This window comes from Rattus norvegicus, chromosome 1 (assembly GCF_021556685.1).
Source record: "Rattus norvegicus strain SHRSP/BbbUtx chromosome 1, alternate assembly SHRSP_T2T, whole genome shotgun sequence".
Taxonomy (NCBI): Eukaryota; Metazoa; Chordata; class Mammalia; order Rodentia; family Muridae; genus Rattus; species Rattus norvegicus.
Genome location: NC_141534.1, coordinates 40,561,572 through 40,705,750, shown reverse-complemented (window position 1 = coordinate 40,705,750; position 144,179 = coordinate 40,561,572). Strand labels below are relative to the sequence as shown.

Genomic DNA, 144,179 nt, shown 5'->3' with positions numbered 1-144,179 from the left:
ACCAGAACAGGCATTGAGTCTTAGTACTGTCTGTATCTAGCATAACATTCTAGAAGATGATGGACGTCCTAAAAATTATTGCTCAATTAAAATACAAATTGAAACATTTCATATTTTACATTATGCTTTAGATATAGACCTTTGAACTAGATAATGTGAGAGGTTAAAAATGCAATAATTTACCCACCATTTGTTGTACTTCAATGTTTCTTTTGTACTTTTTGTTGTACTGATTCATCCCTAGGGTACTTTAATCTTCACATATGTATTTACCTTCCCAGGTTTGTGACACTGCCTTTTCCTCTCTTCATTGTTCTTTAATCTCCTAAGCCAAACATTTCATTATTATGACAAATGTTCCAGGAACTGAAAATTAATTTTGATTGACAGGATGGGCTATTTTTAAAATTCAATTAATCTGCTCTTTTAAATGGCTCCTGAATTAAAAAAAATACACTTTTTTTTTTTCGGAGCTGGGGACCGAGCCCAGGGCCTTGCGCTTGCTAGGCAAGAGCTCTACCACTGAGCCAAAACCCCAACCCCAAAAAGACACATTTTATTTTATTTTTTTTATTAACTTGAGTATTTCTTATATACATTTCAAGTGTTATTCCCTTTCCCGGTTTCTGGGCAAACATCCCCCTCCCCCATCCCCTTTCTTACCAGTGTTCCCCTCCCCATCCTCCCCCCATTGCCGCCCTCCCCCCAACAATCTAGTTTACTGGGGGTTCAGTCTTAGCACGACCCAGGGCTTCCCCTTCCACTGGTGCTCTTACTAGGATATTCATTGCTATTTATTTTATTTTCAATTCAACATTTAGATCAGCTCTATCATGCCTAAATCACTCTTGAAACAATCCCATCCTTATCAAAGCTTTGATAACTTCTGAAATACACTTCAGTGACAATCCTGATTAATACATATACATATATGTGTGACTGTCACTTTCTTGTGTGTGTGTGTGTGTGTGTGTGTTTGTGTTTTATACATGTGTATGCCTTCGTGTACAAAGTTCATGTATATATGTATGACAAGTTTGGAGATGACAATCAAGCACAGCGCATCTTATTTTCATTATCTATCTATCTATCTATCTATCTACCTACCTATCATCTATCTATCTATCTTTTGAAAATGGTTTTAGAGTTTCCAGACTCAGCTAGACCATAAGTCCAGCAAATTTTACGGGTATACTTGTCTCTGCTCCCTTTGCACCCATGCACACTGCTAAGGTTACAGACATGCATAATCTGGGTCTTCATAGATGCTCAGTACCAAAAGCCAAGGCATCATGTTTTGATTCTGCCCACTGAACCATGTGTCCAATCCTGCCTACTACTGTCTCAACATAAATAATTGTTGAACACAGCTCTTTACACTATAAGTCAAATCATTTACAATGAGCCAGAGTACTTCTAGAACCTTTCTTGGGCTGCTATTGTTCAGTACATGGAAGAATTGGAGGACTGATAAAATATTTAAAATTCCATTCATAATATAACTCTCTAACAATCTATAGAGAAAATGAGAGCAATCTCCCATTTCCCCTAGATACCTGTGTTCTACCCTCCCCATGTATAGAGGGGACTTTAATTTAGGAGAGGGAAAGATGAATGAAGAATATTAAAGATGATTGAAAAAACATAGAAAATAATTTATATTTTCTTTGACAGGCCACCCCACCCCACATAAACATTTTAAAATAATTATTTACTTTAGCTAGCCTGTCCAAAAGATACATAATCCCGGTATTTTATTTACAAATAGTAAGACTAGATTTGTCAGGTTTTCTCAGTATTCTAAATTGCAAACCAATCTATTTCCCTTGTTACATGCTTCTCTTGGTTACATGCTCATGTCCATTCCCTCTCATGGTGTGCTTCTCCTTCTTTCTTCTCCTTCCATGGTCTCTCGTGAGACCCCTTACTCAATTATCAAATCCCCCTTTTTCTCTCTACTGCCCAGTCATAGGATCTAACCTTTCATTAACCTTTAAATTGGAGAGCAGTGTTTACATAACAAAATTGGTGTACATAAGAATTCACTTGTCTTGGGGAAAGCAGAGATACAGAATTTAGCACTGGGAATACATAGTAACCAAAGTAACACCACACTAACACTGAACACACACACGCACACACACACAGAGAGAGAGAGAGAGAGAGAGAGAGAGAGAGAGAGAGAGAGAGAATAATTTAAAGGAATAATTATTGCAAATAATTTAAAAGAAACTATGTCTCATGGTGATAATGCTTCACCAAGTGCTATAGACTAAATTTAAAAGCCAGTACGAGGCACGGGATATTCTTCAGGCATTGGTCAGGAAGTTTGAGAGACTCTTTATAGTATAGGATATTGTCATTACCTTTTATTGCTTCCCAGTAAATAAAGATAAGAACTTATTGTTGAAGACACTATGTATTTGGAACACAAGACTTAAGGAAATGAGTGAGAATTGACCTGGAAAAGACTCCCTGAACATTACCTCTCACAATATCTGATGCAATGTAAGCCACAAATGGAGAAAAGCAAGAAATAGTCTTACCCAGCATGAATTGAACCAATGGCCAGAAGAGACAGATATCTTCAAAGGCCCAACAGTGGCATTTATATCCTAGAAAAAATTATCTTCATGGATTTTGTCCCAGTCCATGCAAAGTGCCTGATACTATATGTTTAGGCAATGATGTGTGGTTGTGGGTGGCATGGGCATTAGATGAGAACCTACTATAGCCACATTTCTAAATCAGCACAATGTCCAACTCTATTCTGTATGCAAACCCTTATAGCCACAGAAAATTGTAGATCTATTTGCGACAAAAAAAGAAAATTAAAAAGTCTAAAACATATGTAAATTAAAAGAACAGCTGACACTGGAGTACTCAACCACCATTGACATACCTGCAATAGAAACTCTATACTTCAGGCTCAGGGAACATCAAAGAAGACAGCATGGAAAAATTGTAAGGTCCAAGGACAAGGATATCTGTGATGAGAAAATCTCTTTCATGTGTGACAGGGAGGTAATAAAACATTAACAATAAGATCATTTAAACAATACCTGTATTATGACAATATCTGCTGATATAAAAACATGATGGGATAAATCTCATTAACTCTTGGTAAACTGTTGTTGTGTATCTATATATAAAAGTATGGTTGTCTTTTACCTCGCTAGCTTCAGCACTGTACTGCCCCAAGATATCTGCTAGATATTTCGGCGAAAACACATGCCAATTCTTCAGCGGTAGCTCAGTGTCTCCAGCCACTTTCCTACACTCAAACTGTCACATAAAAGAAAACACAACACAATAACCTTTGTCCCGATTGATAAGATATAATTGCCCACCTAAACATACAAAGCCCAATACACATCCATCCCTTAAGGACATTAATAACAACCTGTATATACACAGAGAGGAATCTTAACATCAGCCTCCATTGTTGTTCTTTGGCTCCTCTCCCTGTCCATCCTGTCTCTTCCTCCTTTCCGTTCCAGTCTCCTCTTCTTCCTTCATACTTCTCTCCTGCCCATCCTTCCGTCTCTTCCAATGCCAGGCCTCCTTGTATCCTGTACCCGCTCCTCACCTGTATTTTACAAATTAAATGGGGAGAAGTTTCTGGTGAAGTCACATGAGTCCTGATTATGTGACTAGGTAGCTGTCCTTGAGGCAGTGAAATTAGCATTAAAATACAGATAACTCCAAGGCAAACCACAAAAATAAATAGCTCTATTCAATTAATTGATAGCAAGAGAGGGAGAATCTGTTTTCTCTTGGTATAAGACTCAAGATACATAAGCTAATTCAAAGTGTTTAGGTCTAAACACATAATCACATAACCACACAAGCAGCACTAATGGAATTCAGCAAGTTTTATGTATTCATATGTATGAGTGTCTGTGTGTCTTTGTTCTCTCTCACTCTGTGTGTGTGTGTGTGTGTGTGTGTGTGTGTGTGTGTGTGTGTGTGTGTGTGTGTGTGTGTGTGGCCTGTGTTCCACCCTGCCATAGGGGTACTCATCAAGTCAGCTGGAGAGGCATTTAGTGGTGACCTTGACTGCTTTTATCTGCTGTCTGGTGCTGAATTCAGGGAAGTGCCACACATGGCACAGAGCATGAAAGAAAGAAGTATAAGATGCGGATAGGGTGCAAAGCTGAGGTTCCCTTACTTCTAAGCCTGTAGTTGCCACTGGATAACCACACAGAAGTGTGTGTATGTGGGAGTGGGCATTCACAGGCTATATTGAAGCCAGGATAATTGGGGGCCCTTGGGCTGAGGAGAACTTCTATCTTAGGGCTGCTGAAATGGGAGCTCCGGCTTAGATCATTGGTGATTTTAAGTAGTTTGGTGTCAGTTGTCAGTAAGCACAGGGAGGACTTCTATGGGAATCATAGACTATAGATCTTTAGGACAAGGCCTTCTCTATGCTGTCCACAGTGGTTCTTGATGAAAGAGATAGTCTATGTTTATCCATACAATTTATTGACCGTCTATCATGGAAAAATGGATGCATAGCAACTTCTCAGAGTGGCCCAAAGATTAAATACGTTTTGTGATGTGAAATGTTCAGGAAAAGTAGCTTATACAGTAAACATTCAGGGCCTCTAGGTTCCTCATTAGGATTGAGAACCTCGTTTTCAACTATGTGACCATTGTAGAGAGTATGGCACGTGTTCCAGGCCAAGAATCTGGCAGGGAGCAGAAAGGAACCTACAGTCTCACATATGTAACCAAGTTTCTGGAGTCTCAGACCCACTCTACCTTACCAAGTTGCCTACAATGGTCAACTGATCAATGTGTGTGTCAGGGTATAGGAGTGTGTACGTATGTATGTATGTATGTATGTATGTATGTATGTATGTATGTGTAACAATAATAACTGAAAAATAAGCCATGAATTTGAGAAGGGGTCACGATAGAGGTTGAAAGTTAAAAAAAAATAGTTATTTATGTAGTGGTTCTTATTTTTCAAAGGGAATCTCATGCATCACAGGATAGCCTTGTACTCAGAGGATAGCTTTAATTATTGATCACTATGGTTCTATCTAAGTGTTGGGATTATAGGTGAAAACTATACTCCTGATTTATATGATCTGGGGTACAATCTAACTCTTTGTGCAAGTGAGGTAAACTTCAAAAGAGCAATCATTCCAGCTTTATTCACTTAGTTTGACTGAAAGTATCATGTAGATCCATATGTAAGACAATTTTTTATTTCCTTGAGGGATATTTAGCTCGCTTAAATTTCTGTAAATATCATTTGAGTACAATCATTTTTATACTACAAACTGAGTGACAGACTTTACTAAATGCATTCACTCTTCCCTTGGAACTATAGATGTATATTGGGTGGGTAATACAGGAAAAAACTTCATGTACTTGTCTTCATTTTGAAACTGTCTCCTTTGCCATCTTAAAATATGGGTAGACTCCTGTTTACCTACGTGTATAGACATGTTAACCATTTAAGGAGTTGTTTTAATTGTTCTTTTCTTTTTTTCTACTTTTATTTGAATATATTTTATTTGTCCATAACTCCCCTATGCCATCCTCACTCTCCCTTCTTCTATGAAGGTGTTCCTGCACACATCCACCCACTGCTTCTTGCTTCCCTGTCCTGACAGTCCCTTACACTGGGGAGTCAAGCCTTGGCAGGACCAGGGGCTTCTCCACCCATTGATCCCCAACAATGCCATCCTTTGCTACATATGCAACTGAAGCCATGGCTCTCTCCTTGAGGATGTTTCGGATGGCAGTTTAGTCCCTGGGAGATCTGGTTGGTTGATATTGTTGTTCTTATGAGGTTACAAACCCATTCAACTCTTCCAATCCTTTCTCTAAGTCCTACAATGGGGGGTCCCTTTCTAAGTTCAATGGTTGGATGAGAGCATTTGCCTCTGTATGTGTCATGCTCTGGCAGAGACTTTTAGGAGATAGCTATATCATGCTATTGTCAACATGCACTTCTTGCCATTAGCAATATTTTCTGTGTTTGAAGACTGTATGTGAATGGGCTGTATCCTCAGACAGGGCAGTCTTTGGATGCACTTTCTTTTAGTCTCTGCTCCACCTTTTTCTCTGTATTAATATTTATGTCCCACCTTCTAATAAGGACTAAAGCACCCACAATTTGGTCATCCTTCTTCTTGAGCTTTAAGTCTTCTGTGGATTGTACTTAGCTAATCTGAGCTTTTGGGCTAATATCCACTTAGGAGTGGGTGCATACCATTTGTGTTTTTCTGTGATTGGGTTACCTCACTTAGAATGATATTTTCTAGTTCAAATCATTTGCCTATGAATTTCAAGAGGTCATGGATTTTTAAAGCTGAGTAGTACTCCATTGTGTAATTAAACCACACATCTGGATTCTTTCCACCTTATATTATAAATAAGGCAGCTATCAATGTGCTGGAACATGTTACCATGTTTTATATTGGAGCATCTTTTGGGTATATGCCCAGTAGTGGGATAGCTGGTTCCTCAGGTTGTACTATGTCCAATTTTCTGAGAAGCCTCCAGACATTTCCAGAATGATTGCGCCAACTTGCGGTCACAGCCAAAATAGAGGAATGTTCCTCTTTCTCTATACCCATGTCATAATCAGTTGTCACCTGAGTTTTTTATCTTAATCATTCTTACTGGTGTGAGGTAGAATCTCAGGGTAGTTGTGATTTGCATTTCTCTGATGACTAAGGATTTTGAACATTTATTTAGGTGCTTCTCAGACATTCTATATTCCTCAGTTCAGAAGTTTTTGTTTAGCTCTGTTTGTTGCTATTTTATCTTAATGAGAATGCCCTTTGCCTTACACAAGTTTTGCCAATTTATGAAGTCTCATTTGTCAATTCATGATCTTAGAGCATAAGCCATTGGTGTTCTGTTTAGGAAATTTTCCTCAGAACCCATGTATTCGAAGCTCTTCCCACTCTATCTTCCATTACTTTGAGTATATCTGGTTTTATGTGGAGGTCCTTGATCCATTTGGATTTAAGCTTTCTACAGGGAAATAAGGGTTGATGGATTTACATTTTTCTACATGCTGACCACCAGTTGAACCAACACCATTTGTTGAAAATCCTACCTTTTTTTCCAGTTTGATTTTAGCAACATTGTCAAAGTTCAAGTGAACATAGGTGTGTAGGTTCATATTTTGTTCTTCAATTCTATTCCATTTGTCTACCTTCCTATTTTTGTACCAGTGCCAAACAGGTTTTGTCACTATTGGTATGTAATATACCCTGTTTGCTAGGATGGTGATTTCCCCACAAGTTCTTTTATCCTTGAGTAAGGTTTTAACTATCCCCTTTTGTTTGTTTGTTTGTTCATTTTTATTCCAAATATATTTGCAAATTGCTCTTTCAAACTCTATGAAGAATTGTATTTGGTGGGGACTGCATTGAATCTGTAGATTGCTTTTGGAACGAAGGCCATTTTTACAATAGTAATCTAGCCAATTCATGTTCATGGGAGATCTTTCCACCTTCTGAGATCTTCTTCAATTTTTCTTCAGAGACTTGAAATTCTTGTCATACAGATTTTTCACTTACTTGATTAGAGTCTCACCAAGGTATTTTATATTATTTGTGACTCTTGTAAACAGTGTCCTTTCTTTCTCAGCCTGTATATCTTTTGAGTAGAGGAAGCCTACTGATTTGTTTGCGTTAATTTATACCCAGCCACTTTGCTGAAGTTATTTTTCAGGCTTAGTTGTTTTCTTCTAGAAGTATTGGAGTCACTTAAATATACTAATATATCTTCTTCAAATAGTGATATTTTGTCTTCTTCTTTTCCAATTTGTATCCCTTTGACATCCTTTTGTTGCCTAATTACTCTGGCTAGGACTTCTAGTACTATATTGAATAGACAGAGAGTGGACAGACTTGTCTACTCCGTGATCTTAGTTGGATTGCTTCAAGTTTCTCTCCATTTAATTTAATGTTGGCTACTGGTTTGCTGAATATTGCTGTTAGTATGTTTAGATATGGGTCTTGCATTCCTCATCTTTCCTAAACTTTTAACATGAAGTAGTGTTTAACTTCTCAAATGAGTGCTCAGCATCCAATGAGATGATCATGTAGTTTTTTTTTAATTGAGTTTGTTTATGAAAGGAGAATTACACGAATTCTAGGTTTGGAGATACAAAATTAAAGGAATAAACCCCAAAAGGCCACAGATACAAAATTAAAAGAATAAACCCCAAAAGGCCACAGACCCAGGGCTAAGCCCTACAGCCAGGACTAGCAGACCATAAAATAAAGGAGCACAGAAAACACTGTCCAGGCAGGACTGGCAAGCCATAAAGATAAGGAAAAGGAATGCAGGAACCAGCCTGAGTTAATGGGACGGCTGGCAGGAAGACATCTCCCCCCAGCTCACTCAGGGCCATCCTCCAGACCCTGATAAGCCCCTGACTTCTAACACGTACTCTTTCTGCTTTTTTCTCACTGCTATGTTTGAATGAGCCAATTGTATGTAACCATGCCAAAACCCCCTAGCCTTCTCTATATAACCCTCTGACTTTTGAGTTTCGTGTTCGACACCTCTGTCTCCTGCGCGGGATACGTGTCGGCCTGGAGATCTCTGTAATAGGTCTCCGTAATAAACCTCGCCTTTGCTTATTACATCCAAAATGGTCTCTCTGTGTCTGGGGCCCGCGATTTCCCGCGACTTTAGAAATGGTCTCTCTTCGGGGATCGTTCAGTTTATATATTGGATTACAATGATAGATTTCCGTATATGGAATCATCCCTTCATTCCTGGGATGAAACATACTTGATCATGATGAAGGATCTTTTTGATGTATTCTTGGATTCATTTTGCAAAAATTTTATTCAGTATTTTTGCATCGATATTCACACAGGAAAATGGTCTGGTTTTTGTTCTTTATTGAGTCTTTCTGAGGTTTAGGTATAAGTGTAACTGTGACTTCAGAAAATGAATTATGTAGTGTTCCTTCTGTTTCTATATTGGGGAATGATTTGGGCAGTATTGGTATAAGGTCTTCTATGAAGGTCTGATTGAATTCTGCACTAAATCCATCTGGCCTTGGGCACTTCTCAGTTGGGAGACTTTTAATAACTGCTTCTATACTTTTGGTGCTTTCATCTGTCTAGAAAATCATCTATTTCATTCGGATTAACCAAATTTACTGATTATAGGCATTTGTAGATCTGATTTTTTTTAATTTCCTCAGTTTTTGTTGTTATGTTACCTTTTCATTTTTGATTTTGTTATTTTGGCACTTCTTCTGTACCCGCTGGTTAATCTGGTTAGTCTGGTTAGTCTGGGTTTATATATCTTGTTGATTTTAAAAAAAGAACCAGTTCCTTATTTTGTTGATTCTTGGTATAGTTATTTTTGTTTCTATTTGGTTGATTACAGCCCTGAGTTTGATTATTTCCTGCTATCTAATACTGTTCAGTGTATTTGTTTCTATTTCTTCTAGAAATTATAGATGTGTATTGTTGTTGTTTTGTCTTGTTTTTTATTTGTTTGTTTCTTTGTTTTTTTGCTATTGAAGACCAGCCTTAGCCTGTGGTGATCTGTTAGGATGCATGCGGTTATTTTTAATCTTGTATATGTCAAGGCCTGTTTATTGACAGATTATATGGTCAATTCAGGAGAAGTTACCTTGTGATGCTGAGAAGAAGATATATATAGATATAGATAGCGATAGAGATAGAGATATTGAGATATAGATATAGATATCTTTGTTTTAGGATGAAATGTTGTATAGATATCTGTTTGGTTTATAACTTCTGTTACTATAACTTCTGTTACTGTCTCTGTGTCTCTGCTTAGTTTCTGTTTCCATGATCTGTCTACTGATGAGAGTGTATATATATAGAGAGAGAGACAGTCTATACATATATATATATATGTATATATATATATACAGAGAGAGAGAGACAGAGAGACAGAGAGAGACAGAGAGAGACAGAGAGAGAGAGACAGAGACACAAAGACATAGAGACAGAGAGACAGAGAAAGAGAGAGACAGAGAGTTTGATAATGGAAAAAAACAGTTACTTATGCTTATGTTGCTAAAGAAACATAGTAGCAGGAACAGATGGTTATAGGAGTGATGGTAGTAGTAATGTTGAAGCTGGAGGCTTAAGATACCCTGCATCCTGCATCCTGATACACTATCATGCCATGTAATAAATTCCAAAAATAAGATGAAATAGGTCACTATATCGTCATCAGTGGCTACTTCAAACTATTGGATCAAAATGACTGTGGTAACTCTACTTAGTGATATATTTATTTTTGTTCTCAAGCTGATGATTAACCACAAAGTCTCCCCTTTGTATTAGCGAAAACAATCAAACAAAAATACTGTTGAAAAAGTTTAAATCACAAAGCCTGTAGCTCTCGACCTTTCTCTGATTTTTAGACATGCCCCCACACATGTGCCATCTTCCTCCCTGGAAAGAGAATTGATAAAGCAGGCTGCAGCCCTGCAGTCTTCCTTTGCCTTTCAGCATGAAGTGCTCTAGTTCTTACAGAAGTGTAAGATCAAGATTAGGCCAAGCACCAGCTTCCTGCCTCAGGTCAAGGCTATGTCAGGTTCCATTCTCCATCCACAGTTCTTGGGAGGAGCAGGGACATTTTTGAAAATCTACAGAATGTACTGACAGACAGTCACTTGACCCTCTTTTCCCAGATAGAGCTCAAAGGTATGTCATATCAGTTTAAACTGTAAACTTGCTGATGTAACCTGTACCTCTTAAAGTCTAAAATCTGTTTGCTATAGCCACTCAGGGTCACCTTCCAGTCACTAGCCAGGAAAGGCTGATGGAAGGTGGATCCTGATCTCTTGTATTTGCATAGAACTTCATTCATATGCCTGACTTAGGGGGTGGGGTCTTCAGGTAGTTAAACTCACTTTGAGGCTTACAAGCAAGCCAGCTCAGTCAGTCAACAGGTTCTCCAGGGCAGGAGTGAGGATTGAAAAAAAAAAAAAAGACAGACAAAACTATAACAGACTCCCGCCAGTTCTGAGGCTGAAGCAGATGTTTCATTTTCCAATCTGCTTTTATACCACTCTAATTACAAGCAGAATGATAAGATCTGTCCTGATTTGAGGAAGAAGTAAGGTGATAATCAAAATCCTGTAACCGCCTTTCTGGGGGCTGGTCAGGAAGACCAAGACATAAGGACTGGCACACAAGATGCAGCTGAGCTTGCTCTGAGTTTTGCATTAACTCAAATGTAAATGTTCTTTATCAAGGCCCGTTTCCTGATCCCAAGCCCAAAGCCAGATTCCTGCCCTGGGCTTCTTTCTTTTGTCCTGATGATATCAAATTCCCACCATGTGTCTAGAACCTAGTAAATGGCCTCAAAAGGCTCTCTCCATACCTTGCACCTCTGAGAAAGGAAAAGAAAACTTTGAATTCCAACATTAATCTTATGAAGGTCTTATAACTTCTGGCATTTGGAGGAGCCTACCCTACCCCTGAAAGTCTATACAAATAAGAATTTCCCATTGTTCTATTGATCCAAAAGATCCAGTTTCCTTCATGATTCTATTGTACTGTCCATTGTACTTTAGTGTGCTAATGCTTCAGAGCCTCAGCATGTCTGCCTGAGACCTGACCCTGCAGCACCCTAATATTGATGATTCGCTAATACTGATGATTGCTGATGGTTGTCTCTTGCTGTAAACCTATAACTGTCATAGATAACACTGGGCTAGAAGGAAATTTTTTTGTCAGCTTCTTCTCTGTGGACCTACTATTATGTTAAGTAACTAATAAAACCATTGTCATTGGTTTATGCATAATTGTTCTCAGGGACCTATGGTAGTAGAAAGTGATTATGATTGTGGTAGATTCTGGGAAAGAGGCTTTGTTCTCTTCTAGAATTTCACATTTATTTAAAAATACATGCAGTACTATCAGCTAATGAATGTAATGGCCACAATACCAACTGGTGAATGCCAATTTAATGTTTACACAGTGATCATCTATTAATATTCTTAGTAGACATCTTCCATAAAAGGTATTCCATAAAATCCCCAAGGCTGTCATGAGAATCAAAGATGCACCTTAACTGCATTTGAGACTGCTAGCTTTGAAGAGCCCTCATCAAAGATCAGAGATTCTGCATAACCAAAGAATAATTTAGTCACTAATGCAGAACACTTGACATAGATTATCATTTTGTAAGGTTAGCCATCAAATCATGAATAATGTCCAGATTTCCTCTTGGACAAGTTTGTCCCAATCACTTAGGAATGTAAGCTCAGTAGGTGTGCCAAGGCACCCTCCCTTTGATCCAGGAAAATTTAGGGCAGAATCTCATCTCATTTAAATCACTTTGCTACTTCCAATTAAGGTGAATAGCTAGCAAGTTGGCTGGTGTGAAAAGGGGGAATTTTTATTTCATTATGTTTTCATTTTTCCCCATGTTTTGTGGCATTTGGACATAAGAATAAAGGAGATGTTTACTAAAGCAGCATAATATTGACTGACCAGCTGCCAAGGAACCATAGCTTGTAATAACTTGTTCGAGATTGAGTCATTACCTCTGGTCATGTTGCAGAGTACAAATCATCTAATAACTAGTGTTCCCAACAGATTAGTTGTCTAGCAGTCAATGTGTGGAAAAAGAAACTCCACTCAATTTCAGATATTGAAAATACTGTTTTTACTCATCCATAAAACATGTGTTTCTCAACAGTATACCAGAGTTATCCTTTTCATATTGTAAGAAAAATATCCTGAAGAATTGCTATTGACTCTTAAATCAATATAGCTGCCAACATGAAAGAGTGCAACAATAATAGGACAGGGAAAGAAAGAGAAGAGGGTGATGGTAGTTTGAGGAAGGAAAGATGAAGAATTGACACAGAGTAAGAAAGTCTAAGAACATGTTTCTAGAACTCTGTCCAACAAAAGTGTATTTATATCAATGCTTATATAAAATAAAAGAGTATTATACAGTAGAATCATGGGTGTAGCTGGAGAGATCACTCAGTGATTAAGAGCACATGCTACAGTCTGATGTGAGTTGCATGCTTTACAACTACCTCTGGCACCATGCAAACATCTAGAACTCCAGCTGAAGTATCCTTCTTTGGTATCCATAAACACTGCATTCATGTGTGCACTGACCCATATGCAGACAAGCATTAAATATTAATAAAGCAAACTTTAAAAAAGAATTATGAACATGATGCAGAAGAGTAATAATGGGTACTGTTTACCCAGTTTTTCATGGGTTTTACATTCTATATATAACACTTCATACAGACACACACACACATATATACATACACACACATACACATATACATACACACACATATATCTATATCTATGTCTATATCTATATCTATGTCTATATCTATATCTATATCTATATATATGCTCACAATATTAGGGAAATCTCTCACTGTGGTAGAGAAGGCATTGTATCATGATCTTGTAGCAGCTGTTCACATTATGTCAATACTCAGAAAGCAAAAAGTGAATATGAAATAGGTCAGTCTATGAGTCCCAAAGGGACACTCTCTGCAACAAGAATCTACCTTGAAAAGGTTCCAAAACCTTCAAACCAGCACTACCATCTGAGAGTCAAGGACCCAAACGTATGAGCATTTAGGGGACCATTAATACTCAAATGATAAAGTCAAGCATTATTAATAGAAAGCAAGAACATTTTCATTTTATTGAGAAGGATTACAAATTTATCTGTATCTAGACAAATGAAACTAAACCAGGCAAAAAACAATGTATTGCAAGCCCAAGTCAGGCCTTTCTATCTTAATATGGTTCTTAAAAAGAGCAATTCTAAGCAAAAACACACTGAATTTACAAATCCTTACAGTCTATAATCAAGAAAAAAATAGAGAAAAATAATCAAGCTGCAACTTTGACTTTGACACAAAATAGATATTGTATCATTCTAGGTTGCTTAGGTACTGATTCTGGGTACTGACTACCAAAGTAGGAAATGGCTTAAGAACTATAGAAATTGAATTCATCAGACTAATTAACAAATAAATGCTACAATTTTATTAAATCAGAGTGGCTAACTTTGAAATTGACCAAGGCTGAAATTGGCCAGATAAATATTTCTTAAATAACAAGTACTTACTTAAAGTTTTTCTTTTGTTTGATTTATACCCTTGATCAAGCATAGCTCATATGGACCATGAAAACTCTCAGTAGTAAAGAATGTCATTATATTCCTGATCCTTCTGCCTCCATGTGCCTAGAAATAGAACAGCATCCATGTCCTTCCAAGCTTGGTTAAGGTGATGCTAGAGAGGGAACTCTGGCTTCACAGATACTATGGAAAGAGTCTATCTACTGAATATATACAGAGCCCAATAGAGTTCTTAGGGTTTTTTTTTTTTGTTTGTTTGTTTGTTTATGTGTTTGATTGATTGATTTTTGTTTTGTTTTGATATTTTCACAAAAATCATCTACACATTCTGCTAGTGATCTTTGTGGTTTAGATCCTGACATTAAATATGGACTTGAGCAGAAGAGCTTGAAAGAGTGTACCCCAAAACGGGGAGCCACGACTCATGCTCCGATCGCGGGGTGGGGTGCCCCCAGGAATCATGAGTAGCCATTCTTGATGTAACAGCAAGAGGTAGCTTTTATTAACGAGATCCCTATTGGCGGGATCCCGGGTCGATATGTATCCCACACAGGAGACAGAGGAATCAACCCCGAGCTTCCAAACTCGGGGGTTTATATAGGGGAGGTTAGGGGCATTCGCGCGGGTACACATGATTGGTTAATTCAAATGGTGCACAGTTACTTTCAGCGCGAAATTACATCAGCAAGGAGTATGTGCTCTCTAGCAGCTCAGCAGGCAGGTAGGGTGGCTCATCTCACTCAGGGGGGTGAAGGAGAGGAGGGGGTGGCTACAGATGGTCAATGTCCTTGGGGCTGATAGCTGGTTTGGCAAGTCCTATCTCTGGCTCTCCCTCAGGCACGTCCGGCCCTGCACATCCGGACTCTGACAATGAGTAACCTTTTTAAAACTCTAGTTCTACAACCTTAAATATGGACTTGAGCAGAAGCCATGTCCTTTGATGATGGGCATCAGGAGCCCATACTTCCTTCACAGAACTTAGCTTCCACTGAAAAAGGCATCCTTTGAAGAGTTGCGTGTTCGAATAGTCAAACCTTCCTCCTGCTGCACACTCAATCTTCACCTGGCAGGCCCCTCTTCTGCCCAACTACAATGATCCTCCTCCTGCCTACAGAATCCACACCTACCAAAGAAATGCAGGACACTTAGATCCATAAGCACATGACCTTGGTTTCCTTGTATTCCCAATCGTACTGAGAAACAGAAATTGAAGGATATGTATTTATTTATTCTTTAGCAAGCCTGTCAGTGTGCACCTCAGAATTTATAGAAAGTTATAAAATAATGGCAAGGATATTTTTAAGCTTTAGTAGTGAGTCAGGCTAACTGTTTATATATGTACATACATGCATATATATATATGTTTATTATATTTTATATTATATATGTTTGTAGTGCCATATTGGATTTGGGCCTGGCTGCTTTGTAACTGCATGGCCACAGTAAAAGTCATGGGATTGTTGGACAGAGGCCTCTCCCATGTATTTACGGCACAGGAAGAAAAGACCAAGTAGTAAACACCGGATATCTCCACTGCATGACCTCTGCTGAGCCTGGCTGATGCATGTGGAACTGACACACCTGGACCACACCTGGGTGGTGGTCAATTTATTTCTGCCTTTTACTTCCTCAGCCTTTATCCTTGAGATTTAGGCTGGTCTTCTAGGATTTCTCCCTAATTAATTCAGGTCTCCTAGTTGGTCTTTTGTTACTGAAGTCACAAGCCAGGGTTTCCCACTGTGCTTCCCAGTTATTTTCTACCTGGAGACTTGGGTATATAAGTGGTGAATAAAGCTACAGGAGACTCTCACTATTCCTCTCACTCTCACTCTTTTTCCTCACTCTCACTCTTCCTTCCACTCTTCCACTCTCTCTCTCTCTCTCTCTCTCTCTCTCTCTCTCTCTCTCTCTCTCTCTCTCTCTTTCTCCTTCCTCTCCTGGCTTGACACGATAACCTGTGTGTGTGTATGTGTGTTTCTTTCATCCTGTAGGCTTTCGCCCGATTCTCAGTACTGTGTCGGTGCTGGCGCCGACATATGTTATGTGATAATGGTATATATATATGTATATGCAGTATATATGTATATATAAATACTGAATCCTGCCTACTACACAGTACATACTACATGATACATACTACATACTATACGATAAATACTATATGATATATAATATTTTATATATGTGTGTGTGTGTGTGTGTGTGTGTGTGTCTGTGTGTTCTGCCTTCTTTTCTCTCCATGGCAACCTGTATACATATGTTCACATTCACATTTAGGCACATATATGTACACATATTTGAAAATAGCATGATTTATTTTATACCATCTTAGAAATATTGAAAAAGAAATGCAATCTAAGTTTAAATTACATCTGAATCTCAGAGAAGCAACATGAAACAAGTATAGAGCTATTCATGAACTAAACACTTGCTACTTATAATCTTCATGACTACTCTGATGAATGACCATTGATGTGCTCCTAAATTTATCCTAGATTTAGTATTCTTGTTGGTAACTAAGTACTCTGTGTTGAAAACTAAGACAATGTATACATAGATTTTAATAGCTATGTTGCTTAGATGGCATGTGTAGGAGAGTATGTGTAGCCTTGATATTGGAGTAGAAGACTGGAGTGTGGAAAATAATAGTGAAATATTTAGGTTCTTTGGTTCCAAACAAATAATTAGATCAGCAACACATAAAAATTGATTAAAATTAGAGACTGTGTGTTAAGAAGAGAAAAGGACTCTCAAGAAGAGAAATGGCCAGAGGTGCTGGGAAAGTTTAGAAGCTATAAAACTGTTCAGGCAGGAGGATAGAAAGCATCTAGGGGTCATTTACATAGCACTGGCATTCTTCCCATTAGAGGTTTGGGATTTTCTCATGCAAATTTTGCCAGGTTTGGAGGACTCTCCAATCCTCAGTCACTCACTAGCAACTTTCACATGTTAATCAGATGCTTCTGGTTTCCAGTCCTACTTTTCAAACTTAGCTTGGGTTAAGAATGCACTAGTTCCGGGTTGGGGATTTAGCTCAGCAGTAGAGCACTTGCCTAGCAAGCGCAAGGCCCTGGGTTCGGTCCCCAGCTCCAGAAAAAAAGAAAAAGAAAGAAAAAAAAAAAAAAAAGAATGCACTAGTTCTTGAGTCCATCTCCCAGCTACACTGGTCACTACTGGTACTATGGTAGCAGTAATAGATAACTACTGTAGCAGTAACTGCTTTTATGACATGAAGGGTCAGTAATAATTCACTGAAATTGGGACAGATCAATTTACCATCATTTAGTTTGAAATTTCAACGTGCCTTAATGGCAATTGCAAATAGCCATTTGCAAAAAGACTTGGTTAATTTAGATGGGTTTCAACCAGTTAGACTACACAGAAAAACCTAAAGATAAATTAGCATATTTATCTAAAGTAACATAACACAAAGAATCTGTTAATAGCTATCATTTGGTCAAGATTATATCTTAGTGCATTGAACAAAAGCAAATGTAGAGTATGAATTTAAAAAAATAGGATGAACAAACATGAACAACGGTTAATCAGAACAAAGCACTAATGAGAAAAACAAAACAAAACAAGAACCTGCAAGATGAACTAGCAAATAGTGGTTGTTGCTCTGAAAGAATGATGTTGTAAGATGTGGACAACAAACACATAAACAAACAGACAAACCAAAAATCCCCACATAACTGATTTAACAAGAAGAGTCAGCGGACTGGTTAACTCTCTCTAGAAATATAAAAGATTTCACCTGCAGCAAACTCCCTCTTGCATTCATATAACCACCTGTTCATTTGAATTGTAAATCAATCCTAGTTCTTCATTTCTTCTATGTCTTTTTCATCCTGAGAAATGGTTTGGAACAGATTAGGTGTGTTGGTGTGAAAGACAAATGTCCCCTGTTGGCTCACACATCTGAACATTTGTCCCCCATCTGGTGGTGATGTTTGGGAGGTTATGAAACCTTTAAGAGGTGGAGACTTGTTAATAGGACTGGGGGTCTCATTTCACTTCCAGTTTGCCATTTGTAGTTTATGAACTCTTAGCTTACTGGTCCAGGTACTTGGGGTCATACCTCTACCAACATTATAGACACCCTGTCTGAAAACATAATTTGAAATGAACTCCACCATGATTAGTTTTAGTAATGGTGCTTTATCCTAATACTAAAAAGTAACTAAGATATGATAATTACATAGACCATAGATGATATATAGAGATAGACAGATAATGAATACACATATGGGTAAATGTGTGGATTAAAGATGAGGGAAACAAATATTAATAGATTTATGAATGATTAATGATCAGTCGTCTTTATTCTTAAAGACCAAAGGCTCCTGAGAATTAAATTTCCTTCAACAGGAATGCTGAGCCACCATTAATTTGTATAAACCATGTTAAGATGTGACTAATCGGGGTTGGGGATCTAGCTCAGTGGTAGAGCACTTGCCTAGCAAGTGCAAGGCCCTGGGTTTGGTCCCCAGCTCCGAAAAAAAGAAAAAAGAAAAAGAAAAAAAAAGATGTGTCTAATCAGTAATCAGTTGTTCTTTTGAAAATGTTATTTTTCATGTCTAAAATCTTCCAGCTCATAGCTGAAAGATAGCTCATATCAGAGCAGCGTGTCTCTAAGTTTGTTAATATTTCATTTGTGGTTCATTTTTATTTTAGTTTATAAATAGAATTATAATTGTGTTTTCATTTAAATAGTAGACCTTTGAAATTTTTATTTTCCATTCTATTCTTCAAAACATTTTCCTTATTTTTGTTTTGTTTTTAATTAACAAGTATTTGTAAATACATCTGAAAAACATCTAGAATTTTCTGGCCATTGAAGTTGCTTAAATTATATATTTTGTACTATGACTTTCTTAGGATTTATTGGTACAGTAAGTTTTTAAAGGTATTTCATATTTTCAATAAAATGAGTAAAAATGCATAAATCTCTTACAAGATGCTAAGATTTAACATTAATGAGATTTCTCACATAGTGTTTCATCCATCTTTGAATGTATCTGATTATCATAAGACTGTATAAAGGAATTAACCAAGCGTCTGCCTAGAGGTCCCAATTGTAAAGCTTCACATACTGTTGGTATTCTAAGCTCCAATCCCCCTTTCCCCCACCCCCAGCTACCTGGGAACTGCTAGGTAAGTTTTAGCCCACACTTCCTGGCAACAGTACCTGACAGTGTTAAAGGGCTGCTTGCCCTCTCTTACCCTCTCTTACTTCTCTCTTACTCTGTATTCTTCGATGCTCTTTCCCCTACTGAAAGACCCCCGAAGGGAGCCCCCCACTCAAGTCTCGGGAAAGACGCGCACCCAGTAGGACACAGACACCGACCTGCTGTAATCACACGAGGAAGATTTATTGTAAGCGAGATGAAACGAGAGCTCAGGCCAGCATGCTGGGGTCGAGACTAATACACCACACAGGGAGTAGAGGAGTTCGACCCCGACCTGAATTTTCACAGAGCTTATAAAGGAAAAAAACCACAAACCAGGGGGATCCAGAGGGAGGGAGGAGGGGAATTCCAAAACCATAAACTGCCCATACAGTTAGGTCATATGCTAGTCATGTGTAACACTAGGCAACACACCCAGGACTTTGTGACATTGTGATTAGGGGTAGTGACATTTTACAGGGCCATTGGAACATTGTGGCCGGAGGCTATGGGTCATTGTGGCTGTTCCAGGAAACTTTTCATGCAAGAATGTTCCGGGAACCATTGTACAGCAAGGGAGGGGTGAAAAGTTCATGTTCTCACAGACCCCACTTCTTCTTTTTGGGTAGCTAGGACCCTACTTCTTCTTTTAGGGTAGCTAGGCGGCTTATTATTAATTTTTAATCCTTCACTACCACCCATGTGTCCATGGCCAGCCAGCTTTCCACTCTTCTACTCTTCTCTCATTAAACCTCTTCATGTAAAACCATGGTGACTGGGTGTGTTCTATCTGGGCACGGGCAGAGATTTAAAACCTAACATTGGTGCTGAAACCTAGGATCGAACCAGGAAACTTCACATTGGTGCTGTGATTCAGATGCCCTGTGTGAGGATTTTGATCTCTCCCTGCCCACATGACCTGGTGTCCCTGCCACCCCACCGCTGACCACAGGATGGAGGATAGGCCTTTCCCACTGCATGCCTCTGCTGCCCAGAGCAACCCTCAGCCCATGGGCCTAAGGCACAGAGTCTTGGTGGAGATGGAAGGAACTGTGTGCTCCCACAGCATTCTCCCAGTGCCCGCAGTCCACACTGGGACAGGGATGCAGTTGCCCTTGCTCCTCAACATGTGCTGTGCTTTGCGTTTGCACTGACTGTGAAGGGGATGAATGCACATGCAGGCCACTTCTGTGCTCATGACCCGAGACTGCCACTGTGCGTCCTGCTGTTGGGGCCCTGCCATTACATCTGCTGTTGCTTCCAAGTGCATCATAGGGATTCGATTTGCAGCTGCTGCCACAACATCTATGTCATCGGACCACGTCCTTCTGGCTGCTGTGGACCTCAGGACTTCCACCACTTCAGCAGCCCTCCCCATCTCTATGATGTCCTGCTTACAGCTGCCCACCAAGGAGAGAGGCCTCTTCAAGCACGTGGTAGTGAGCAGTACCTTCTCAATCTCTGTGTGTTTTACGTCAGAGCTTGACTTTCTATGGTGTACACATGGTTTCAGGGGAGTGTTCTTGAACTTTTGAACCTGTGCTGCCTCTGGGGATGAACTTTTTATTAACTCTCATTCTAGGACCTTTTCCCTTAAGCGAGTCTCTCTGTCTCTGTCTCTGTCTCTCTCTCTGTCTCTCTGCCTCTCTGTCTCTCTGCCTCTCTGTCTCTCTGCCTCTCTCTGTGTCTCTCTGTCTCTGTCTCTGTCTCTGTCTCTGTCTCTGTCTCTCTCTCTCTCTCTCTGAGACAATTTAATGCCAGGGTGGGCCTGGATAGACTGTTCTCTGTCTCAGGAGCACCTGCTCTAAATATAGCTAGAGAACTAGTCAGGGCAATTAATCCCTAGTCACAACCACTGGTCTTTAGGTCTTTGCTGCCTGTCCCCATTTCCTGGGATGTTTTGGTCTAATTTACACTAAGCAAACAACAATAATTCTGTCTGTCCTCATCCCCAGGCCTCCCCCTCCTCCCTTGCTCATTGTTTTAGCTCCTGGTTTGTGTCCATGAAAAAGCAGGCCTGACCCCATCCTCAGGAAACCTGTCTGTGAGGCCTGCTTTTCCACTCACATGCGACCCATAAGACCCTCATAAAATCTAACTCTCTCTGTGAGCACCAGTGTCCCGGCTGCACAGGGCTTCACCCATGTGCTCAAGCCTCTTTCTTGCTCTGGATTCTTTAAAAATGTTCATGTTGTTGACTCATGCTGTTATCTGTTTTGTAAACTTATAAGCTACAGGAAGCCCACTCAAGACTACCTCTCAAGGACCAAATAGACTCCACCCTGACAAATAAATCTGCCTAAAGTTCCCACTTACTACCTATTTTAAAGGGTGGGATTCCTCTGGGTTTCAAATGTACACCTAAGGGAAAAACTTTTCTTTTGTCCTAAACATGTTTAAACTTATTCTCTGCCTATAATAAATATATAGGTGTGTTCCAGCATCTTGCAAGTCCAGGAACTTACTACACCCAGGACAGCTCCAGAGAAGCAGCCACCAGATGTTCCAATTTCCTCTCACAGACACATATGCTTCTATTGCACCTGTTCCTTCTGACCTATCCTCCAACAATTCGACAGACCCTGGGCAACAAGAAAATAGCTAACTCTAAGACTGGACAAACATCCCTCCCTCATAAATGGCACCAACCTGTCATTCTGCCTTTTTCTTCAGTTCCTGGACTTTTGAGAACCCTATAGGGAAGTGGATACTCCCTTTCATAACACCCTCTCTAGTCATATTTCTGGTGTTTCTATTCACTCCCTGCCTCACTAATCTTGTCTCTGCATTCCTTCAATGACCGATAAAAAAAAATTCTGATCAATTTATTAAATAGTTCCTGTTACAGGATTACCAGCCACTGTCCACTACAGAGCCTAATGCAAACATTTACCAAGTGAGCCCTGATAGTGAAAGTCAGCCGTACCCTGACATTGATGACGCCCCAAGAGAGTAGGAAGTAGCCTAAGAGACAGGGCACCCCATCCCCCTTTCACCATCAGCTTCTCCCTCCCTTTTTTTCCCTTCTTTTTATAATAATAAAAAGGGAGATATATTGTTATCAGGAATTGCCTTTAACTCTAACAGAGATAATGTTTGGTCACTGTTGCTGTGGCAACAGCCATACATTTCCAGAAGATCTTTTGGCTCAATTCTCAATCCACCTGGAAGTAGTTATGTCATATTCCAAATAAAAGGAAGACTTCTTCTACCCTCCTCCTCTCTTTTCTCTTCTTTCTCTTGACCCTTCCCCTTGTCTCCTTCTCCCATTCAATCTCTACACATGGAGCCGTGTTGGTTTGGTGTGCTCTATCCCGATGGGTGCAGGCCGATATTTAACAACAATGATATTAATAACAACACACACACAACCCCAGCAATTTTGTTGGCTATATATTTTGTTTAACCTATGTTACATATTTTGAGACAAAGTCCCTTATAATCCAGGATGGCCTCAAGTTCACTATGTAGTCAAGAATGACTTTGTACTTGTGATTCTTCTTTCTCAATATCCTGAGTATTGGAGGTAAAATTTAAAGCAAGCATTATTGACTGGGCCTGTTGTTGCATGTCTTTAATAGTACTACTCACAAGGCAGAATCAGACAGATTTGCTTAATTTTGAGACTGGCCAGGTTCTAGGCAGTCAGACCTATACAGGTAAACCTATCTTAAAAACAGTAAAAAGCATACTACTGAAGCTTCGGTACTGGTGGTAGTTCATGGAGCTAAAATTGTTGTTTCTGTGCAAAGAACTGGGTTATACCCATAGCAATGCAGAAAGAGACATAAAAGAAATGCAAATGAGATATGAAGATATTTCTCAGTGGGTAAAGAGACTTCCACAAGTCTATTATCTAAATTCAAATCCCTGAACACGAAGTGTAAGAAAATAACCAGCTTCTAAAAAGTATCTTCTTACCTTTCCATTCAAGCGTGATCTATGTACTTCTACACACATATACACGCACACTGGTGTAAGGACCCACCCCCACACTAGTTAGTAAATAAAAGCAAGAAAAAAACATAGGCATTTACAAACATAGATAACATATTTTTGTGTGTGAAAAATAGTTCTGTCCCTGGCCACACTGATTTATCTGTGTAGGCATGGAACTCCAATGCTCTAAATAAAACTAAAAACATTTATGGAACCTACAATGCTCAGATTTATTGGAGTGCAGTGGGATAGAAACACTGCCAAATTGTTCAAGATGATGAAATATAAATGTTAAAGTCATTGTTCTACTGTAATATCTGAACATAAGTTTGTCCATGAAGATTGAAATAAGGCTTTGTGAATATTATAGTGAAGGCCTGCTTACAGATAGTTAGTTACTTTGCATCTTTAAGGTTCCTGTATTCTCAAAATACAGGATTAAGTGGCAACAAAAACGTAAATTATGTTTTTGTGGGGAAATATTTACAAATATCTACTTGTCCCATATAGGTTATTAACAGGCGTTTATCTCAATGAACCAAAGTGTGTTGTTGGGAATATTTTCAGGAATATTGATGAGGATTTATTTCGGGAGCAGGAAAAGAGTCAAAGACACCATAGCCTACCCAAACATGGGTGACAACTCATAAGAGCTGGAAGTCTAAAAGGCATCGCACACCTAACTGGCAGCAAAATGGCTCAAAGGGTGTCTTTTCCTGGTGGTTCCATCAGTCTAAGCCTCTTGTTGGCAGGCAGATAAAGTTGACCCTGAGCCTTCTAGAAAGTTTGACTAGTCTCTGTTTCTTCCAGGCTATTAGGTAGTTTCTCCTTCCACCAGCCAGCTGGGTATGTATGAGAATTTGCTTTGCAACTCGTTCTTGCAACAAAGTTGGATCCCAGTATTCACATTGGGCAACTCAGAAACATTTATCACTCCAATTCCAGACAGTCCGATATTTCTTCTGACTTCCACAGATACCAGAAACTTATATGACTAATAAACATACATGTAGGCAACTACTCATAACAACAAAAGTTAAATAAATCAATCTATAATATTTAAAAAAGATGAACTTTTAATTTAAAGAATTTATATAGCTTTCAGGAAAACTGAAAAAAGGTAGTTCAATGGGAATTTTTTGAGGGTATGGAGATAGGGGGGAGTGCCTTATAATGCTTTGTCTATTTTTGTTTGTTTTTCCCCAACAGTTTTTTTTTTGTAATATATTGTGATTCCTGATTTTCTTTCCTTATGAGGTTTCTGTTTGCCAACATGTATGTCTCTAAGTCATGTATGTTTCTTGGACATTTTTGGCTCCAATTTTTAAAATTAATTTGTTTTCTTCTGTTCATGTTTGTTCATATTATTTTTCCATTAATTAATATATTCATTAGTTTATATTTGAATTGCTGCCCCTTCCCTATCTTCCCTTACACTCTCCCTACTCCTATCACATCTCTTCCTCTCTGAGAGGGTAGGGAGCCCCTGAGTATCCCCTTATCCTGACCTATCAAGACAGGACTAGGTGTTGCTTCTCCTGTTTCTCCACTGTGGCCATACAAAGCAGTCCAGTTTAGGGAAGAAATTTAACAGACAGGCAACAGCTTTAGGGACAGCTCACATTCCAGTTGTTGGGTAACACACAGGAAGACTGAACTATACATCTGATATATATGTGTGTGGGGGGGTCTTGGTTAAACCCATGAATATTTCTTTCGTAGCTCAGTCTCTGAGAGTCCCTAAATTTAAACTTTAGTTGACTCTAGTGGACTTCCTCTTTAGTTTCTATCCCCTTTGGGATCCTCATCCAACTCTTCCATAGGCACACCTTAACTCTACCCAATGTTAGTCTGCGTGTCTCTGTGCTGCTGAGTGGACTCTCTCAGAGGATAGTTTTGCTAGGCTCCTGTCTTCAAGCATAACATAGAATCTTTAATGGTCTAGGACTGGTGCTTGTACATGGGATGAGCATCAAGTTGGGCTAGTTTTAGTTGCCCATTTCCTCAGTCTCTGTTTCATTCTTAGTCTGAGCATTTCTTATAGACAGGACAAACTTTGAGTCAAATGTTTTGTGGATGGGTTGTTGCTCTTATCCCTCCACAACATGCCTTGTTTCAGAAGGTTCCATATCCCCAGAGATATGTGTCTCATCTATGGTCACCTGCATTGAGTCGTCAAAGCCTTCTCCATTCCAAGTCTCTGGTATGTCTTAGAGATGCCTCCCCATGAAGCCAACCCTGCCAGCTTGAGATATCCATACATTACTCAAAAGATATTATTTCAATTTGATTCTGTCTTGAAATTCCTTGAATGTTTTTGGTTAGAAACTTTTAAGATTTGGTATTATCTTTGACTGATGTTTGTTTGTTTCTTCTAATGTATGTTCTAATTTGAGATTCTGTATTCTGTCTCTTGTCATCTGTTGGTGGTGCTTGCATTTGTAGATTCGGTTCTCTCTTGTGAGTCTTCCATCTACAATGTTGCCTGTTTGTTTGTTTTTTTTTTATTGATTCTATTTTTATTTGCAGGTCTTGGACTTTTTATTAGTTTCTTTTAACTGTTTGATTGCATTTTTTCTATTTCTTTAATGGATTCATTTGCTTCCTCTTTAATGGCATTTATATTTTTCATTGTATTTTTCTGAATTTCTTTAAGCTATTTATTTATTTTCTCATTATAAGACTATCATTTTCATGAAATTAAAGGTCATAGTCTTGCTCTTCAGGTGTGTTATGATAACCAGAATTTGTTGTTGTAGTAGTACTAGGTTCTGATGTTGCCATATTGCACTACCTTCTGTTGAGTGTGTGCTTGTGTTTGCCTTTAACCATCTAGTTGTCTGTTTTATTAGCTTTCAGGTTACTCCCAGAGAGGAGCAAGCCTCAGGGATTGTTTCTGCCAGGTGGCACAGGCTTCCAAGGTGCCAGGCATAGCTGTGGAATTAGGTGCAGGATTGCATGTAAAGGTATGGACCAGAACTTGGAACTCAGAAAAGATGTGGTAGATGTCTTGTCTGCTTGGTTTACTGCTCCTGGCAAGTGAGGGATTGTGGTAGATGGTGGTGGTGATGATGATGATGGTGGTGATGATGATGATGATGATGGTTGCTTAGTCCCTAATGGTTTTCTAGTGAGAGAGCAAGAAAGGGTGTAGATTTGCATGGGTGGAAAGGAGAAGAGGATCTGGGAGGATTTGGAGAAGTGGAAATTCTAGTTAGAATATACTTTATGAAAAATCATTTTTAATAAAAAACATTTTTCTCCAAAGTATATGATAGTGAAATATATAACATACAATACCTCAATATATTGAGTGTTCTATGTATTCTCTCTAACCAAAAGGTAATGAAATTTAAAATTAACATATGATAGATGAGTGCAAATTTCAATTTAATAAAGTGAAAATATAATTTATAGTCTAGTTTAGAAGCTTCAAAAAAATTCTCAAAAAGCTTTAAATTGTGTTAAATATTATCAAGTTACTTTTTTCTCTGAGTAGACAAGGGAAATAAAAATGACTTGTAGAGAGTTTCTGCTACCTCACCAATTGCTTCAAGTCTCATGTCCTACCCCAACTTTTGGCAGAGACACCCCCAGCTCTGACAATGCCAGTTGTCATACTGATTTCAGAGCAAACAATAAAATGTGAAAGCATGAATTCACAGTAGAAAAGGACTTTGGCGCGATAACAGCACAGAGGGACAGAGGGAGACAGAATGGCAGGGAAGGAGACAGAGAGGAGAACCACCTCATAAAACACAAAGAGAGAAAGATAGAAAAAACAGACATATGAAGATGCAGGAATACAAAAACATATACATCAATAAAAAACATTTGACCCATCATATTTCAGTTAATTTTTTTCAGTGTTTTAGAAAGTAGAAGACTACAAACTAAGAAGCTTATAAACAAGAAGCAACATATAATATGAAGAAATAATAGCTACCAAATTTGACAGGGACCAAGTGATCATATATCAAGTACTAATAGTTGTGTCAGCCCACTCTTGACCACTGTTCTTTGTCTTTTTCTGAGCCCTGCTCCTCACCATTCAGATCTTTCCTGGCTTCTAAGAATGCATGCAGAGCCTTTGGCAGCTCCTTTTTCACATCTTATTACAGCAGCTTCTATCTTGACAAAGGTCTTTTCATATACCCTATATTTAATTTGGTCTTGCTGGATAAGTTACTACTTTCACATATTTAAAAAAAAAAAACTTCCCCTTTTGTATTCCTGGTTGCACAATTCAAAGAAGGAACAAGCCTGTGATTATTTCATGCCTAACACATCTAAGCAGTCCTTCTGATCCCAGAGGTTCATTTATCATGCTGAAAGTGGATGAAATTTGTAGCCACCCTACAGTCACTTTGAGAAGTCTTAACAGCCACAGTTCTTCCTGGAGGCTATGATTTATCTGAAGCATGTGACTGAATTTATCAATAGGTTATACTATACTTTTTCTTTGATACTTGGATATAAACACAGCAAGACAAATTTAAAAACAACTTTCCCTTGAGACTTAGTACTCTCTGAAAAGTAGCTGCACTTTTTATTTTCTGGCTTCCAAAAGAAACTATACTTCAGAGAAGGTTTTAGCTCAGTGTCATGGAATGAGTACTTGTCTCATGCAGAGCTCCTGGAATGAATAGGATCTTTTACAGAATTAACTTTTCATTATCTTTCTCCTGAGCTATGATTTCACTAATAATCTATTAACTCTGTAAGGCCTTATTCTCTTAAAAATGCAAGGTGAGCACATTAAATATAATATAGTCTAGGAAAGTATATCATGCTTAGATATGGGACAGAGATAGACTAACATCCCGAGAAATGCCCATAGCCCTATGTTTCTTAGTTGATTCCAGATTAAATCAAGTTGACAGTGAAAATGATCGATAAGAACACTAAAGCAGTTCATCAGATTGATTCTTTCTTCATGGTAAATGTTTAATTTAGTTGTTCATTTAACATTATACTCGTTTGTCCAAAGAGGAGACTCTTTGAGCTTTTCACACCTATGGTTAGTTCCAAGCCATGTGATCTCACTTCAATGGCCGGCACTTAGATGGGTCTGCTTACAGTAGCAAAGCCTTTTTCTTCTAGAACTAAGCTATTCTTTAGTCAAATCTCAGAAGGTCTTTACAACAATTTCAGAAACTTTAGAGAATGGCAGGTAACTATAAGAGATACAGACCTCTGTACATGATTACACATATGTAGAAAATAATGAAGAATGTAATAATGAAATGTTCAGACTGAACTGTTCCTGGGGTTTTGCATTATGTTTTTGAACTGCATCAACAGAAGGTTTATTTGAAAATTGTTTTTATTACATTTATTCATTTAAATATTGTGTTTGTGTCTGTGAGTATGTGTGTTTGTATGTGCATGCATGCACACACATCAAAGCTAGAAGTATGTCAGAATTAAGCACTTTGTTCTCTAACACCATCCACTGTGTCAGTAAAGCTCTGTCTGTTGCACCCAGGCCTGAATTAGAGACTTGTGTATGGAATGGTGTTCCCAGCTTCCTTTGGGGTTCTAAACTCAGATCATTATGCTTATGTATGAAAAACTTTACTCTTTCTCCCTTCTTTTTAGCTCGCCTTTTAAAAGTACATGCAGGACATAGTAAGTTAAACTGTCTTATTATTGCAACACAGAAACAACTTTGTTGACTTATCACCTAGAATTTTTCTTTTTTTAATACTTTAATGAATAAATTTGGCCTATCAATGCATTTTAATAACCCCCATCCCCGACACACACACACAACACAGACTTCAGTTGGCTCAAATAAAGGTGTCTTACTTAGTTAGGGTTTTACTGCTGTCAAAAGGCACCATAACCAAGCCAACTCTTATAGGGACAACATTTAATTGGGGTTGGCTAATAGGTTCAGAGGTCCAGTCCATTGTCATCACAGTGGGAACATGCCAGTGTCCAGGAAGGCATGAACCAAGAAAAGATGAGAGTTCCACATATCATCTGTAGGCTACTAAGAAAAGACTGGCTTCCAGTCAGAAGGAGAAGATCTTAAAGCCCACATCCGCATTGACTTACATACTTCAAGGCCATACCTTCAAATAATGCCATTCCTTTGGCCATACATATTCAAACTACTATATTATACTCCGTGGCCCACTTAGGTCTTTTCAAACACCTGAGTGTATGGTGCCATAAATTGCCATAACATAATGCTTAAACATTTAGGCCAACTTCAAAAATCCCATACACTATGACAGTCTCAATAATGTTAGAAGTCCAAAGTTCAAAAAGTCTTCTGAGATTTATCTTATTACTTACCTCTGATATCCAACCCAAGACTGGAAACCAGCTGGCCATACACCAAATATCTCCATGTCTAATGTCAAAGCAGTCTTCAGATATCAAACTCCTTTTTCATTTTTGTTGACTGTGACAAAATTCTTTCTCCTGGGCTGGTTTCTCTTTCTATTAGCAGCTTTTCTTGGAAGGTATCCCATGTCCATAGCATCTTTAACATTTTGATAGTATAAGTCAACCTCACAGATTCTTGTTCCAATGTCTGGGATCCAAACATGATCTTCTGGTCTCTTCCAAAGGGTTTCGCTTACTTCTTCAGTTCTGCCCTCTGTGGCACTCTATGGTCTCCTTGACTCAACTCAGGTACTATTGCTGTTATGGATGGCAATCTCATAGTACTGGCATATCCAATACTCAGGGATCTTCTGTTTCAACTATGCTTCACCAATAGACTCTTATAATGTCTCTTTATAGTGCCAAACCTCAACATCTTCCCATGACCACTTAAGTATTTGTCCATGAACTGTAACTGATACTGCACCTTCAGAAATGACTGTCCCTGGTCTTACCTACTCTTCATGACCCCTTCATATATTCAAAAAGTACTACCTAGGTGATTCTTACAAGTTACCAAGTCCAGCTACAGCATAAGGTACAATCTTCGCTATCTTTGGAACACAAATCTTTTGCCCTTTCAGAAAACTACTTCCAGACTTCACCTCAGTAATGCTGGTGTCTTTATAATCACAATTAACTTCATAGCACCGCTAACCACCAACAATTGTTGCAATAGTCCCTTCTGTACTTTAATTCCATGGAACCATGTAGATAAGGATGCCTTGTTCTGCTAATTGTTATGGCTGGAACATGTTCCCACCCGCTCAAATCCCCACCCCTTATGCTGTTACAGCTTTCTGTTTTCCAACTTCCTCACTGTTTATGCATAGTTGTCCTAGAACTTGTTCTGTAAATTAACCTTGAACACAGATATATTGATGGTTCTGTATCCATGGATTAAAAGTGTATACTGCCATGTCTGGATCTAATCTTAGCTGGGTGGGATCTTTCCCTAAAATCTCTTAATCTGTTATCGCCTAGGACATAGGATACACCTCTATTCTGCTTCCTGGTGCTCCTCTAATATTTGAACCATATATTTCGTATTTTTCCTTTCTCAGTTTGCTCTTTTTCATTAAAATGTTCTTCATAAAAGTAAGCTCTAGTAACCACACAACAGAATTTATACCTGGCTATTTTGAGATTTGCCTATCCAAAGCAATTAATCTAAATCTTTGCACCTTAACTTCAGGCAGACTGTTCTTACAGTGGCCAAATGCAGCCAGCCAGATTCTTCACCAAAATGCCACAAAAACCGTCTCTGTACCAAATACTGAAATTCTCCAATGAAACCATTTTGGCCAGGTCTGCACAGTTAAAATCACTTTTGACAACAAAGTCTTTCACAGTCCTTCTAGCATAGGCCATTAAGCTTCATTTAAAGCACTCCAATACTTTCTAAATCCAAAGTCCCAGAATCCACATTCTTCTAAGCAAAAGCATGATCAGGCCAATCACAACAATAGCCTAGTCCTTTGTGTCAACTTCTGTCTAAATTAGTGTTTTAGGGGACTGGTAAGACGAATCAGAGGTTATGAGCACTGGCTACTCTTCCAGAGGACTAGAGTTCAGTTCCCATCAACAACATGGTAGCTCACAAACATCTGTTATGGGATCTGGTGTCCTCTTCAGGCAGGCAGAGTATATGCAAAAGGGCACTGATACATTAAATAAATCAAATTGAATTAAATCATTAATAAAAAAATAAATAGGGGCTGGGGATTTAGCTCAGTGGTAGAGCGCTTACCTAGGAAGCGCAAGGCCCTGGGTTCGTTCCCCAGCTCCGAAAAAGAGAACCAAAAATAAATAAATAAATAAATAAAATAAATAAATAAATGAGTGTTTTAGTGCTGTTCATCAGACACCATTATCAAGTCAACTATTATAATGACAACATTTAATTGGGGGTGGTTTACAGGTTCAGAGGTTTAGTCCACATCATCAAGCCATTCGTAGACATGTAGGAGGGACTGAGAATTATACAACTTTATCTGAAGGCCACTAGGAGAATACTGGTTTCCAGGAAACTGGGACACACATACTAGAGCCCATATCCACAGTGACATACCTACTTCAATAAGGCCATAACTGGTTTTAATAGTGCAACTCACTGCATCAAAACTATTCAAACCATTACAATTTTTACTAACCCAGATGGGATGCTGTACACTGTTCAACAAACATGTTGAAACCTACCTTCATGGTACCTCCACCCACAGTTATTTTTCCTATGAAATAACAAGAAAAATGAACCATGCCTAGTGAAGACTTGTTGCTACCTCACTACCAGCTTCAATTTTCATGTCCTTCCTTAGTGTTGGCAAAGATACCCCATGCCCCCACCATGGTTGTTGTCATCCTGCTTTCACAACATGGTTTAATTTATTCTCTCTCCTACCTCTGCCTATGCTACAAGTCAAGGCTGATGAGTAGTAGAAACATAGAGGAAAGAATAAACAAATCTGTCAGGCAGAAAAATAAGACAATGAAATTTATTATAGGTTTTGATGGTCCAATTTGTTATAGAGAATTCAGATATATTAGTGCCTACAGCATTTACAATTCAGAGGCTATTGCTACACAAATGACAAGTGATGTTCCTTTAATTTATTATTTGTCTTATTTACATAGTATATAATCGTTATGATAAATCATGACCATTTTGTTACTGCTCTAACTGAGAGCTCCCTCAACGTTTCAGTTCCCTTGCATGCAGTTTTCTCAGGTGGCTGTTCCAGGTGGAATATTTTAACATGAAAAAAAAATTCAACAGCCTCTATAATTATGTTACATGATGCTGGTAAGTCATTGTACTTGAGCAAGTTGTTCTGTATGGTGTTCCAAAAAATGTCTAGTGTAAAGCAGGACACATAGAACACAAACTGTATGTCTTTGTCAGATATTCACTGACCTAAAATTGATAGATCGATAATAAAAAGGTAGATGACATTTAGGTCATAGACTGGCAAATTATATACAATGGTTTAATAGATTGATTGTAGATGATTGATAGTTAATGCATACAATATGGATGCTGACAAACAAACAGATGGATAGTGTGGTAGTTTGAATGAACACTGAGAAGTGACACTATTAGGAATTATGGCTTTTTGGTGGATGTGTAGCCTTGTTAGCAGAAGTATGTCACTGTGATGGTAGGCTTTGTGGTCTCACATATGTGCACAAGTCTGGCAAGTGTGATTCAACCCTTCTGCTGACAGCCTTCAGATCAAGATGAAGAACACTTAGCTCCTTCTCTAATATCATATCTGGCTGCATGCTGTTCCCTGCCATTAGCTTAGTTTCCTTAGCACAGTGTCCTCCTGATTTGGTTATCTATTGATGTCCAGCAACTCCTCTCAAATGAAGTGCCTTAAGACAACACATATTTAGTAATTCTCAGGGTCATTATGAATTAAGAATGTGTTATGGGTTAAATGAGGGCCTTGCTTCAAGGGTCTATCACATGGCTGCAACCAAAGTCAACCAGCGTTGTGGTGCTATCTCAAGACTCCACAAGCTCATTTATAGGTCTCTTGGCAGAGTTTGGTTCTTGCTGGCTGGTGACCAGAGGATCTCTGGAGTTCTTTACTATGTGTTGCCCTCCTAATGCAGTCTATGGCTTCCTCAGAACCAGTGAAGATATGGTATTGACTGGCAAGCCAGAAAGGCCATTGAAGTGAATTCTGATCACTATGGCCCCATTCTGTTGGTCAGAATTCACAAGCAAGCCTATCCTTCTCAGGTTGGCAGGGGTGGGTTGTTGGAGAGTAGGAGTGCATGGGAGGATGGGGGTTTATACAAGAAAGAGAACACTAGGAAATCAAGCTGTGGGGATTCCATCTTGGATTTTGGTTTGCCTCTAATTTGTAGGCTAGACCTCCAGTCAATGTTAGAGCTATTGTTATGCTGAATGGAGGGATGCTGAGCTAGAGGCAGAATGTATGGTGGGTGGAAGAGTAAATAAGGTGTCTTTGGACAAGTCAAATCGCCTCCTGCCTCTGAGACATCATTTTGTCCTCAGCAAAATGTAAATACTTGGTCACAAGGGGGGCAAATGAGAAAAAAAAGTGCAAGCTTCAGTTTGTTTTCTGAGGGAGAAAACATAGCTCTCTCCAGCTTGCGGGGAGAAACTGCTCTGGGCCTTTTCTGTTGTGTTGATTCGGAGTCTGTCAGTCTGGTATCTTCAAGGATTTTAGTATTTGGCCCCTTGGGGCCAAATAATAAAGAAATATATTAAATAATATATAAATAATTAAGAATTACATGGCTGGGATAAACACAACGAGAAAGCTGGTTTGGGGAGTCCTTTAAAGTATCTCTAAGGCTTTTTTAAAAACTACCTTTACTTCTAAGGAGCCTGTGGTGGGTGGGCATAGCTGAGAGAAAACTGGCTGTATGTGGGAAATTTCACGTTCCTGATAATAAAATGGTAATAAAATCTCATCTGGCTCCGGAGGCTTAGAGCAGAGGGGATGTTTATGGTGGAGGGGGTTCCCCAACACAGGTGCAGCTGCTTTCCAGGTTGTGAGGTTTTCCAGGCCTACAGGGCAATTGGGGTTATGGACTCTGTGGCCTCCTGCTAGTGTAGTTCCTTTACTCCCAGGCTTTGGGAGAAAACACTGAGTTGTCCCGCCCTGGCGCCAGGCAGCTTCACTCCAGGCTCCAATTGAATGGTGTCACACAAAGTGGGATTCACAGTCTGGGCTGGAGTGGTTTGCCCCAGGGAAGGTAAACAGCTGGGGAGGACATTTCAGAGGGTGGCAGTGTCCTCCCAAAGGTTAGCCAGTGATTGGGGATAGAACTTGGGAGTCAGCCTTTCACAAAGCCATGCTTCTCAGCAGGAAATGTGGGTGGGGCGGAGCAGTCCCGGGATAGAGACGAAGGTCCTTTGAATCTATCAGAGGGCCTGGCCTCTTGCAAGAGGGGTATCCTGGACGCGAGGCCAGGGCAGGGAGCACACTCCAGTGTGTAATCTCATTAACCTCCCTAGCTCTGCCAACCTAGCACGCACAGTCGCTTACAGCCTACAGCTGCCCGCGTGCCTAGTGTCCCTCCAGCCCATGAGGTCACCTCCTGCAGAGCCATAACCCATACTGGAGAGTTGTGGGTGGCCCAGGAGTAGTTGGGACAGCCCAGACCAGATCCGGCCAATAGTCTCACCTTACCAGACTACAGCAGTCTTAGAAAACCTAATGAGAACCAGTTTTAGTGGCCGCTGGCAAACTTTCTCAGACTTGCTGATTGGTCAGTGGCCGAGAGCTGTAGCCAATCAGTGCGGTGGTTGGGCCCGCATTGCGGGCCGAAGGTCCGTGTGGGCATCTGGCCGGCACTGTGGCCTGCAGAGACTCGAGGTGTGGAGGGCAGAGCCAGGGAGGAGTGAGCATGTCTTGGGACCTGACAGCCAGGCGGCTGGCACCACCATCACCGCTATCGCTGCTCCTGGTGCTGGTGCTGCTGTCCGGAGCTGGGGCTCTGCGTCCTGAAGAGCTCTTTCCTTACGGGGAGTCGTGGAGAGACCGGCTGCCGCGGGAGGGCGATGATGAAAGCTCCGCGGCTGTGAAGCTAGCAGTACCTCTACGCTTCTACGGTGTCCAGTTCAGCAACCTCTACGTAAGTTCAGCTCCCAGAGGTGCGCGGCTTGGTGTGGGGTCGTAGTTTCTTCCCAGGGTGTGGAGCAACTAACCTCCCTGTTTAACTGTCATCGCCGCTGGGGACCAGGCTTAGCAGTGGCGCTGCAGCTTCTTGATGCCTACTGTGGAGGAATAAGGATCATTTCAAGGGAGGGCTGAACTGTCCCCCTCTACTTCAACTTCCCAGGTAGGAAGATGAAGTTGAGGCGGCTAGTGCGGTTTGCGTTTTGGGGCGGTGGGAGGCTGTGCATGCAGGCATAGTAATCTAATTAAGGACACGGCGCCCAAGGTGTGCAGTGGTGGAGAAAGATGAGCGGGTTCGAGAGCGGCCGCACCTGTGGGTCGCAGTGCACTTGAGGCCTGTCGCCAAAGTTAAGTTTGTTGCCCTGGATGTGTCTCAACCTGCAAAGAGGAGGGAGTCTTCTTGACTCGAGTAGAACTCGGACCGTAGGTGTGTTCGACTGGTGGTTGCCCTTGGGATTGAGCGACCACTGTTTTGCCCTTTTAAAAATGTTTATGTGGGGCGGGATTCATGTGCCACCTCATGCGTGTGAAGAGCAGAGAACAACCAGTTTTTTGGGTTTTTTTTGTTTTCTTTTGTTTTTTTTATCCCACCTTCTGTCGGGTCCTAAAACTCAAGTCGTCAGGTTTGACGGCAGAGTGCCCTTACCTGCTGAACTGTCTCACCGCCCTGTGGTCTTATTGTAGGTGGGCACCAATGGCATCATCTCCACCCAGGACTTACCCAGGGAGACTGAATATGTTGTTGATGATTTTCCTACTGACTTTCTAGCCATCGCCCCATTCCTGGCTGACATCCACTCGAGTCACAGCAGTGGCCGGATCCTGTATGGAGGACACCTCCTGGGCTGTGCTGAGTCTGGCTGCTTGCTACCTGTGCACAGGCTTCCTGCTGACCAGGTCCAGCTTCCCCCCTACCCACTTCTTCCTGGCCACCTGGGAGCAAGTGGGCCCCTAGGAGGAGGACAGTCTTGGGGCTGCGTGGTCTGGAGAGGTAAGTGAGGGGTACTCTGCAGCTGAGTAAACAGAAGGGTTGGGCTTGAACCGGAAACTAAGGCATTGGCTAGGAGACATTCCCTTGATTCAGCTCCTCAACACTAAGAAAATCGCTTAGTAAAATGAGGGACTAAGGTGCACATACCAAAGACCCTGAGGGAACTTAAGGCACTTTACAGGTTTTTTTCTGTTTTCTGGAATCACCTATAAGTACACAACTATTTCTAATGATATATTCATCGAAAAAATTAAAAATTTGGGAAATTTAAAAAGGAACACCTTTTTTTTTTTTTTTTTTTTTTTTTTTTTTAATGAGCTGGGTGTGGTGTCACTTGCCTTCAATCGCAGCAGAGTCAGAGAGGCAAACAGATCTCTGTGAGTTCTAGGCGAGCCAGAAGTGAGTTCCAGGACCGAATACAGAGAAACCCTGTCTGGAGAAACCAAAAATAACATGTAGGTTCCTGTGTACATTTCTTGCCATTTCTTTAGCATATTGTTGCCGTTGACAACAGTGGGTCCACAGTGCCCATATTACTGTTTCACTTGCTTGTTCTGCTGTATAGTATGCTCTTGTCAATATATTTCTGTAACATTTATTATAACGGTATAAAATCTCACCCTTCCTAGTGGTCATTAAGGTTGCTCCGGTAACGTTTTTACTATAATCAATACTATAAAATGCTTTATAAGGTTTTGTTTTGTTTTGTTTTTTTTCTTTTTTTCGGAGCTGGGTACCGAACCCAGGGCCTTGCGCTTGCTAGGCAAGCGCTCTACCACTGAGCTAAATCCCCAACACCATAAGGGTTTTTTTTTTAATCGTGTGTGTGTGTGTGTGTGTGTGTGTGTGTGTGTCTTTCTCTGTGTCTGCTTGTGTTGGTAGGGCCAGAAGAGGGCTTGGGCCCCCTGAAGCTGGAGTTGTTACATACAGGCAGTTGTGAACTGCTTGACTGAGAATGGATACAGAGATTTGAGCTAGCATGCTGAAAGGACTACAATGTGCTCCTAACTGCTGAGCCACCTCTTCAAAGCCAACACTTCTAAAGTGTCAAAACACTGCACAGCCTTAGCTGACATCACAGGAAAGTGAGCAAGCATGCCATGAACTTCTTAGTAAGTTCCTTGTAGCTTTCTCCACATTGCCTTTGTAACAGTTTACATACTTCTGTCTGCAGGAGCCTGCTTTGCAGTCTCCCTGGAGAAAACACCAACTCTGCTCTGGCTTTGGTCTTGGCAACATGTGAAGCGGGTGTGGGTGGGTTAGGATAAATGGCCTCATTCCTGGTGTAGGTAGAGACAGAGTCCTCTTGTGAAATTCCACCTGGGTGTAAAATGCCATAGACCTGGAGCAAATCTGTGCTTGCTTTAACTCCCCTAGAGCCTCTGAGCTACAGAAGTGATGTCTTCCCTAAGAGCTTGCCCATTGTTCCTGTCACTGACAGTGGCTGTGTTTGTTCTGTGAACTTAAAGGAAGAGACATGTTTTCCTAAAGCCTGCACCAGCAGAGATGGAGAAATAAACATTGTTTGAAGCTACAGTTTTTTATTTGACAGGTTAACATCCAGTTTTGTTTACTGACTAGCCTTGTAATGCCTTGGGTTTGACATCTCAATTACAGTTCAACAGAATACCTTCAACTCAAACACTGCCTCCTTGGGGCAGGCCAGCCAGCTAGAGGGCTAGAGAAGACAGTCCCCACTGTTAAGTTTCATTCTCTCAGTCATTCATTCATACATTCTTTTTAAAAGGTTTATCGAATATCATGTATAACAAGCTTATAGTGAAAAAAATAAACTTTTCTAATACAAGCAACTAGGTCGCCAATTCTAATATTTCTATTTTCTTACGGTCTTTTTTTTTTAAATTTTCATTTGTGAGTGAGAGTGTGGGTGTGCATGCACATGTGTGCATATGCATGTGTGAACCAGAGGTCAATTTTAAATGTCTTTGCTTGGGAGCCATCTTGTCTTTCTACTCAGGGTCTCTCTGGGACCTAGGGCTCCCCAGTTAGGCTAGGCTTGTTGGCCAGTGAGCCCTAAGGATCTGCTTGTTTTTCTCTCCAGAGCAGGGATTACAAGTGTGCTGCCACGACCTGCTTTTCATCTGGGTGCTGCCATTCAAATCAGGACTTCATACACACAGCAAGCACTTCATAGGGTGTGCTGCCTTCCCAACTTCTCCTGTAATGTTAAAAAACTTTATGTCACAGGGTTAGGGTTAGGAGCTAGGGGTTAGGTTTAGGAGTAAGGGGTTAGGGTTAGGGTTATATTATGCAGAGAGTCATATATATCATACATAATCTCTATCTAAACATAGTCGATATTTGTTAATTCAGAAACTATTTTTACACATTTTCCTTGTATCGGCACTGAAATAGACATAGACTCTAAGCGGAATGCTCTTACTCTGAAAGGCCTCTCTTACATTTAGTAGGAACACCATTGATAACCTTTTCTTGTGGTAATATGGTAGACTCTCCAGCTAGAGCTTCCTCCTAACCCATCCTGATTCAGGGATTCCATTTGGGTAGGTTTCAGTGAGGAAGCAATTTCTCGAGGATAGAAGGCAGAGCATGTATCAGCTTGTGTGCTGGAGGTTAATGTACTAGGGGCATGGCAGGCGCAGTGTCTTTCAGAAGAGCAGGGTGTTGGGATCTGATGTAGGAGCACTCAAGGGTAGAGACGTTGTCCGCTCTGAGGACTGCAATTGGTTCCTGGAAGTAGGCAGCTTTGAACGTTTTGAAGTTGGGGGAGTCTGACGTTTATGTTGTTCCTTTTGTTTTGCTTTTGATCCCCCCCTCTCCCGCCATGCATCTCAGGTTGGCCTCAAACCTCATAATGGAGGATGATCTTGAATCTCTGATCCTTTGACCTGACTGACCTGTGCTGAGATAGTGGGTGTGCAGTATCACAACCTACCCATTTTATGGGAACTGAACCCAGAGTGCAGGCTGAGCCACAGTCTTTCTGGTGAACTTAGTTAGTAAGGGTCGAAGGGCAAACTACTTAGACAACTGTTAAATAGTCTGTTTGTTCACACCATCAGACTTCTCTTTAAATTTTTAAAATTGTGTTTATGCACATGGGTCATATGCCTACACACCGTTGCATGCAGTGCCCGTGGAATACCCTGGACCGGATTACCTACAGTTGTGAGCTGTCATGTGAGTGTTGGAAAATGAACATAGGTCCTCTGGAGGAAGAGCCAATGATCTATCTCAACCAGGGAGCCATGCCTCTGCCCCCCTCTCCTTACCTTCTTGCAGGACCGTTTCATACTGTCTTCTCAACACAGTCCCACAGGATAAGTACAGTAATTACTGTTTATATCACAGAAGAGAAAATAATTTCCAAATCTGCCTTAAGTGAGGCAAAGTCACCTTAGAAGACATACTTTTCCCCTTTCTTACACTTTTCATGCAAGACCCATTTTCTGTACACGAATCATATAAGTAGTTACAGTAACAATCGTTGTGCTTTTTCTGAAGACATCTAATAAATAAGGTTAGTGTTTTAGTGTTCATTGCGGCTTTGGTGCTAGGACAGTTCTTGGAGCCACATTCAAAGGAAGTGTGAACTGGAGTGAAGTTGCTGTGAAGAATGCTTCTGATGATAACCTCACTTTGAAATTACTGTTCTGCTGCTCCCAAGGAAAATTCAGCTGAATTAGCTAGCCTCTTGTAACAGAAAAAACAAACAAATAAAAAAAATTAGAGCAGGAAGCATTTGCACTGAGGCTCCGGGGTCTTGAGGCTGCGGTGGGTCCCAAGTGTTTTAGTGTTTATTTGACATGAAGGTTACAGCCCCAGAGAGATGAGTTTACTACTTAGGATTCTCATTTCATTAGCAATATTTCATTAGAAACGGTCTTTGACTGTTTCCTTTTGGTGTCCGTGCATGCTGTACCTGTGTCTGTGTGTGTTTCTGTGCATGTGTGCGCACGTGCAGGCAAACACAGACATTCATGCATGGCTCACATTTGTGTGGAGATGCATGTGTGTGCAGACCAGAGAAGAACTTTGAGTGTAATTCCTTAGGCACTCTCCACCTTTTAAAAATTATTTATTTGTTCTGCCTACATGTGCATGCTTTGACACTGTGGTAGTCACAGCACAACTTCAGAGTCAGCTCTCTGCTAATCCTCCTTCATGGGGTCTGGGAATTGAACTCTGGTTTATCAGGCTTCTGAGGTAAGCGCCTTTAACCTGCTGAGCACTCTATTCAGCTCTCTTTCAAATCATTTTCAGGCACACCTCCCTCTGACCCAGTACTCAGCTAATCTAGAATTGATTGCTGGGTGACAAGGCTCTCGGAGCTGCCTTCCTTCCTGTGGGACTACAGATCTGGGACTGACAGACACCATGACTGTTTTTGTTCAGTGTGTATTCTAGGGATCAAACTCAGGTCCTCATGCTTGAATAGCAACTCCTCACACTGAACCACTGAACCATTTCCCCAGCTCTTCCTTCAATTTTGCAGTTCTGGGACTTGAACACAAGTCCTCATGAAGGTTAGCTAAGTAAGTCCTTCATGAATGAGCAACACCCATAGGCACAGTAATTCTTTCATGACACCTTCCAGGTACTTGTGTAGTCAGGCACAAGGCAGAAAACACTTGCAGCAGTGGTCTTGGAAGACACAAGCCCTCAGTCTTCCTTTTCTAAGCTGTAGTGCTGACTTTTTAGGGTTGTCATGAGAATTAACCAAGCCAATGTGTTGTTCCTGCCATGTAACGATCTTGTGGTAGAACTCTTTTATGTAAGGACTTGTTTTTTTATTTCATTTTATTCTCTCTGTGTGTGTGCATGTATGTGTATGTATATGTTTATATGCTACATGTGAATATGTATGTCTATGTATTGTTTGTTTATGTAAATAATCTATGTTTATGCTGTATATGAAATTGTGTGTCTGCATGTTCCTGATGTGTATGTATGTCTGCATTTGTGCATTATGTGTGTGTTTGTGTATGTGTGTGTGATTTGTGTGTCTGTGTATGGTTTATGTGTATGATGTGTGTATGTGCATGATATGTGTGCTTGTGTGTGTCTGTATGGTGTGTTTATATGCATATGGTGTGTGCAGGTTGTGTGTGAGTGTGAGGTGTTTATACGGTATGTGCACACTGCATTGAGGCCACTTGTGTGTGCATGATATATATGTGGGGTGTGTGCATGGTATGTGTGTAGGACATGTATGATATGTGGTTTTGTATGATTTATGTGTGCACATGCAGAGATTGGGAGGAGATCCTCCTGATACCAGTTCTCTCCTTTTACATGGGTTCCTGGAACTGAACTCGGATTTCAAGGCAAGGGATTTATTTACCTTTTGAGCCTTCTCTGGCCCTCTCTATAAGTACTTTTTAAATGGAGGGTTTTCCAAATGACTGTTTTGGGTTTTTTCCCCTTTGTTTTTCTTATCTTTTTGTAGGGGAATTTGGTGGGGAAAATTCTGTGGCTTTCTTGTCTTTTAATTTTTCCAAACATCCATATTGTTCTTCAGATATTGCCATAGGCTGAATGGGCTTCAGGACTTGTTCTGTTCGATGAGGTTTTGAGCACAGGATGTGTTTTCAATTACTCCTGTGGAAGGCTCTTTTGAATACTTTGAAGGCCCTGGGATTGAAGTCTTGCTTTGATAGATTTTTTTTTTAATTTTTGAGGTAGATTTTGGCACACACTAATCTCCTTTGCCTGGAAGATTCTGTGATCTCTACATAGTTTTCTTTTTCTTTCTTTTTTTTGTTTATTTTATTTTATTTATTTTTTTATTAACTTGAGTATTTCTTATTTACATTTCGAGTGTTATTCCCTTTCCTGGTTTACGGGCCAACATCCCCCTAACCTCTCCCCCTCCCCTTCTTTATGGGTGTTCCACTCCCCATCCTCCCCCCATTGCCACCCTCCCCCCAACAATCACGTTCACTGGGGGTTCAGTCTTAGCAGGACCCAGGGCTTCCCCTTACACTGGTGATCTTACTAGGATATTCAATGCTACCTATGAGGTCAGAGTCCAGGGTCAGTCCATGTATAGTCTTTCGGTAGTGGCTTAGTCCCTGGAAGCTCTGGTTGCTTGGCACTGTTGTTCATATGGGGTCTCGAGCCCCTTCAAGCTCTTCCAGTTCTTTCTCTGATTCCTTCAACAGGCGTCCTGTTCTCAGTTCAGTGGTTTGCTGCTGGCATTCGCCTTTGTATTTGCTGTATTCTGGCTGTGTCTCTCAAGAGAGATCTCCATCCGGCTCCTGTCGGTCTGCACTTCTTTGCTTCATCCATCTTGTCTAATTGGGTGGCTGTATATGTATGGGCCACATGTGGGGCAGGCTCTACATAGTTTTCTTACATCTGGTATAGTAATATTAATATTAGGCACTGGAAATGACATCAGAGGAATAATATCTTTACAGTGTGAAATGTTTCTGCTCTCTTCATTCCCTCCAGGATGTTCACATTGGGTATGACAGAGTGTTCTACCTGGCATGCAAGAATGGCATGGTGCAACTGCATTGAAAAAAAAATGAACAAATAAAGTGTTTGTTCATTTAGTTAATCTGAGATTTCTTAAACTGTCACTTCATAGAGCAAAGAGGTTATGGCCGGAAGATCTGAGAAATGATGGGTACCGTTTTTTTTTTTTGTTTTTTTTTTTGCTTTGTTTTTTTGTTTGTGTTGTTGTTGTTGTTGTTGTCGTTGTTGCTCTGTGTGTTTTTGGTGTCAGGGGAAGGCTGTTGTGTTCTCACTGGGGAGGAGGGTGTTATCTAGAACTGAGGTAGATAGTATGTTGAAGGTTTTTGTTGATGAGGAATTTCATTTGGGTTGGAAGGACCACAGGAATGGGAACTGAGTATGAGTGGTAGGAGAGCTTTCCTTAGTCTGGGCTGCATCCTGGGAGAAGGATGGGAGCGTGGAGGTTGCTTCAGAAAAGGATGGAAACATTGTATCTGTAGTCAGGAAGCAGAGAAAGATGGGTGTTGTTTCTAAGCTTCCTTTTTTCTTTGTATGCAGTGCAAGCCTGAGCCCAGGGAATGGTGGTGTCTATATTTAGGGTGGGTCTTCCCTCCTTATTAATCTAATCAAGATACTTTATCAGAGACATGCCTGGTGACTATTTCCTGGATGGTTGTAGATACTATCAGATTGACAGCTAATAGTATGCATCACAGCTGGTCCCTGGACGCTTTAACATGGAATGGTGGGTGTTGAGTTGGTGCAGAGGTGACGGTTGTTGATCAAGAACTTTGGATTTAGCTGGAGTTTTTAATTTATGGAGCTAGAGTCCACAGAAAGTGTATGTGTGTAATTTACCACATGTCAGTGAAGACAGAGAGGATAGAGAATAACTAGATATATGAAAATGGGTTGAACAAAACTGCTTAGGTGTCCTTGAAGACTACATATGAAGGAGGATACACTACGCCATTGTGAAAGCATTAGGCATTCTCTTGACTCTGCAGTACCGGGGTGAATTTGGAACATCCCAAGCACATCAGTGTCCCCATGGAAATGGGGAAAAAAATAACATACAATGTGGTGGTTGGTGTTCACACCAAACATCGGAGGCCAGAATCAGTGGCCTTACACCTCCAGAGAATGTGTCCTTAAGGAAGACTGAGCATTGAACTTTGTCCCCCAGGAAGGAATCACCTCATTTCTTATTTTGTTATCATTTTGGTAAGGCTGGATAGACAAATCCCTTGTTGTAAAGATGACATTCTGCTGGTTGATGTTTTACCCTTGTTGGATGGTATGTTTGAGAAGCCTTCTGGTTTTCTGTCTGAACAGGAAACTGGAGACCTTGCAGCTGGGCACCTCTGACCTGATCCTCTTTGCAGTGCTCCCCATCCTGTGGCGAGCTCCTCTCCTAGCTGGCACTCTCTCTTTCTCTTTGGGGAAGTTGGGAGGCCATGACGCTTGTACAAGTTTTGGCAGTGCAGCTGAGGGGTTACCTTCAGAACCTGTGTGGAGGACTCTTGGAAAACTTGTATCTGGGAATGTGAGGGCCTTTCCCTTTGGAAAAGAGTCAGACAGAAGGTGTCTCTATAGAGGGGCTCTTCAGGGACTATGAAGTGTCCTCTTAGCGATTCTGTGTGGAAGTCTGTAGCCCTGACAAGGGGTTCATGTGTGGCAGATTTCAAGCAGGTCAACTCTTCCGGAATGTACTTTGGGATCATAAAGTGTATTAAAAGGAAGTTTTTGTTGTTTTCTCCTCCATTATTTGCCTGTTTTAGTGGAGATGAGGAAATGAAAAACTTGCCATCTGAAGTGAGTGCTTCGCCGAAAGGTGACACAGAAATGACATAGAATAAGTAAGGCACTACATGTGCACATCTCCAGGTTAAAAGTCAGGCTTTCCCATCACAGCCTCCTCACTTCTTCCCAGATCCTCCCCACTGCCTTCTGATCTCCACATGTAGACAGCCCTTATCATAGGGAATTTCTCTAAATTTAGAACGTTGGTTCTCCCTTATCTTGTGATGTTGATTGTGGCCATCGTATCAGGAGCCTCCACAGTTGGTTATTTAAGGATGGGATTATTAGTTCGGCTTTTCATCTCCTACTTGAACTTTCTTGTGACTGAAATAAAGCTTAGGCAGCCTCTGGCCCTACCCTGACTGATGATGAATGACGCATGTTCTGCGTGTACCTGAATTGGAAACTTAGAGGTTTTGACCTTTCTGGGGAGGATCAATTCCCGCTGATGACATAATTGAGGACTACAGCTGCAACAAATGTAGAATGTGGGGACTGAATTCATGAACTTTTTTTTTTTGAAAAACAAGGAAGGTAAGCAGACTCTTCCATTTAGAGAATACAGAGGAGCTACAGAGTTTTTTTTTCTTGAAACCATATTAATATCTGCATTTCTTTGTCTTATTACCCAAACCTCAAAGCTGTACTTTAGCATTATGTGTCAGAAAGGTAAAAGTGACATTTGAGATGTTCTAGAACAAGACAGAAAAGAACAGAAGGACACATTCATTCCTTGTATTCAGTTTTGAGGTTCTTGCTGTGTCAGTTTGTCTTGTTTAGCAAAATGAAGAGGTAATGATACCAAAAGTGATTTCTTTTCCTTCTTGTCATCCACCTTCTTTATAAAGCGAGTATTTGTAAGAGAAATGTCTCCCCAGTTCCCTATTAAATTGTAAAACATATATGATCTAGTGAGAGAAGCCAACTACAGCATCTAAGACAGTGGAGCATCCCTTAACTAATTCTTTGGTGGAAGAAGGTGGTAATGGCAGAAAAGGTCCCTTTGAAACTCAGTAAACGAAATATCATGGAGTAATTCCACAGTCACCCTGGTGTTAATTCAGACTCCAACTCTCATCTAGGTCTGCTTTGGCTCCCACAATGTTTATCTTCATTCATTGGCTGCCCCTGTGATGCTACCCCACCCCCACTCTGATGTCCTGGACACTCTCCTTTTTCTGTGGCCTCTGCCACCATGCCTGTCCCCAGTCACTCTCCTAAAATTCCACTCCTGGCTGTTTTCCTCTCCTATAAATCAGGCTCTTGGGCATAGTTTTTTGGCTCTGTCCTGACTGCAGCATCAAACATAATGTGGTTTAGCGGGTACCCAACCCCAATGCATTAATATTCAGATGGTTTAGTGAGTGGAGGCCAAAGCCAAACCAGAAAACCAACAGTAGCCAAATACATACTAGAAAACCAACAAAGTGGGTGCTGAAGAATGGAAGGGGTTCCACAGGGAATCACAGTCCTCGACCCCCAGGAGGCACTGCTTGCTGGTTAGGATTTTCTTGGTGCAGGGAAATATGAACACAGCATCAACGCACTTAGTAGGAGTGGGGACCCTTAAACACTGTGTGGAGGGCTTAGTGGAGCTGAGCCAGGGAAGGGAGATTGGGTCAGAGCATGTGTCCTAGAATGGCTTGTTTGGTAGAGTTCAGGTGACTGTCTATTGCAGGGGATGAGCTGTTGGGTCTGGCTGGCTTCCACCATTAATCATTGCCCGACCTTAAGCAAGCCCCTGGGTTTCTTTCTTCATCTGCAATGTGACAAGATAACTCGTGTTGTAAAGAGATTGAAGAGGAAAGGGAGTTTGGCTGTGAGATCAGTAAGGATGACTTTTGATCAGCTGCTTCCTGACTGAGTGTTGCCTGCAGTAGGCAATGGGTGGATGCATAGATGGATGGATGCATGTCTTGCTGGATGCATGGATGTTGGATGCATGGATGGATGGATGGATGGATGCATAGCTGGCTGGCTGGATGCCTGCTGGCTGGATGCATAGATGGATGGATGGATGGATGGATGCATAGATGGATGGATGCATAGCTTGCTGGATGCCTGCTAGATGGATGCATAAATGGATGCATGCGTGGATATTGGATGCATGGATGGATAGATGGATGCATAGATGGATGGATGCATGGATGCTTGGATGCATGGATGGATGGATGCATAGATGAATGGATGCATGGGTGGGTGCATGCATGGATGCTAATATGATATATAGATGTGAAAGCCGTTGAGACACAAAATAAATCTGAGGGTATAGGAATGAGCAAGTCAATTTTGTTCCTTGTCCAGAACTCTCAAAAGAGTTTGGTCTCGAGAAGCTTACAACCTTAACACTTCTAAATACAGTGTTTTAATGTTATTTGTTGAGAATTTCATACATTGATCAGTATATTTCAGTATATCCACTTCACCCCCTATATTTGTTCTAAGAATCCCTTGAATACAGTGAAGCCTACTTATGGGTGAGGGGCCACCACTGCAGCATGGTCCACTCACTAGGGACCACACCCCTAAAGAAAACCCTCCCCTAGCAGTTTTCAACTGTCAGAATCTTCTCAGCTACAGGCAGGGGCTTCAGTGCCCTACCACATCCGTGCTGGAATCTTGAGTGGTTTGCTCTTCTGCTGGACACCAACTGCACTGAGTTTGGGAGTTCAACGACCATATCATGAGCACATGTCATTGTTCTGACCCAATTCCTTCCGACCTTTGGCTCTTAAACTCTTTCCACCTCTTTTCTTTCCAATATTCCCTGAGCGTTGAGGGAACTTGATATGGTGGGAGCATCTGTGGCTGAGCTCTCCACAGAGAGTTCGGACTAGTTACGAATGTGTATTAACTACCATCCAGTGTATGAAGATCCTCCCCCAATGACCACCGAGAGCTGTGTTAATCTATGAGCTTGTAACTGATGTTCCCGAAATTATGAAAGGTGCTTATGTCAGAGTTAAATGGCCGAGCCATAGTCAATACAGCTCTGAAGTATGGATACAGGGGTGATCTCTTATGCAGAGTAGATAGGGTGTTTCTTACTTGGATTTCATGTTACCTGGTTGTTTGTATTTTGGTTCATTTTATCAGTCACTCAGGGTTAAAGCTCATTCTGCCACTCTCCCACAATTTTGATATTTCTGGAAAGCATCAAAGGAGACAGTGAAGAACCGGAGTGAATGGATGACAGTGTTTGTGTCTGTGTGTGTGTGTGTGTGTGTGTGTGCGCGCGTGCATGTGCATGCATGTGTGTGAGCACGTGTATGAAGGCCTTTATGGCTCTAGTAGGAAAACACAACTTTATCCTCACATGCTTTTTGCACACACACACAGGCACAGACACACGGGCACACACATGCACATGCACAGCAGCTTCTTATGGCTATGCAGGTACCAATTCTCATTCTAATACTCTGTGATTCTTGGTCCTTCCCAGATGCTGTTGGTGTCCAGGAGATCTGCCTTTAAAAATCATAGTATTTCAAGCACTCAGTCCTATTTCCAAGGGCTCTACATACAAGTGTCCCCTCCTGTTCTGTGAATCGTACAGGGTCTTGGTCTCCATCTCACCCGCTGTGTAGTCTAGACTCTAGAACAGACTTAGCAGTTGGCCTCTATCCTTTCTCCTCTAACCTCTTACCCTCTAGCTTAAAGACTCTCTCTCCCCAGGTTGTACCTAGAGCCCCTTGGAAGGAGGGCTGAGTGCTTGAAATACTACGATTTTTAAGACACAGGCGTGTGCCAGAAAGGAGCAGCGTGAGACATGACCAGAGTGATTGACAGATTTGGTGTGCCTCACGCTTAATAAAATGAGTCAAACTACAGACAATGGAATAACATAAAATGCAAGTCAGAATTATCCTACCACTACTCTGAGTGACAACTCTGCTACCTCCCCTTTCAGAGTGGGTTTTGCCTCCCATTCAGTGTTTCCATACTTAACACTGTCTCCTAGGCTTCTTTCCTCCAGATTCTGTCAGTATCGTTGTCTTAAGGGTTGAAACATTGCATCACACATGCCCAGCATTGAGGACAACATTTGTAAACAAAGTAGCTCAGGATCATGCTCCTAGCTCCCTCTGGATGCTTTGCTGAACCCCTCCAAGGAGAAGGACATTTTCCTAGTCCTGGAATTTCTTCTTCCAACAGAAGTCATACATTATTCATGTTTGCAGGCCTCTTCTGAAACATATGCATATTCAGGTAGAGAAGAGAGTAGTTCCTGGGAAAGGATTAGTCACAGGCAGGCCAGCATGGCTGTTCTGTTTTGTGATACAGTTTTTCTTTCTAGGAGACAAATTCTATCTGTGAGCATTCAAAATGACCTCAGTGTGGAGGGTAAATTAACTGTTTAGATTCCCCCCAGGCACTGTGGCAAACGCCAGGATATTGATTTATGTCTCATTAGAAGGCATTTATTTTGCTCCATGCTTGCAAAATAAATGTACTTTCCTACTCTTTGAAGCTTTGAAGCTTTGAAGCTTTGAAGCTGTCCACTTCCAAACTCAAGAGGTTTCCCAGCTGCAATGCCCCTGCTGTGGGATGGGCTGGGGCTCCAGGGTCTCTTCTTACTGATTGGTTTCAGTTTTTAAAATTACATTACTGTGTGGGAGTTGGGTGTTGGAGGCAGCTGGTGGGGAGGAGTCTGGGTCGGAATCCAGTGTGTAAGAGTTTGTGCTCTCAGACTACCACGTGGATTCTGGGTATAGCTCTCAGCTTTTGTAGATAAGTGGCTTTTCCTGCTGAATCATTTTATCAGCCTGGAGTTTTGTCTTCTGTGGTATGTTCTATTTGCAACCCTAATTTCTATAAACACCAACTGAGGGCAAGAGTTGAAGCTCTGCTGGTAGAACACTTGCCTTGCGGACACAAAGCCCAGAGTTTTGACCTTGATGCCATACAAACAGGGTTTAGTATCACAGCTGGTATCCCAGTGTTTGGGAGGTGCAGGCAGGAGGAATAGAAGCTCAAGGTTATCCTCAGCTACATGTGACTGTGTCTCAAAAAAATGAAAAGAAACCTTAGCAATTGAATATAGCAAATCACAGAAGGGACGAACACTGACCTGACTTGGGGAGGAGAGGGTATATTTGGTTTACTGTCCTGGGTCAAACAGTGCATTAGGGGAGCCAAGGCAGGAACTAAAGCAAGACAGGAACCTAGAAGGAGGCAGAAACTGGAGCAGAAGCCATAGAGGAACATTATTATTGGCTTGGTTCCTCTGTTACTCAGCCTGATTTCTTACACAACCAGAGATGGTACCCTAGGGTGGTATCACCCATAGTGAACTGCTCTTCCTCCCACCAATCATTAACCAAGAAAACGCCCCTCCCCCCAGACTTGCCTTCAGGCCTATGTGATTGAGGCAATCTCTTCTCAGGTCTGCATCAGGGTGACAAAATCCAGCCAGTACAGCAGAGTATCATAAATACACTTGGGTAGAGGTAGTGGCCAGTGGACAGTGCACAGAATGAGAGAGAGAAAGAGAACTTAAGAAAACCTCAACTCTCTTCATTATTGCAGTAGAAACCTAGACTAGAATGATGAATACTTGCCCCAGTGAACAAAGATCTTGTTATATGATTCAGTGGATCTTAATACTTCTCTTTAGCCATTTCCTCTTATTCTTGATTGTGGACTTTTGAGGAAATTACATAGTCTGGGACAATTTGAGCTTTGGTCTTTCATGCAAACACAGGATTGATATCATTGGCTAGGTCCTGCTTTCCAGAGTCTTTTTTTTCCTCCCTCTTTATTAAATTGGGTATTTTTTATTTACATTTCAACTGTTATTCCCTTTCCTGGTTTCCAGGCCAACATCCCCCTAACATCTTTCCCCTCCCACTCTATATGGGTGTTCCCCTCTCCATCCTCCCCCATTACCACCCTCCCCCCAACAATCACGTTCACTGGAGGTTCAGTCTTGGCAGGATGAAGGGATTCCCCTTCCACTGGTGCCCTTACTAGACTATTCATTGTTACCTATGCAGTTGGAGCCCAGGGTTAGTCTTTGGGTAGTGACTTAGTCACCTGAAGCTCTGGTTGGTTGGCATTTTTGTTCATATGGGGTCTCAAGACCCTTCAAGCTCTTTCAGTCCTTTCTCTGATTCCTTCAATGGGGAGGTCCCGTTCTCGGTTCAGTGGTTTGCTGCTGGCATTCACCTATGTATTTGCCATATTCTGGCTATGTCTCTCAGGAGAGATCTACATCTAGTTCCTGTCAGCCTGCACTTCTTTGTTTCATCCATCTTATCTAGTTCGGTGGGTGTATATATATGGGCCACATGTGGGGCAGGCTCTGAATGGGCGTTCCTTCAGCCTTCCAGAGCCTTCCTAACCCAAGCTTTCTCTTAGGGTTAGGAGTCGTCTTACACATGGCTGTCCTCTTCACAGCAAGCATACCATTGACACTGAGATAGTAGGTGACTGAGCTGGCAAGAGTAGTGCCACATCCCAGCAGAAGATCTTGAGTTTCAGGATAGCTGGGACTATCTGGTGAGACTCCTCTGAGAAAAGAGATTCTTGGGAACTAAGAGGGGTTCATGGTCTACTCTACAGAGAAAATGAAGATCTGTTCCCAAATACTGAGCCTCATTTTGACTAATACATTTGTATCTCACCCAAGTTGAACTTTTGCTCAAAAAATGTTTTAGACTTGGTCATTAAAAAGTACTGATAGATCTATCATCCTCTGTCACTAATACATTAGTCCAAGTGAATCACAGTACACAGAGATGTTTGGAGGACAAAGTTTCTTGTTAGCATGAAATTCTTGCCCTGGCTTTGCCAACTTTTGGCTGTATGATCTGAAGATTAGCTAACCTCTCAAAACCAACTTTTACCTCACTAAGATCTAGCACAGCTACCACCCCTATCTTGCAGAGCCCAGTGAAGACTGATAAACACTGGTGTAGGCACGGCTTGTAGAAATCAGTACTATTTAAGTGTTTTAGGAATTGTAAGCTTAAGTAAGCTTGAGTCCGATTTAAGTGTTCATTCATGTAGAGAAAGCATAAAATATTCTTGCATTCCATGTTTGCTCTCAAGACAGCCAGGTTTTGACAGAATATTTGATTTGGGCTTCTGGAGCAGACATATAACCTGATGAGTTAGTGTTCTATACACAATGCCAGACAAAAGGCAGCTCATAACAAAGTTCCTGTATGGTATTTATCTCAGTTACTTAGAAGCTTTGCTTCTGCTTGACATAGCAGGCAAAGTTTGACTTTGATCGTTAAAGTCTTTTGAATTCGAAATAAATTCTGAAGGAGGATGAACAGACTGGTTATAATCCACTCTTTCCTCTGTTCTTAGACTAAGGAACCTGGGGATTCCTGGGGTGTGGGCTTTTCACATCAGCAGCAGGCTGGCCCTGGACAATGTCTGTCCAGCTAAGGTCAGAGGTGACCATTCCACAGTCTGCTCCTCAGTGCTGGAGCACTCCTTTAACCATGCTGCAGCCCTGGAAATGTGTACTGAGGACAGTTTCAATTATTACAATGAGAATGGAGAGGATGTAGACTACCCACCAATTGAACCAGGAGAATGGATGTATTGATGTGTCTTGCAAATCAAAGGCTAATCCAAGCTGTGTGGATGTTGGCACCATGTCTCCAGATTCTGATCACGCTTCTCCTTTGCCACACCCAGCCCCTGGTAATTGGCCATCCTACCTGGAAACAGAATCGGCTTCTTTGGTCCGATAAATTAAACACGGGCCACCTGTGGGAGAGGTAGAGGTCCTGGATTTCAAGGACACAGTATTGCTTTTGGATCCAATGGGCACCAGAACCCCAGCTCCTCCACAGGCAGATGCAGCTTTTTTAACTCCAGGCAGGAAAGACCTTGGGAACAGAAACACCCAGTCCTATCCAGTGCCTTCAGAGCCAGATGTTCCTGTCGCTCCTTTGGAAGGAGAAATCCTTCCTAATTACCCCGAGTCTAGTCACATGCCACCCCTGAGTGTATGTGGTAGGACTGGAGGACCACGTGAGTTCTAAAGCTCATGGCAAGTGCATTGAAAAACTGGGCATTTGAGGTTTTGTTTAAAGAAAATATAGCAGAGTTGACAAACTAGACATGGTCATTCCCCTGGGCCCATCCCTGTACCAGGCAGGCTGGGACAGGCTGGGGCAGGCTAGGGCAGGCTAAGGCAGGCTGGGGCAGGCTGGGGCAAGCTAGGGCAGGCTGCAACAGAAAGATTGTCTAGGTTCAAGAGTAGCCTGGGCCATATAGAGAATTCTAGGCCAGCCTGGATTATATAGCCAGCTCTCCTCCCAAGTATAATGAAAAATTTTGGTTTGCAAGTTCAGAGAAGGTGAGCCATGTCGAGGCTTCATAGGCATTGCAGGATGGAGGGTCCAGCCATTTAGCTTTGACTGTGGTAGTTACCTGTGCAGGCTTAGGCAAACATGCTGAAGAGCCTTCGGGAGAGAACATGGTATAGACACCTATGTCTGCTATTAGTTCTGGTTCTTGTCCCCACAGCTGTGGCCTTCACCTCCCCTGAACCACCTTATCCTGGTTCTGTGACTCACTAGCACTAAAGGTAGCAGGAAGAAGGCAGGGGAATGCCCAGAGGGAACAACTTTTCATCCAACAGTGATGGACTGGGAAACTGGACCTAGATTCATCCTCCCCCACACCTATCTCAATGATCTCTGCCAGGAAGAAGTGGTCACACCTCTCTCCACAGCATTTCAACTTCACAGTTTTTCTGTCAGTGTTTTTTTTTTTCTTTTTTTCTTTTTTTTCAGAGCTGGGGACCGAACCCAGGGCCTTGCGCTTCCTAGGCAAGCGCTCTACCACTGAGCTAATTCCCCAACCCCTCTGTCAGTGTTTTGACAAAAACATTAACCTAGCAAAGAGGACCTTCTGGTTCTGCTGGGACATTTTCTGCAGGTTCAGGAGTTGTTTGGAGAAATAGTTCAGGAGGGAAGAAAACACTTCGTGTTTAACAGAGTATAGAGTAATAGTTAGGGTAGGAACGTTGTTGTCAAGTTTGAATCTTGGCCATGGTAAGGCAACTTATTTCACCCCCAAGTCTCTGATTTTCATTTATAAACGTATTGCCAGGATTTGTTGTTAGTATATGTTATGTTTTGAGTGCCTGCATTAGTTGGTTCCTTAGAAGACAATTACGGCCATCGTTACTAATCTTTAGAGGATTTAAAACATATCAAACTGGAGGATGAGTGGGGGCGAGTGAACAGCTGGGCTGGAAAACAGAGAAATTGAAAACAGAAAGTCTCTTTAAAAAGCTTGTCCTTCCTGGCTCCTTTTCTCCTTGTTGAAGTTTGCTGAGCATTTGTTTTTGTAAAGCCAAAGTTGTGGATTTCTTTTAAACGTTCTAGAACATTCAAATTCTTCTAACAATCTCCAAAAATATTCAGTGTGAGTTCTTTCTATCTAAAGAGATTTAAAGGCACGAATCAAAAGTTTCCTCAAAGGGATTTTGTGTTGCAGATGTGTTTCTGAGTGGCCTTTTGTTGGGGGTTGTATTTTCCCGGCCCAGGAAGAGCACACAGTTATTGGAAAGTAGGTCTATGTACAGTTGTCTGAAATCTGAGCGGGCTATGGCCAAGCACAAAACTGTAAACTGATCTAAAACCTTCAGAGAGTTTTCTTTTGTAACTCGGTCATGGTTCTTGAAGCGTGAACTTTGTAGATGACAATGTGTCACAGTGTCAAAGGTTGTGCGTGGCTGTTTAAGAGTGCAGAAATAGAACCAGTCACTGGGAACTGAGGGTAACAGCATAACACAGGCGGGACATGATCTGTGGTATTTAATCAGCTGCCAAATGTAGTCAATGCTGACATCTAAATGCTAGAATGTTTATGAAAAAGACATTCAGGGGGAGATTGTCCAACTGGAAGCTTTTAAGTCTTAGAGGAGAAAAATACTTTTAAATTTTATTTAAAAAAAATATTTATGTGTGTTCATGTGTACAAGTTCATGTGTGGGAAAGCCTAGCACTTAAGAAAGAATGTTTGGAGAGCTATGTGAAGCATAGAAACATGTAGTTGTTATTATTTATGTTCAGAGGAAACACTGGTGTCCCGTAGGTTTATCTGGCAGATGTGGGCTTACTCTGGGCAGCTGTTGACATGGGGCTGAGACCTTCTAGTACCAGCTCAAGGTAGGAAATCTGCGGCTTCTGGTAGTGGATGGATTTGAGTTCCCCCACAGCTCTGTTGTGCAGTTTGAAGACAGATGCTGTTTGAACCTTATTTTCTGAATACAGAGCACCCTTCCCAATAAATTTTAAGTTCCCCTTTAAGCATATAGGATTGGGTTTGCTGAGTCAGGGAATTAGGATTTTGTTAAAGGCTCAGAAAATTTCTCTGCTTTTTAGTATTGTTTTCATTAGGGTGTGTGTGTGTGTGTGTGTGTGTGTGTGTGTGTGTGTGTCTGTGTCTGCGTCTGTGTTTGTGTGTGTGTCTGTACACGCCTGCCTGCCTGCCTGTGTATATGTATATGTGTTGTTTCCACCCCATGGGAATAAGAATAGGAGCTGTGCTCTGAAGTGGCACCCAGGGCAGCTTATGGAGCATGATGGTATAGACAGGTTCCATGCTGCTACCCTGAGCAGTGTTTCTTTGTCCTGAGAGCTGGCTGCAGCCCTGCTCATATTGGGAGCTTACAATTCCAGGCTGCAGTAGGTTTTTGGTTGTCACAGCAGATAGTATCTGCATTCTCACTGCCAGGGAGGTGGGCTCCATTTGCAGAGAGAGAGATTCATGGGGAAAGGCTGCAGTGCATTTGTTAGTCTCAGTAGATTGAGCAGCTGTGAACTTTCCCTTCACTAAGGCCATCCCTAACTGAACCCTCAGGAACTGTTCCCTACAGCTTTTACTCTGGACTGAGCTCACCCTCCCTGTTGCCTGCCCTGATCCTCAGCTTCCACCTGGTTCCCAGCAGCTACACAAACAGACCAGTTCTTTTAGTCTGGGGCAGGGATTTTTTTGCAGCTTTCAACCTGGAGTAGCAAGCGCTGCTGAGGTGCTGGGGTCCTCGAAGCTGGGAGAACTGAAGTAGAGGAGGAAGGTTCGGCCCAAGGTCGCAAGCTCTGGGCCAGGGTGTAGTGGTCTCACAGGTGGCCATTTCTGAGCATCATCTCCGCTGCTGTTTCTCACCCCCTGGCTTCTGATACTCGCAGGCCGCTTCTGACATTCCCATAGCGACGCAGGATGGGGAGGGGCCTGTGGACAGCAAGGAGACACACCACCCAATCTGGATCAGGCGACCCAAGGGCGTCTGTTAGCCCCACCTCCGCCCTCTCCCCCATTTCCCACCCCCAGACTGCAGCCAAGGTGCTAAAGTGGTTCTAGCTGTTGGAGGGGTCCTGCAGCTGTGATAGGCTCCTCCTCTCCCGCCCCTCCTCCCCACCCACCTTTAAGGCCCTCCTGGGATAACTGTCCTCCTCTGGGGCCCTGCACCTACTCCCAGCCATGGTGGCCAGCCTCACTGCTCTCCTCGTTTACCTCGTTTTCTCCTTGGCCATCCTGGGCGAGACAGGTAAGGTGAGTGAGGGCTGGGGCACCCGGGGACCCCGCCCTGGTGCCTGGGGGTCGCTCAGTGCATGAGAGGCTTTGTCTCTACCTGGCTGGCCTGAGGTGTGGGGTCGGGGTAGGAATAGGGAGACCCCACATCAGGAGGGGAAAAATGGCTTCAAGAAAACACTGCAATTGTAGTTGATTCAAAGGAGCATTATGCTTTGAGCTTTCTAAAAATGAAGGCAGACCCGACCAGTGAGAAACATAGGTTTAGGCAAACCAAACTTGGCCTTAGCACTGACTTCTAGCAAGGTTTATGTCCCATATAAGGAACACTGGGAAAGAGAACTCCTTACCCAGGTCATTATGATAAATGAATGAATGAATGAATGAATGGATGGATGGATGGATGGATGGATGGATGGATGGATGAATGAATGAATGCAGAAATGGTTTTCCTAAGGCAACTCTGCTGGTGTTGGTACAAGAACCTTTCAGTGAGCTACAGAGAAATGGCCAGTCTGGGTTCTGGGTTGTAGGAACTGATGCTGCAGAGGGTGAAGACAGCCAACACTTGTATCTCTGCGATGGCAATATGGTAGAGGAAGAAACCCAGCACAAACGTCAGATCTATGTCATGGACTGCTATGGAGGGAAGAAAGCAAACAATCACAGGGATAAAGAGTGGCTTATGATTTTAGTCTCCCTTTGGGGATAAAATTTTTATTGTCTAGTGGCCTTTTGTAGAGAAAAGTATCCAGTAGCCCACCTTGAGGTTTGTGTCCCACACACTGCGGGAGATGCCTGAGACTGTAAATGTCAATAGTTTTTCATTGCTGAGTTGAAACACGAAGCCCTGTGCATGGTAGATAATTGCATCTTATAGCATGGAGGTTTTGAAACTAGACTGTGAATGCCCTTAGCTTTTCCTGCTTTGAAGTGAGAGAGATGGGAGAAGCTGGTAGAGGCGAAGTCATACAGTGATTAATTGGCGGCTAGTGTTTGCTCCCAGGATTCTATGACTCCACAGTCACCATCTTAAAACACGTGGCATAATTCATTTAGACCTGGAGGTTGCCCCACTTCTAACCTTCTGTGGCTTTCTGAAAACGAGTTTTCTAAACCCGTTCAATCAGTCCACAAAATGACTAATATTCACAAAAGACATCTCTGGTCCAGGAATGTGTCCATCTTAGATCAAGTACTACTCCCTGCGTGTTTTTGTGCCCATCATATTTCTTCCATCCTTGTTTGCTTGCTTCCTTTTTTTAAAAGACAGAGTCTCAAATTTGCTCTGATTTCAAAGCTGGCCTTGAACTCTTGATCCTCCTGCCTCTGCTTCCTGAGACCTAGGCTTACATTCCTGATTCTCTTGCCTCTCCCACCTGAGACCTGGAGTTACACTTACGTGCAACCATGTCTGACATGCATCTTGGTTTGAATCAGCATTACAACTGTTTAGGTTAGATAATCCTCACTTCCAAGTAAGGGGACTGTGGCTACACATCAGAAAGAAAAGCAGGGTTCAACCAGATAAGAACACTGCTCTGTGACCTTTTTGTTTTGTTTCGTTTGACCTAAGAATAGTGAACCAGAAGTATTTTTGCTTTAAAGGTAGGGACCTAATTTTTCTGTAGTGGGGTCCAGGGAGCTCTGCCCCAGTGTCCTTTATTCTTGTTCCTGGTCCTCACTAATGGGTTGTACCTGAACAACCCTAGAAGGCATGCAAAAGGTTCCAGAAGGACTTTGGAACTCCTGGAGGGTTCTAAAGTCCCTCCAGGCGCTAGGAAGTAGCAACACATTTTAGCTCTCAAAAGTTGAAAGGGTGATTAAAATGTCACTCTATAGAGACAAAGGGGAGTTAATGGTAATGTGTTCTACCGCTTCTGAAACATCCTTTGAGGACAGGTGCATCACACACATGTATGCCACGGACCAACCTGGGAAGGTTGCCACAGTTATCTGCTCTGACACTCAACGTACATAGTGATTTGTTTCAAACTGCTTTGCAATTCTATCTCGCCATAGTCAGGACCATCCAATCAGATAGACAGCTCTCAATGGACGAAGTATAAATGGCTAATAAATATTTGAGGAAATGTTCAATATCCTAGGTCTTTGGGGAAATGCAAATTAAAATTGCTTGAGCTTAGAATGGTGTTGATGAGGATGGGGTGAGGGCGGCTTACTCAACATTGGTGCAGCCACTGTGGAAATTAGTATGCGGTTCCTCAAAATCTGTGAATAGAACTCCCATATGATTCAGCTTCACCACTCCTGTACCTAAAGGAGCTTAGGTCAACAGACCATGAAGATAGCTGTGCACCATGTTTGTGATCATTTCCAATAGCTAGGGAATGGAATCAGTCTAGACTCCCATCAGTTGACAGGTAGCTAATGACAATGTGGTACATACATGTACATAATGGAGTTTTGAGACGATTATCATTATCATTATTTTTATTGTTATTTTACTATTTGGGTATATATGTCTAGCCACACTGCAGGGTACACATGGAAGTCAAAGGACAGGTTTCTTTAGTTGATTGTCTTCTTCCAACACACAGGTCCCAGGGATCAAACTCAGGTTATCAGGCTTGATGGCAAGTGACTCTACCTACTGCACCATTTTACCAGCCTCACAATGGATTTCATTCATCTGTGAACAAAAAAAGTTATATTCCTTGCTGGAAAGTGGATAGAACTGAATATAATCATGGATAGAACTGAATATGATCATGTTAAGTAAAATACGTCACCCAGAAAAACAAATACCCAAGTTTTTCCTCTCATGTGCTAAGTCTATATGTGTATCCATGTATATATTTATATTTATAAGACATCAAGATAAAGCAGGACTGTTGAGAAGAGGTGAGGGAGTAGTAATGTGGCAAGAAAAGGAGGAGGTTAATAGGGAAAAGATAAATAGAACCTTTTTCTCAGATGTGAAATCAGAAGGGAGACTAAGTAGTGGATAATGGGGACGGTGAGCATGAGTGAAGTATGAAATGTAATAATGAAGCCCACTACTTTATATGTTAATTTTAAAAACAAAATAAAAGAACTGGTCAGTAACAGTAGGACTGTTGGTCCTACATAAGCAACGTGTAGCTCTAAAGGCTTTAGCAACCTTTTGGGGACGTTACTATTCATCTCTTCAGTAATACCATGGGGATGACGGCCCTCTTCTCCTGGTGTGGCGGTTATCAGGATTAAATAAATGTGTCTAAAGTGCTTAGCACAGGACCTGCCTTCCAGTAGCCCCTTTCAGATTAGTACATATTAATCTTACTTCTTCGGTGTTCCCAGCAACGTTTTAATAAATACACTTTGCAAATCCTGACAGTGTTGTTTACATGAAATGGTCAGAGATCTCACACCTATACATACAAAAAGGGGGAAGGGGATGATGGCAAGTGACAGCTTAAAGGGCAAAGTCTTTGGGAAGTAATAAAAACCTTCCAGAAATAGAGAAAGGTAATGCTGTACGTTCTTAAAGGATCATAAAAATCATTGAATTAGACACATTGAAAGGGTGACTTGTGTTATGTGAATTCTATATTCATTTAAAATAATCCCGAAAGGATGAAGATATCGCTCATTGTCAGGTAGAATATATATTTAACATGTGCAAGGCCCTAGGTTCTATCTTCAGTCCCACAAAAAGAAAGGAATGAGTAGATAAATGTAAGTTTTTTAAAAGGTAAGCCGGATGGGTTGGCCTCTGTCTGTAATCCCAGCATTTGGGGATGATGCAGAAGGATTGCTGTGAGTTTGAGAGCAGTCTAGATTATGTGATGAGGTCCAGGCTAGCTTACGGAAAGAAAAGGAATCCAAAATACCACATCACGTCCAATAGAAAAAAAATGCTTTCCTAATTATACCCTATGTGGTGACACATGCCTTTTAATCTCAGTGCTATACGAACTGAGTCAGGAGGATCTTGAATTTGGGGCTAGACTCCGCTCAGCAAACAGCCAACCAGAATAAGGTGTACATAATTGTGGGTAAGAGCACAATGACCCCGGTGCTAATTATACTGAGTGGCCAGGCTGGGTTCCTAACAGGAACTTGTGCACTGATTTGGAGGTATCAAGTTTTATAGATGTGCCCCAGAAAGAGTGTGGGATTGGCTTCAATCTCCTTGAGTGCCTTCATCAGTCCTGGGAATTGGGCATCATGAGGACAGAGAGAATTTTCTTTCCCTCAGTGGTTCTGGGGTCACCATTTGGTCAGCTAATCCTCCACAGGGTCTAGAGCCTCATTCTTGAGACGTTTGATAAGTTTTCAGCCCCTCCTTTGGTTGTATAGGCCATGTCTTCATTTTTCAATACAAGACAGACACCAGGTACCTGTATCAAGTGTATAGAAGATATTTGAATGGATATTTGTGGGTAGCAACAAAAATAAAGTTATGGTTGGGGGTCTCCACAGCATGAGAAATGGTGTTAAAGGATCACAGTGTGAGATGACAACGAAAAGACTGCTCAGAGGGGCCTGAAGCCAGGAGCTTCACTGGGTTCTGAGAGTAGACTTTCTAGACACCCTGACTTTCCTGTCTCCAGTTGTGCTTCCTAATTGATGGTTTGGCTTTTGCAACTTTGTGTCTACTGTCACTTTGTACATTTTGAATGCTGTTCCTCTGCTGCTCTGGGTTCCCAGAAAGCCTGGCTCAGAGGCTCCTGAACCTTTGTTTATTCTAGACTCAGCTCTCCTAGTAGCCCGCTCAGAGGTCCAGTAACTGAGGATTTGTTGTTCTAAAGTAGGTATATAGATCACCATTGGATTTCTGGTGAATGTCTGTAATCTCAACACTCAGGAGGTGGAGGCAGGAGAACCAGGACTTCAAGGCTAGCCTCAGCTACACAGCCAATTAGAGGCTACCTTGACTCAACTTTTCCATACATCTGCATATCTGCCCTTTGTGGCCTTCACAGTCACACAGTGTTGCTTTCATTGAACTCTGCACATTGTAAGTCCCATAGGATGGTGGAGAGTCTAGGTAACAGTACATATTCCACCAATAAAGTGGAGGAGTGTCCAATGAATTTTACCCCAGTTTCTCAACAGACACAAACTCATGGAGTTGTAGGGTCCTGCTGAAATGCTGCTACCCTAAAGTTTTCCCCAGTCTTCCCAGTGGCAGTGACTGTATACCTCTAGCATGAAGCTGGTCCCTTTAGTTCTTTGAGTAGCAATGACCATTAGAGGTATTTGGTGACCTGCACATCTCTTTATTTCTAGCACTTTGAATGAGGCCATGATGTTTCTATCAATTGTCGGTTGTCACGTTCCCTCTCTATTGGGGTTGGGCATGAGCTAGTTGGATCCAAAGATTTTTCTAGAATTTTCTCTATGGTCGAGGCTTCATACAGAGAGTATAATGTCCAGTGGGACAGCTCCCTTAGTGGAATTGGCAGAGCATCGGTCTTCAGAAGTCTAGATCAGGAGCTGGGGCAACCTGGGGACCCTTGTCTATGACAGAGAAAAGTTACGTAGGTTTGCCTGTTTCTAGATGCAGGCTGCAGAGCAGTTCCTTAGCACCAGGCCTTTGAATTTTAGCCTGGAAGTTGTATGCGGGTTGGGGTAGCATAGTGTGAGAAACCTGTCTAGCATATACGAGGTTCTGGTTTCCAGGAAGTAGTGGTGGGGCAATAACAGGAAAAGGAAAGTTGGTTGATTGACAGTAGATATCTTGTAAGCAAGGGAAACATGGGTGCTGTCCTGTGTGGTGTAAGATGTTTGGCACATAATCTCTTGCCTTTACCCAGCAGGTACAGCACCCTGCTCACTTGCCTTGCAACCTGAAGACGACTGCAGAGAGTGCCCAGTGTGTGCCGGGCAGTAGATTTCTACTGGAGGAGCTCCAGTGATCTTGAGAAAGATGTCTATCTCATGACTCTTGAGATATCTCTGTATGTGTGTGATTCTAGGGCTGGGAAAGAGGAGAGCCTTGTACATATCACTCAGATGCTCTACTGCCAAGACACAGCCTAGACCTTGGCAGAGATTTTCAGAGAAAGGATCTCTGTGTGTATGTCAGGCTAGTCTTGAACTTATAAGCCCCTCCTGCTTCTGCTCTGAAATGCTAGGATAAAAGTTTTCAAACAGCTTGTAGATGGTTTTGTTGTTGTTGTTGTTGTTGTTGTTGTTGTTGTTTTTGTTTTTGTTTTTTTGTAGTTCCCTCTCTTGATTTCAATATACTCAAACACCAAAGTTTTCTGTTTTCCTTGCTGCCTCAGGACAGATGTGTTGGAAGAATTGAGGTCAGGGGCCATCTTTGTGAGTTGGTGTCAGCTCCACTCATCTCAGACCTCCCCTGGACTCTGGTGAGCTTGGGCTGTCCTAACTGTATAGCAAGTCACTGAGATGGGTAGATGTTAGGTCTTGACAGTCTCAGTGCCGATGACTTTTATTTTTTTTTTGTTGTTGTTGTTTGTTTGTTGTTTAATTTGAAAATCTTTTATAACAAAAGTTTTAAGAAAAAATGTGCTTTGATGACTAGTGGAAGATGCACTCTGTCTTATGCCTTAAAAATATATTTTAACCTGTAATAGGATGAATATCAATAGCCAGAAACCATATTTAAAAAGCACATGAAGGTCTTCAAGTGTTTTAGCATCTAGAGTTGTAAGACCAAAAAGTTTGATGCTTCCTTTTGCAAAATGATACTCAGGAGTGTGGTTTCTGCTGTGCACAGTGTTTATCACTTTATTGTTATGAAGTGATACCCAACTGTCTCCTGAAGTGGCTGTTTTGGTTCTGGCCACCAGCAGTGTACTAAAGGAGGGGCGAGTCTTTCTGTCTGGTATTCTTAAACTATGCTTGTCATTTGGGGCTTTGATATGTTGCTTAGGCTACGACTTGGCAGGACACTTCCATAGAGCAGGACACACAGATTCGTATGGTACCAACGTGGCAGGAAAGCAGTTTCCTGATGGAGAAGGTCTTGGTTTGTTTTTTTTTTTTTCATTCACTTAAGAATTTAAGAGGAGGGCTCAAACCCTCTGCACTCTGTAATTTTGGTCAATCGTCATTGGATATCTGTTAGTCTGGCAGGCATGAGTTGCAAAAACACGAAAACAGTATTGGAAAAGGATGCTCTGGCTCAGGGGGAATCCCAGGCTAGAGGCTTTGCAAACTTGACTTTAAACATCTTTTTTCATAGAACTTAGCACAGCTAGTGATGCTGGGGGTGGGGGTGGGCAGTGTAGGGAAGAAACTTAATTATGCAAATTTTGATCTTAAAGCCTTATTCGTATGTTTCCTGGCAGGCTGTTCTTTAATCTCTAGCGCAAGATTGCTCAGAATTACCATATATTCTCATTAATTTCATTAAAATTATAGCAAAGGTTGTTTTTGCTATAATCAAGAGTGATTTTGATTAATACTTAGGAAATCAAACCCCTCGCCAGCAGTGGGAATGAGAACAACCTTCTCAGTCAGTCGTCCTTTCTCTTCCTTCTCTCCCCTTCTCGCAAAAGGCCAAAGATACAAATGCACCGGAGGGAGTTTTAAGAGAGTCTTTGCTTTTGCAGATAGTTCTAAGGAAAACACTCCAAAATGGGAGTCCGTTTTCCTCTCTTGAGTGCGAAGAAAGAACACACGAGTGCACACCAGCCTGCCTTGGCTGGCAACAATCAGTGCCAGGAGCACACACCCTCTCTTACAGGCTGACTGTTATGTCAGCAGAGAATGCTGGGAAAATCTAGAAGATGAAGAAGGTAACATACCCATGTACCCATGTAAAGAGGACATGAAAATCACAGACAGGTATTAGATAAAATCTAATAGACCAGTCGAAGATGATCTATCTTTGCTTTTAGAAACCATACCTATTGAGGCATCCCACAGTATAACTTGCTTTGTCTCCAAGCATAGTTTGACACGTGTGTTTTTGTGCTTATGATCTCTTCATAAGCGTTCATTAGTACACTGTGTACAGTGTGAGGAGGAGCAGGTCATTGTGGGAGAAACAGATACTGGAAAGCTAGTCATTTGACATGCTATAGTTTCTAATGTTTCAACCACACTCTCCTCCATTTTCCCTCCCTTCTTTCCATTCTTTTGAGTACTGAGGCTGGAAACCATGACCTGTGTGTGCTAGACAAACACTCTATCAATGATTCTGTGTTGCCTCCTTATTGATCTGTGTAATAATTTTTGATCACAGGATAGGTGTAAAGTAGTGTATCTTCACTATCTCCTGCTTCAAGGAGTGCTCAGTACTCTAATCAAAGACAGAACCCATTTGTCCATTGTCTTTTACCTTGCCAACCTCTATGGTTCCTGCTTTTAGAAAAAAGTGGGGCCAGCTTACAGGTTCAGAGGTTCAGTCCGTTATCATCAGGGCGGTTCAGGGCAGCGTCCACACAGATGTGGGGCTGGAGAAGCTGAGAGTTCAACATCTTCCGCAGGCAGATAGGAGAAGACTGGCTTCCGGGCAGCTTTTAGGAAGTGTTGTCAGACTACTTCTTATGTTTGGACACTGTAGGTATCTGTGTTGCACTGCTTTCTTAGGACTACTGGGACACAGTGGAGCTAAAGTACTACATTAACAACTGGCCACACAGCAACATTTGATCCATTAAAGACTGAATACACGACAGTATGTATTATTTACTTCCTTATTGCTTTGAAAGACACCATGGCCAAAGCAAATTAAAAATAAAATTAGGATGATGTTTCCAGAAGGTTAGAGTCCGTGATGGCAGAGAGAAGCCATGGTGTCAGGAGCAGCTGAGAGCTTACATTTTGGGTAATTTAGTGCGAGCATGAGTGAGTGTGCGTGTGTGTGTGTGTGTGTGTGTGTGTGTGTGTGTGTGTGCATGTGTGAGAGTGTGTACATTTATGTGTATATGTATGTATATGTGTAAGAAGAGAGAGAGAGACAGAGACACACACACACACAAAGAGAGATTGATGTATACCATGGTGCCTGTGGAAGTCCAAGAAAAGTTATGGAGTTGATACTCTCTCACGTCTCCATCGGTTCAAGAAATCGAGCTCAGGTTGTTAGGGTTTCTGCTTTTTATGTGGAAGATAGCTGTACAATCAACTGGATAGCTTAACATTTGAAAAGAAATAATAATAATTTTTTAATATTCCCCAGAGTAGAATTCCCCAGAGTTCAAAATATCAACAGAGCCATGCTCCTGAGTGCTCCTGGATTTGAATGGAATCCTTCCTCCCCCCCCCCCCCTCCTGCCCCCCCCGCCATTCTTTTTTTTTTTTTCCGGAGCTGGGGACCGAACCCGGGGCCTTGCGCTCGCTAGGCAAGCGCTCTACCGCTGAGCTAAATCCCCAACCCCCACCCCCACCATTCTTAACTACTTTGTATCACACTAAAATATAAGAACAGCTAACCAGTTTCCTGTTCATAGATGTGATGTCTTGGAAGCCTTTCTTCTGGGTTTAGGTTAGTGTGAGCAAAGGATGTGTCCCTCAGTTGAGTGGAATGCCATCCTTTGTCACCTCAGCTTTCACAAGTCCTTTGTAATCACAGTAATTGCAAGAAGCTGTGCAGACGACAGGGCCATGGTACAATGTTCACAAATGCCAATGTGTAGCAAAGGCCTAATACACTAGGTGTGAATTATGAACCTCAATGAGCCTTTGCCAGTCATATTGCCCAGTTAGAATATACATAATTGTAAGTAGGACTCCATTTATTTTTTTTTACAAAAAGAATAATTACTTGTTAAAAGTGTGACATTCAAGAGTTAGCAGAATAGGATGTGGAAAGATTTCCCAATGAATACTGCAGACCTCAGAAGAACTAAGGCGAGCACGTGGTTTATTTTAAACAAATGTTACCTGCTGTGGAAACTTCTTTCAGGCAAAGAATACAATGTCCTTACTGTTCTCCAGGCCTGTGATGGATTGTTATATACATAGGAGAAAGGGGGAAATAGTCTCTCTATTTCTGCTTTGAACTTAGATGCCTAAAGCAACACAAATCCATCCATTTACATTTTGGGTATTAGGCGGCTGAAAGATTCCCACTAGAATAAAGTTCAGCTTTAGCAGTGTTGTCCTCCTCTGAAGGCTCTAGTTTCTTTGCCTTTCCTGAGTTTGTTCTTATTGTTTGTTTTGTTTCGTTTTGTTTTGTGAAATGTGTCTTCATCTTATGGATCATGGCTCCTTCCCCTGATCCACTGACCACATGTTGTCTGATTATCACTCTTCTTTTCTTATCATGACCGTAGAATTCACTTTGAGCCAGTCCAGATAATATAATAACTGTATCTCCAATACCTTAGAAGCTAGCTTAGTTATATTTTATAGTGATTTCTGCCTCGTAAGGTATCAACTGTGTATGCCCTGACACTCGAAATGAGAACACCCCTGAGGGATTGCGTGCATTACAGGAAATTGAACATTATATCATTAGCATTGTGCCATGATGTCACACTGATTTTATTTTACATAAAACCACAATAGATTCTCAGAAAAGATCATATCTAGATAACTCCCATATATGGTTTTAAAAACAGTATAAGATCTTATGAAAAACAGAAATGAAAATTCCACAATATGTGTGTTAAGTGAGGGGTCAGCTGAAATGACTCAGACCCATTGCAGGGGCCTAAGTACTTTTTCCTTCCACTCCTTGGTGGTTAATGAGCACACAGTACGCTAAATGGACTGTGCATGCAGTCTTCTTCTTTTGTAGCCTGGGTTCTGCTATTTTTCCACAGGTATGGTATTCATGTTTTTGCATGTGTCTCATTTGGTAATGTCTATGTTCCTCATAGTGCAGATCTAGGTGTGACAAACATGTTGAGTGTACAGTTGAAAGATCCCACGCAGAGGGATCTTAAGTCTTGGGAAATCGCGGACCCCAGACACAGAGAGACCATTTTGGATGTAATAAGCAAAGGCGAGGTTTATTACGGAGACCTATTACAGAGATCTCCGGGCCGACACGTATCCCACTCAGGAGACAGAGGTGTTGGCCCCGAAACTCAAAAGTCAGAGGGTTATATAGAGAAGGCTAGGGGGTTTTGGCGTGGTTATATACAATTGGCTCATTCAAACATAGCAGTGAGAACAAAGCAGAAAGAGTACGTGTTAGAAGTCAGGGGCTTATCAGGGTCTGGAGGATGGCCCTGAGTCAGCTGGGGGGAGATGTCTTCCTGCCAGACGTCCCATGAATCAGTCCCATTAACTCAGGCTGGTTCCTGCATTCCTTTTCTTTATGGCTTGCCAGTCCTGCCTGGACAGTGTTTTCTGTGCTCCTTTATCTTTATGGCCTGCTAGTCCTGGCTGCAGGGCTTAGCCCTGGGTCTGTTGCCTTTTGGGGTTTACTCTTTTAATTTTATATTTCTAAACCTAGAATTCGTATAATTTTCCTTTCACAGTGGGGTTGTGTCTCAGCGGCTCTACCACAGATGTCTTGCCTCAGGCCTCTTGGGCATTCTTTGTGCAGAAATGTTAGAACTCATCTACTCAGTGATCCCACAGGGATGTGGGGTGATAGCCAGGACAAAATGATTCTGGTTGGGGGTGGGGGGACGACATGATGCTTTAAGTGTGTTTTAAAATTTATCGCGACCCGAGGATCCTGGCCCGCAGCAGCTCTCTGCTCCCAAACCCCGTGGGAGAGAGACCTCACCGCCTGGCCAGGTGGGCACTCCCGAGGCTGCAGAGCGGAGGAGACCACCAACACTGCCCACCCCTGCCCACGTCCCTGGCCCAAGAGGAAACTGTATAAGGCCTCTGGGTTTCCGTAGGGGAGGGCCCAGGAGCAGCAGGACCCCTGCGCCTGAGACACCGCCGGAACCTGAAGGAAACAGACCGGATAAACAGTTCTCTGCACCCAAATCCCGTGGGAGGGAGAGCTAAACCCTCAGAGAGGCAGACACGTCTGGGAAACCAGAAGAGATTGCACTCTGCATACACATCTCGGACGCCAGAGGAAAACACCAAAGGCCATCTGGAACCCTGGTGCACTGAAGCTCCCGGAAGGGGCGGCGCATATCTTCCTGGTTGCTGCCACTGCAGAGAGCCCGTGGGCAGCACCCCATGAGCGAACTTGAGCCTCGGGACCACAGGTAAGACCAACCTTTCTGCTGCAAGTGACCTGCCGGGTGAACTCAAGACACAGGCCCACAGGAACAGCTGAAGACCTGTAGAGAGGAAAAACTACACGCCCGAAAGCAGAACACTCTGTCCCCATAACTGGCTGAAAGAAAACAGGAAAACAGGTCTACAGCACTCCTGACACACAGGCTTATAGGACAGTCTAGCCACTGTCAGAAATAGCAGAACAAAGTAACACTAGAGATAATCTGATGGCGAGAGGCAAGCGCAGGAACCCAAGCAACAGAAACCAAGACTATATGGCATCATCGGAGTCCAATTCTCCCACCAAAATAAACATGGAATATCCAAACACTCCAGAAAAGCAAGATCTAGTTTCAAAATCATATTTGATCATGATGCTGGAGGACTTCAAGAAAGACGTGAAGAACTCCCTTAGAGAAACACAGGAAAACATTAATAAATAAGTAGAAGCCTACAGAGAGGAATCGCAAAAATCCCTGAAAGAATTCCAGGAAAACACAATCAAACAGTTGAAGGAATTAAAAATGGAAATAGAAGCAATCAAGAAAGAACACATGGAAACAACCCTGGATATAGAAAACCAAAGAAGAGACTGTAGAGCTGTAGATACAAGCTTCACCAACAGAATACAAGAGATGGAAGAGAGAATCTCAGGAGCAGAAGATTCCATAGAAATCATTGACTCAACTGTCAAAGATAATGTAAAGGAGAAAAAGCTACTGGTCCAAAACATACAGGAAATCCAGGACTCAATGAGAAGATCAAACCTAAGGATAATAGGTATAGAAGAGAGTGAAGACTCCCAGCTCAAAGGACCAGTAAATATCTTCAACAAAATCATAGAAGAAAACGTCCCTAACCTAAAAAAAGAGATACCCATAGGCATTCAAGAAGCCTACAGAACTCCAAATAGATTGGACCAGAAAAGAAACATCTCCCGTCACATAATAGTCAAAACACCAAAAGCACAAAATAAAGAAAGTATATTAAAAGCAGTAAGGGAAAAAGGTCAAGTAACATATAAAGGCAGACCTATGAGAATCACACCAGACTTTTCGCCAGAAACTATGAAGGCCAGAAGATCCTGGACAGATGTCATACAGACCCTAAGAGAACACAAATGCCAGCCCAGGTTACTGTACCCTGTAAAACTCTCAATTAACATAGATGGAGAAACCAAGATATTCCATGACAAAACCAAATTTACACAATATCTTTCTACAAATCCAGCACTACAAAGGTTAATAAATGTTAAAGCCCAACATAAGGAGGCAAGCTATACCCTAGAAGAAGCAAGAAACTAATCGTCTTGGCAACAAAACAAAGAGAATGAAAGCACACAAACATAACCTCACATCCAAATATGAATATAACAGGAAGCAATAATCACTATTCCTTAATATCTCTCAACATCAATGGCCTCAACTCCCCAATAAAAAGACATAGTTTAACAAACTGGATACACAACGAGAACCCTGCATGCTGCTGCCTACAGGAAACACACCTCAGAGACAAAGACAGACACTATTTCAAAGTGAAAAGCTGGAAAACAACATTCCAAGCAAATGGTCAGAAGAAGCAAGCTGGAGTAGCCATTCTAATATCAAATAAAATCAATTTTCAATTAAAAGTCATCAAAAAAGATAAGGAAGGACACTTCATATTGATCAAAGGAAAAATCCACCAAGATGAACTCTCAATCCTAAATATCTATACCCCAAATACAAGGGCACCTAGATATGTAAAAGAAACCTTACTAAAGCTCAAAACACACATTGCACCTCACACAATAATAGTGGGAGATTTCAACACCCCACTCTCATCAATGGACAGATCATGGAAACAGAAATTAAACAGAAATGTAGACAGACTAAGAGAAGTCATGAGCCAAATGGACTTAACAGATATTTATAGAACATTCCATCCTAAAACAAAAGGGTATACCTTCTTCTCAGCTCCTCATGGTACTTTCTCCAAAATTGAACATATAGTTGGTCAAAAAACGGGCCTCAACAGGTACAGAAAGATAGAAATAATCCCATGTGTGCTATCGGACCACCACGGCCTAAAACTGGTCTTCAATAACAATAAGGGAAGAATGCCCACATATACGTGGAAATTGAACAATGCTCTACTCAATGATAACCTAGTCAAGGAATAAATAAAGAAAAATTAAAAACTTTTTAGAATTTAATGAAAATGAAGGGACAACATACCCAAACTTATGGGACACAATGAAAGCTGTGCTAAACTCATAGCGCTGAGTGCCTGCAGAAAGAAACAGGAAAGAGCATATGTCAGCAGCTTGACAGCACACCTAAAAGCTCTAGAACAAAAAGAAGCAAATACACCCAGGAGGAGTAGAAGGCAGGAAATAATCAAACTCAGAGCTGAAATCAACCAAGTAGAAACAAAAAGGACCCTAGAAAGAATCAACAGAACCAAAAGTTGGTTCTTTGAGAAAATCAACAAGATAGACAAACCCTTAGCCAGACTAACAAGAGGACCCAGAGAGTGTGTCCAAATTAACAAAATCAGAAATGAAAAGGGAGACATAACTACAGATTCACAGGAAATTCAAAAAATCATCAGATCTTACTATAAAAGCCTATATTCAACAAAACTTGAAAATTTACAGGAAATGGACAATTTCCTAGACAGATACCAGGTACCGAAGTTAAATCAGGAACAGATAAACCAGTTAAACAACCCCATAACTCCTAAGGAAATAGAAGCAGTCATTAAAGGTCTCCCAACCAAAAAGAGCTCAGGTCCAGATGGGTTTAGTGGAGAATTCTTGCAGAACTTCATAGAAGACCTTGTACCAATATTATCCAAACTATTCTACAAAATTGAAACGGATGGAGCACTACCGAATTCCTTCTATGAAGCCACAATTACTCTTATACCTAAACCACACAAAGACACAACAAAGAAAGAGAACTTCAGACCAATTTCCCTTATGAATATCGATGCAAAAATACTCAACAAAATTCTGGCAAACCGAATCCAAGAGCACATCAAAACAATCATCCATCATGATCAAGTAGGCTTCATCCCAGGCATGCAGGGATGGTTTAATATACGGAAAACCATCAACCTGATCCATTATATAAACAAACTGAAAGAACAAAACCACATGATCATTTCATTAGATGCTGAGAAAGCATTTGACAAAATTCAACACCCCTTCATGATAAAAGTCCTAGAAAGAATAGGAATTCAAGGCCCATACCTAAACATAGTAAAAGCCATATACAGCAAACCAGTTGCTAACATTAAACTAAATGGAGAGAAACTTGAAGCAATCCCACTAAAATCAGGGACTAGACAAGGCTGCCCACTCTCTCCCTACTTATTCAATATAGTTCTTGAAGTTCTAGCCAGAGCAATCAGACAACAAAAGGAGGTCAAGGGGATACAGATCGGAAAAGAAGAAGTCAAAATATCACTATTTGCAGATGATACGATAGTTTATTTAAGTGATCCCAAAAGTTCCACCAGAGAACTACTAAAGCTGATAAACAACTTCAGCAAAGTGGCTGGGTATAAAATTAACTCAAATAAATCAGTAGCCTTCCTCTACACAAAAGAGAAACAAGCGGAGAAAGAAATTAGGGAAACGACACCCTTCATAATAGACCCAAATAATATAAAGTACCTCGGTGTGACTTTAACCAAGCAAGTAAAAGATCTGTACAATAAGAACTTCAAGACACTGAAGAAAGAAATTGAAGAAGACCTCAGAAGATGGAAAGATCTCCCATGCTCATGGATTGGCAGGATTAATATAGTAAAAATGGCCATTTTACCAAAAGCGATCTACAGATTCAATGCAGTCCCCATCAAAATACCAATCCAATTCTTCAAAGAGTTAGACAGAACAATTTGCAAATTCATCTGGAATAACAAAAAACCCAGGATAGCTAAAACTATCCTCAACAATAAAAGGACTTCAGGGGGAATCACTATCCCTGAACTCAAGCAGTATTACAGAGCAATAGTGATAAAAACTGCATGGTATTGGTACAGAGACAGACAGATAGACCAATGGAATAGAATTGAAGACCCAGAAATGAACCCACACACCTATGGTCACTTGATTTTTGACAAAGGAGCCAAAACCATCCAATGGAAAAAAGATAGCATTTTCAGCAAATGGTGCTGGTTCTACTGGAGGTCAACATGTAGAAGAATGCAGATTGATCCATGCTTATCACCCTGTACAAATCTTAAGTCCAAGTGGATCAAGGACCTCCACATCAAACCTGATACACTCAAACTAATAGAAGAAAAACTAGGGAAGCATCTGGAACACATGGGCACTGGAAAAAATTTCCTGAACAAAACACCAATGGCTTATGCTCTAAGATCAAGAATTGACAAATGGGATCTCATAAAACTGCAAAGCTTCTGTAAGGCAAAGGACACTGTGGTTAGGACAAATCGGCAACCAACAGATTGGGAAAAGATCTTTACCAATCCTACAACAGATAGAGGCCTTATATCCAAAATATACAAAGAACTCAAGAAGTTAGACAACAGGGAGACAAATAACCCTATTAAAAAATGGGGCTCAGAGCTAAACAAAGAATTCACAGCTGAGGAATGCTGAATGGCTGAGAAACACCTAAAGAAATGTTCAACATCTTTAGTCATAAGGGAAATGCAAATCAAAACAACCCTGAGATTTCACCTCACACCAGTGAGAATGGCTAAGATCAAAAACTCAGGTGACAGCAGATGCTGGCGAGGATGCGGAGAAAGAGGAACACTCCTCCATTGTTGGTGGGACTGCAGTCTGGTACAACCATTCTGGAAATCAGTCTGGAGGTTCCTCAGCAAATTGGACATTGAACTGCCTGAGGATCCAGCTATACCTCTCTTGGGCATATACCCAAAAAATGCCCCAACATATAAAAAAGACACGTGCTCCACTATGTTCATCGCAGCCTCATTTATAATAGCTAGAAGCTGGAAAGAACCCAGATGCCCTTCAACAGAGGGATGGGTACAGAAAATGTGGTACATCTCCACATTGGAATATTACTCAGCTATCAAAAACAACGGCTTTATGAAATTCGTAGGCAAATGGTTGGAACTGGAAAATATCATCCTGAGTGAGCTAACCCAATCACAGAAAGACATACATGGTATGCACTCATTGATAAGTGGCTATTAGCCCAAATGCTTGAATTACCCTAGATGCCTAGAACAAATGAAACTCAAGACGGATGATCAAAATGTGAATGCTTCACTCCTTCTCTAAAAGGGGAACAAGAATACCCTTGGCAGGGAAGAGAGAGGCAAAGATTAAAACAGAGACTGAAGGAACTCCCATTCAGAGCCTGCCCCACATGTGGCCCATACATATACAGCCACCCAATTAGACAAGATGGATGAAGCAAAGAAGTGCAGACCGACAGGAGCAGGATGTAGATCGCTCCTGAGAGACACAGCCAGAATACAGCAAATACAGAGGCGAATGCCAGCAGCAAACCACTGAACTGAGAATAGGTCCCCTATTGAAGGAATCAGAGAAAGAACTGAAAGAGCTTGAAGGGGCTCGAGACCCCATAAGTCCAACAATGCCAAGCAACCAGAGCTTCCAGGGACTAAGCCACTACCTAAAGACTATACATGGACTGACCCTGGACTCTGACCTCATAGGTAGCAATGAATATCCTAGTAAGAGCACCAGTGGAAGGGGAAGCCCTTGGTCCTGCTAAGACTGAACCCCCAGTGAACTAGACTGTTGGGGGGAGGGCGGCAATGGGGGGAGGGTTGGGAGGGGAACACCCACAAGGAAGGGGAGGGGGAGGGGGATGTTTGCTTGGAAACCAAAGAATTATTATTAAGTATTAAATAAATTTAAAAAAAAGAACACGAGACAATGTGTCAAGTCAAAAAGTAGATATATTTAATTATGAGCAGGATAGCATCCATCAGCCACTGCTCCAATCATCAGTACCTGTGGTCTCAATAGAAACCTATAGTGCTCCAGAGAAGGCTCCTGTTATACACAGATATCCTGACAATGGTAATGTTCTCTCAGTGTAGAAATTGTCCCTATTCAGCAAGGATAACCAAGACAGTACCCTCAGGATATAATTCAGAATATCCTGCCAGAATTCTTGTTTCTTGATTGAATAATCAATAAAAATTATATTAACTTTTAAAAAAATAAAAATAAAAATTATCTCTTTTACTTTTGAAATTATAACATAATCCCAACATTTCTCCATTCCCTCCACTTCTCCTCCCACCAAACCCTTGCATATGGGTTGGAGAGATGACTCAGTATTTGGAAGTTTATTTCACTCTTCCAGAAGAACTGAGTTTGGTGCCTAGTACCCTTGGCAGATGGTTCACAACTGCCTGGAATTCTATCTCACAGACTTTGATGCCTCTGGTTGCCTTGGGCATTCACACATACACAGGATGAAAATAAAATAAAATAAAATGTTAAAATGACTCCCATTTACTCTTGCTTGCTCTCTTTCAAGTCCACGACCTCCTTTTTCATTAATTGTTGTTACATGCAACTATGTATAGATTTTCCTACATAAATAAATATAACCTATTCAACCTGTCTGATGTTGCTTGTATGTTTATGTTTTCAGTGCTGACTACTTGGTATTGGGTAAAAATTGACCTGCTCTTCCCCGGGGAAGACTATCTCTCTCTCACCATTTCTTAGTTGCATGTAGTTCTTTGTGTAGAGTTGAGGTTTCACGGGCTTTCATCCACTTTGTCTATTAGCTTGGTAAATCAATTAATTTATTGAGGCTTAGTTACTGAGAAGAACCTGTGTGACTGAAAGGCAGCTGCATCACCAAAAGCTCACCAGAGAGGCTGGGGAGAGGATTCAGTCCATAAAGTGATTGCTGCATAAGCACAGGAGTCTGAGCTCAATACCGAACAGCCACGTGACAAGCCAATGCTAGTGGCACATACTTGTGCTCTCATTGTTGGTGAAAGGGGGAGAGCAGATCCTTGGCACTGAGTAGCAAGCTGACTTGACTTAATTGCTATGTTCTGTGTATGTATGACAGATTCTGTCTCAAAAAAGAAGGGCCTTCAAATACCCACAAAGGTGTGTGTGAACCCAAACATAGAAACATACACACACACACCTGCACATACGTCTACAAAGTTTGGTTTTGAAGTTCTACGCCAGCATGGGTGATGGCTCACCAAAGCTGTAGCCATAGAGCTCTCTGAACAATTTAGAGGTAGCCCGAGGAACCAGAGGCATTTTGTTAAGTTTTATATGCCCTACGAGTCTACCTTCTCACTCTAGGAAGGGATTAGCAGTGACTGGCTTTATGGAGAACCATACTTTGAGCTGTTGGAAGGGACAAAAGTCCTTAAAGAAAACGGTGTGCAGTAATGAGTCACAGGGTAGGTTGTAGCTGGACTGGAACTAAAATCCTTGCCCTGCCTTGGCTAGAGCTGCTTCACTCCAGTCCGTTTCTATCTTCAAGAGGCCTCCTTCATTATATACCTTCCTCCTCTTCTTTGAGGTAGGGTTTCAGCGTGTAGCCCTGGCTGGCCTAGGACTTGACACGTACACCAAGTTGTACTTGAAATTGCTGTGCATACCAGGCTCGCCTTGTGCCTCTAGTAGAACGTCTGCTGACTCCCAGTTCCTGGGAGTAGAGAGGTTCTGGAGAGGACCTGTAGTCAGTTCCCAGCATCCACACAATAACTCCCAGATGCCTCTAAGTCCAGTTTTAGGGGATCCGATACCCTCTTCTGATCTGCAAGGATTCTCGCACACTCGTTGTTGATTTTGTGTGTGTGTGTGTATCATATTAATAACATATATTAAATAAATGAAAAATATATTTATATATATTTTTTGACTACGTAGGTGCATTATATCACTCTTTGCCTTTGCTGAGGAAAGGTTTCCTCTTTCAAATTAGCTGCCCCTAAGCCATCATCCAGCTCACACACAAGTCTTGAATCTCCTTATGAGCAGCAGTAATTAGATGGACCAGAATGTGACAAGGGGAGCGGAGCAATAAAACAGGCGAAGTAATGTCGCATTATTTCCAGACTGGTATCTCAGGGAAAACTGCTTAATGGGCTGCTTGTTCTGTAAGTTGGGTTAGCATTCAAGTGTGTGTTTCTGGGGTAGTGCTTTGGGCCCAGGGCTAGAGAGAGAACTGTCCATTTCTACTGGTTTATGGTACTGTTAGTGTCGGTCAAGAGGATAAGATCTCCGGTCTCAGTGGAGACTGGTTCGATCCCTTTGGTAAGGGATCACCATAGAAAGGTTGGCTCACCAGCTAAAACCTTACTGAAAAGATAGAATGGTTTTTAAAATGAGACACTGTACTTTTCTTTCCCACGATCCCCACCACCATTGTTCAGAGGCTTACCGACCAGTCATGTAAAAGGTCCTAAGTATACCCTATGACCAAGTCAGAAAAGCATACATATTTTTCACATTTTCTATCTCTTTTCTAAGTGTTCTTTCCTTAGTACTGGGGTCTTTATCCCCAGCATTTTGGGCCTCCCTACTCTTTCCTTAAAACCTGTAACCCCACATGTGGCTGCTTGCTGACCATGAGCCTAACCTCCATGGCAGCTTAAACAGCACGCCTTGGCCCTTCTCCTTTCTCGTCCTCTGGGAGCTGCTAGGGCTTTACAGCTTGCCAGTCCTGGGGTTCTTCTTCTGAACTCTAATAAATCATCCTTGTGGTTCTTCGTGAGTCTGTTTTTAAGTCCTGTTGTCAGTATGATTCAGAATCCCAGAGGGGACCTTAATCTCCCCTGTGTCACTGTGGGAGGAAGATTATAAGAGTTGAACTTGATAATACTGAATCCCATGTTCAGGACTTGGAAGTAATATGTAAAGGACTCTGAAAAGAAGCAAGAGTTGGCTACTGGGCTCTAAGCTTTTGGCTCAGAAAGCTTTTCGGTGCATTTGTAAGCTTGGCACTAGAAGTAATCGCCAGGTTGTGGACAGGGTCCACATGACCTTGTAGCTTTGGGCAGGTTAAGTATGGTACACTGGGTGGTTCCATTTAAGTGGGGCTCACAGTGCTGTTTGGAGGGGTGTATGGGAAGATTTGGAGGGAGGGAAGGGAGAAGTGTTGTAGTCATAATCTCAAAAATAAAGGGCCTTTTGCACACACCAAGTAAGTGTGCTATCACCAAGCCATTTCCCTAGTCTAATAACGTTTCCTGTATTCATTTACCTAGATAAAGCTTGAGTTTTTTTCCCCATACCTTGGCTACTGTGAATAGTTGTGCACTGAGCATGAGCGTGCAGATGACTCTGATTTACCAACCTCAGTTCCCAAGCTTCATATAACTGGATTATAGGATAATTCTATGCTTACTTTTCAGGAGTGTCCATACCATTTTCCATAGGCTAGGACTAAAGCTAGCTTCATTGCACTTGCAATTTTGTTTCCTCAAAGATTAGACTTGTCATACATTATCTTTTAATTCATCGGTTGACCATAAACATCATTTCTTTGTGGAAAATGTCACTTAATTGCATGGGTCATTCTTTAGCTGTGGTGAAGCATTTTGGTTGGATGCATGTTAGTCTCCTTGTTTTGTGGTGCTGGGAATTGAACCCAGGGCTTTCCACTTGTGGAGTAAGCCCTTGCCTTGTAAGCTCCGCCTCACTGCTGCAGTTTGCTTTTTTGCCTATGCTTTGGGAATGCTCTTCAGGAAACCATAAGCCAGACCAATGCCCGCTACTTCTTTTAGTAGCTCTTCAGGATTGGGTATTGCATTTAATAAAGTGCAAATTAATTATGATTCAGTTACTGTATTGGAATAAAGGTCTAATTTCATTCTTTTGTGTTTTCCCACCAGTGATTCCTGAAGACACTATCCTTAACCCTTTGTGCATTTTCAACTCTCCGTAAAAGTTACGATCGACTTTATTTCTGGGTTGTGTATTTTACACTACTATTATTTTGCTTTTATTTTTGGCAGCTTTGTAGCATTCAGGTCGAGTACCGCATATACGGATTCTAGATCATTTTGTATTTCTGACTTTTATATTATCGCCAACTTGTGGTTTGTGCCTGTCACTGACCAATGTTGGCCTTGTCACTTTCCACACTGGCCACATAGGGCTTTCACTTACTCTGAACTGGGTCCTAGGATTTGTGATGTGTGATTTTATTTTATTTGTTCTGTTCCTCGAGTGCTTGTTTAAAATCTGGACTCAGACTTGAAAGCTAGCTTAGTCATTAAGATTTTGGTTCCCAGCATCCATGGTGGGCTACTAGCTCTACCTTCTAGGGAACTGACATTCACTTCTGGTTTCCAAGAGCACCTGTACTTTTGGCCACAAATACATACATATGTGTAATTTTTAAAAATTAAAAATAAATAAAAATTAAAATCTAGACTCTCCATTTGAGACAAAGTGTGTGATATTCAGCTTTCTGAATTAATCCTTCTCCACAACTGCTTCTTCTGTGGGGTTCCAGAAATGACCCAGCAGTAAAGATCACTGACTGCTTTTCCACAGGACATGGGTTTGTTTGATCCCTAACATCCACATGACAGACCACAGTCATCTGTAACTCCAGTTGTAGAGGAGTTGACACACCCTCTTCTGGCCTCTAAAGGCACTGAATGCATGCCATGCAGAAACATACATGGTGCCACAAAACATACACACACACACACACAGACACACACACACACACACACACACACACACACACACACACACACACACACACACACACACAAAGAAATTTCAGTCGTTTCCTTTAGATTACCCACTTTGTTTTTTTAAAAGTGCTTTGCTCTGCTTGGCTTTCCCTTTGTTCTGCTTTCTAGCTTTCTGAGGTGTAACATGAGGGCTGATGTAATGCAGGCTTCCGGTCAGGACTGCTTTCCCTTTGAATATACTGTGATCCCATTTGCCCTTGTCTCTGGATCCTGTTTGGTTTCCATCTAGTTGGTTTTCTTTGACTTATGGATTGTCGAGAAGAGTGCTGTTTAATTTCTACATATTTGTGAGCTCTCTCTCTCACCATTCAGTTTTAGTTTCTTGCTGTTGTAGTCAGAAAAGAGACTTGATATGATCCCACTCTTCCATAATCACTGCTGGAATGTACTTTGTGTATTAGCACATGATCTGTGATGTTCCTATGTGTGCATTTGCAAAGAACACTTGTAAAACCCACTGTTTCTCCCCATGCTTAGGTCATCCATTTGATGATGGAAGTTTCCTATTACTGTGTTACATTCTATGTTCATATCTATTAATGATTGCCATATATGTTTGGGTGCCTGACAATGGGGACACCCGCACACATACACACACACACACACACACACACACACACACACACACACACACACACACACATATCTCAAATGTGTTTGACTTGTTGGCCTTTTTCATTATGTAATGATCTGTTTCTTTCTATCACAATGGAGTGTTTGACTTCTGCTCTATTTTTTCCTGGCGGAAGTGTAGCGACTTTGGATTTTTGTTTTCCGTTTGCATTCACATCCCCTTATTTTTTTAAATGACAAACACCATGTCAAGAGTATATTTTAGCATCAGCCTTAGTGGTGAACTCTTTCCTAGTATGTTCTAGGTCCTAGGTTCAGTTCTCAGAACCACAAATTATAATGGTAAGGACAAAGAAAATATTACAATCTTTCCTTCATTTTAAAAACTACCTAAACTTAAAATTGTCTTCTTCTTTGCAGGATATGGAGACTTCAATGATTTTAATCTAGAGGATGCGCTGAAAGAAACTTCCTGAGTAAAGCGTGACTCAAACAAACGAGTCCACCAAGCAAACACAAGTGTTCGGCCATGCACCACACTCACAATCTTGCCTTCAGAAAAGTACATGCATATGAGACTAGCTGCACCTCCATCTACCTGTTAGTTCTGTTGTGCAAGGCTTGTGTCGTCTCGTCATACGTGTGTCATCTTCCTTTTTCATTTAGTCTATGTCGAAACCACAAGAGAACGTGCATCTGCCTTCACCTTTTTTCTGCTGTACAAAAAGAGAACTCCTACCCGTTTCATTCCTCTCACTGTTTTGTTTTGAGACAGGGTCTCTTGATTTAGCCCGAGTTGTCCTGAAATTCTCTGTGCTGACAAGGCCGGCTTTGACTTGGATCCAGTGCTAGAACAACAGTGACTCTTGTCCACTGATGCATTTCTAGCTTCAGAACCCATGACTTTTTATGATTCTTCAGCGTGATCCCCACAATGGCCTCGGGGACCGATACCGAGACCATTCTCACGATGTGACTTCTGTAAACCATAAAGCAGCCAATGTGTTTTACAATCTGCTTCCTTTCATCCTCCCACCTCCCTTCAGAGAGCCACTTTAGCACCACGACTAGGAGGACAGGAACTACCAAAGCCCCATCAAATCCAGCAGGTAACGAGGTGTGGGAAGTGAGGAAGGCCAGACTCACCTGAGAAGGGACACAAGGAGGGACTCGTTGGGACTCCATCTGGGACAGGGTCAAAAGGAGCCATGTAGAATTTTTAGCTGCACATATGAAAAGTCAACAAAGGCACCCATGTGAATGTTAGATTTAATTCAACAGAATCCCATCTAGTTGGTCACTGTGCCTTCTGGGAAAACCAGGCATTTCCACTTCCTATTTCTTTGGGTGACGATGGCTGCCAGAATCCAGGTATAGGAGGCAGAAGGGGTGAGCTGGACTTGACTGAAGACCCAGCCTATCCCCATAGCTTCCAGGTTAAACATGAGCCATTCATAGTCGAGCACAGTGGGGCAACCTGAGGCCAAAGGAGAAGTCTTCAACGAAGATATTCAGATGTTTTCTTGAAATTCTCTTAAGTTTTTGAAGATCTCAGGAGAGTTTGTGTATGTGGGTCACATCTATAAATACTTCTCATCTGAGAACTTAGAACTAAAAACTGATATTAATCTGAGGAAAATAAAAAGTCATATGCATTGACATATGTGGTGGGTTTTTATGAGAAATAACTGTGCTTATAAGGTGAAATATAGTTTAGAGTAATGAATGACATTATTTTATAGTTTTCTGTAATGTCTGGCTTCAATAGAATGCATCTGGATTCTGTGTGTGTGTGTGTGTGTGTGTGTGTGTGTGTGTGTGCATGCATGTCTGTCTTTGTGCGCCTGTGTGTGTGTCAGTGTGTGCGTGCATGTCTCTGTGTGTGTATGTGTGTGTATATTTGTGTGTCTGTGTGTGTATGTGTGTGTGCATGTCTCTGTGTGTGTATGTGTGTGTATGTTTGTGTGTCTGTGTGTGTATGTGTGTGTGTGCATGTCTGTATGTATCTGTGTGTGTTTGTGTGTGTGTATGTGTGTCTGTGTGTGTATGTCTGTCTCTGTGTGTGTGTGTTTGTGTGTGTGTGTGTGTGTGTGTGTGTATGTGTGTGTGTGTTACTGTGAGACAGACCTAGGAATCACTATGTAGACCACACTTTACTAGACAGACCAAACTGTCCTCAAATTCACAGAGATCTGTCTACCTGCCTCTACCTCCCCACCCCTCAACCCCTGTGCTGGGACTACAGATGTGTGTTACCACTCCACCTGGATTTTTAATATCTGCATCTGGACTGAGCAGTTATAAGTTCCTTAGGTACAGTACAACATGCGGAGAAAATCCAGACTCATGCAGATGTGTAGGAGGAAAGGGGAAAGAACTCAATGTGCTTTTATTCTTTAGTATTTTCTTATTTATTTATTTACTCCCTTTTTGTCCAAATTGCTGCCAGTTTCCCTGCTCCATTACATAGTCTCTCCTTCTATCTCTCCCCTTCTCCTCAGAAAGGGTGGATCCCCCAGGGTTTCTGCCCCCACTCCCCACCCCCCACACCTAGCTGGCACATCTAGCCTCTTTGGGGCTGGATTCATCCTCTTCCACTGAGGCTAGTAAGGTAGCCCAGCCAGGGAAACAGGATTCACAGGCAGGCAACAGCTTTAGGGACAGCCCCTGCTCCAGTTGTTTGGGCACCCACATGAACGAGCTGCATATCTGCTACATATGTGTGGGGACCTAGGGCCAGATGTCCATGCTCCCTGGTTGGCGATTCAGACCCTGAGAGCTCCAAGGTGTTCATGGTTCTTTGGAGTCCGTGTCCTCTTCTGGTCTTTCAGTCCTTCCTCCAGCTCTTCCATTGGACTCTCCTATTCTTTGAATGGATCATTCACAGTGTCCTAGTGCTGTGCACTGGTCACTTGGAAACACTGATACCCCAACCAATGCACTATGTACTATATTACAGAATCACACCTACTCATTGAACAAAGCATTCAGTAAGTCATACGGGGTGGCACCACCTGTAATCCCAGCACTGTGGAGGCAAATTTTTGGGGAGAATACCAAAAGTTTGAGGATAATCCTGTTCTGTGTTGCAAGTTCCAGGATACTCAGGGTTACAACAGCAAGAGCTCTTGTCCAAAAACAAATAAACAAATAAATGATGAGTAAACCAATGATTTAAAAAACCACTAGATATTGAAAAGCTTTTCATATCATAGCCACCAGCAAGTTTTCAGAAAACTCTGTCTTAAATTCCAAGTTTCGTTACTGGCAGCAGATATGATCAGGGAGCCTGCAGGGATAGTTCAGTGGCGCAAAGCACTAGTGCCTGTGTGGCAGCATTCCTCTTGGAGGCTCTGCGGGGAGTGATTTCTCCTTTTGCCATCTACATTCTTTGGCTTATGACTAGTTTGTTCATCTTCAAAACCATGTATATGCCAGTGTTTCCTTTCTCAGTTTGTCTATTTTTCCGTATCTGTAGCCCAGGCTGATTTGAAACTTGTTACATAATTCAGGCTGCCCTCCAAGTCCTCCTCCTCCTGAGTCTGCCTGTCAGATTCTGGGATCATAAGTGGGCACCACCACACTTGGTTCTCGTGGATCTTCTGTGCATACAGTCCTGCCACCTACAGACCATTTTCAATATCCTTTCTTCATTCTTGCTAGGCCTGCTGGTACTGTATTGAATAGAATTGGTACATTGGACACGGTTGTCTTGTTCCTCGGGTTAGAAGGAAATCTTTCAGTGTTTCCCCCTTGACTATGTGCCCTGGTCCCTCATCCTGTGTGGTCCTCATTCCATTGGGTGACATTGCTTTCATCTTAGTTACTTTTCTAGTTGCTGTAAGAAAATGCCAGGGTGGAAGCCGCTTAAGGGAGAGTTATTTTTGCCCAGTTTGAGCGATGATGGCGTACACTCAGCTCACTCCATCACCTGTGTGCAGGCTAGGATCTCAGACCGAAGAACCATGTCATCTCCCATAGGTGCTTCTTTTCAACACAGTTTACCGAGTCAAGATGATCTCCTACCATATTGCTGGAGGCCTGTCTCTCAGGAGGTTCTAGAACTCATTGAGTTGACAACTCCCGCTAACCACTCTAGCTTCTATGGCTGATATGTGGAGGATTGTCATCAAAAAGATGTTAAATTTTGTCAGTTTCTCTTTCTATACCTACTGACATGATCACATGATTTTTATGCTTCATACTTTTAATGTTTAATGATTTAATTTATGTTGAGCAATCCTGTGTCCCGGGCATAAATCCAGTTTTCATTATAGGGTGCAATCTTTTAAATGTGCTGTTCATTCTCTTTGCGAATGTAATGTTTCCTTGATTTTTGCCTCTATTCATATGTAGTTTTGCTTGCTTTTGGCATTCTTGTCTGGATTCGCGTGAGGGTCATGCTGTTCTCATGTAGTGAATTTGGAATTATTTCCTCCTCTTTAGATCTGCAAGGATTTGAGAAGGATTAGCTTTAACTTTTCTTTGAATTCATTTTTATAGCCTTCTCTTACCTGGATATTTCTTTGTTGGGAGGTTGTTAATTATTCTAATTATCATTCATCCAATTATATTTTGATTTTTCATAATCACCTTAATAGTTTGTGTGCTTCTAGAACTCTATCCATTTCCTCTAGCATGTCTGATTTGTTGGAATACATTGTCCATTATAGTTTCCTTTGTACCTATTTAGTATTAGTTGCAATGCCTCCTCTTCCATTTATAATTTTGATCATTAGAACAAGTTTTGAATCTTGTTTTCTTTTGTCAAAAAGCCAACTCCAAATTTCCTTTCTTTCCTCTCCTCCCCCTTGTTTTTCCCTGTTTGTTCTGAGGAAAACCCTAGGACCTCTAAGTAAATGCATGCTTGCTTCTGAGCTACCCCACCAGCCCACAAGAACCTTAGCTCCATTAAAGCTTCCTGATGGTTTTCTTGTCTAGAATCCTTTGTCCTCCCTCCTTTCTACACATCCTATTCCTGTGCCACTTCTTCCTCTTCCCCCCTCTTTTGAGACTGAATCTTACTATGTTGGCAAGCAGTCCTAGCTGGATCTCAAATGCCAGGTCCTCCCCAGGTGGCCTGCTCTTTCCAGCTTCGTAACAACTTTTTCTCTTATGGGCTGTGTTTCTGTTGTCGAATATCTGAACTCTTTACTAAGCATTCAATTCTGAAACACTTCCTTCTGAAAATTTAATGGTTTAATATTTAAGCAAATGGAACCTATCCATTCGCAGTTAGTTTTATATAAAATGAAACCCATTGCTTTTTGTTTTGGAAGTTTATTTATTCCAGCACCCTTTGCTGAAAAGATTTCTTGCTCCCTTGAGTTGCTTTGCATATGTATAAAAAAATCACTTGAGCAGATCTGAGGTCTTTTGAGCTCTTCATTCTGTTCTGTTGCCTGTATCTATCTATCTGACACATCTTTGATAAATGTTGACTATAAAATATTAGGTAGAGTGATTCATCCCACTTTATTCTTTTTAAGGATTAAAAAAGACAATCTCAGGTTCTGCTGTCCCCAAAAAGTTTAGATCAAATTTGACTCTTTCTGGAAAGAAATAATCAGTGGGACTTCTATAGGCTTTCATTGAACATAGAGAGTGTGGGAGCTGATGTTGCCAATCTGGTGTGTGTCTTTATTTGGATCTTCTTGGTTTTATACCTTTAGGTTTACTCTACGTTTATACTAATTTCCCTCACCTCTGCTTTAAATACTTTGCTTTCTGAGACACTGCTGAAATGAGTTCAATAACATCGACATGTAATAGTGATGACAAGGCAGCGTCCAATCCATCACTCACAAAATGCCACAGTAGATCTCCTTTACTCTTAACCTGGGCCCCATGTGACCCCACTGAAGTGGATAGTAAAACTTACATGTCACCTTCCAGTGACGTATTCCCAACAATTGGCCTGTAGGGTCATATCACGTTTGACTACAACACCCATTTGTTTGTTGTTCTGTGACGGTGCAAGTGAGTTGTTCAGAAATCCTTGTTGTTTTTTCTTTTCATTTCTTTCTCCCTTTGTTTTTGTTCTTGTTTCTTTAGTGGAGGGTTTCTTTCTCTTGGCTGTCCTGGAACTCACTCTGTGGACCAGGCTGTTTTCAAGTTCAGAGATCCTTTTCCCTCTGTTCTGGAGTACTGTGATTAAAAGAGTGCATTGCCATAGATCATATGAAACTGAAGAAGGATGACCAAAATGCAGATGCTCCATTCTTTAAAAGGGGAACAAAAGTACCCTTAGAAGGGGATAGGGAAGAAAAGTTTATAGCAGAGTCTGAAGGAAGAGTCATTCAGTGCCTACCCCATATATGGCCCATACATATACAGCCACCAAACAAGATAAGGAGGATGAAGCAAAGAAGTGCAGGCTGACAGGAACTGGATATATTTTTTCCAAAATGTTTTCTGCTGAGTGTTGAGAAACTAGCTTTTTAGATCTTTGACCCACTTTTAGTTGATTTTAATGTACGGTATAGCATGATGGTCAAATTTTCTTCTTTAACCACTTTCACTTTGTAAAGCAGTTCTCTGTACATCACATAAATGCTAGCTTATAAAACAATTCTCTGCACACTACAGACAAAACCAGCTCATTCATCTCTGGGCATCATAATCTGCTGTTCAGTTATTGCACTAACAGTAGAGGAAACCGTAGCTCAAAGGTCTCGGGGATCGTCTAGAATTCCCTACTCCATGTGTGCAGCAGATCTGGGCTCATGTTCTAGCTCTAGTCAAGTGGTGAGATGTGGGTCTCTCTGTCCCCAACCTATGAAGAATGGTTAGAATCTCCCTCACTTAAACCTGTTCTATCTCTTTGCCATCTTTCTCCGGGTAGTTATGAGTTTGTATAGGAGCTTTAATAAGTACTAACGATGGTCTATTCACAGTGTGACTTCCTTAAACTATGATGTAGGTATACATTTTATTATTATTTATTTTTTTATTGCTGTTTTCCCTCCTACTTTCATAGAGATGGGACCACATCACCACTACTACAGTGAGAGGGCCAGGAACAACTAGAGCACCGTCAAATCCTATGGGTAAGACAAGCTCTCACAGGAAAAAAGGAAGGAAGGATTTTTCACATCAGCTACTTGTTTCAGTGGTTATCCTAGTTTGTGTTTCTATGGTGATAATTAAACACCACGATCAAAACCAACATGGAAAAGAAAGGGTTTATTTTATTTGGCTTATGCCCACCAGCGTAGGGATGGTTCCTTCCACTGTGTACCGTGTCCTTCCCAACTGATCGATCACTGCGAAAATGCCTAACAGCCTGAGCTTATGGAGGTCTTTTCTTAAACACGGTTCCCTCCTTGCAGATGGCTCTAGCTCATGCCGACATAAAAACTACCCAGTACAGCAGTGATTATCTCTTTTGTTCTGTGGTCCCCAGAACTTGATGGGTTTGACTTGGAAGACTCCTTGGATGATCGGAATGATCTAGATGGCCCCAAAAAGCCAAGTACAGGAGAAGGAGGAGGTAAGTTCTAGATGCTCGACATCGCAGGCCAGTGCTATAGCTCCTGGTATGGTTTGTCTTATACCTGCAATGGCGTTCTGAGACGTCCAGAATACTGTAGATCTGGGCCATATCTGCGCCACTTCGAACTGTAGGAGAACCCCACAATGGTAGTACTGATATATTTTGGTCTTGGGATTCTCTGAATTATTGGGAATCTCAATAACTATTGTCTCTGTGTGTCATATCTATCTCTGTTTATCATCTATATATTTAATTTTTAAAAAAATCAGTATTGTTCATATAAAATGATAATACTAAACCAATACATAGTAAAATAAATAGCAAATTGTATGAGTCTGTGTGTCGATAGAAAAACAATTTGTCAGAGAGTGGCATTATTTTATACTTCTTAGAAATTTCTAGAATGTCAATCATGCTAGGAGATACCTGGATTCTCATATTGAGATATGCAACTTGAAAGCTGTCCTCTGACCTACACACACACACACACACACACACCCACACACACCCACACACACACACTTAAATACAATTAAATTCAAAAGGGTTTAAAACAGATATATAAATGAATAATACATTTTAAAAAGTGTTTAGTAACCTTTCCTCAGTTAATTCTCCTTTCATTACTTTTCTGGTTGTCCTGAACAAGGACCTAGCAAGCGAAGAGAAGAGGAAGGATTCTTTCAACTTATCATTTTAGAAGCGATGAGGCCCCGATATGACTCTGCTGCTTGCTTTGTATCCGCACACAGGAAGTGCAGAGACAGAGACAGGAAGTGGGCTAGTAAATCCCAGATGTCAACTTTCAGTGATGTATTTCCAAAAGCAGGCCTCAAGAGTCCCAGCACATGAGCCTATAGGGAAATTTCACATTTGAACTACAATACCCGTTCAATGGACTTGTGCCCATTTGTAGTTTTCTAGCATTGCAGGTTAGTCCTTTAGAAAACCTCGTTCTCTTATGGTTTATAAAACTTCAGTGTAATGCTGCATGCTATAATAAAAAAATCTAACTTGCTGCCAACACCACCCATACCACTGGAAAAGAACCATGGTAGCTTATAAAGGCTTCGCCCGAAATCTTGTCGACAAGCACCATCAGTGGCTATCCTGGACTGATGGATTCATTTCATTCAGTTTTAAGAAATGCTTCCCAAGTCATCCAGTTGGTACGACGTTCATTCTGCCTAGCAAAAGTGGTCTCATGACAGAAAGCAGACAAAGCCAAGTAAGAGAAGGGACAGTGATGCCAGGGGCTTAGCAAATCACCCCCCTGTCCTCTGGAATACAGTGGGACGGCTTTAAGCACACTTTGCACACAGAGCATAGGACATTCAGGAAGATGTGTACTTACTTACTGAACTATGGTTAATAATGATTCTGCTTCTCGTATTAGTCATCTGTGATTATGTCGCAGATTGTGAGAAAGTTGAGACTTATTTTTGCAGAAAGGCATTAATCTCCTTGGTTCAGTTAAGAAGCAGAGTCTTCTATAGAGTCAGACCTCAGAGAGCTGCCATCCAGGCAGGGGGATGGCGTCTCATCTGAACTTAATTATAGGATTGTATTTCTTCTCTCTGTGGTCACACAAACGCTCAAGATGATTGGACGTTCTACAGAACATATACATCGGCAGTGAGCTGTCTGAGGGGCTGGTTGAAATTTTGCCTACCCCCTTTCTTCCTTGTTCACTTCCCTCAACCTCATTCCCTTCCCCCTCCTTCTCCCCCTCCCCATCGATCCTTAGTATGAGCACAAGGTGTGGTTCTGAGACCTTACATCTGCTGTGCCACTGAACCACACTCTCAGTTCCATGAAGAACACTCACGTGTCATGGACAACTTTAACTAATCCAAATGTTTGCTGCTGAGATTTTTTCTTTTGGCCACTGAAATGTGTGGTTTTTCTGTAGGTTGGTCAGACAAGGATCTTGAAGATATCTTGGGAGACGGGGAATAGAAACCTGACAAGAATAAAGGTAGGAATGTTGCTTTGTCTGGCAACACATGGATTCTCCTTAAAATGCTAACCATCCATCCGCCATTTAAACATGTCACTCTCAGCCTCTGGCAAATCAGGCTTCGACATGTGCACTTGTCATGTGCAGTGGGCTCTCACTCTTGCTGGTGGGGGCTCATTTGTGAGCCATCCTGGGATGCTACCCATTTGCTCTGTTGCTCTTTAAGCCTAAGCTGGTGTCCCCACTACCTAGGTGCACCTCGTAAGCCAGTTTTCCATGCAGTGCAAGGGTTTAAACTTAACATGGCACACATTTTAAAGAAGCCCCTAGCAAATCAGATGTTCACAAAATTCCTTTGGATTCCATTTCCCCTTCCCAGGAAGATTCACACTTCCCTCCTATTGGATCCCAGGAAGGGGAAACTCTCCTTGGGGTGTATCATGTGAGTGAAGAAACTATTTTTAATTAAAAAGGCAAAAAGTTGGGGGAGGGGAGGGGGAGGGAATGGGGGCTGATTGACAGGAAGGCAGGAAGGGGAATAACATCTGAAATGTAAGTAATGAAATATATCTAATAAAAAATTAAAAAAAGAGCCGCAGCAGCTCTCTGCTCCCAGACCCTGTGGGAAAGAGACCTCACCGCCTGGTCAGGTGGGCACTCCTAAGGCTGCAGAGCGGAAGAGACCACCAACACTGCCCACCCCTGCCCACATCCCTGGCCCAAGAGGAAACTGTATAAGGCCTCTGGGCTCCCGTGGGGGAGGGCCCAGGAGCGGCAGGACCCCTGCGCCTGAGACACCGCCGGAACCTGAAGGAAACAGACCAGATAAACAGTTCTCTGCACCCAAATCCCGTGGGAGGGAGAGCTAAACCCTCAGAGAGGCAGACACGCCTGGGAAACCAGAAGAGACTGCACTCTGCATACACATCTCGTACGCCAGAGGAAAACACCAAAGGCCATCTGGAACCCTGGTGCACTGAAGCTCCCGGAAGGGGCGGCGCATATCTTCCTGGTTGCTGCCACTGCAGAGAGCCCGTGGGCAGCACCCCATGAGCGAACTTGAGCCTCGGGACCACAGGTAAGACCAACCTTTCTGCTGCAAGTGACCTGCCGGGTGAACTCAAGACACAGGCCCACAGGAACAGCTGAAGACCTGTAGAGAGGAAAAACTACACGCCCGAAAGCAGAACACTCTGTCCCCATAACTGGCTGAAAGAAAACAGGAAAACAGGTCTACAGCACTCCTGACACACAGGCTTATAGGACAGTCTAGCCACTGTCAGAAATAGCAGAACAAAGTAACACTAGAGATAATCTGATGGCGAGAGGCAAGCGCAGGAACCCAAGCAACAGAAACCAAGACTACATGGCATCATCGGAGCCCAATTCTCCTACCAAAACAAACATGGAATATCCAAACACACCAGAAAAGCAAGATCTAGTTTCAAAATCATATTTGATCATGATGCTGGAGGACTTCAAGAAAGACATGAAGAACTCCCTTAGGGAAACACAGGAAAACATTAATAAACAAGTAGAAGCCTACAGAGAGGAATCGCAAAAATCCCTGAAAGAATCGCAAAAATCCCTGAAAGAATTCCAGGAAAACACAATCAAACAGTTGAAGGAACTAAAAATGGAAATAGAAGCAACCAAGAAAGAACACATGGAAACAACCCTGGATATAGAAAACCAAAAGAAGAGACAAGGAGCTGTAGATACAAGTTTCACCAACAGAATACAAGAGATGGAAGAGAGAATCTCAGGAGCAGAAGATTCCATAGAAATCATTGACTCAACTGTCAAAGATAATGTAAAGCGGAAAAAGCTACTGGTCCAAAACATACAGGAAATCCAGGACTCAATGAGAAGATCAAACCTAAGCATAATAGGTATAGAAGAGAGTGAAGACTCCCAGCTCAAAGGACCAGTAAATATCTTCAACAAAATCATAGAAGAAAACGTCCCTAACCTAAAAAAAGAGATACCCACAGGCATACAAGAAGCCTACAGAACTCCAAATAGATTGGACCAGAAAAGAAACACCTCCCGTCACATAATAGTCAAAACACCAAACGCACAAAATAAAGAAAGAATATTAAAAGCAGTAAGGGAAAAAGGTCAAGTAACATATAAAGGCAGACCTATGAGAATCACACCAGACTTCTCGCCAGAAACTATGAAGGCCAGAAGATCCTGGACTGATTTCATACAGACCCTAAGAGAACACAAATGCCAGCCCAGGTTACTGTATCCTGCAAAACTCTCAATTAACATATATGGAGAAAACAAGATATTCCATGACAAAACAAAATTTACACAATATCTTTCTACAAATCCAGCACTACAAAGGATAATAAATGGTAAAGCCCAACATAAGGAGGCAAGCTATACCCTAGAAGAAGCAAGAAACTAATCGTCTTGGCAACAAAACAAAGAGAATGAAAGCACACAAACATAACCTCACATCCAAATATGAATATAAAGGGAAACAATAATCACTATTCTTTAATATCTCTCAATATCAATGGCCTCAACTCCCCAATAAAAAGACATAGATTAACAAACTGGATACGCAACGAGGACCCTGCATTCTGCTGCCTACAGGAAACACACCTCAGAGACAAAGACAGACACTACCTCAGAGTGAAAGGCTGGAAAACAACTTTCCAAGCAAATGGTCAGAAGAAGCAAGCTGGAGTAGCCATTCTAATATCAAATAAAATCAATTTTCAACTAAAAGTCATCAAAAAAGATAAGGAAGGACACTTCATATTCATCAAAGGAAAAATCCACCAAGATGAACTCTCAATCCTAAATATCTATGCCCCAAATACAAGGGCACCTACATATGTAAAAGAAACCTTACTAAAGCTCAAAACACACATTGCACCTCACACAATAATAGTGGGAGATTTCAACACCCCACTCTCATCAATGGACAGATCATGGAAACAGAAATTAAACAGAGATGTAGACAGACTAAGAGAAGTCATGAGCCAAATGGACTTAACGGATATTTATAGAACATTCTATCCTAAAGCAAAAGGATATACATTCTTCTCAGCTCCTCATGGTACTTTCTCCAAAATTGACCATATAATTGGTCAAAAAACGGGCCTCAACAGATACAGAAAGATAGAAATAATCCCATGCGTGCTATCGGACCACCATGGCCTAAAACTGGTCTTCAATAACAATCAAGGAAGAATGCCCACATATACTTGGAAATTGAACAATGCTCTACTCAATGATAACCAGGTCAAGGAAGAAATAAAGAAACAAATTAAAAACTTTTTAGAATTTAATGAAAATGAAGGGACAACATACCCAAACTTATGGGACACAATGAAAGCTGTGCTAAGAGGAAAACTCATAGCGCTGAGTGCCTGCAGAAAGAAACAGGAAAGAGCATATGTCAGCAGCTTGACAGCACACCTAAAAGCTCTAGAACAAAAAGAAGCAAATACACCCAGGAGGAGTAGAAGGCAGGAAATAATCAAACTCAGAGCTGAAATCAACCAAATAGAAACAAAAAGGACCCTAGAAAGAATCAACAGAACCAAAAGTTGGTTCTTTGAGAAAATCAAGAAGATAGATAAACCCTTAGCCAGACTAAGGAGAGGACACAGAGAGTGCGTCCAAATTAACAAAATCAGAAATGAAAAGGGAGACATAACAACAGATTCAGAGGAAATTAAAAAAATCATCAGATCTTACTATAAAAACCTATATTCAACAAAACTTGAAAATCTTCAGGAAATGGACAATTTCCTAGACAGATACCAGGTACCGAAGTTAAATCAGGAACAGATAAACCAGTTAAACAACCCCATAACTCCTAAGGAAATAGAAGCAGTCATTAAAGGTCTCCCAACCAAAAAGAGCCCAGGTCCAGACGGGTTTAGTGCAGAATTCTATCAAACCTTCATAGAAGACCTCATACCAATATTATCCAAACTATTCCACAAAATTGAAACAGATGGATCACTACCGAATACCTTCTACGAAGCCACAATTACTCTTATACCTAAACCACACAAAGACACAACAAAGAAAGAGAACTTCAGACCAATTTCCCTTATGAATATCGACTCAAAAATACTCAACAAAATTCTGGCAAACCGAATCCAAGAGCACATCAAAACAATCATCCACCATGACCAAGTAGGCTTCATCCCAGGCATGCAGGGATGGTTTAATATATGGAAAACCATCAACGTGATCCATTATATAAACAAACTGAAAGAACAAAACCACATGATCATTTCATTAGACGCTGAGAAAGCATTTGACAAAATTCAACACCCCTTCATGATAAAAGTCCTGGAAAGAATAAGAATTCAAGGCCCATACCTGAACATAGTAAAAGCCATATACAGCAAACCAGTTGCTAACATTAAACTAAATGGAGAGAAACTTGAAGCAATCCCACTAAAATCAGGGACTAGACAAGACTGCCCACTCTCTCCCTACTTATTCAATATAGTTCTTGAAGTTCTAGCCAGAGCAATCAGACAACAAAAGGAGGTCAAGGGGATACAGATCGGAAAAGAAGAAGTCAAAATATCACTATTTGCAGATGATATGATAGTATATTTAAGTGATCCCAAAAGTTCCACCAGAGAACTACTAAAGCTGATAAACAACTTGAGCAAAGTGGCTGGGTATAAAATTAACTCAAATAAATCAGTAGCCTTCCTCTATACAAAAGAGAAACAAGCGGAGAAACAAATTAGGGAAACGACACCCTTCATAATAGACCCAAATAATATAAAGTACCTCGGTGTGACTTTAACAAAGCAAGTAAGAGATCTGTACAATAAGAACTTCAAGGCACTGAAGAAGGAAATTGAAGAAGACCTCAGAAGATGGAAAGATCTCCCATGCTCATGAATTGGCAGGATTAATATAGTAAAAATGGCCATTTTACCAAAAGCGATCTACAGATTCAATGCAATCCCCATCAAAATACCAATCCAATTCTTCAAAGAGTTAGACAGAACAATTTGCAAATTCATCTGGAATAACAAAAAACCCAGGATAGCTAAAGCTATCCTCAACAATATAAGGACTTCAGGGGGAATCACTATCCCTGGACTCAAGCAGTATTACAGAGCAATAGTGATAAAAACTGCATGGTATTGGTACAGAGACAGACAGATAGACCAATGGAATAGAATTGAAGACCCAGAAATGAACCCACACACCTATGGTCACTTGATTTTTGACAAAGGAGCCAAAACCATCCAATGGAAAAAAGATAGCATTTTCAGCAAATGGTGCTGGTTCAACTGGAGGTCAACATGTAGATGAATGCAGATTGATCCATGATTATCACCCTGTACAAAGCTTAAGTCCAAGTGGATCAAGGACCTCCACATCAAACCAGATACACTCAAACTAATAGAAGAAAAACTAGGGAAGCATCTGGAACACATGGGCACTGGAAAAAATTTCCTGAACAAAACACCAATGGCTTACGCTCTAAGATCAAGAATCGACAAATGGGATCTCATAAAACTGCAAAGCTTCTGTAAGGCAAAGGACACTGTGGTTAGGACAAAACGGCAACCAACAGATTGGGAAAAGATCTATACCAATCCTACAACAGATAGAGGCCTTATATCCAAAATATACAAAGAACTCAAGAAGTTAGACCGCAGGGAAACAAATAACCCTATTAAAAAATGGGGCTCAGAGCTAAACAAAGAATTCACAGCTGAGGAATGCTGAATGGCTGAGAAACACCTAAAGAAATGTTCAACATCTTTAGTCATAAGGGAAATGCAAATCAAAAGAACCCTGAGATTTCACCTCACACCAGTGAGAATGGCTAAGATCAAAAACTCAGGGGACAGCAGATGCTGGCGAGGATGTGGAGAAAGAGGAACACTCCTCCATTGTTGGTGGGATTGCAAACTGGTACAACCATTCTGGAAATCAGTCTGGAGGATCCTCAGAAAATTGGACATTGAACTGCCTGAGGATCCAGCTATACCTCTCTTGGGCATATACCCAAAAGATGCCCCAACATATAAAATGACACGTGCTCCACTATGTTCATTGCAGCCTTATTTATAATAGCCAGAAGCTGGAAAGAACCCAGATACCCTTCAACAGAGGAATGGATACAGAAAACGTGGTACATCTACACAATGGAATATTACTCAGCTATCAAAAACAACGAGTTTATGAAATTCGTAGGCAAATGGTTGGAACTGGAAAACATCATCCTGAGTGAGCTAACCCAATCACAGAAAGACATACATGGTATGCACTCATTGATAAGTGGCTATTAGCCCAAATGCTTGAATTACCCTAGATGCCTAGAACAAATGAAACTCAAGACAGATGATCAAAACGTGAATGCTTCACTCCTTCTTTAAAAGGGGAACAAGAATACCCTTGGCAGGGAAGAGAGAGGCAAAGATTAAAACAGAGACTGAAGGAACACCCATTCAGAGCCTGCCCCACATGTGGCCCATACATATACAGCCACCCAATTAGACAAGATGGATGAAGCAAAGAAGTGCAGTCCGACCGGAGCCGGATGGAGATCGCTCCTGAGAGACACAGCCAGAATACAGCAAATACAGAGGCGAATACTAGCAGCAAACCACTGAACTGAGAATAGAACCCCCGTTGAAGGAATCAGAGAAAGAAATGGAAGAGCTTGAAGGGGCTCGAGACCCCATATGTACAACAATGCCAAGCAACCAGAGCTTCCAGGGACTAAGCCACTACCTAAAGACTATACATGGACTGACCCTGGACTCTGACCTCATAGGTAGCAATGAATATCCTAGTAAGAGCACCAGTGGAAGGGGAAGCCCTGGGTCCTGCTAAGACTGAACCCCCAGTGAACTAGACTGGTGGGGGGAGGGCGGCAGTGGGGGGAGGGTTGGGAGGGGAACACCCATAAGGAAGGGGAGGGGGGAGGGGGATGTTTGCCCGGATACCGGGAAAGGGAATAACACTCGAAATGTATATAAGAAATACTCAAGTTAATTAAAAAAAAAAACTCACCCAAAAAAAAAAGAAAAAAAGAAAAATTAATACAAAAAGCAATATATAAAAAAAATTATCTAGTGAATAATTAAAAAAAAAAAAAGAAAGACAAAAATTCCCACATTGTTCCTTGCTGGGTCCGATCCCCGAGTCCTGTTTATCAGTTGATAGAATCCATTCTTACCTTAAAGATCATGGGAGCTTTGCTACTTTGCAACAGAATTTCAAGGTAGCCATCCCTGAGGTTTAACTGTGTTTAAATGTGTAGGAAAATTAAACCACAGGATCAGACTGCCTAGAATTTTCAATCCAGTCTGACACACAAAACAAAACACAAAACAAAAACAACCAACTGAAAAAAAAAAACAAAAGCCCTTAATATTAAAAAAATAATGTAGAGTTTCAAAACGGTTCAGGAAAACTCCTACAGAATCTTCATCCAGCCTCGCCCAAGGAGCTTCCATTGTAGAACTATAGAGATGGTTGTTCTAAATTGAAGTTGTTATCTGTGAAATAAAGTCACCTATTGACATTTTGGAAATTATGTTAGATCTCATTGTGTGTGTGTGTCTGTGTGTGTGTGTGTGTGTGTGTGTGTGTATGTCTGTGTGTCTGTGTGTGTGTCTGTGTGTATCTATGTCTCTGTGTGTGCACCTATGTGAATGTGTGTCTGTGTGTGTGTCTGTGTCTGTGTCTGTGTGTGTGCCTATGTGTGTGTGTATGTCTGTGTGTCTGTGTGAGTGTGTGCCTCTGTGTGTATCTATGTGTATGTATGCCTGTGTGTGTATGTGTGTCTGTGTCTCTGTGTGTGTGTGTGTGTGTGTGTGTGTGTGTGTGTGTGAAATTTTATCACATGTGTAGATTTCAATAGCTCTTAACACAACCAGGGAGAGATTATCATAAAATCTCTTCTGCATGCTGCCCCTTGAACAGTCATGTCCTTCCCAAGCCTCATGTTTGCAGTTTCCACAGCTGTTTGTGACTGAAACCTTTCTTCACACATCTGTCAGATGGGATCTTAAGTTGGATGGGGTGAGATGTCTGAGGCTTGTGTGGTGAAGTACGTTCCTGTTGGAACCCATAGGTGTCACATGCCACAGTTGTGACCTTTTAAATAATCACTTTTGACAAGATGTTGGAATGTTGTGGTGTTTGAAACCCTTTGTTTATTATTCCATGTTATGATGGACAATTGTAGCAGGGTCCAAAGAATTCAAGCTTTGAGTCCATCAAGACCCCACTTTCCGAGTCCTGGCTGAAGTTGAGCATTTGCTTCATTCTTGCAAGTGCTGTGCCTTGCATATGGGAACGGTGTTCTGTTGCTTAAAATGGCCTGCAGTCATGTTTGTCCCCAGAAACACCTTTCCAGATGGTGTCATCTCGAGGAAAAAGCCGTAAAACCCTCTAAGTTAAATTTCCAGGGGTCAGGAGGACACGGAGCATTTAAAGGGTGACAATTGGTATTTCCAGATGGGGAGAGAAGGGCAGGGGTTACCTCTGTAAGCGTGCACGGGAATGAAAGCCTGAGTGACATGCCAGGGGCTTCTCTTCATTAAATGTACTTGTTTGAGCAAGGAAGAGGTGTCCAGAGATTCTTTAATTGGGCTCACATTGGAGCTCATCTTGTAAAGAATAATTAATTGTTGGCTACGGTTACTCCCTCCGTCACCCATCACTGTAAGTGACGGAAAAGAAGATCAAAGGGCGACACGGGAACACGGGTGACATTCACAGACACCGTCCCTTCCACCGAAAACCAAGCTCTTGATGGGGAGCGAAGGGGAAGAATCACATAATTTCCATACATTATAAACTCAATTAGCAAACTTACTCGAGGCTTTACTACGTAGCTTCAGCCGTTCTGGCGTGGATTTGTCAAGTAATATGTTATCCGTTGTTTATTTTTTCCTCAAGACAACATTGTTGACACACTATGAGTGTGTACCTGAGTCCTCCAGCATTTCTTTTTTTTTTTTTTTTTTTTTTTTTTTTGGAGCTGGGGACTGAACCCAGGCGCTTCCTAGGCAAGAGCTCTACCACTGAGCTAAATCCCCAACCCCCCTCCAGCATTTCTTGAAGTGAGTGGCTTGCAAACCCTCCGTTCTTCCTCCTCCTTTGACCTTTCAGGACTCACACTCTTGCCATTTTTTGCAAATGGCCTTGTTCATTTCGTAGTGTGGATGAGAGAAGGTCCAAAGAGGTTTCTTTGGAGTTGTTTCCACAATATTTCTGGCTTTAACGTGGGGAAATACTGTTCCATGGTGAGGAGACACATCGGACACCCACAGTCGCTCCAACAGATCAGGGAGTGCAGCATGAACATAGGGAAGTTGTTGAGCTGCTCTTCATGTATAACATTGGGTGTTTTGATGTAGATAACAGCGCTTTACCTACAGAGTACTCTCAGTTTTGTGGTAGGAAATGGATGAACATGGCTGTGAGAGATTTTGCAACTGCAGGAATACTATATTCCCTGGTCATTAGCCCAGATAGTACATTTTGGAGTAATTTTTCTGTTTGATCTTATTTAGCAATTATAAGGTTTTTTTGGCAGCAATATTTTCCTCTATTACTTTTTTTTAGTAATTATAAGTTTTTTACAGCAGTATTTTCCCCCTTTTTATTACTGTTTTCTGCTCTTATTATTTTTTTTTCTCGGCAGGGTTTTGTTTTACAACCCCAGCTTGCCTGGATGTCACAAGCTTTCTGACTTAGCTCTCTAGGTTAAAGGGTGGCACCACCTGGCGTAGCTTTATTTATTGACTTTAAAAACACCATACCTCTCTTGCTATGTTTTGAGACAATAAGAGCACATTTTAAAAATATTTAAAAGCCCTTGCTGTTTCTTTTTTTTTTCTTTTTTCTTTTTTTTCGGAGCTGGGGACCATACACAGGACCTTGCACTTGCTAGGCAAGCGCTCTACCACTGAGCTAAATCCCCAACCCCTCCCTTGCTGTTTCTTGCTGGAAGCCTGGGACACTCACAATGTCCCCAGCAGTTGTCGACATAATCACTCCACCATCCCATGATTCTCTTTGTCCTTGACAACCAGATGTGTCAGGCACTTGATGGGAGGTACAACCTAGGTGGCCCTCAGAGAGGGGCAGACTTCCGCCTCATGTCTCTGCCTCTCCCAGGAAGTGGCTCCACAGGACTCGAGGCTGACGTGTGTGTGTGTGTGTGTGTGTGTGTGTGTGTGTGTGTGCGTGTGTGTGTGTGTGTGTGTATGTGTGTGTGTGTGTGTGTGTGTATGTGTGTCTATGTCTGTGTGTGTGTGTGTGTGTCTGTGTGTGTGCATTGTCATCTTTGTTTCTGAGCTGCTGAAAGTCTGACACTTCTGTTAACAGCAGAGCTTACTCATAATTTCTTAACCATTGTCTTTCCCTATAAGAATAATAGATAATTAATAATTAATAGTAATATTAATAAAGGAAAGATGTTTATTTACCTCCAAGTTCTGGGAGCCGGGTGACCAAGATGGGTGGCTATATCTGGTGAAGGACTCACGTTGCACCCTAACATGGCAGTAAAACAAAAGGGGAAATGGGCACAGACCCATAAGGCAACACAGCCTGCTCTTGTGGCACCGAACAGAAGCATCACGGTTTTTACCGCAATTTTCCATGGGGACAAGATTTATTCAAACCACAGACCACAACATCCTCACTGAAGTAATTCCTCTTATTCTATGGGGTCCATCCAAGTAAAGGTGGTTGCTATAGCGACAAGGTCCCTGTAACCTCAATCGGGCAAGCATCATAGTTTTGTAATCTTTGCAAATTCAATCAGAACAGGGGATTTGTCCTGGTCACAGTTTCATGTCTTTGAATATATGTGTTTTTAGAAAGTCGGTATACATCGTGATCTCATGTTCATGCCCTTGACCCAGTTTCTCCTCATCGTTCTATAATAATTCACATCACCGAGCCCTTTTCCATATATTACCAAACATTTTACTTCCCTATTTTTCAGTGGATGGACTGCCAGACCGAAGGCTTCATGAAAGAACTGTGCTGCTGTGAACGTCTGTATATGGGCGTATAGAAGATTTCACACAGGCATAGTTTTTAACTGTCTTGAGTACTTGTGGGCATTGGCATCCGCTCAGCATCTGCTAGGGCCTCTGTGCTGGGTCCAGACATGGCTCCGTTTCACTTGTGGGTGCCCCTTTAATACCCGAACAATATATTATATATTGTTTCTTTACTAATCTCACTGCACTTGCCCAAAATTCTCCTCCTGAGACTTAACCAGAGAACAGAGTCTCTGCTGGGCTTTTCTGAGACTTCCTTTGTCGGTGCAATGAATCTGAGTCTTCACCTTAGCCTCAGGTAGACTCTTCAGACAGGGGCAAAAAGCAGCCACATTCTTCACCAAAACACCACAAAAACAATCTCCAGGCCACACACTGAAATTATTCTCCCTGAAGCCTCCTGGGCCAGGTCTATGCAGTTAAAATCACTCACAGCCACAAAGTCTTCCTGCCAGGATAGCTCATTGGGCCCCACTCAAACCATTTCTTGGCTTTCCAAATCCAAAGTCACAAAATTCACGTTCTTCCAAATAAAAGTATGGTGAGGCCTATCAGTAATACCCAGGCCTTGGTATCAACTTCTGACTTACTTAGGGTTTTACTGCTGCGGACAGACAGTGTGACCGAGGCAGCTCTCACAAGGACAACATGTGACTGGGGCTGGCTTACAGGGTCAGAAGTTCATTCCGTCAACATCATGGCAGGAGCAGGGCAGCGTCCAGGCACGATGGTGCAGGAGGAGGTGAGAGTTCTCCATCCTCATCTAAAGGCTGCTAGCAGAGCACTGAGAGACTTACAACCCACACCCACAGGGCTATGCCCACTCCAGCAGGGCCAAACCCTCTCCAGCAGGGCCAAACCCACTCCAGCCAGGGTCACACTTACTCCAGCAAGGCCACAACCACACCCACTCCAGCAGGGCCACAACCACCCCCACTTATTTCTGGCTCTTATTTCCTTTAAGTATGATATCTGGGACCTTTTGGTGGGACACCATCTAGCTCCTTCCCTCTATGTCTATTGTCTGACCTTGGTGCTCCAAGCTGTCCTTGTATGTCAGTTTATGGCTGGGTTTTGCTTCTAGTTGCTTGAATGTTTTGTGTTTCATGTTTAAAAGAAAAACATGGTTAAAACTTTAAATGCTGGTTGATTCCTCCCTTTATTTAGTTTTAAGTCCTTTCAGGAAAGGAACAAATAAATAAAAAGCAGTTTAAATTGACCTTTGGAGATCTGCATCATAGATAACTGGTTATCTCTGGTGTCACAGTCATGCATGTCTCTGACTGGATCTGGCATCAATGGAGGAATGTAGCTAGGAGCCTAGGTCTGTCCACTGGGGAAGCTCCCCAGGAGGCTGGCTAAATGTTTACACTAGCTGATCTTAAATGTGCCAGCAGCCTCAAAGCTCCTATGGTAATGGAGCTGTTAGCTGTTTCTCTTAGAGAAATCTTTAACTGTGATTATTGGATTCAACAGGTAACAAGGTGCTTCTTTTAAAATGACAGCCAGAAAAAGTAAAAATGGTATTTGATCTAAATACTAAAGATATGTGTTGTCACTTCATTTTTTTTCTGTTTGGTTTTAAATGTACAATGCGCTCTACATGTCTTGGCTATAGGTGACTGGCTTTTAAGTTATTGGGTATGGTTAAAAGTTTGTAACATTGGTAACAGAAAGTTGGCTTAAAACTGGAGTCATTCTAGACAACACGTGGCATGAGCCAACATAGGGAAACAGGTCTAGATTGGGATCATATTTTAATATAACTCTTATCATGGAAACCAGACTTTTAAAAGAATTTAGGGCAATGTCTCTTTGGTGAGGTATTAGAGCCTGCACCATTGCTCGTTCATATGCAAGACTTGGCAGTCATACTTTATAGCTCGAGGAATGGACTTGGAGTTTTGGAGAGACAGGATTTTAGAGAATAGATTGTTTGTTGGAGGGTGACTTTTGCTTTCCAAAGTTATGGCTGTGCTCTTGTGTTACAAGGGAAACTTAAAGATTGTGGTTAATGATTGCCAGTGTTACATTGACTACTGTTTACAGTTCGGTCACAGAGAGACGCAGGATTCTAACTCACACATATTGGTAATTCAGGAAAAATCAAACAGGTGGAGATTGTTACGAAGGGTTGATGAGACTACGGAACTTATAAGAGCATTACAGCCTGATTGCTTACTCCAAATGCTATTTCAAGAAATACATATAGAATTATGATAGGTTTAAGAGATTGTTTTTATGCTGTTTCTTTGCACTCTGGGGTTGTTATGAAATATTGCATTATTGTGTTTTCTTGGGTGTTGTTTGCCTTGACCATACATTTGTATGACTTTTTCAAAGAAAAGTGTATTCACTCTTATTTATTTTGATGAATTGTTCTTTGGCTGACTTTTGTCTGTGGTCCCTCTGCATGCAGTTCCCTCAGTGGCCAGCAGATGGCACTAGATACCCTGTTACAGATGATGGTTAAGCACACTATAGGTCCTCTGAGTGAGCAGCAGATTTTGCATTGGGTTCTGTTGTTTATGACCTGGAGTTTGCCTCTCCCCTATGTTTATCTCTGGTGTTAACTGTCATTCATGTCTCTGACTGGATCAGGCCTCAGTGGAGGAATGTAGAGCTCTGTGAGCTGGGTGACAGCTGGTCTCCTGGGAGTCAGGTAGTACTGTCTCTGTTTAGTGTGGGCCTCCTGTGTCTCTGGTTAGAGCAGGCCTCCAGGGTCCCTGGAGTTTAAAGCCACAGGCCTCAGAGAATTTTGAGAGAGTCTGTCCTATTATTTTCTATCTTCCCTTCACATTTCCTACATGTTTAATAGAGTACAGAGTTGGTAACTATGAATTATATTTCCTAGGTATCTCTCAAACCAAGAGTTTGCATGTGACTAAGTTCTAGCCAGAAACATGTGAACAGTGTCCATAGACAAAATGACTGCCATTTTCTTCTTTATGTTTACCCTCCCTAGTACTGAGGATCAAATTCCTATATTCTCAAAGATAGTTGCTTTATTCAATATCAAGAATGTATGTGTAAAGTGTCAACATCTGGTGTTGGGAATTGTCTTATTTTGTCCCCAAAAAGCGTCACTTCTAGACCTGAGTGCCCCGAGGGCTTCAACTGATAATAAAGAGTTGCCATAGCCAATGGCTGAGCAGAAAGATAGAAAGACAGGTCAAGGGTTTAGGAGAGAGGAAAGGATGAAGAGAGTCACCATGATCCAGAGTTAGAAGGATCAGATTTAAGAGCTACAGGAGAGAAAGCAGCCTATGATGTTGGAAGAAGGGAACTGGACCCTATTGGGGGAGTGGGGTGTTTCCCAGAAGGTAACAGGGCAGCAAAGATAAAACATAGATTTAAAAGGTGTTAAACCTGGGATGCTGGGTGGAAGGGAGATGTATGGTAGCTGTCAGGAGAATTAGAAATGTGCCTTTCATTCTCAAAACTGGAGAACTCTTGGGCAGGTGCCATGACTGTACTAAGGAGCCAAAGTTCTTTAATTAATTCACTGCTACAGTCTGGTACATTGAGGTCCCAAGTGAGGGTCGCATTAACCTGGACAAGAGTTACACAGCCCAGTCAGCCAATGCACAGTTTATTCAGCTTCAACTTCTTTTAAAGGCAAAGCAGGATAAAAGTTTCCCACCATTTCTAGGTCTCACCAGCTGCTATTTCTCTAGCAATAGCACATCTTGGATCAAAGTGACCCAAACTTCCTTGCAGAATCTGTCAGCAGTCCAACTCTTAGATGTGTTAGAGGTGCTGCTGTCTAATTAAGCTATAAACAAAGTTACTTTCTCATGAGAAAATGACCATGAAGTCCACGTCCTCAGGTTCGCAGCTTATTTGGGAGACAGAGCACCAGGATCCTCTGCTTGAGGAATTGCCTCCTCTGTATCTCAGTGTGCTGAGAGTGACCGAACCATCCTAGGGTGCCCTGCAGCTGGCAAGCTAGGAGCAGTCGCCTCATGACATTTCTCTAAATTAAAGAAAAATAGTGTCAACCCTAATCCCTAGAGAATGGCTAAGCAGACAGAGGGACCTGTGGCCCTGAATAGCCAGAGAAATGCTGCCCTCTGTGGATTGGCTGCCTACCTTTTGGCTATCACAGGCAAGGGAAAACTCTCAATATTTGCACCAGATCCAGTCTTTTCCAATAGTTTGGCCTGTGCCCTAATTAACTTAAAAACACTTAATAATTTTAGTATTAATAATTTATTACAAATTTCAGCTACATAATTCAGACTGTGCCTAAAATGGGAAAAATGAAAGGAAGTAAATTCTTAGTAATCTCAGATGTAATAATCAGGGACTTTAGAGAATTATAGAGCCTTTGTTGTATAACTAAACCTTCAAGAAGTTACTCTTAAACCTTGAGTGTAACCAAGCAAGACTGAGCCAGAAAGCAACATTCTGATTCACTTTTATACTAGACTCAAGGACAATCATATACAATACACACATCAATCACAGACATTTTCTTTTGTCCTCTCCTGCTTACATGGAAAGCAATGGAGCCAGAAACTCTGATGATAAACTTCAGTCCAAACACAAGAAGCCAATTAAAATAACAACAACAATAAAGAAACCTGGTTTGATAGCACACACTTTTGCTGGGGGGACAGAGACTCCATATCCTCCCTAGCCAGTCAGCCGGGCTGACCTGTCCTATTCCTAGTCAAATGAAAACTCCCATTTTATAAAATCTGGTGGATGGCACCTGAAGAGTAAACCCCAAGGTTGTCCTCTGGCCTGCACACATGCAAGCTCACATATGCAGAGCCACAGGACCAAACTAGCCTGTAAAAGGTTTATCATGAGCCAGGAAGATAGCTCAATGTGTAAAGGTACTTGTGTGGCCAAGCCTGACATAATCAGTTCAATACCTGGGACCTACACAGAAACCTGACTCCTACCAGATGGCCCTGACCTCCATGCTTTGAGGTTTGGTCTGTTGCTCTGTATTGTAATGGTAACTGCAGGCGTCCACGGCCTGATTGTCCCAGAGACAAGAGAGTCCACATGTAGACCCAAGTGATACTATGTAAACTTGTGTCCCCAAATTATTTCTGATAGATGAATAAGGATTCCAACAGTCAACAGCTGGGCACAGGGAGGGTTTAGCATCCCAGGACTTGAGGCATCCAAGAAGAACCATGAGGAATAAAGAAGGTGAAGGGAGGAGGAAGCCGCCATGGGTCAGGTGGGTTGGCTAATTGGTGTTAAGAGCAGCCCAGATGAAACACAGTAAATTATATAGTGGGATTATAAGCTGGGAAACAGACATAACAACCAGAGGATCCATATCTGCCCAGCTCCTGTGCTGATTAAGGCTTAATGTAAATATAAAGCTTGTGGGTGTCTTTTATCTGGGAACTAAGTGGTCAGAGGCAGGGGAGAAAACCTGGGTTGGGATTAAATAATTTCTACAACATCTACACTCACAACTCCTGCCCCTCTACACACACACACACACAAAATAAATGTAATTTTAAAAAGGGGGATAAGGAACTTGTCATCAACCATGGGGATCCAAGTTCTATCACTAAAACCCATGTGGTAGGATGATGACCTCCTCACTCATTGTCCTCTGACCTACATATATGCACACTAACATATAGGCATATGCACACAGAATACGATAATGTATCAATTAACGGATTAATAATTTAATTAAAGTTTTTTGAAATCATCTGTTCTTGGTCCCCGCTCACTTCTTTCTTTGGTTTAAACAGCTCGCTTCCCCACATCTGCCTCTCCTTCTCACATGCCTTTCATGCTTGCATGTGTGTTTCTCCTCTCTTAGTGTCTATGTTTAACTCTATATTCACTTGTTTATAAACTACAGATCTGGTGGCTAGACACATGGTTTCCTGGTTAAAAGAACTTGCTGTGGGATCATAAGGCTTGGAGTCCAAATCCTATCATCCTGCAAACACCAGCTACTACATCTGCCAGGAATCAGACAACATCCTCTTGGGCAGAAATAATGAAGTACTGCCAGTAATTTGGAGGAACATACACTTACAAATATATGGCAAAAGTGCAAAAGTTGTCCTTTTAAAATGTAGCTCACAAAAGTGTTAGGACCTGGGATATAAATCAAAGGGAAGTAAAAATTCTGGTTCCTTTTATACCATGTGAGCCAATCAAGTACTGTTATGTCTACAAACCTGTTCCTTTGTCCTTACGCCAAATTTAAATAGTGCTTTGGGATATTAAATGGGAAACCACTTAGCAAAGAGTCCTGGAGCATAGTCCATACTATGGACTTCACCAATTATTATTAAGTTTTGGAACAAATGTTAAAAAACAAGTAGGGTTTCATGTACATTTTTAAGTGTCAGGCTCAAGGCTTACAATCCTATGACATAAGGTTGAGAGTGATATATAAAAGGAATTACAAAATATCATTTGCCAAGGAAAAATGCTAAGTAAAAATACGCTTCAACTTGAGAACCAAAATACAACATGTAGGAAAGCTCCTTGTACAAAATGGTAGAAAACATCACACTAAAGATAATAAGACACCTCTCCTTCCTGAACACTACAAGAAACAGAATTCCCTGAGATCTTCTAGGGTTTTCCTGTCTGGATAAAGGAAGCCCCAGTAAGTTCTCTCGTCACCACAGTCGTATTTCCAGTAGAACATCAAAGCAAAACCTAGGAAAGGCTTTCCCATTCTCAGCAATTCATTTTTATTTCATTCTAGACTTACCGATAAACTACTTCGAAAGGCAAACAAATTTTGGTAGGCAGCAAAATTTCACTCAAAAAATAAATAAAAATGAATTCTATTTTATCTTTTGACAACAATGAAAAGTGTCAGAGAACAAGAAATGGTAACACACCTTTAATCCCAGCACTCTGGAGACAGAGGTAGGTGGGCAGATCACTTGACTTTGAAACCAGGCTGATCTATAGGCTACTCAGGAAGTTTGTGCATCTCTGAAAAATCCAGCCTCCAACAAAAGGAGGGAGGGAGGGAGGGAGAGAGAGAGAGAGAGAGAGAGAGAGAGAGAGAGAGAGAGAGAGAGAGAGAAAGAGAAAGAAAGATCCAATTTAATTAAAAAGTTTGGATTATCTGTTTATATGTTTCTTTGTTCGGGGACTGGAGTGCAGAGGGTTTTCTAGCAAAATAAAGCAAGCAGAATTTACTTATGAAGCCTGCAGGATCATTTCCCACAGCAGTACTATCCACCCCACTGCTAAACTCTGCAGAGCATCGATGGAGTGGGTATGAAACTTCTCTAGTTTTCCTTCAAGCTGTAAACTGCAGGCCAGTAGCATCCTCAATGCTGCCTCCCAAAGTGGCATCTTCATCTTATACCATCTCATCCCATGTGGTTGGGGGAATGAGAAGGATATGCAGGCTCTGATGCTGTTTCCCCTGTGTTTACTTTCCAAATGCTTTTATATCCTTGCTGTTTTCATGTTCCCCTTATAACAAGAGCCTCTGTGGCACTATTTCTGTGTAATTGTCTCTAGCTTGTCACTACATGAGTACATGGTGGCCAGACTCTGCTGACTTTAATAGATACCAGAGAAAAATATGAGATCCACACCCCAACCCCCTCTGCCTTTATCTTGCTAGTCTCCACCCAGCTCAGTAGTGCATCGTGAGAGGATTCTCACAGAGGTGTGTGGACAGTCTAGTTTCTGATGAACAAGCTCTGTCTACATCACTTCCTCAATGACAACCCCTCAAACCCTAGGAGATGCATCCTAGTAATGTGAGACAGCCAGTATGAAGCCCCTGACTTTTGCTTAGGGCAAACATTTAAGCAGGGCATACCCTGATCTCAGGTTCAGGGCAGTTTGTCTGCCTGACAGGTGGCTTTGTGTCTCCATGAGTAATCTCTACTTAAAGGCGGACTTGTCACAAGAAAGAGTCCAGAGCTGAGTCTTACATTCTAAGAACTTCACATCTTATCAATTACACTTCTGGGCTGCGTGTTTTCAGTCGCCACATATTCAAGTCACCAGTTTTGTTTGTTTGTTTGTTTGTTTGTTTGTTTGTTTCCAGTATTGGACACAGAGAGGTAGCAGTTCTACTGTGTTCTGTGTTTCGGACATATGACTGGATGGTTGACTTTCTGTCTCTACTTCCGCAGTTAGACCATCATGCTGAATTAGTAAGTTGGAATCCTCATTTTGTAGTTCAAAAGTGACTTCTTTCCACTTCTAATTGTAGCATCAGCATCTGAGTACAAGTTTAGTTTATACATAGTCTAGGATTTCTTAACAGAAAATATATTGATACCCTCAGCTTTAGAACTGAGACATAAAGCTTTGCTAATTTTCAGTTCCTGTTCTTGAGGCCATTGTATTTGGGGAACATCATGTGATTAGTAATTGCACGTCAACTTGGTCAGGCACGGGATGCCCAGGAGCTGACTAAATATTATGTCTTACAGTATCTGGAAGAGTGTTCTAAAGAGTTTAGCATCCACACTGGTGGACTAAAGGACATAACTTCTCCTCTGTGTGTGTGTGTGTGTGTGTGTGTGTGTGTGTGTGTGTGTGTGTGTGTGTGTGTGACATCTGGCCAGTTGCTGGCTGAATAGAAAGAGGAATATAGGTGAAGGTTGATTCCTAGCTTGATTTGGGGGATTGATCTGTCAGTGTTATTTTTAATTCTCAGGCTGTCAGGCTGACTAGATCTCAACTGTGACCTCTACAGTTTTGAGATTTCTTTCAAACATAACACTGACTTTACAAGTAGAAACACATAGAGAGCCACATGTAAGTCAAGGGCTGGAATACAGACTGAGAAAACTGTTCCTAGGCAGTTTTGTAGCTTGAGTGTGAAATACACTATTGAAAAAACATTGTGCATCATATGACTGTGTATACAGAACACACATGCAGAGAGAGACATATACAATTGGTTCTATTTCTTTTATTTCTTTGAAGAAGTCTGACTAATACTTAGTACTTGAAATCTAAAATTCATAGTTTTCTTTATGGATCTGTAAGTCAGAGGCTTTGGAAGGCAAGTTACTTGCTGTAGGTCATTCTTCAAAGGAAGGCGACGATAAACATGAAGGAAAGGTGAACGTCGTGGAGGAAGTTAACACTGGGCCTGCATAGTTACATTGGGAGGACTCGTGTCTTTCAAAACACTCAATCTTTACTTCCTGATTTCTACACATGTCTAAATGTTTTCAAAAGGAGTTCTAAGAACTCCATCTGTGCCTGGTAGTAAACTAGACAAGGCTCACACCATTCACTGTAGCAACTGAAGTCACTGAAACCTGGAGATTAGATATAAAGGATGTGCACTGTCATCCACACAGTCCACAGAGTCCTGTGAAGTTTCTATGTTGCTAGCTATTGTATGTTTGCTATCCTCCAGCACCATCAGTCACTATCCTTGGTTCTTGTTTTGAGCCTGAACCTCATTGAGGACCTGCTAGAAAGGCAGTCTGAGTAGATCTCTGGTCATAGAAGATAGCAAGAAAGATGAGCACCATGAAGGTAACCTAGAACTCATGAAGGACTGAAGCCTTTGAGGATACACTGGATGTGCACATGTCTTACCGTCTCCAGCCTTAGTAGCACCAGTATCCTGCAGAGGAGCTCAATGATCTGAAAATGTACATGACTTGAGACTTGAAGAACCATTGGTGGAGACCGAGGAGTTCCAAGTGCAGATGATATCCTATGCAGCAGGATGAGCCAGCAGGTCAGGAGGAGTGTGGGATGCCACCAGCATGCCCAGAGACTTGCATTTTGTTTTTAGAGTGGGGACACAATGGTGATGCTTCTCTGCTGCTTTTCAGATGACAGGCAACATGACACTTGCTCAATCGCAAGCGAGTGCTTGTCACAAGGATTCTGGATGGTGTTTTCTTCTGGAAGATACAAGGAAACTCTACCATTCAGCTCCTCTAAGGCTTCAGGCATCTGCATGGAAGGCACAGCAAGAGGAGAGACAGTGTCAGTGCATCCACTGCTCCACCACAGTCTGCTTTCTCATTAGGAAAACAAAAGGTCTCCCAGGAATTCGGAGACCTGCAAAGAAGGAGTTTGAAACAGCTTTCAAATGACTCAAAAGCGTTTTTAAAAAAATCTATTGAGTGAGTTCTCATGTGAAGTTCATAGAACACTCACTTCCTAGTTTGAAAATTGGTATTTGAGGAGCAAATTAAACATCCAAACTTCATAAAATCTTCCTAACAATATATCTTAAGGAAACCAAATAGGTCCAAATGATGACTGTTTTACTGTATAGAAGGCTCTTAATTAAGAATATGGAAGCAATACAGAATCAGAAAAGCCCACATTCTGTAATTCCTATTAAATTTAGCAATTTAGTTACTATGTTGAATTCTAATTAAAATGTTTAGCTGTTGGGACCTAAGAAAGTCACATAGGACCAAAAGTAACCTTGCAGAGATGGCTTTCTTGTGGCTGATTTCATTTCAGTGAAAGCTCAGACTGGACCAACAAGCTCATCAGGTAAAGGAACTTGCTACCAAGCTTGGTGACTTGAGTGTGATCTCTGGAATCAGGTCCAAAGGACAGAACTCCTCCAAAAGTTATCCACTGATGCCACACAGTGCACAGTGGAATTCATGTGCACAAGTGCACACATACACACACACACACACACACACACACACACAAAGAGAGGAGGGGCAAGAATAAACATAATATATTTTGCAAAAGCTCAAATGTCACAGTGCCTAAGAATGAATCTTGGCATCCAGTCAGTGTTGCAGAACAGAAGGCAGAAGCAGGCCAAGTCTTCAGCAAGCTAGCATGTTTCTAAGAATGTGGGTCCTGAGGCAAAACAAGGTTTGGAACCAGGGTGTGTTCAAACAAATGGACCATAAAAGGATTTTTTGAGGACTTGATTGAGACATTTGCACTTGGACCAGAATTATTGTTAATGTTGGCATTCATTCTACACTCCACTGAGCCAAGCTCCCTGGGCAAGCCATCCCCAAATAGGACTTGGAAGTGCCATTTCCACATCTAGCTACTAGGATAAAGAGTCCCACCTCTAAATCCCCTGCCTGTGAGTTCAGAGCATTCCAGGGGTATCTGAAAAGATCTTCCCAGTACAGGCCCAATACCTCTGAGACATTCTCATGCTCTTCCTACCCCAGGTTTAGTCTCCTTGATGGTGACCTGGGCCCTTGAAAACAAAAGAAGTAAATAGTTCTTAAGAAGCTGTGGCTTTTTGTTTAGCTTCTGGTTCTTAGAGGCTTTGATGAGAAGCTAAATTATAGGAAAAAAGATTTTGCACATTAATTTGGGATCATAGAATTCACATCCAACAAACTGGCGAGACTGGACTCAGAGCTGGAGAGGGGAGACCCAGATGGAACTTGAGAACTGTCCAAAGCTACATCCCATTTCCCTTTGCAACTGCAAGAGCGGGAGAGACCGATTTCTGAGTTGTGCTGATTTGTCCTATACTAGGCTTGGTAATGAGAAAGCACAGTGCCTCCGTTTGTAGCCTCAAACTCCAGGCTCTCCTATCTCAGTTTCCCATGCATCAGGAGGGCACGTATGCGCTGCCAAATTGCTAGCAGGAACAGAAAGATTTCTGTATTCTGTTATCTTCTTCATGGGCTGAGGCTGAGCCTGGAGTCTCTATGTCAGTAGCATCTTTCAAGGCTGTTCCTCTGCAGCTCTGAAACCTTTTTTTTTAATACAAACCAAGTTTATTTTGCCTTTTAAATAGTGTTCATATAGCACTGCAGCTAGGTAAACAATGTGAATTAGTATACGTCATCTCAAAAGTCAGAATCTTGTTATCGTTGTTGTCGTTTTTTAATGGGTTGTGAAAAAGATGCAGCCTATTCTAACAGGATAAATATTTTTAACCATTTCACTTTGAGTTAAGGAAGGCTCACAAATGAGCAACAGTCCTCATTGAGGAAAACAGAAAGCTATTGTCGACAAGGGACAGCTCACACACACAAGCAAAAAGAACTGTGTAAAAATAACTAACTGTTCCCATATTAAACCTTGAGCACTGGGGAGATGCCTGAGGAGGTTCACTGTCAGAATATTCAAGCACTTGGGCACCCTCTAGAGGAACAACTTGAAAACCTACAAAACTTCATTTGGAGAGGTTCACTGTCAAAATATTCAAGCACTTGGGTACCCTCTAGAGGAACAACTTGAAAAACCTTCAAAACTTCACTTGGAAATAAGAAAAATCTGATTTTACCTAAGCTATGAAATTTTAAGCTCAGAAGTACCACTTGGACATTTTTATTTGGAAACCTCTCCAGAAAGTGTCTTGCTCAAAAGAACCCATGAAATGGGCGCAGCCACTGTCTTTGCTACTGTTCCAGTCCTTTCTGTACAGCAACACAGGGACAATCATCTCCAGTTTCTGAACTGCAGTAAACTGTAAGCACTGCTACAGTGTGGGACAGCTAGCTTTCCTCCAGTTCTTAGGGATAGCATTCTTAACATTTGAATGCCTGTAGCATCGCTCATCTTTGTCCCTTCTTCCTCCCTCCTTCCTGTCCTTCTATTTGTCTGTGCTAGACAAGGTTCTGCCATTAAACTGTCACCCCATATCTGAGTTTCTTTTCATAGGATTAAGTCACCAAATCATATAAAGTCACATCCCCTGAGATGACAGCTTGTTTCCATGTCACTTCCTTATGGCTGTTCTTTTGAGAAAGGCTCTCAATGCACAGCCCAGACTTAACACAACCTAGAGACCCTCCTGTCTCTGACTCCCAGTCCACATCGCTTTCATCTGAAATGAGATTAAAAGCTCAAGTTTCAACTTTTGTCTCCAGTCCTGGGAGCTTTCTCTCTTGAAGATGCTCTGATAATTAAGTGGGCCAGCGTTGATTGGAATCAGTTTGACTTTGGGTTGGTAAAAATTTTCACTGAGTTCATGGACTTCATTTCTTCTCTTTGAGTCTCTGAGAACCTGGTTCTTATTTTGTTCTTCAGGGACCAAGAGTCCAGAGATTAGAAATACACCAAAGGTGAAGATTCTAGTAAGAAACCTTGACCCATAAACTCAGGCCTTAAAGAGAACGCTAAGGATGACTTAGAAGTAAAGGCAATGTATTTTTACACTCTGTTCATGGGGAGAATAAAAATCAGTAAGATAGACGGAAAGAGAACACTAAAGACAACAGAGACCTGCCCATGAGACCTTACAGGTATCTGTTGGTTGGCGTTCTCTGTGAGCTTGTAGCCCCAACATCATCTCACCTGGATGTTCTACTAACCTCATGCCTTGTTAAGTTTACAGTTGTTTAAGATCAGACATAGTACCAGTGTCATAGTCAATGTTCTATTGCTATGAAGAGACAACGTGACCATGACAACTCTTACGGAGGAAAATTTTTAATTGGGACTGGCTTAACATTTTCAGGGGTCTAGTCTATTATTGTCACGGGGTATGGGGTTGGGAACACAGGAAGCCATGGTACTAGAGAGATAGCTGAGACTTCTACATTCCAATCAGCAGGCAGCAGGAAGGGAGCAAAGGCATTGGGCCTAGCTTGACCATTGTTAGATTCTCTTTTTGATCACCAAGAAACAAATAGATTTAGGTCTGTGGAGATTTCCAGGCAAATGTGGTGGTTAGGCCCTGTAATTGTAACAACTTGGAGACAGAGAATAAGTCAAGGTGAAGACCAACTTTAGCCCAGAGTGAGACCCTGTCTCAAAAAAAAAAAAAAAAAAAAAAAACCCACGAAGAAAAACAAAAAAAGAAGAGCCTGAAGAAATGTACCACACCTTGATTACATAACCTTCTTGATACCCTGAGATATTACTGGGGTCAGGCTAGTTGGACAGTAAATCTTAACAGTGAACAGCACTGATCAATCAATAGGCCTTGACTGTATATAAAGAGAAAGGGGGTGGAGCATAAGTATTCATTGCTGTCTGCGTTCTCAGAGAGGATAATATGTAGACAGCTGCTCAACCTGCCATGGTGGACTGTGGCCTCCAATTGTTGGCCAACATACACCACTTCATTAAGTTGATTCTCGGGCATGTGATTTAGTAATGGGGAAGGAACTCATGTGGTAGGACATCTACAAATCCGTGTGAACAGGCAGGCATGTTAAAAATAGGGAAAGGGTCCAGAGGAAGCTTCATAAACAAGAAAATCTCCAAATTGCAGTCTTTAAGTATACTGTATGTACAACACCAACATTAACATGTAAAACATATCCAGATTTCAAGGAGAGACATTCTAGTCATGGTGGCACATGTGTGTAATCCCGACACTGGGAAGATGAAGCAGGAGGATCTCTGTGAGTTTAGGTCAGCCAGGACTACATAAGCTGGGAAGTGGAGTGGAGATCTATGATTGCAAGGAGTGTTGTAGTCTAGAAGCCAGGAGAGGCAATTTGAACAGATGGTAGGTTTACTTCACTGCTATAGCAACTAGAACTCTGCTTCATTGATTCTAGTCTTAGGGAAGAAGAAAAATAAGATCCTGCATATAGGTTCCACTTTTGAGCCAAGATTCTGGAGCCATGGCAGTTTGGGAATCTTTTAGGGAAGTACGATCTCAACCAATGATTCTCAGCCTCCCTAATCCTGTAACGCTAATATATTTTCTCATGGCTTTGTGACTCTTAACCACTACTTCATTTTGCTTCTCTTCATGATTCAAATTTTGCTCCTGATTTGATTGTAAAGAAAAATGGATGGAATATCTGATATGGAAAATATATGTGACCCCGTATTGATTATGATCCACAAGTTGAGAATCACTGGTCTAAACTGCTAATTTTAAACAAAAATGTTTTTCAAGTACTTTCTACAATGTACATTGACCATTACTATTTTTGTTTTATTTTCAATAAAAAAAGGATTTTATTATTAACATCGATGGAAGCTTACTAACCTTGGATTTTTATGAAAATTGGCTTAGCATCCCAGATGGAACTCTGGCTGGAAAAATTCAAAGGTAATGATACAGTAAACACTTGGGGAACTGCACCAATATAGACGCAATGCTTTTGTAAAGTACATAGGCTTGTGTTTACAGGATTATAAGCTGGAATGATGTTCTATGCCAAGAGGTTTCCTTAGGTCAGACATGTATTGTCACTTTTTAAACATTCCCATTTCTCAAGCTAGCATGTTGAACCATGTTTGTAATCTTACCTGGGAGCCTTCTCCTTTATAAATGTCATGATTTAGAAGACAGTCTATGTAACACCACGTGTTCAGGTCAGTTTAGAGTATTGGTTTAGTTGCTGTGTGAGACAAATTAAAAGAAGTAAGTGTGTATAATACCTGTGGGTTACTCGCATCCTAGAATTGTTACCATGGTATTGTGAATAGTTCACATGGTCAATATGTGTCATTGATTAGAACAGGAATCTCTTACTGAATTCTTCTTTCTCAACTCTAACTACCTAGAGAAGTCTAGATCAGGTATAGCTTTGACTTTTTTGAATCATTTTTCTGTGTGATACATAGAAGGATTTCATACTTAACCAGAGCTTTGAGCTCCCATTGCAACCCAGGAGCCCTGCATCTCTGTCTTGCTGTAGCAAAGCTTTTATAATTGCATTTTGTAGGGTCACAAGTGTGCTCTCTGCTCCTTATGTTCTAGAGTGTCACAAGAGTGTTACATGGATTCATACTACATTAGATATTAAATGTGTCTCCACTCCATATGGTTGGAAAGATGGTTTGCTGTTTAAGAACACTGGATGTTCTCATACACAGAACACACATGGTTTTCAAAAATCTTCATTCATTCTAATACCAGGGCATTGAGTAGAGTCATGAGTGCGATTTTGCTCCTTATGTTCTAGATTGTTATAAGGGATTGTCGTCGATTCATAATACATTAGATACTAAATGTGTCCCCATGGTGGCAAGAATGATGGTTTGCTGTTTGATAACACTGGATGTTTTCACACACAGAACATACATGGTTTGCAACAATATTCAATCATTCTGTTACCAGGGATCCTGACATGTTCCTCTGGCTTCTGTAGGTAGCAGTCATACATCTAGTACACTGAAATTCATAAATAATTTGAAAAATGTTTTTCCATGTTTCTGTACAGAAAAGTGATTTGCAGAAAATATTTTATGTAATACTCTAGCTATATATTCTTACTTCTTTTGAATTCTGATTATACTGTGAGTTGGTCTACAAAACATTTACCCTACTTGTTCTTTGTAGTTAGATTTCTAACTTACATTATTTTCAAGATGGTCTAACCTAAAATTCTCCTTTTTCTTTGTTTAGCCTTTTGCAACAGATCCCAAAACCAAACTTTATACTATTAAAACATCTCATATGTGTATTAGTAATAATAAAAAATTCTTCCATGAATAATTTAGACAGTTACAGGTTATCTCTGCGCATAGCTCCACATGTACTGTGGGGTCAGACTTCGAGAGATTCATTATTTGGGAGTGACGTCTTAAGAAAGGTAAGAGGATCTGAAATTTGCCTTTGGGAACAAAAGTCTAATTATTATTCAGTAATTTGGAATACTTTACAAAGATGATTTCTCTAACAGGAAACCCTAGGATTGCATTCTTATGGAGTGGAGTAGAATATGTATTGATCTATTTCAGGAAGATTTGGAAAGGGAGATTTTTAATGCAGTTTAAAGTAAGTTAATCATTTCTTTCTACTGTTCTTTCCTTCTTTCTTCTTAGATATTGATTTAGATATTGATGTTTTAGCCAACAATAATCTGTACATATAATGGTAATCCAAGAAGACTAGAGTGAAATTTTAAAAGATCTGGATTACCTAGGTTTTTTTTGTTTTTTCCACTGTAGCCCTATTTTTGGAGTATAGAATAGTTGTGTTTCACAGTGGTGAGACCATGATATTACTAAATATTCACATCATGTGAATTGCTGGTCATATTAAAGCACATTGCATATATGTGTGTGTGTGTATACATATATGTGTGTGTGTGTATGAGTGTGTGTTTGCATGTGTACATATACGTGTAAGTGTACTTGTACATGTGCATGTATTAGTATATGTATTGTATATACATATGTAATGATGAATAATTGTATATTATTTTGTATGCTTTCCATTATTTTAGCACTAACCTATTTCAGGTACAGTTTTATGATCCTCAAGTATACTGTAGCTGTTAATTTTATTATAAACACATATACATCAATATTCTTCACTCATTTATTTACTTTATAACCTGATTGCAGTCCCTTCCTCCAAGTCCCATCTTTACAACCTGTTTTTCCCTCCATTCTTCTTTACCTCAGTAGTGTAGACCTTCCATTGACACCAGCCCACTCTCATACATCAGTTCACAACAGGAATAAGTGAATCACCTTCCACTGAAGCCATACAAAGCAGCCCAGATAAAAGAAAGCAATCCAGTTGTAGACTACAGAGTCAGAGCCATCTGCATACTGTCTAGAGGACATATGTGTGTGTGCATGAGTGTGTGTATGAGTGTGTGTTTGCATGTGTACATACAACTGGTAGGGGACATACCTGAAGATCAAGCTGCATATCTACTACATATATATAGGGGCCCTAGATCCTGCTGCTGGAGCATATGATGGGGGAGATCCTGCAGATTCAAAGCTGCAGGATCACAATGATTAAAGGCTACAGCAAGATACCAGGATATAGAGGGAGAGGCATCTCCAGGACGTTCCAGTATTGAGAGTATAGTAAAATACAGAGAGCTTAAACCAGACTTACTTCACTATACATTTGCAAGAAAATCTGTTTGGACAAGAGGGTATAATGTGTGACCACTTATGGCACAACACATCTCACACACTGTATTTTTAATTTTTTTAAATTTTAGTTTAATTTTTTAAATTAAATTTAAATTTTTATTTAATTTTAATTTTTGAAATTTAGTGAGGGGGGATTTTTCCAAGGGGTATATGGAAGGATTGAAAAATGAAATGAGAGTTACTTGGTAGCATGATTAGAAATTTCAGAGAATTAATAAAGGACACATATTTTGAAAAGGATAAAAGATAAAGAAAATGTAAATATGACAGAAAGCAAGGTACATGTTAACTAGTAGCTCTCAGGTATTAGGTCCACAGGAAAGAAGATATCATGATGTTACTCACAATGGAGGATGATAGCCCAAGGGATACCTTGAATAAGATTCTTGCTCAGGACTGTACTTGACTTGAACTAGAAACGTAGCTTGTTTAGTTAATTTCTAATTACCAAGGTACTGGAAACCTAAAATCCAAGACTATATCAAACTGCATGTTTACTCCAAATGAAACAATAAAATGTATTTTTCACTCTTAATAACTATTAAAGATTCTTCCTTTATGGACAGTTCTTTTCAAATATTCTTTTGTATGGTCAGGTATGAAAACAAAGAAGCAAAACTATCCTGTACAATCTGCATATAAAATAAGACTATCCTGTGCAGTACTGCTCAAAAATAAACTGAGGTGCATGCTGAGGAGAAACATATGTGATGAATAGAGTTTGCCTAACCTAAGTCATCATCTCAGAAGAAAAGTAACTTACCAGTGTTGTTCAATTTAGGAAGTGTCATAATTCTCTACAATTGCTGTGACAAAACACTGATGAAAAGCAACTAATGGAAGACAGGTTACACTCCACAATATACTTGCAGTTACCAGTTAAATACTGAGAAATGTCAGAGCCAAAAATAAAACAGGGAGGCAAGAACTGAAGCAGAAGCCTAGTAGGAGCACTGCCTCCTGACTTGTATCTCATATTTTTCTTTTTCTGACTAATAACTCAAGGGTGGCACCATCCTGGAGATCTGGGCCCTACAAATCCCAAGGTTAATCAGGACAATATCCCTTAGGTTTCACTATACAATAGGTCCATCTGATGGAGGCATTTTCTCAATTAAGACTCCCTCTTCTCACCAACTTCTCTCAGTCACATTTCTATTGTCTTAATAAAACATCAGGATTTAAAAGACCAACCAAAGAATGCACATGGGGGAACCATGGCTCCAGCTGGATATGTAGCAGGGGATTGTCTTATTTGGCATCAATAGGAGGGGAGCTGCTTAGTCCTGAGGGGCTTAATGGCCTAGGTTGTTTAGGCAGGAGTGTGTGGTCAAGTGAGAGAAAACTGCAATAGAGGCAGGGGAGGAGATATAGGATCTGTGGAAGGGAACTGTGAAGGGGGATAACGTTTGAAATGTAAATGAATGAAATAAACAATAAAAAATAAAACTACATGACCAGGAAAACTTATTGAAGTAGGTGGTTATTTGGGACCTACAAATGCTGAGTGAGTATAGCACTTCAGTGTCATGACAGAGGAGCACGACTGCAGAAAAGAAGAAAAAACAAACAGGAAGCTGAGACCTGATGGTTCTTATCTTGGGAAGCAAAAATGTAGCAGAGAAAGTACATTGAAAATGGGTACCTGACTTTTGTAACTACAAATTCTAAGCAGTGGCACTCTTCACCAGGCAGACCAAGGCACCAGAAAATTGTCAACGAGAGGGTATTGCGATGCCTGGAACTATAGCGGCATCCCATTCAAAACATCACAATAAACAGCTACCCCCACCCACACACAAAAGAGTAACACACAGCAGTCATTAATTTGGTACACTCACAGTTTTTTGCAGCATATCAGTTCTGAAATGTTGCGTTGGTTAAGTAGTTCTTCTGTTCTTTGCAATATGCATGAAATTTTAACAAGTTGTATAAAGATGCAAAAGACTTAGAGTCTCCATTTCGAGACTTCATTGCATGGGTTCCTGTCTGTAATCTTCCTCCTAGTATTTCTTTTCATTTTTAAATTTATTTTGTAAACTATGTGAAATGACAATCTTGTTTTTGCCTTGCGGTGTTACAGATGTCTCTTATACAAATTATGATTGACAACTATGATCAAATATTTGGAAATGATGATATATTTAGTAAACACACTGACAAAAGGTCTGAAGACTTAAAGACATAAACAGAATCAATAAATTATTCTGGAAATTCTCCTATTATGACAAAAGCCATAGCTGGCCACAACAAGAAAACCAATGATATTGATGAAAAATTTAATATTTCATATGCTGCACTGCAGGAAGAAGGTCCTACAGGTAAGACAAGATTTATTTATTCATCAAATGAATGGAATCATTTGATCAAATCATTTCATGATGTCATAAATTTGTATATATCAGAGAAGCTTTGGGACACAAAATGATTATTTGAGAGAGTATGGGAAAAGTTCTTAAACATCATATATATATATATGTATATATATATACATACACACACACACACACACACACACATATATATGTACTCATATACTGAAATACATCTGGATACATCATTCAGGTATGTATGACACATTCATTATTTAGAGTATCCACCAATATTGTCTGCTATATTTTCCCCCCTTATTCCCATGGTCCTTAAGTTAGAGAATTTCTTGCATGTGAAATTATTATTTTTGATAAGATCATTTAGAAACAATGATTTGATTTAAAAATTGATTAAATATTCTGCAAGATTAAGCCCTGCATCACCGTCAACATGCTTTGGTTTCCTAGCATGAAAATACTAATGTTTGTTTAATTTCCCATGAGAAACAATATTTGTCAAAATCTTATCATTGGTAAAAATATTTGCACAGGATTCACTACAAAACCTATGAAAAGTATGATAAAGAGGTTAAACTCACCTGATTATCAGGTGGTAGCACATAAATTCAAATACATTTTTAACTGAAGTAATTCTTTCTATTGAGTTAAGAAAATACACCCAAATATTACCCTTATCTTAAGTGATGTGAATCTATCATCTGAGAATATCTGTCTGATGATGACATTTTATGTTTCATTTGGTAGGACAAAACAGAACAACTACCACATATAAGTGGTAGTGGATGATTTAAGAAGGTCTAAGGTTATTGTATTTTAATGTTCCCTTCTACCTCCCATTTAATCATATTAGAAGAATTATTCCAAGATCCTATGTTAGTTTTCTATTTCACTGTATTAGTTACAAATAGTTTCCACTCATTGTACTTATTTTATGCTGCATATCTCATATTGTTTGCTATTATAACAAATGTTATTAAATTGGGTTATTGCTTATACTCCAATGTGCCTTGTTTATGGTCCTACACAGTCTTTGGAAAAATTTTCAGTCTCTGCCTCTACAGCGCAGTTATAATACTAATTTTCCCACCTCAGTTACCAATGTGTGGCCAGAAGCTAATGACACTGAATAATCCCTCAGAATTCTTCATAGAATCCCGTTCCATAGAAAGTTATAAACAAAATTCCATTAACAATCAAAATTAATCATCACACATGATGAACTTAGAGGTGGATCATGGTTTTAGAATATACAAAATGACCTGAAAAGATAATCCAGTGTCTAAAGCAATTGAGATTTAGACTTTGTGACATGAATTTTGGTCCTCAAAACATACATTAAAAAACAAACAAAAGTAGGTATTGTAGCACAATCATCTCTAAACGAGAAGTTTCTACCTGAATAAAGATGGCAGTCAGATACAGTAACAGAAGCTTATTGGACAGATATTTCTGACATATTGTTCAGTAATGATCAAAAGACACCACCCCCCCCCAAAAAGAGACAGAGAGAAAGACCAATACTGGAGACTCTTCATATGTTAATAAGCTCAAAGTTCTTATTAATCTCTAAATATGTATCACCAGTGATGTGATCTGCATGTTACACACACACACACACACACACACACACACACACACACACACATGCATTACATACACTGAGAAATGTACAGAAGCATACAGCATAATATTTGTTATATCTCTCTTCATCACCTGAGGCCTCAACATGAAATATTGTTTATTCACGGTTTGTCTATCTCAAAAGTGTCTGTAATCCAAATTTGAGAAATGGAAATCTTAGAGAAAACCTCCAGTAAAGAAATTGATAATTTCCATATTTGCTCTTCTTGGTCTTTCCTGAACTCCCATTACTGTAAGTTTACAATATTTTCATTTATTACTAGTATTATTTTAAATTTTTGTCAAAAATTGAATTATAGCACTGTAGCCTGACTTTTCTTCCTTAAGTCCATCACAGTCACTGCACTTTCATACTCATTTCAATAATGTTTTGTACATGTTTATATATATGTATGTATGTAGGTATATATTTATCTTTACAAATATGAATATTACTTGAGTTCATTTTGTTCTGTTTGTGAATATGGTATCAATGATATACAGTGTGTATTAGACAATCCATATGCAGGTCATTTCTGGAAAAATTAATATTCTGTCAGTCATAATTAGCTGCCTATAAATTTTGAGAAGCGAAATTTTGACCATTGCCTTAACACTGCATTGACGTTGCTATTATTGTGATTTTGCACCTATTTTTATGAGAGGCAATTTCAAAACAGACTTTCAAGTATGCTGGGTCTTAACAGTATTTGTAAGCCCTCTACAATGGTCCCTGAGCTACAGAGCATTTAGTTCTAATGTACATGTATTCACTGGTGCTGGATTTTTCGTAATGCAATTATCTCTTCATTGTGTCCAAGTTTTTGTTTTCTGTAATGGTCTCCATTTTCTATACAAAGAGGCTTCTTTGGTGTAGGATGATGGCCCCAATTGTTGGTACATATAAGACTAATATTTAAATGCTGTAAGGAACGCCGCTAATTTATTAAATTAATGTCATCAATTTTAAAGTTTATGACCAAACTAGCTACATAAATCGGACTAGATTTGTAGCTCCAGCCATGATTTCAATCCTGGTGAAAGAAATTCTACAAATTGTTAAAGAACTTCCTGTGGCTTTCCCCCAAAATATGGATGCGTCAGGTAGCGCTTGGATTTCTCTCAAGGTTGGTGGCTTGAGTGCCAGTTGCCAAATAAATCTTACAAGGTATCTCAGCAATCTACCTGGATATGTCTTAGAAGCCTCTGGTTTAAGTCAAAGTTCTAAGGTAGATAAAACAGTAGGCAAGTTGACACGTTAGGGAAGCAATTGATAGTTGTACCCACCTGTAACACCTATAAAGTACGATGATAACCAGTATGGCGAGATAGCAGAATAGGTTCAATAAGTGACACTAACAACTCAGTTTAAAACAACTGTTCTTTGATTAGACTTAAATGTCTAATCAATTCTTTACCATAGAATTGAACATGGTTCTGGGTCTTTCATTTGGTTTCTCAGAAAAAAATGTTATTCCTAAGTATGCTTTTAAAGTTCAACATTTGGTATCTTGTTATTTCTCTTTAGGATCATCCGTGCAGGTCCTTTGACTTGTCCAAGTCACACATTTTCACTCCTCTCTGACAAGATAAATTCATTTTCCTAAAGTAATATGATATAAATGTTATATAAATATACAATTCCTTCTTTTTGGTTACTTTAGTTTTCTTCTTTCCACATCTGCAAATAGCCTTAATTGACAATAGTCTAAAACATCAAAAGTTGAAATTTCTAGCAATAAGAATGCTTACCATATTGAGTTAATTGAAGAATATTTAACAGTGAGTGCCTTATGTCTGCAAGGATGATAATGATTCTATCACCTAGAATTTCCTTATAGTGTGTGCTGCCCCTCATCAAGTTATTTATGAAATATTATGGTACCAATGGCTTCTTTTGCTGATCTTTGGTCTTACTCAATTTACTCTTGTTTCATACAGCATATGTAAACAAATAAGATAATATTAAAACTGCATATGATCAAGGGGACATATATTAGAAATGCAGAATTCAAAGTATGTCTTTTTGAAAGTCATATGATAATAAACATAAGTGAGCCTAAATATTCCATAAGAATAATCAGATATCTTGTAAATTCTTTCAAAGCAGCAACATACAATATTAACATACAGAGTGAGTACTCCTTCTTTGTAAAAATCACAAACTTACTGAAAAGTAAATCAATGAAAACCTGTCATTAACAGTAACTTATAAAAGTATTAAGTTTCTTGGGAAAATTCTAACCGAGAAATAAAAGGCTTTTGTGATTAAAAAAACAAATCCAAAAACAAAAGAAAAAATGAAAAAGAAATTCAACCCAAAACAAAACAAAATATCTTATAAATTGAACAGATATCACATAATGGAAAGATTCCCCCATGTTCATGAATCAGTGAGATTTAAACAGTAAAAATTCTAGACCATCCTGTAGTAACATTTTGATTTTATCCTTTGAAAGGTTGATAAAATTTTTAACACTCTTGATGTTTTTAGGAGAAACAATATTGTAGAAGTGATTTTTTAAACTTCTTTCTTCCCAGTCTTCTGCCATGTTCCCTTGACCTCACCCATAAAGCCTCACCAACATCACTTCCTAAACATTAACTGAATAAGGCAACACCAATGAACATGGAAAACTAAATGGCACCTGAAACCTAGACAAAGAAATATAGGCAATTGCATCGTAAACACGAGTATGCGATTTTATTTAAAACAAGTGTATTATTTGGATACAGGAGAAAGATGAAACCTGCTTTCTGACCCAAACTGATAGTCTGTATATTATTGGTGTGAGACAGTTAATGCTTAGAGTTATTAATGAGCAGTATTTATGGGTCTTTGTTATTTTTTTTGTTGACACATACTTTCCCCCTCTTTTTCGAATGACTACAGGGTTATTTATCATTTCCGTCCTCTTGTGTATATGTACCTTATCTTCAGCCTGCTGTTTGCCTTTTGAAGACCAAGATTGATGATGAGAAATGACTTAGTGGTGCTTAAACTATGTAATGTTTCTCCTCTTTTGTTGATATAAATGATGCTTTTGCTCAGTAATAAAGTCTAGGCTAGTATCTGTATTCTTTGAAAACAAGGCCCACTATATTTTAGAATGTCCATTGAAAATTCAGGTATTAGTCTAATGTAATTAACGTTAGGTGTGACTTTGTCTTTTTCATTCATAGCTTTTCGTATTTTTATTTCTATGTTCAGTTAGCCGTTGACTATTTTGTGCCTACTTGATGTTTTCTATGCTTCTAGTACTTTAACACATATCTCTTTTTGATTTGGTGTGATAAATGCAAAGGATATACAAGGTTAAAGAGAGTTCAGTTTCAAAAATGATTTCCCTTCTTTCTTATATGCAGAGAAACAGAAAGGCTATATATATGCATACCAAGCCACCAGTTTATTCTGATCCAACACCACCAAGAAAGAAATGCTTATTTGGCAAAACTCTTACAAACATTTATGTCGACAGAAAGCTGCCTGCTCCAAAACTTGTGAGTATCATTTTGGCTTTCTATAGCACCTTTCTCCTCAGTAAGCTATTTAATCAAACTGAGGAATGTTCAGATATCCGATCTACGAGAGTAAGATCATTTTAAAACAGAAATAAGTTCTACTATATTTTGAATAATGTAATTGAAAGAAAAAGAGAAGAAATACCATTCCCATGTTTTGCACTGACTGCATCAAAGATTCAAACCCACCAGTATGTTGGAGGAAATAATTCTATGGAAGTGCCCCACTAATTACCCAACTGTAAAGTCTTGCAGCTTCTTTATGACTCCACATTTCTCTGAATCTCCCTTAATATCATTGCCTCTGAAATTACTCAATACTTAAAAATATCTGTAGGCTTTTCCTTTAAATGATCAATGAATTAGATGAACACACTGTTTTTTTTATATATATTAACATCATTTATCCTAGTGGACTATATTTAAATGCCATCTAATATGGCTTAATCTATTTTAAATGAGTTGTTAAACTTCTTTGGAAACATATCTTTAGTATCCAACACCTCTTTTAGCACTATAGGTGTGATAGGAATTTATGCTGTTTGTGAACAAATTTATCCTCTCTGACACATGAGCATTACTGCCAATTTCTTAGGTATTTTAGAGAAGAATTTTCTGGTAACCTTGTTTGTATTCGTGTAATCAATTTAAAGTGCAGTAAACCCATGCATAGTAGTCATATTTACAGAGTAAATTATGGAAGAATGTAGAAATATGCTTGGGTTTTTAAATGTGAAAGCATCTGTAGACATAGTTGAAATTAAGAAGTCACAGAATAAGGATATAAAAGTCTCAGAAATATGGTGAAAAAATATTTCTTCAAAACACAAAAGTTAGGATTCATGATACAGGCCAGGACAAACAGTAAGTAAAATAGTGAGTTGATCTCTGGAAGGGAAGTGTCCCAATATTTACTTAAGATGCCAGGCTTGAGAAAGATATTGATAGAAGGAAACACAAAGTAATAGAGGACCATTCACCACAATGCTTTGGGGAACAGAAGTCCAATAAAACCATGATGTTACAAATTGGGGAAAAAATGGATTAGGGAAGAAAATGTATTTGGAAGCTAAAACAGAAAAAAAGTTCAATGACTACTTTATTCCTCTCAGTTATAGCTGTGAATTAATAGCTGAACAAGTTATAATGGTGGTAAAAAGTGCTTTATCAAATGAATGTATTAAATAATACTTACCAAAAAATATCCTTCAAAAATAACAGTTCAAATTGACAAGTCCAACACTCACCTACAATAGGCTATTCATGTTGAATATTACCCTCTGTCTTGTATATACAAGAAGTTGTTTTTCTTCTAAATCAAAAAATAATCCAGCACTTTCACTTTTGCCAGATATTGCCATTCTAATTCCATGTCAAATATTCAAGTATTAGCCTAACCTACTTTTAACTTGTCTAACACACTAACACTCCTAACTTGCCAGGGAGCTGCAGTGACTCTAGAGCAAATATCAGTGTTTTTTTTCACTTGGGCCATGATCTGATTTCACCTTTCAGAAGTCTGTGAAGCTATGGCCCAGACATAAATAGTAAAAATAATGCTCTGGGATTAACTATGCTTACTAACATTAGGCAAAGGCACTGAATGATCCTTCCTTGGCCTTTGAGCTTGCCAAGTGTGTCTGATTCTCACTGACAGAATCTTAAGACCTCACTGAAGTTAGCCATGTGTATTCAAAGCAATTTACAGGTACAAGGGCACCTGGGATTCTTCCATTTTTATGGCTTGCTATCCTTAGTACAACATGAAAGTTCATTGTTGTATTTCATGCAAAAGACAGTTTCTGTTCTTCAAACAATCTGATGCTTACAACTAAATTTAGATAGTTGAATATTTACAAATTTTAAGAAAAAGACATGAAACTGTGAGACTTTCTCACATGGAAAATAAGTAAGCTTCACCACTCTTCCTGCTGGGTCTATAAGCCAAGGTGTATGTGTATACAACAGCTTTACGCTGTGTGAGCCTAAAGTATAGATTCAACAATTATACAGTCAGGATGAGTTAATTTTGGGTGCTGTCATTTTTTGATAGTGGCCTATTCCAAGAAGAGGACTTTGGTTTTGGTTTGATTATTTTGGTGGATTTTTAAGCCATCATCATCATGGTCATCGTTGTCGTCATCATTTTACATTTTTTGTTTGTTCATTTTATGTCTTGTATGCTGCCCCCTACTTACTCTCCCCTCACAGGGTCTCTCTCCTTCCCTGAGCTGAATTGGGACCCTTGGGTTGTCCTCCTACCCAGACACATCAACTCTCTTCAGGTTTACCACATCTTCTCCCCCTAAGGCCAGGTAGGGACAGGTTTTCACAGTCAACAGCTTACAGATAGCCCCTGCTCCACATGTTGGGGGACCCACAAGGAGACTAAGCTTTACATTTGCTAGAAATTGTGCTGTAGGTCATGCTGCAGCTTCTGCAGGATTTTTAGATGTTAATTCAGCCTTTGACAGCTCCAAGTGGTGCTGCGTAGTTGATTCTGTAGCTCTTCCTGTGGAGTTCCTATCTCCTCCAGGTCATGGAATCTCTCCCCCATTTCTTCCATACAAGCCCTTGATTGATCCATAAGATCCAATTTTTGGCTGTGGCTCTACATAGCCTGTTTCAGTCAGCTGCTGGGTGGAGACTCTCAGAGGGCAGTTATGATAGGTTCCTGTCTGGATATTCCACATAGCATCTGGCGTTTTTCAAGGCAGAGAGAGCTTTGGGCTGGGAAGTGGAGTGCAGATCTATGATTGCAAGTCATGGTGTGGACTAGAAGTCAGGAGAGGCAATTTGAACAGACCATAGGTTTGTTTCATTGCTATAGCAACTAGGACACTGCTTCATTGATTCTAGTCTTAGGGATGAAAACACAAGGTCCTGCATATAGGTTCCACATTTGATCCAAGATTCTGGGGAGATAGAAGTTTGGGAGTCTTTTATGTAACATGCTTTCAACCAGTGATTCTCAGCCATCCTAATACTGTAACACTAATATATTTCCTTATGGCTTGGTAATTACTAACCATTACATCATTTTGCTGCTTTCTCACAATTAAAATTTTGTTATTGGTAAGAATTATAAAGAAAAATGGAGAGAATATATGACATGGAAGATATATGATATGTGAACCCCTAATGGATTATGACTCCCAAGTTGAGAATCACTGGTCTAAACTGCTAATTTTAAACAAAAATGCTTTTCATGTTCTTTCTAAAATGTACATTGACCATCACTTTTTTATTTTCATTTAAACAAAGGACTTCATTGCAAACATTGAAGGAAGTTTACTTACTTCTGACTTATATGAGAATTGACTTAGCATCCCAGATGAAGGAACTCTGGTTGGAAAAATTAATGCCATCCAAAGGTAATGATACAGAAACCACTTGGGGAACTATACCAATATAGAACCATTGTTTTTTGTAAGGTACGTAGGCTTGTGTTTACAGTATTATAAGCTGGAGTGATGTCCCATGCCAAGAGGTTTCCTTAGCACAGACACGTATTGCCACTTTTTAAACACGTTCATTTCTCAAACTAGAGTGTTGAACCATGTCTGTAATCCCACCTGGGTGTCCTCTCCTTTATAACTGTCACAGTTTAGAAGACAGCCTATGCAACACCTTGTGTGCAGGTCAGCGTACAGTATTGGTATAGTTCCTGTGTGAAACAAATTAAAAGAATACCTGTGTGTATAATACCTGTGGATTATTTGCATCCTAGTATTATTACCGTGTTACTGTGAATATACCACATGCTTAATATATGTCATTGATTAGAACATGATGCTATTACTGAATACTTCTTTCTCAGATATAACTACCTTGAACAGTCTAGATCAGGTATAGCTTTGACTTCTTTGAATCTTTTTTTCTGTGCAATACTTCAGAGAATGATTTTATGTGTAACAGGAGCATTGAGCTCCACATGCTACCCAGGTGCCATGCATCTCTGTCTTGCTATAGTGAAGCTTTTATAATCGCATTGTGTAAGGTGACTAGAGTGCTTTCTGCTCTTTATATTCTAGAGTGTCACAAGAATGTTACATGGATTTATACTACATTAGATATTAAATGTGTCTCCACTCCATGTTGCTTGGGAAGATGGATTGATGTTTAATAACACTAGATGTTTTTATACACAGAACACACATGGTCTGCAACAATCTCATTCATTCTAATACCAATATCCCGACACCTTCCTCTGGCTTCTGTAGGAAGCAGTCAAATATCTATTACATAGAAAATCATTCATACTTTTAAAATGTTCCCATGATTTTATACAGTAAAATGATTCGCAGAAAATATTTTATGTAGTACTCTAGCTGTATATTATGCTTCTTTTGAATTCTGGTTATACTATGAGTTGGTCTACAAAACATTTGCCCTGTTTTCTTCATAGTTAGTTTTGTAACTAACATTAGTTTTCAGATGGTTTAAAATAAAACTATCCCTTTTCTTTGTTTAGACTTCTACTGTAGATTCCTCAGGCAAACTTTCTCCTTCTAAAGCATCTCATTTGCATATTAGTAATAATAAGAGACTCATCCACGAATAATTTAGACACTCACAGGTTATCTATCCAGATAGCTCCTTATGTTTTGTGGGATCAGACTACAAAGGACGCATGGTTTGGGAGTGATGTATCAAGAAAGGTAGGGGATCTGACTTTTGCCTTTGGGAACAAAATTCTCATTGTAATGCAGGAAGTAGGAACACTTTGGAAAGATCATTTCTGTAAAAGGAAACCCTAGGATTCCATTTTCTGGAGTGGAGTGGAATATATATTGATCTGTTTCAAGAAGATTTGGGAAGAAAGATGGTTAATAGAGTTTAAAATAAGTGAATCATTTCAGTCTTTCTTTTGTTCTTTCTTCATAGATATTGATTTTGCCTAACAGAATGCTTCACATATAATGGTAGTCAAAGAAGACTAGAGTGAAGTTTAAAATAATCCTATTTACCCAGGTTTTGCTTGTTTTTTTTTTTCATTCCAGCCCTATTTTGGGAGTATATAATAGTTGTTTTTCACAGTAATTAGACCATTATATTATTAAATATTTACATCAAGTGAAATAATGGTCATATAAAAGTACATATCATATATATTTATGTATATGTATTTCATATGTGTGTGTGTGCATATTTGTCTCTGTGTGTGTGTGTATGTAGGTGACAAATTGGTGTATATTATTTTGTATACTTTCAATTACTTTACCACTAATGTATTCAGGTGCAGTTTTAAGTTCCTCAGGTCTCAAGGACCTCCACATCAAACCAGATACACTCAAACTAATAGAAGAAAAAGTGTGGAAGCATCTCGAACACATGGACACTGGAGAAAATTTCCTGAACAAAAAAGCAATGGCTTATGCTCTAAGATCCAGAATCGACAAATGGGATCTCATAAAACTGCAAAGCGTCTGTAAGGCAAAGGACACTGTGGTTAGGACAAAATGGCAACCAACAGATTGGGAAAAGATCTTTACCAATCCTACAACAGATAGAAGGCTTATATCCAAAATATACAAAGAACTCAAGAAGTTAGGCCGCAGGGAGACAAACAACCCTATTGAAGCAATCCCACTAAAATCAGGGACTAGACAAGGCTGCCCACTCTCTCCCTACTTATTCAATATAGTTCTTGAAGTTCTAGCCAGAGCAATCAGACAACAAAAGGAGATCAAAGGGATACAGATCGGAAAAGAAGAGGTCAAAATATCACTATTTGCAGATGACATGATAGTATATTTAAGTGATCCCAAAAGTTCCACCAGAGAACTACTAAAGCTGATAAACAACTTCAGCAAAGTGGCTGGGTATAAAATTAACTCAAATAAATCAGTTGCCTTCCTCTATACAAAAGAGAAACAAGCCGAGAAAGAAATTAGGGAAACGACACCCTTCATAATAGACCCAAATAATATAAAGTACCTCGGTGTGACTTTAACCAAGCAAGTAAAAGATCTGTACAATAAGAACTTCAAGACACTGAGGAAAGAAATTGAAGAAGACCTCAGAAGATGGAAAGATCTCCCATGCTCATGGATTGGCAGGATTAATATAGTAAAAATGGCCATTTTACCAAAAGCAATCTACAGATTCAATGCAATCCCCATCAAAATACCAATCCAATTCTTCAAAGAGTTAGACAGAACAATTTGCAAATTCATCTGGAATAACAAAAAACCCAGGATAGCTAAAGCTATCCTCAACAATAAAAGGACTTCAGGGGGAATCACTATCCCTGGACTCAAGCAGTATTACAGAGCAATAGTGATAAAAACTGCATGGTATTGGTACAGAGACAGACAGATAGACCAATGGAATAGAATTGAAGACCCAGAAATGAACCCACACACCTATGGTCACTTGATTTTTGACAAAGGAGCCAAAACCATCCAATGGAAAAAAGATAGCATTTTCAGCAAATGGTGCTGGTTCAACTGGAGGGCAACATGTAGAAGAATGCAGATCGATCCATGCTTATCACCCTGTACAAAGCTTAAGTCCAAGTGGATCAAGGACCTCCACATCAAACCAGACACACTCAAACTAATAGAAGAAAAACTAGGGAAGCATCTGGAACACATGGGCACTGGAAAAAATTTCCTGAACAAAACACCAATGGCTTATGCTCTAAGATCAAGAATTGACAAATGGGATCTCATAAAACTGCAAAGCTTCTGTAAGGCAAAGGACACTGTGGTTAGGACAAAACGGCAACCAACAGATTGGGAAAAGATCTTTACCAATCCTACAACAGATAGAGGCCTTATATCCAAAATATACAAAGAACTCAAGAAGTTAGACCGCAGGGAAACAAATAACCCTATTAAAAAATGGGGTTCAGAGCTAAACAAAGAATTCACAGCTGAGGAATGCCGAATGGCTGAGAAACACCTAAAGAAATGTTCAACATCTTTAGTCATAAGGGAAATGCAAATCAAAACAACCCTGAGATTTCACCTCACACCAGTGCGATTGGCTAAGATCAAAAACTCAGGTGACAGCAGATGCTGGCGAGGATGTGGAGAAAGAGGAACACTCCTCCATTGTTGGTGGGATTGCAGACTGGTAAAACCATTCTGGAAATCAGTCTGGAGGTTCCTCAGAAAATTGGACATTGAACTGCCTGAGGATCCAGCTATACCTCTCTTGGGCATATACCCAAAAGATGCCTCAACATATAAAAGAGACACGTGCTCCACTATGTTCATCGCAGCCTTATTTATAGTAGCCAGAAAATGGAAAGAACCCAGATGCCCTTCAACAGAGGAATGGATACAGAAAATGTGGTACATCTACACAATGGAATATTACTCAGCTATCAAAAACAACGTGTTTATGAAATTCGTAGGCAAATGGTTGGAACTGGAAAATATCATCCTGAGTGAGCTAACCCAATCACAGAAAGACATACATGGTATGCACTCATTGATAAGTGGCTATTAGCCCAAATGCTTGAATTACCCTAGATCCCTAGAACAAACGAAACTCAAGACGGATGATCAAAATGTGAATGCTTCACTCCTTCTTTAAATGAGGAAAAAGAATACCCTTGGCAAGGAAGAGAGAGGCAAAGATTAAAACAGAGACTGAAGGAAAACCCATTCAGAGCCTGCCCCACATTTGGCCCATACATATACAGCCACCCTATTAGACAAGATGGATGAAGCAAAGAAGTGCAGACCGACAGGAGCCGGATGTAGATCGCTCCTGAGAGACACAGCCAGAATACAGCAAATACAGAGGCGAATGCCAGCAGCAAACCACTGAACTGAGAATAGGTCCCCTATTGAAGGAATCAGAGAAAGAACTGGAAGAGCTTGAAGGGGCTCGAGACCCCAAAAGTACAACAATGCCAAGCAACCAGAGCTTCCAGGGACTAAGCCACTACCTAAAGACTATACATGGACTGACCCTGGACTCTGACCCCATAGGTAGCAATGAATATCCTAGTAAGAGCACCAGTGGAAGGGGAAGCCCTGGGTCCTGCTAAGACTGAAACCCCAGTGAACTAGTCTATGGGGGGAGGGCGGCAATGGGGGGAGGGTTGGGAGGGGAACACCCATAAGGAAGGGGAGGGGGGAGGGGGATGTTTGCCCGGAAACCGGGAAAGGGAATAACACTCGAAATGTATATAAGAAATACTTAAGTTAATAAAAAAAATGGGGTTCAGAGCTAAACAAAGAATTCACAGCTGAGAAATGCTGAATGGCTGAGAAACACCTAAAGAAATGTTCAACATTTTTAGTCATAAGGGAAATGCAAATCAAAACAACCCTGAGATTTCACCTCACACCAGTGAGAATGGCTAAGATCAAAACTCAGGTGACAGCAAATGCTGGCAAGGATGTGGAGGAAGAGGAACACTCCTCCATTGTTGGTGGGATTGCAGACTGGTAAAGCCATTCGGGAAATCAGTCTAGAGGTTCCTCAGAAAATTGGATATTGAACTACCTGAGGACCCAGCTATACCCAAAAGATGTCCCAACATATAAAAAAGACATGTGCTCCACTATGTTCATAGCAGCCTTATTTATAATAACCAGAAGCTGGAATGAACCCAGATGCCCTTCAACAAAGGAATGGATACAGAAAGTGTGGTACATTTACACAATGGAATACTACTCAGCTATCAGAAACAATGACTTTATGAAATTCATAGGCAACTGGAGGGAACTGGAAAATATCATCCTGTGTGAGGTAAACCAATCACAGAAAAACACACATGGTATGCACTCATTGATAAGTGGCTATTAGCCCAAATGCTTGAATTACACTAGATGCACCGAACACATGAAACTCAAGACCTATGATCAAATTGCGAATGCGTCACTCCTTCTTTAAAAGGGAAACAAGAATACCCTTGACAGGGAATAGGGAGGCAAAGATTAAAACAGAGGCAGAAGGAACACCCATTCAGAGCCTGCCCCACATGTGGCCCATACATATACAGCCACCCAATTAGACAAGATGAATGGACCAAAGGAGTGCAGGCCGACAGGAACCGGATGTTTGATCTCTCCTGAGAGACACAGCCAGAATACAGCAAATACAGAGGCGAATGCCAGCAGCAAACCACTGAACTGAGAAGGGGACTCCCATTGAAGGAATAAGAGAAAGGACTGGAAGAGCTGGAAGGGGCTTGAGACCCCATATGAACAACAATGCCAACCAAACAGAGCTTCCAGGGACTAAGCCACTGCCCAAAGACTATACATGAACTGACCCTGGCCTCCAACCTCATATGTAGCAATGAATAACTTAGTAAGAGCACCAGTGGTAGAGGAAGCCCTTGGTTCTGCTAAGACTGAACCCCCAGTGAACGTGACTGTAGTGGAGAGGACCGTAATGGGGGGAGGATGGGGAGGGGAACACCTATGTTGAAGGGGAGGGGGAGGGGATCGGGAGATGTTGGCCCGGAAACAGGGAAAGGGAATAACTATCGAAACGTAAATAAGAAATACTCAAGTTAATAAAGAAAAAAATATTTACTCACTTATTTATTTACTCTATATCCTGATTACAGTCCCTTTCTCCAAGTCCCATCTTCACGACCCCTTCTTCCCTCCATTTTCCTTCATCTTAGTAGTGCAGAACTTCCATGAACACCAACTCACTCACATACATCAATTCACAACAGGAATAAGTGCATCTCCTCCCATTGAAGCTAGACAAAGCAGCCCAGCTAAAAGAAAGCAATCAAGTGGTAGACAACAGAGTCAGAGCTAGCCCGCACACTAATACTTAGGGTACATACCTAAGATCAAGCTGCACATCTGCTACATATATGTAGGGGGCCTAGATCCTGCTGCTGGAGCATATGAAGGGGGAGATCCTGCAGATTCAAAGCTGAAGGATCACAATGATTTAAAGGCTACAGCAAGCTAGGATATATAAGGAGAGGCATGTCTGGGAGGTTCCGGTATTGATGGTGTAGCAAAATCCAAAGGGCTTGAAGCAGACCAGTGACTTATTTCAATGTACATTTGCAAGTAAACCTGTTTGGACAAAAGGGTATAATTTGTGACATAGTATAGCACAACACATCTCACAGACTGCATTTTTAAAAGGATTTTAATTTTTTGTTTGATTTTTAATTTAACTTTAAAACTTTAATTTTAATTTTTGAAGTTTTGCGAGGTGGGATTGTTATCAAGAGATAGTTGTAAGGATTGAAAAATAAAATGAGAGTTACTTGTGAGCATGATGATAAATTTAAAGAGATACAAAAACAGACATACGTTTTGAAAAGGATAAAAGGCAACAAAAGAGTAAAAAATGAAAGAAAGCAGGGTACATTTTAACTAGTAGTTTCCAGGGATTAAGTCCACAGGAAGGACGAATTAGTGATGTCACACACATGAATAGTATTCTCACCCAGGACTCAACTTGGCTTGGACTAGAAACCTACCTTTTATAGGTAATTTCTTATTACCAAGCTCCTGGAAATGTAAAATCCAAGCCTGTATCAAAGTGCATGTCCAAATGAAGCAACAAAATTCAGTTTTCACTCCTAATAGCTATTAGTGATTCTTCTGTTATGGGCAGTTCTTTTCAAATATATTCTTTTGTATGGTCAAGCATGAAGAGAAACAAGCAAAACTATTCTGTACAAGCTGCATATAAAATATGACTATCTTGTGCAGGACTGCGCAAACATAAACTTAGCTGCATGCTGGTAAGAAATATGTGATGAGTAGAGTTGACTTAACCTAAGCCATCATCTCAGAAGAAAAGTAACTTATCAGTGTTGCTCAATTTAGGAAGTGTTATAATTTCTATGATTGCTGTGACAAAACACTGATAAAAGCAACTTATGGAAGACAGGTTACACTCCATGATATACTTGGAGTTACTAGTTAACTCCTGAGAAATATCAGGGCCTAAACTGAAGCAGGGCAGGAACCTGGATTCAAGAACTGAAGTAGAAGCTGAGTAGGAGTTCTGCCTCTTGCCTTGTACCTCATATCTTTCATTTTCTGACTAATAGCTCAAGGGTGGCACCATCCTGGAGATCTGGGCCCTACAAATTCCAAGGTTAATCAGGACAATATCCCTTAGACTTCTCTATACATTAGGTCAATCTGATGGAGGCACTTTCTCCATTAAACTCCCTTTTCTCACCAACTTCTTTTCTCAGGCACATTTGTTTTGCCTTAATAAAAGACCAGGATCTAAAACACTAAATAAAGATTGCACATGGGGAAACCCATGGCTCCAGCTGAATATGTAGCAGAGCATGGCCTTATTTGGCATCACTAGGAGGGAAGCTGCTTAGTCCTAAGGGAGCTTGATGACCCAGGGTTAGGGAATGCTAGGGTGTTGAGGCCAGAGTGTATAGGTGAGGGAGGGAGCACTGTAATAGAGGCAGGGGGAGGAGATACAGGGTTTGTGGAGGTGAACTGTGAAGGGGGATAACATTTGAAATATAAATAAATAAAATAATCAATAAAAAACAAAACAATATGACCAGGGAAACTTATTCAAGTAAGTGGTTCTTTGGGACTTAGAAATGCTGAGAGAGTATAGCACTTCAATGTCATGACAGAGGAGCATGTCTGTAGAAAGGAAAAAAAAAAACAGCAAGCTGAAACCTGATGTCTCTTTTCTTGGGAAGGAAAAATGTAGCAGAGAAAGTACACTGAAAATGGGCACATGTATTTTGTAATTCCAAATTATAGGCAATGGCATACTTTCATCAGGAGGGCCAAGGGACTTAAGCCACCAGAAAGTTGTCACAAAGAGGGTATTGCCATGCCTGGAACTAGAATGGCATCCCATTCAAAACATCCTAACAGAAACCCCCAATCCCCCTACCCCCTAAAAATGTCAACGAAAGACAGTCATTAATTAGATTAACTCACAGTGTTTGGGAGCACATCAGGTTTGAAATGTTGCTTTGGTTAAGTAGTTCTTCTATTCTTTGCAGTATGCCTTAAATTTTGACAAGTTTTAGTAAAATGCAGAAAACTTAGAGTCTCCATTTCAGAAACTTCATATCATGCGTTCCTATCTGTGGCAACTGTTATTTTCCTCATAGTTTTGGATGTCACTTTTAAATTTCAATTTTGTAAACCATGTGAAATGACAATCTTGTTTTGCCTTGTGTTGTTACAGATGTCCATTACACAAATCATGATCGACAACTATCATCAAATATTTGGAAATGATGATATATTTAATAAACATATTGACAGAAGATCTGAGGATTTAAAGACTTGTGCAGATTCAATAAACTCTTCTGGCAAATCACCTATTATGAAAGAATTCCTAGCTGGCCACAACAGGAAAACATGCAATAATGGTGTAAAATTAAAAATTTCATCCATTGCTCTGCAGGAGGAAGGTCCTACAGGTGATCCAAGATTTATTTAGTCATCAAATTAATGGAAGGATGACATCATTCACTTATTTCATAAATTTATAAATATGAGAGCAGTATTGGGCACAAAATGATATTAGAGTATGGAAAAACTTTTTAACTACCACTTTAATTAAATTATACTTAAATTTGTGCATATGTATATACACAGACACACACACACACACACAAATACTTGTGTACCATACATGTAAGTATGACAGACTATGTATTCAGCCTTTGTAAGAATCCCACAATATTGCAGCTCTTCCTATGGTCTTTAAGTCATAGAGGATTCATGCATATGAAATTATTATTTTTGATAAGATCATTTAGAAACAATGTTTTAATTTATACATCCATTAGAGATTCTGCATGTTTAAGTCCTGTACCACTGTCAACATGCTTTTTGATTTTAATGCAAAAATAATAATGTTTGTTTAATTTCCTACGAGAGACAATCTTGCCAAATGCTTAGCATTGGCATAAATATTAAAAGACACAGGATCCATTACAAAACCTACGTGAAGAAAGATAAAGAGGCTAAAACGCACCTGATTAATATGGTAGTACCACTCAAATTCCTATACATTGATAATGCAAGTAATTATTTGTATAGAGTTAAGAAAATATACTGAAAGATTACTCTTATCTGAAGTGAAGTGAATCTATCATCTGAGAATGTTTGTCTAACAATGACATTTTATGTTTGATTTAACAGGACAGAACAGAACAACTACCACATATAAGTGGTAGAAGATGACTGAAGACATTATAAGGTCATTCTATTTTAATGTTCCCTTCTACCTTCCACTTAATCATAGCAGAACAATTATTACAAGATCCTGCTTCAGCATTCATATGCTATCATAATAAATGTTAAAATAAATAAAAGTGTTATTGCTTACACTCCAATGTGCCTTGTTCATGGTTCGCCATAGTCTTTGGAAAGTGACATTTTTCTGTCTCTGCCTCTACAGCCCAGTTATAGTACTTGCTTTCCCACCTCAGTTTCTAAAGTGCAGCCAAAACTAATGACATTAAATAATCCCTCAGAATTGTGCCCAGAATTCTGTGCCATACAAAGTTCTATATAAAATTCCATTACCAATCAAATTTAATCATCACACATATGAAGTTAGAGATGGATCACGGTTGTTAGATTATACAAAATGACCTGAAAAGATCACTGCTTAAGCAACTGAGATACAGGCTTTGTGACATGAATTTGGGTCATCGAAACATACTTTAGAACACAAACAAAACTGAGTATTGTTGCACAAGCATCTCTAGACCAGAAGCTTCTACCTGGATGAAGGTGGGAGTTGGAGACAGTAGTTAACAGAAGCTTATTGGCCAGATATTCCTGACATGTTGTTCAGCAATGATCAAAAGAGACCTTATGCCCCCCCCCCAAAAAAAACTGAGAAAGACCAATACTGGATGCTCTTTTCAAATGTAAATAAACATGCTTTACATTTACACACACACACGCACTCATACACACATATATTCATCCTTATACATTACCTACACTCAGAAATATACAGAAGCATACAGTATATTTGTTTTATCTCTCTGCATAACCTGAGACCTCAGCATGAAATATTTTTTATTCATTGTCTATGTGGAAATGGTCTGTAATACAATATTGAGATATGCAAATCTTAGAGAAAACCTCCAGTAATATAATTGATAATTTCCATATTTACTCTTTCTTGGTCCCTCCTGAACTCCCAACTATAATAAGTTCAAAATGTTTTCATTTATTAGTATTATTATTTTAAATTTTTTAAATATTTTTATTAGATATATTTCTTTACATTTCAAAGGTTATCCCCCTCCTGGTTTCCTGTCCATAAGCCCCATTTCCTCCCCTTCCCCCCACACGGGTATTTCACCTATGCATTATTAAAAAAATGAATTATAGCACTATATGCTTTTTCTCCCTTCACTCACTGCAATCTCAAACTCATCAATATTGTTTTATATATGTGTTTATTTATGGATATTTTTATCCTAAAAATATGGATACAACTTGAGTCCATTTTCTTGTGTTTGTGATTAAGTTTCCATGATGTGCAGTGTGTATTAGACAATCCATATGCAGGTCATTTCTGTAAAAATTAAGCTTCTGACGGTCATCTTTAGATGCCTATAACTTTTGACACATGAATTTTTTCCACTGTTTTACTAGTCCATTTATATTGCTAACATTGTGTTTTTGCACCCATCTTTATGACAGGCAATTTGAAAACAGACTTAAAGTATTAAAGTCTGGTGGCTCTTAAAGTATTTGTAATCCCTCTTTTACAATGTTCCCTGAGCTATAGAGATTTTTCGCTATAATGTACATGTACTCCCAGGTGCTGGGTTTTACACAAAGCACTTTGTGTCCAGTTTTTCTTTTCTGTAATGGTCTCCATTTTCTCTACAAAGAGGCTTCTTTGATGAGGGATGATGGCCCCACTTGTTGGTAGATATAATACTAATATTTAGAATCTTGTAAGAAGCGTGGCAGATTTAGTAAATTAATGTGATAAAGTTTAAGGTTTATGACATCACTAGTTCCATAAATCTGACTAGATTTCTTGCACCAGCCATGATTTCATTCATTTTGAGAGAAATTCTTCCAATTGTTAAAGTATTTCATGTGACTTTTTCCAATATATAGATGCTTTAGGTAGCACTTGGATTTCTGTCAAAGTTGGCGGCTTAAGTGCCTGTTACAGGAATGTCTCAGCAATCAACTGATTGTAGATGGATATGTCTTAGAAGGCTCTATCTGTACGTCACTGTTCTTAGGTAGATAAAATAGTAGGCAGGTTGACATGTTAAGGAAGCAAATGATAGTTTTACTCACCTGCAACACCTATGAAATATGACAATAACCAGTATGGCCAAGATAACAGAATAGGTGCAATAAGTGACACTAACAGCTCAGTTGTAAACTTTGATTAGACTTAAGTGAATTTTTTTTACCATAGAATTGAACATAGTTCTGGGTCTTTCTCTTTAGGATTGGCAAACTCTCTTCGTTCCGAGTGGGAACCACTTGTAGCAGGCGTAGTTTTCAAGATATAGGCAGAGCAAGTTTTCTCGAATGGACCTGCAGTTTCGAAGTGAATTCTCTTCGTTCCAAGCAGTACTCACTTGTAGCAGTCCTAAATCTCAAGTTATAGGCAGGGCAAGTTTTCGCGAATGGACCTGCAGTTTCTAAGATTTCTCTTCGATCCAAACGTGCCTGACTTGTAGCAAGCGCAGTTTTCAAGATACAAGCAGGGAAATTTTTCGCGAATTTAGCTGCAATTTCTAAGTGAATTCTCTCTGTTCTAAGCTTAACTCACATGTAGCAGGCGTGGTTTTCAACACATAGGCAGGGCAAGTTTTAGCGAATGGAGCTGCAGTTTCTAAGCGAATTCTCTTGGTGCCAAGCGGGACTCACTCGTAGCAGGTGTAGTTTTCAAGATATAGACAAAGCAAGCGTTTGGCGAACGGAAACGCAGTTTCTTGGCATATTCTCTTCCTTCCAAGTGGAACCACTTGTAGCAAGTGGGACTCATTTGTCGCCAATGTAGTTTTCAAGATACATATTAAAGAAGCGTTTGGCGAGTGGAAACGCAGTTTCTTAGCAAATTTACTTCGTTCCCATTGGGACTCTGTCGTAGCAGGCATAGTTTTCAAGATTTAGGCAGGAGTAGTTTTCGAAAATGGAGCGGAAGTGCTTAAGCAAATTCTCTTCGTTCCAAGCGGGACTCATTTGTAGCACGCATAGTTTTCAGGATATAGCCTAAGGAAGCGTTTGGCAAATCTAATCGCAATTCCTTGGTGAATTAAATTCGTTACAAGTGGCAATCAGTTGCTGCAGGCATAGTTTTCAAGATGTAGGCAGTTCAAGTTTTAGCAAATGGAGCTGCTGTTTCTAAGCGAACTCTCTTCGTTCCAAGCGGGAGTCATTTGTAGCAAGGGTACTTTTCAAGAAATACACTAAGGAAGTTTTTGGAGAATGGAATCGCGGTTTCTTGACAAATTGACTTCGTTTCAAGTGGGAGTCAATTGCAGCGGGCGAACTATTCAAGATATAGGCAGGGCAAGTTTTTGCCAATGGAGCTGCAGTGTTTAAGCAAATAATCTTCGTTCCAAGAGGGATTCATTTGTAGCAGGTGTAATTTTGAGGATATGTACTAAGGAAGCATTTGGTGAACTGAATCGCAGTTTCTTGGCGAATTTACTTGGATACATGTGGGACTAAGTTGAAGAAGGCATAGTTTTCAAGATATAGACAGGGAGAGTTTTCTCTATTGGAGCTCCAGTTTCTGAGCTAATTCTCTTCATTCCAAGCGGGACTCCTTTGTTGCAGGTGTAGTTTTGAAGCTATAGATAAGGAAGCGTTTGGCGAATGGAATCACAGTTTCTTGGCAAATTAACATCTTTCCAAGTGTGACTCTGTAGTAGCAGGCATAGTATTCAAGACATAGGCAGGACTAGTTTTTGCGAATGGAGCTTCATTTTCTAAGCGAATTGTCTTTGTTCTACGTGGGACTCACTTGTAGCAGGCGTTTGTTTCAAGATATAAACAAAGCAAGAGTGTAGCGAACAGAATCGCAGTTACTTGGTGAATTCTCTTCCTTCCAAGTGGGAACCACTTGTACAAGGCGTAGTTTTCAAGATACAGAAGGGCAAGTTTTCGCGAATGGAACTGCAGTTTCTAAGCGAATTCCCTACGTTCCAAGGGTGACTAACTAAGAGCAGGCGTAGTTTTCAAGATATAGACTAAGGAAGAGTTTGGTGAATGTAATCGAACTTTCCTGGTGAATTAACTTTGTTCCACATGGGACTCAATTGTGGCAGGCATAGTTTTCAACATATAGGCATGGCACGTTTTCACGAATGGAGCTGCAGTTTCTAAGCGAATTCTCTTCGTTACAAGCGGGACTCATTTGTAACAGGCATATTTTTCGAGATATAGACTTAGGACACGTTTGGCGAATGGAATCGCAATTTCTTGGCGAATGACGTTCGTTCCAAGTGGGACTCAGTTGCAGCAGGCATAGTTTTCGAGAATACACAGTGCATGTTTTCGCAAATTTAGCTGCAGATTCTAAAAGAATTCTCTTCCTTCCAACCGGCACTCATTTGTGTCAGGCGTAGTTTTGAAGATGTAGACTAAGGACGAGTTTGGCGAATGGAATCGAAGTTTCCTGGCGAATTAACCTCGTTCCAAGTGGGACTCAGATGCAGCGGGCGTAATTTTCAAGATATAAGAAGTGCAAGTTTTCCCAAATGGAGCTGTAGTGTTTAAACGGATACTCTTCGTTCCATTGGGACTCATTTGTCACAGGCGTAGTTTTCAAGATACACACTAAGGAAGCGTTTGGTGAATGGAATCGCAATTTCTTGACGAATTAACTTCGTTCCAAGTAGGCCTTGGTTGTAGCAGGCATAGTTTTCAAAATATAGGCAGGAGTAATTTTCGCGAATGGAGCTGAAGTTTCTAAGCGATTTGTCTTAGAACCAAGCGGGACTCATTTGTCACCAACATAGTATTCAAGATACAGATTAAAGAAGCGTTTGGTGAATGGAATCGCAGTTTCATAGCATATTTACTTCGTTCCTATTGGGACTCCGTCGTAGCAGGCGTAGTTTTCAAGATTTAGGCAGGAGTAGTTTTCGAGAATGGAGCTGAAGTGCTTAAGCAAATTCTCTTTGTTCCAAGCGGGACTCATTTGTAGCACGCATACTTTTCAGGATATAGCCTAAGGAAGGGTTTGGCAAATGTAATCGCAGTTTCTTGGTGAATTAAATTCGTTACAAGTGGCACTCAGTCGCTGCAGGCGTAGTTTTCAAGATGTAGGCAGTGCAAATTTTAGCAAATGGAGCTGCTGTTTCTAAGCGAACTCTCTTCGTTCCAAGCGGGACTCATTTGTAGCATGTGTAGTTTTTAAGATATAGACTAAGGAAGTGTTTGGCGAATGGAATCGAATGTTTCTTGGGGAATTAACTTTGTTCCATGTGGGAGTCAATTGAAGCAGGCATAGTTATAGGTATAGTTACAGATATAGGCAGGGCAAGTTTTTGCCAATGGTGTTCAAGCGACTAAACTTCGTTCCAAGAGGGATTCATTTGTAGCAGGCGTAATTTTGAGGATATATACTAAGGAAGCATTTTACGAATGGAATCGCGGTTTCATGGCGAATTTACTTGGACATGTGGGACTCAGTTGAAGCAGGCATAGTTTTCACCGTATAGGCAGTGCAAGTTTTTGCAACTGGAGCTGCTGTTTCTAAGAAAATTCTCTTAGTTCAAAGCGGGAGTCATTTGTAGCACGTGTAGTTTTTAAGATAGAGACTAAGGAACGTTTGGCGAATTGATTCGCAGTTTTTGGCGAATTAACTTGGTTACAAGTGGGACTCAGGTGAAGCAGGCATAGTTTTCAAGATATAGACAGGGAGAGTTTTCTCGATTGGAGCTCCAGTTTCTGAGCAAATTCTCTTCGTTCCAAGCGGGACTCCTTTGTCGCAGGCGTAGTTTTGAAGATATAGATAAGGAAGCGTTTGGCAAATGGAATCACAGTTTCTTGGCAAATTAACATCTTTCCAAGTGTGACTCTGTAGTAGCAGGCATAGTATTCAAGACATAGGCAAGACTAGTTTTCGCGAATGGAGCTTCATTTTCTAAGCGAATTGTCTTTGTTCGATGTGGGACTCAATTGTAGCAGGCGTTTGTTC

General features: G+C 40.7%; 1 protein-coding gene and 1 long non-coding RNA gene across 3 annotated transcripts; both read left to right on the top strand.

The window, feature by feature from the left end:
• Positions 1–34,961: 34,961 nt before the first annotated feature.
• Nid2l2 (nidogen 2 like 2) lies at positions 34,962–81,047 on the top strand. The gene is made up of 3 exons (XM_087598312.1): positions 34,962–35,243; positions 36,057–36,278; positions 79,809–81,047. Exons 1-2 carry the CDS (start codon positions 35,016–35,018, stop codon positions 36,240–36,242), a joined length of 414 nt encoding a protein of 137 aa, XP_087454438.1. The 5' UTR covers positions 34,962–35,015; the 3' UTR covers positions 36,243–36,278; positions 79,809–81,047.
• A 25,189-nt stretch (positions 81,048–106,236) lies between these two features.
• Positions 106,237–138,360, top strand: LOC120099103 (uncharacterized). Of its 2 annotated transcripts, none has more exons than XR_015645047.1 (9): positions 106,237–108,020; positions 114,708–114,805; positions 116,108–116,294; positions 116,385–116,479; positions 119,684–119,921; positions 124,920–125,054; positions 128,340–128,449; positions 137,208–137,445; positions 138,173–138,360. It is a non-coding gene; the product is annotated as an uncharacterized LOC120099103 (long non-coding RNA). The 2 variants fall into 2 exon arrangements; XR_015645048.1 differs by having other exon boundaries at positions 106,923–108,020; positions 116,203–116,294.
• Positions 138,361–144,179: the final 5,819 nt, after the last annotated feature.

Bases quoted from the DNA above. Each gene is read 5' to 3' on its own strand.
- Nid2l2 (XM_087598312.1), top strand. From the start codon at position 35,016: ATGTCTTGGGACCTGACAGCCAGGCGGCTGGCACCACCATCACCGCTA. The intron at 35,244-36,056 runs GTAAGTTCAGCT...CTGACTTTCTAG, and splicing joins TCCAGTTCAGCAACCTCTAC to CCATCGCCCCATTCCTGGCT.